The 115,180-nt window shown below is 59.4% G+C and overlaps 8 protein-coding genes across 20 annotated transcripts; 6 read left to right on the top strand and 2 right to left on the bottom strand.

Annotated features, from left to right (window-relative positions):
* Positions 1–15,260: 15,260 nt before the first annotated feature.
* GTSF1 (gametocyte specific factor 1) lies at positions 15,261–16,371 on the top strand. The gene is made up of 5 exons (XM_080368939.1): positions 15,261–15,429; positions 15,546–15,672; positions 15,756–15,845; positions 15,935–16,010; positions 16,121–16,371. The coding sequence occupies exons 1-5, from the start codon at positions 15,337–15,339 to the stop codon at positions 16,194–16,196; spliced, it is 462 nt and encodes a 153-aa protein (XP_080225065.1). The 5' UTR covers positions 15,261–15,336; the 3' UTR covers positions 16,197–16,371.
* A 5,854-nt stretch (positions 16,372–22,225) lies between these two features.
* On the top strand, positions 22,226–37,206 carry ITGA5 (integrin subunit alpha 5). 3 transcript variants are annotated; one of them, XM_080368885.1, is made up of 30 exons: positions 22,226–23,626; positions 24,625–24,752; positions 25,202–25,314; positions 25,425–25,551; positions 25,955–26,016; positions 26,285–26,330; positions 26,554–26,679; positions 27,219–27,263; positions 27,361–27,404; positions 27,593–27,649; positions 27,792–27,844; positions 27,964–28,172; positions 28,554–28,745; positions 29,181–29,226; positions 29,295–29,402; positions 29,851–29,906; positions 30,019–30,170; positions 30,248–30,385; positions 30,927–30,994; positions 31,074–31,224; positions 31,527–31,619; positions 31,698–31,777; positions 32,249–32,329; positions 32,416–32,521; positions 33,530–33,682; positions 34,165–34,272; positions 34,573–34,686; positions 35,264–35,365; positions 35,710–35,832; positions 36,128–37,206. In XM_080368885.1, exons 1-30 carry the CDS (start codon positions 23,427–23,429, stop codon positions 36,194–36,196), a joined length of 3,150 nt encoding a protein of 1,049 aa, XP_080225011.1. In that variant the 5' UTR covers positions 22,226–23,426; the 3' UTR covers positions 36,197–37,206. The 3 variants fall into 3 exon arrangements, with proteins under 3 accessions (XP_080225011.1, XP_080225012.1, XP_080225010.1); XM_080368884.1 differs by having other exon boundaries at positions 22,235–23,626; positions 36,113–37,206; XM_080368886.1 differs by lacking the exons at positions 35,264–35,365; positions 35,710–35,832; positions 36,128–37,206 and adding an exon at positions 34,899–35,187.
* Positions 37,207–37,895: 689 nt separating this feature from the next.
* On the top strand, positions 37,896–44,269 carry ZNF385A (zinc finger protein 385A). Its single transcript, XM_080368916.1, has 8 exons — positions 37,896–38,046; positions 38,293–38,401; positions 39,276–39,374; positions 39,850–39,994; positions 40,069–40,287; positions 40,686–40,852; positions 41,317–41,409; positions 41,842–44,269. Exons 1-8 carry the CDS (start codon positions 37,967–37,969, stop codon positions 42,070–42,072), a joined length of 1,143 nt encoding a protein of 380 aa, XP_080225042.1. The 5' UTR covers positions 37,896–37,966; the 3' UTR covers positions 42,073–44,269.
* Positions 44,270–44,561: 292 nt separating this feature from the next.
* COPZ1 (COPI coat complex subunit zeta 1) lies at positions 44,562–47,677 on the bottom strand. 2 transcript variants are annotated; one of them, XM_080368931.1, is made up of 9 exons: positions 47,517–47,677; positions 46,531–46,599; positions 46,133–46,214; positions 45,928–46,019; positions 45,577–45,632; positions 45,216–45,293; positions 45,066–45,117; positions 44,898–44,936; positions 44,562–44,653 (listed from the first exon to the last, which is right to left on the bottom strand). In XM_080368931.1, the coding sequence occupies exons 1-9, from the start codon at positions 47,532–47,534 to the stop codon at positions 44,606–44,608; spliced, it is 534 nt and encodes a 177-aa protein (XP_080225057.1). In that variant the 5' UTR covers positions 47,535–47,677; the 3' UTR covers positions 44,562–44,605. The 2 variants fall into 2 exon arrangements, with proteins under 2 accessions (XP_080225057.1, XP_080225056.1); XM_080368930.1 differs by lacking the exon at positions 47,517–47,677 and having other exon boundaries at positions 46,531–46,635.
* An 885-nt stretch (positions 47,678–48,562) lies between these two features.
* NFE2 (nuclear factor, erythroid 2) lies at positions 48,563–52,010 on the top strand. The gene is made up of 4 exons (XM_080368928.1): positions 48,563–48,689; positions 50,197–50,240; positions 50,579–50,695; positions 51,101–52,010. The coding sequence occupies exons 2-4, from the start codon at positions 50,226–50,228 to the stop codon at positions 51,740–51,742; spliced, it is 774 nt and encodes a 257-aa protein (XP_080225054.1). The 5' UTR covers positions 48,563–48,689; positions 50,197–50,225; the 3' UTR covers positions 51,743–52,010.
* A 625-nt stretch (positions 52,011–52,635) lies between these two features.
* On the bottom strand, positions 52,636–58,635 carry HNRNPA1 (heterogeneous nuclear ribonucleoprotein A1). 6 transcript variants are annotated; one of them, XR_013924355.1, is made up of 12 exons: positions 58,378–58,635; positions 56,759–56,875; positions 56,380–56,526; positions 56,040–56,250; positions 55,861–55,953; positions 55,660–55,782; positions 55,328–55,399; positions 54,962–55,135; positions 54,236–54,358; positions 54,089–54,151; positions 52,821–52,864; positions 52,636–52,719 (listed from the first exon to the last, which is right to left on the bottom strand). XR_013924355.1 is itself a non-coding variant. In XM_080368909.1 (11 exons), exons 1-10 carry the CDS (start codon positions 58,618–58,620, stop codon positions 54,096–54,098), a joined length of 1,359 nt encoding a protein of 452 aa, XP_080225035.1. In that variant the 5' UTR covers positions 58,621–58,635; the 3' UTR covers positions 52,636–52,864; positions 54,089–54,095. The 6 variants fall into 6 exon arrangements, 5 of the variants coding, with proteins under 5 accessions (XP_080225035.1, XP_080225034.1, XP_080225036.1 ...); XM_080368909.1 differs by having other exon boundaries at positions 52,636–52,864; XM_080368908.1 differs by lacking the exons at positions 52,636–52,719; positions 52,821–52,864 and adding an exon at positions 53,265–53,582.
* A 145-nt stretch (positions 58,636–58,780) lies between these two features.
* CBX5 (chromobox 5) lies at positions 58,781–62,459 on the top strand. Of its 4 annotated transcripts, none has more exons than XM_080368932.1 (5): positions 58,781–58,991; positions 60,746–60,901; positions 60,978–61,164; positions 61,612–61,709; positions 61,813–62,459. In XM_080368932.1, exons 2-5 carry the CDS (start codon positions 60,765–60,767, stop codon positions 61,961–61,963), a joined length of 573 nt encoding a protein of 190 aa, XP_080225058.1. In that variant the 5' UTR covers positions 58,781–58,991; positions 60,746–60,764; the 3' UTR covers positions 61,964–62,459. The 4 variants fall into 4 exon arrangements, with proteins under 4 accessions (XP_080225058.1, XP_080225059.1, XP_080225060.1 ...); XM_080368933.1 differs by having other exon boundaries at positions 58,781–59,000; XM_080368934.1 differs by having other exon boundaries at positions 58,781–59,005.
* A 1,394-nt stretch (positions 62,460–63,853) lies between these two features.
* Positions 63,854–65,916, top strand: SMUG1 (single-strand-selective monofunctional uracil-DNA glycosylase 1). Of its 2 annotated transcripts, none has more exons than XM_080368922.1 (2): positions 63,854–64,335; positions 64,643–65,916. In XM_080368922.1, the coding sequence occupies exons 1-2, from the start codon at positions 64,045–64,047 to the stop codon at positions 65,183–65,185; spliced, it is 834 nt and encodes a 277-aa protein (XP_080225048.1). In that variant the 5' UTR covers positions 63,854–64,044; the 3' UTR covers positions 65,186–65,916. The 2 variants fall into 2 exon arrangements, with proteins under 2 accessions (XP_080225048.1, XP_080225049.1); XM_080368923.1 differs by having other exon boundaries at positions 64,254–64,474.
* Positions 65,917–115,180: the final 49,264 nt, after the last annotated feature.

The following is a 115,180-nucleotide window of genomic DNA, read 5'->3' as shown; positions in this document are numbered from 1 at the left end:
CTATGCCAAGCAGGACCGTATAGCACCAGCCGCCAACTACATGACACCGGCCACACCATGGACACAGCCCTCGAACAGCACCCAGGGCTCTACACCACCGGCCGTGACGGTGTAACAACAGCCAGGCCCACGCACCACCACGCCAGGCTCTACTGCAGCGCGCGGGGCCCATCTGAGACCAGCCAGGCCGGTATAACACCCCTCAGAGCCCATATAGCACGGCCCGGGCTCACATAATGCTGCCCATGGCCCATATAACATTGCCTGGGCCCCTATAGCACTGCTCATGGCCCCTATAGCACTGCTCAGGGCCCCTCTAGCACTGCTCATGGCCCCTATAGCACCGCCAGACCCATATAGCTCTGCCAGGCCCCTATAGCACTGCTGGGCTCCTATAGCACTGCTCAGGGCCCCTATAGCACCGCCAGACGCCTATAGCACTGCTCAGGGTCCCTATAGCACTGCTCAGGGCCCCTATAGCATTGCTCAGGGTCCCTATAGCACTGCTGGGCCCATATAGCACTGCTCAGGGCCCCTATAGCACTGCTCAGGGCCCCTATAGGACCTCTCAGGGCCCCTATAGCACTGCTCAGGGTCCCTATAGCACTGCCGGGCCCCTATAGCACTGCTCAGGGTCCCTATAGCACCGCCGGGCCCCTATAGCACTGCTCAGGGCCCCTATAGCACTGCCGAGCCCCTATAGCATTGCTCAGGGTCCCTATAGCACTGCTGGGCCCCTATAGCACTGCTCAGGGCCCATATAACATTGTTCAGGGCCCCTATAGCATTGCTCAGGGTCCCTATAGCACTGCTGGGCCCATATAGCACTGCTCAGGGCCCCTATAGGACCTCTCAGGGCCCCTATAGCACTGCTCAGGGCTCCTATAGCATTGCTCAGGGCCCCTATAGCATTGCTCAGGGCCCCTATAGCACTGCCAGGCCCATATAGCACTGCTCAGAGCCCCTATAGCATTGCTCAGGGCCCCTATAGGACCTCTCAGGGCCCCTATAGCACTGCTCAGGGCCCCTATAGCACCACCGGACCCCTATAGCACTGCTCAGGGCCCCTATAGCATTGCTCAGGGTCCCTATAGGACCTCTCAGGGCCCCTATAGCACTGCTCAGGGCCCCTATAGCATTATTCAGTGTCCCTATAGCACTGCTCAGTGTCCCTAAAGCAATGCTCAGGGCCCCTATAGCACTGCTCAGGGCCCCTATAACACTGCTCAGGGCCCCTATAGCATTACTCAGGGCCCATATAGCACTGCTTAGTGGTTCCTATAGCACCGCCGGGCCCCTATAGCTCAGGGCTCCTATAGAACCTCTCAGGGCCCCTATAGCATTGCTCAGGGTCCCTATAGGACTGCTGGGCCCATATACCACTGCTCAGGGCCCCTATAGCACTGATCAGGGACCCTATAGCATTGCTCAGGGCCCATATAGCACTGCTCAGGGCCCCTATAGCACTGCCGAGCCCCTATAGCACTGCTCAGGGTCCCTATAGCACTGCCAGGCCCCTATAGCACTGCTCAGGGTCCCTATAGCATTGCTCAGGGCCCCTATAGCACTGCTCAGGGTCCCTATAGCACTGCCGGGCCCCTATAGCACTGCTCAGGGTCCCTATAGCACTGCCGGGCCCCTATAGCACTGCTCAGGGCCCCTATAGCACTGCCGGGCCCCTATAGCATTGCTCAGGGTCCCTATAGCACTGCTGGGCCCATATAGCACTGCTCAGGGCCCCTATAGCACTGCTCAGGGCCCATATAGCATTGTTCAGGGCCCCTATAGCACTGCTCAGGGTCCCTATAGCACTGCCGAGCCCCTATAGCACTGATCAGGGTCCCTATAGCACTGCCAGGCCCCTATAGCACTGCTCAGGGTCCCTATAGCACTGCCGGGCCCCTATAGCACTGCTCAGGGTCCCTATAGCACTGCCGGGCCCCTATAGCATAGCTCAGGGTCCCTATAGCACTGCTGGGCCCATATAGCACTGCTCAGGGCCCCTATAGCACTGCTCAGGGCCCCTATAGGACCTCTCAGGGCCCCTATAGCACTGCTCAGGGCCCCTATAGGACCTCTCAGGGCACCTATAGCACTGCTCAGGGCCCCTATAACACTGCTCAGGGCCCCTATAGCATTACTCAGGGCCCATATAGCACTGCTTAGTGGATCCTACAGCACCGCCGGGCCCCTATAGCACTGCTCAGGGCTCCTATAGAACCTCTCAGGGCCCCTATAGCATTGCTCAGGGTCCCTATAGCACTGCTGGGCCCATATACCACTGCTCAGGGCCCCTATAGCACTGCTCAGGGTCCCTATAGCACTGCCGAGCCCCTATAGCACTGCTCAGGGTCCCTATAGCACTGCCGGGCCCCTATAGCACTGCTCAGGGTCCCTATAGCACTGCCGGGCCCCTATAGCACTGCTCAGGGTCCCTATAGCACTGCCGGGCCCATATAGCACTGCTCAGAGCCCATATAGCATTGCTCAGGGCCCCTATAGGACCTCTCAGGGCCCATATAGCACTGCTCAGGGCCCATATAGCATTGCTCAGGGTCCCTATAGGACCTCTCAGGGCCCCTATAGCACTGCTCAGGGCCCCTATAGCATTATTCAGTGTCCCTATAGCACTGCTCAGTGTCCCTAAAGCAATGCTCAGGGCCCCTATAGCACTGCTCAGGGCCCCTATAACACTGCTCAGGGCCCCTATAGCATTACTCAGGGCCCATATAGCACTGCTTAGTGGTTCCTATAGCACCGCCGGGCCCCTATAGCACTGCTCAGGGCTCCTATAGCATTACTCAGGGCCCCTATAGCATTGCTCAGGGTCCCTATAGGCACTGCTGAGCCCATATACCACTGCTCAGGGCCCCTATAGCACTGATCAGTGTCCCTATAGCACTGCCGAGCCCCTATAGCACTGCTCAGGGTCCCTATAGCACTGCCAGGCCCCTATAGCACTGATCAGGGTCCCTATAGCACTGCTGGGCCCCTATAGCACTGCTCAGGGTCCCTATAGCACTGCCGGGCCCCTATAGCACTGCTCAGGGCCCCTATAGCACTGCCGGGCCCCTATAGCATTGCTCAGGGTCCCTATAGCACTGCTGGGCCCATATAGCACTGCTCAGGGCCCCTATAGCACTGCTCAGGGCCCCTATAGGACCTCTCAGGGCCCCTATAGCACTGCTCAGGGTCCCTATAGCATTGCTCAGGGCCCCTATAGCACTGCTCAGGGTCCCTATAGCATTGCTCAGGGCCCATATAGCACTGCTCAGGGCCCCTATAGCACTGCCAGGCCCATATAGCACTGCTCAGAGCCCCTATAGCATTGCTCAGGGTCCCTATAGGACCTCTCAGGGCCCCTATAGCACTGCTCAGGGCCCCTATAGCATTATTCAGTGTCCCTATAGCACTGCTCAGTGTCCCTAAAGTAATGCTCAGGGCCCCTATAGCACTGCTCAGGGCCCCTATAACACTGCTCAGGGCCCCTATAGCACCACCGGACCCCTATAGCACTGCTCAGGGCCCCTATAGCATTGCTCAGGGTCCCTATAGGACCTCTCAGGGCCCCTATAGCACTGCTCAGGGCCCCTATAGCATTATTCAGTGTCCCTATAGCACTGCTCAGTGTCCCTAAAGCAATGCTCAGGGCCCCTATAGCACTGCTCGGGGCCCCTATAACACTGCTCAGGGCCCCTATAGCATTACTCAGGGCCCATATAGCACTGCTTAGTGGTTCCTATAGCACCGCCGGGCCCCTATAGCACTGCTCAGGGCTCCTATAGAACCTCTCAGGGCCCCTATAGCATTGCTCAGGGTCCCTATAGCACTGCTGGGCCCATATACCACTGCTCAGGGCCCCTATAGCACTGATCAGGGACCCTATAGCATTGCTCAGGGCCCATATAGCACTGATCAGGGCCCCTATAGCACTGCTCAGGGCCCCTATAGCACTGCCGAGCCCCTATAGCACTGCTCAGGGTCCCTATAGCATTGCTCAGGGCCCATATAGCACTGATCAGGGCCCCTATAGCACTGCTCAGGGCCCCTATAGCACTGCCGGGCCCCTATAGCACTGCTCAGGGCCCCTATAGCATTGCTCAGGGCACATATAGCACTGCTCAGGGTCCCTATAGCACTGCCGGGCCCCTATAGCACTGCCGGGCCCCTATAGCATTGCTCAGGGCCCCTATAGCACTGCTCAGGGCCCCTATAGCACTGCCGGGCCCCTATAGCACTGCTCAGGGTCCTTATAGCACTGCCAGGCCCCTATAGCACTGCTCAGGGCCCCTATAGCACTGCCGGGCCCCTATAGCACTGCTCAGGGTCCCTATAGCACTGCTGGGCCCATATAGCACTGCCGGGCCCCTATAGCACTGATCAGGGTCCCTATAGCACTGCCGAGCCCCTATAGCACTGATCAGGGTCCCTATAGCACTGCCAGGCCCCTATAGCACTGCTCAGGGCCCCTATAGCACTGCTCAGGGTCCCTATAGCACTGCCGGGCCCCTATAGCACTGATCAGGGTCCCTATAGCACTGCCAGGCCCCTATAGCACTGCTCAGGGTCCCTATAGCACTGCCGGGCCCCTATAGCACTGCTCAGGGTCCCTATAGCACTGCCGGGCCCCTATAGCACTGCTCAGGGTCCCTATAGCACTGCCGGGCCCCTATAGCACTGCTCAGGGCCCCTATAGCTTTGCCAGGCCCCTATAGCATTGTTCAGGGTCCCTATAGTACTGCTGGGCCCATATAGCACTGCTCAGGGCCCATATAGCACTGCCGGGCCCCTATAGCATTGCTCAGGGTCCCTATAGCACTGCCGGGCCCCTATAGCACTGCTCAGGGCCCCTATAGCACTGCCGGGCCCCTATAGCATTGCTCAGGGTCCCTATAGCACTGCCAGGCCCATATAGCACTGCTCAGAGCCCCTATAGCATTGCTCAGGGCCCCTATAGGACCTCTCAGGGCCCATATACCACTGCTCAGGGCCCCTATAGCATTGCTCAGGGTCCCTACAGGACCTCTCAGGGCCCCTATAGCACTGCCGGGCCCCTATAGCACTGCTCAGGGTCCTTATAGCACTGCCAGGCCCCTATAGCACTGCTCAGGGCCCCTATAGCACTGCCGGGCCCCTATAGCACTGCTCAGGGTACCTATAGCACTGCTGGGCCCATATACCACTGCTCAGGGCCCCTATAGCACTGATCAGGGTCCCTATAGCACTGCCGAGCCCCTATAGCACTGATCAGGGTCCCTATAGCACTGCCAGGCCCCTATAGCACTGCTCAGGGCCCCTATAGCACTGCTCAGGGCCCCTATAGCACTGCTCAGGGTCCCTATAGCACTGCCGGGCCCCTATTGCACTGATCAGGGTCCCTATAGCACTGCCAGGCCCCTATAGCACTGATCAGGGTCCCTATAGCACTGCCAGGCCCCTATAGCACTGCTCAGGGTCCCTATAGCACTGCCGGGCCCCTATAGCACTGCTCAGGGTCCCTATAGCACTGCCGGGCCCCTATAGCACTGCTCAGGGCCCCTATAGCTTTGCCAGGCCCCTATAGCATTGTTCAGGGTCCCTATAGCACTGCTGGGCCCATATAGCACTGCTCAGGGCCCATATAGCACTGCTCAGGGCCCCTATAGCACTGCCGGGCCCCTATAGCATTGCTCAGGGTCCCTATAGCACTGCCAGGCCCATATAGCACTGCTCAGAGCCCCTATAGCATTGCTCAGGGCCCCTATAGGACCTCTCAGGGCCCATATAGCACTGCTCAGGGCCCCTATAGCATTGCTCAGGGTCCCTACAGGACCTCTCAGGGCCCCTATAGCACTGCTCAGGGCCCCTATAGCATTATTCAGTGTCCCTATAGCACTGCTCAGTGTCCCTAAAGCAATGCTCAGGGCCCCTATAGCACTGCTCGGGGCCCCTATAACACTGCTCAGGGCCCCTATAGCATTACTCAGGGCCCATATAGCACTGCTTAGTGGTTCCTATAGCACCGCCGGGCCCCTATCGCACTGCTCAGGGCTCCTATAGAACCTCTCAGGGCCCCTATTACATTGCTCAGGGTCCCTATAGCACTGCTGGGCCCATATACCACTGCTCAGGGCCCCTATAGCACTGCCGAGCCCCTATAGCACTGCTCAGGGTCCCTATAGCACTGCCAGGCCCCTATAGCACTGCTCAGGGTCCCTATAGCACTGCCGAGCCCCTATAGCACTGCTCAGGGTCCCTATAGCACTGCTGGGCCCCTATAGCACTGCCGGGCCCCTATAGCATTGCTCAGGGTCCCTATAGCACTGCTGGGCCCATATAGCACTGCTCAGGGCCCCTATAGCACTGCTCAGGGCCCCTATAGCACTGCCGGGCCCCTATAGCATTGCTCAGGGTCCCTATAGCACTGCCAGGCCCATATAGCACTGCTCAGAGCCCCTATAGCATTGCTCAGGGCCCCTATAGGACCTCTCAGGGCCCCTATAGCACTGCTCAGGGCCCCTATAGCACCACCGGACCCCTATAGCACTGCTCAGGGCCCCTATAGCATTGCTCAGGGTCCCTATAGGACCTCTCAGGGCCCCTATAGCACTGCTCAGGGCCCCTATAGCATTATTCAGTGTCCCTATAGCACTGCTCAGTGTCCCTAAAGCAATGTTCAGGGCCCCTATAGCACTGCTCGGGGCCCCTATAACACTGCTCAGGGCCCCTATAGCATTACTCAGGGCCCATATAGCACTGCTTAGTGGTTCCTATAGCACCGCCGGGCCCCTATAGCACTGCTCAGGGCTCCTATAGAACCTCTCAGGGCCCCTATAGCATTGCTCAGGGTCCCTATAGCACTGCTGGGCCCATATACCACTGCTCAGGGCCCCTATAGCACTGATCAGGGACCCTATAGCATTGCTCAGGGCCCCTATAGCACTGCCGAGCCCCTATAGCACTGGTCAGGGTCCCTATAGCACTGCCAGGCCCCTATAGCACTGATCAGGGTCCCTATAGCATTGCTCAGGGCACATATACCACTGCTCAGGGCCCCTATAGCACTGCCGAGCCCCTATAGCACTGCTCAGGGTCCCTATAGCACTGCCGAGCCCCTATAGCACTGCTCAGGGTCCCTATAGCACTGCCGGGCCCCTATAGCACTGCTCAGGGTCCCTATAGCACTGCCGGGCCCCTATAGCACTGCCGGGCCCCTATAGCATTGCTCAGGGTCCCTATAGCACTGCTGGGCCCATATAGCACTGCTCAGGGCCCCTATAGCACTGCTCAGGGTCCCTATAGCATTGCTCAGGGCCCATATAGCACTGCTCAGGGCCCCTATAGCACTGCCGGGCCCCTATAGCATTGCTCAGGGTCCCTATAGCACTGCCAGGCCCATATAGCACTGCTCAGAGCCCCTATAGCATTGCTCAGGGCCCCTATAGGACCTCTCAGGGCCCCTATAGCACTGCTCAGGGCCCCTATAGCACCACCGGACCCCTATAGCACTGCTCAGGGCCCCTATAGCATTGCTCAGGGTCCCTATAGGACCTCTCAGGGCCCCTATAGCACTGCTCAGGGCCCCTATAGCATTATTCAGTGTCCCTATAGCACTGCTCAGTGTCCCTAAAGCAATGCTCAGGGCCCCTATAGCACTGCTCGGGGCCCCTATAACACTGCTCAGGGCCCCTATAGCATTACTCAGGGTCCATATAGCACTGCTTAGTGGTTCCTATAGCACCGCCGGGCCCCTATAGCACTGCTCAGGGCTCCTATAGAACCTCTCAGGGCCCCTATAGCATTGCTCAGGGTCCCTATAGCACTGCTGGGCCCATATACCACTGCTCAGGGCCCCTATAGCACTGATCAGGGACCCTATAGCATTGCTCAGGGCCCCTATAGCACTGCCGAGCCCCTATAGCACTGCTCAGGGCCCCTATAGCACTGCCAGGCCCCTATAGCACTGCTCAGGGTCCCTATAGCATTGCTCAGGGCACATATAGCACTGCTCAGGGCCCCTATAGCACTGCCGGGCCCCTATAGCACTGCTCAGGGCCCCTATAGCACTGCCGGGCCACTATAGCATTGCTCAGGTCCCTATAGCACTGCTGGGCCCATATAGCACTGCTCAGGGCCCCTATAGCACTGCTCAGGGCCCCTATAGCATTGTTCAGGGCCCCTATAGCACTGCTCAGGGTCCCTATAGCACTGCCGAGCCCTTATAGCACTGCTCAGGGTCCCTATAGTACTGCCAGGCCCCTATAGCACTGCTCAGGGCCCCTATAGCACTGCCAGGCCCCTATAGCACTGCTCAGGGTCCCTATAGCACTGCCGGGCCTCTATAGCACTGCTCAGGGTCCCTATAGCACTGCCGGGCCCCTATAGCATTGCTCAGGGTCCCTATAGCACTGCTGGGCCCATATAGCACTGCTCAGGGCCCCTATAGCATTGCTCAGGGTCCCTATAGCACTGCTGGGCCCATATAGCACTGCTCAGGGCCCATATACCACTGCTCAGGGCCCCTATAGCACTGCCGAGCCCCTATAGCACTGCTCAGGGTCCCTATAGCACTGCCAGGCCCCTATAGCACTGCTCAGGGTCCCTATAGCACTGCCAGGCCCATATACCACTGCTCAGGGCCCCTATAGCACTGCTCAGGGCCCTATAGCACTGCTCAGGGCCCATATAGCACTGCTCAGGGCTCCTATAGGACCTCTCAGGGCCCCTATAGCACTGCCGGGCCCCTATAGCATTGCTCAGGGTCCCTATAGCACTGCTGGGCCCATATACCACTGCTCAGGGCCCCTATAGCACTGCTCAGTGTCCCTATAGCACTGCCGGGCCCCTATAGCACTGCTCAGGGTCCCTATAGCACTGCTGGGCCCATATAGCACTGCTCAGGGTCCCTATAGCACTGCTGGGCCCATATAGCACTGATCAGGGCCCCTATAGCACTGCTCAGTGTCCCTATAGCACTGCCGGGCCCCTGTAGCACTGCTCAGGGTCCCTATAGCACTGCTGGGCCCATATAGCACTGCTCAGGGCCCCTATAGCACTGCTTAGGGTCCCTATAGCACTGCCGGGCCCCTATAGCACTGCCGGGCCCATATACCACTGCTCAGGGCCCCTATAGCACTGCTCAGGGCCCTATAGCACTGCTCAGGGCCCATATAGCACTGCTCAGGGCTCCTATAGGACCTCTCAGGGCCCCTATAGCACTGCCGGGCCCCTATAGCATTGCTCAGGGTCCCTATAGCACTGCTGGGCCCATATACCACTGCTCAGGGCCCCTATAGCACTGCTCAGTGTCCCTATAGCACTGCCGGGCCTCTATAGCACTGCTCAGGGTCCCTATAGCACTGCTGGGCCCATATAGCACTGCTCAGGGTCCCTATAGCACTGCTGGGCCCATATAGCACTGATCAGGGCCCCTATAGCACTGCTCAGTGTCCCTATAGCACTGCCGGGCCCCTGTAGCACTGCTCAGGGTCCCTATAGCACTGCTGGGCCCATATAGCACTGCTCAGGGCCCCTATAGCACTGCTCAGGGTCCCTATAGCACTGCCGGGCCCCTATAGCACTGCCGGGCCCATATACCACTGCTCAGGGCCCCTATAGCACTGCTCAGGGCCCTATAGCACTGCTCAGGGCCCATATAGCACTGCTCAGGGCTCCTATAGGACCTCTCAGGGCCCCTATAGCACTGCCGGGCCCCTATAGCATTGCTCAGGGTCCCTATAGCACTGCTGGGCCCATATACCACTGCTCAGGGCCCCTATAGCACTGCTCAGTGTCCCTATAGCACTGCCGGGCCCCTATAGCACTGCTCAGGGTCCCTATAGCACTGCTGGGCCCCTATAGCACTGCTCAGGGTCCCTATAGCACTGCTGGGCCCATATAGCACTGATCAGGGCCCCTATAGCACTGCTCAGTGTCCCTATAGCACTGCCGGGCCCCTGTAGCACTGCTCAGGGTCCCTATAGCACTGCTGGGCCCATATAGCACTGCTCAGGGCCCCTATAGCACTGCTCAGGGTCCCTATAGCACTGCCGGGCCCCTATAGCACTGCCGGGCCCATATACCACTGCTCAGGGCCCCTATAGCACTGCTCAGGGCCCTATAGCACTGCTCAGGGCCCATATAGCACTGCTCAGGGCTCCTATAGGACCTCTCAGGGCCCCTATAGCACTGCCGGGCCCCTATAGCATTGCTCAGGGTCCCTATAGCACTGCTGGGCCCATATACCACTGCTCAGGGCCCCTATAGCACTGCTCAGTGTCCCTATAGCACTGCCGGGCCCCTATAGCACTGCTCAGGGTCCCTATAGCACTGCTGGGCCCATATAGCACTGATCAGGGCCCCTATAGCACTGCTCAGTGTCCCTATAGCACTGCCGGGCCCCTGTAGCACTGCTCAGGGTCCCTATAGCACTGCTGGGCCCATATAGCACTGCTCAGGGCCCCTATAGCACTGCTCAGGGTCCCTATAGCACTGCCGGGCCCCTATAGCACTGCCGGGCCCATATACCACTGCTCAGGGCCCCTATAGCACTGCTCAGGGCCCTATAGCACTGCTCAGGGCCCATATAGCACTGCTCAGGGCTCCTATAGGACCTCTCAGGGCCCCTATAGCACTGCCGGGCCCCTATAGCATTGCTCAGGGTCCCTATAGCACTGCTGGGCCCATATACCACTGCTCAGGGCCCCTATAGCACTGCTCAGTGTCCCTATAGCACTGCCGGGCCCCTATAGCACTGCTCAGGGTCCCTATAGCACTGCTGGGCCCATATAGCACTGCTCAGGGTCCCTATAGCACTGCTGGGCCCATATAGCACTGATCAGGGCCCCTATAGCACTGCTCAGTGTCCCTATAGCACTGCCGGGCCCCTGTAGCACTGCTCAGGGTCCCTATAGCACTGCTGGGCCCATATAGCACTGCTCAGGGCCCCTATAGCACTGCTCAGGGTCCCTATAGCACTGCCGGGCCCCTATAGCACTGGTCAGGGTCCCTATAGCACTGCCAGGCCCCTATAGCACTGATCAGGGTCCCTATAGCATTGCTCAGGGCACATATACCACTGCTCAGGGCCCCTATAGCACTGCCGAGCCCCTATAGCACTGCTCAGGGTCCCTATAGCACTGCCGAGCCCCTATAGCACTGCTCAGGGTCCCTATAGCACTGCCGGGCCCCTATAGCACTGCTCAGGGTCCCTATAGCACTGCCGGGCCCCTATAGCACTGCCGGGCCCCTATAGCATTGCTCAGGGTCCCTATAGCACTGCTGGGCCCATATAGCACTGCTCAGGGCCCCTATAGCACTGCTCAGGGTCCCTATAGCATTGCTCAGGGCCCATATAGCACTGCTCAGGGCCCCTATAGCACTGCCGGGCCCCTATAGCATTGCTCAGGGTCCCTATAGCACTGCCAGGCCCATATAGCACTGCTCAGAGCCCCTATAGCATTGCTCAGGGCCCCTATAGGACCTCTCAGGGCCCCTATAGCACTGCTCAGGGCCCCTATAGCACCACCGGACCCCTATAGCACTGCTCAGGGCCCCTATAGCATTGCTCAGGGTCCCTATAGGACCTCTCAGGGCCCCTATAGCACTGCTCAGGGCCCCTATAGCATTATTCAGTGTCCCTATAGCACTGCTCAGTGTCCCTAAAGCAATGCTCAGGGCCCCTATAGCACTGCTCGGGGCCCCTATAACACTGCTCAGGGCCCCTATAGCATTACTCAGGGTCCATATAGCACTGCTTAGTGGTTCCTATAGCACCGCCGGGCCCCTATAGCACTGCTCAGGGCTCCTATAGAACCTCTCAGGGCCCCTATAGCATTGCTCAGGGTCCCTATAGCACTGCTGGGCCCATATACCACTGCTCAGGGCCCCTATAGCACTGATCAGGGACCCTATAGCATTGCTCAGGGCCCCTATAGCACTGCCGAGCCCCTATAGCACTGCTCAGGGCCCCTATAGCACTGCCAGGCCCCTATAGCACTGCTCAGGGTCCCTATAGCATTGCTCAGGGCACATATAGCACTGCTCAGGGCCCCTATAGCACTGCCGGGCCCCTATAGCACTGCTCAGGGCCCCTATAGCACTGCCGGGCCACTATAGCATTGCTCAGGTCCCTATAGCACTGCTGGGCCCATATAGCACTGCTCAGGGCCCCTATAGCACTGCTCAGGGCCCCTATAGCATTGTTCAGGGCCCCTATAGCACTGCTCAGGGTCCCTATAGCACTGCCGAGCCCTTATAGCACTGCTCAGGGTCCCTATAGTACTGCCAGGCCCCTATAGCACTGCTCAGGGCCCCTATAGCACTGCCAGGCCCCTATAGCACTGCTCTGGGTCCCTATAGCACTGCCGGGCCTCTATAGCACTGCTCAGGGTCCCTATAGCACTGCCGGGCCCCTATAGCATTGCTCAGGGTCCCTATAGCACTGCTGGGCCCATATAGCACTGCTCAGGGCCCCTATAGCATTGCTCAGGGTCCCTATAGCACTGCTGGGCCCATATAGCACTGCTCAGGGCCCATATACCACTGCTCAGGGCCCCTATAGCACTGCCGAGCCCCTATAGCACTGCTCAGGGTCCCTATAGCACTGCCAGGCCCCTATAGCACTGCTCAGGGTCCCTATAGCACTGCCAGGCCCATATACCACTGCTCAGGGCCCCTATAGCACTGCTCAGGGCCCTATAGCACTGCTCAGGGCCCATATAGCACTGCTCAGGGCTCCTATAGGACCTCTCAGGGCCCCTATAGCACTGCCGGGCCCCTATAGCATTGCTCAGGGTCCCTATAGCACTGCTGGGCCCATATACCACTGCTCAGGGCCCCTATAGCACTGCTCAGTGTCCCTATAGCACTGCCGGGCCCCTATAGCACTGCTCAGGGTCCCTATAGCACTGCTGGGCCCATATAGCACTGCTCAGGGTCCCTATAGCACTGCTGGGCCCATATAGCACTGATCAGGGCCCCTATAGCACTGCTCAGTGTCCCTATAGCACTGCCGGGCCCCTGTAGCACTGCTCAGGGTCCCTATAGCACTGCTGGGCCCATATAGCACTGCTCAGGGCCCCTATAGCACTGCTTAGGGTCCCTATAGCACTGCCGGGCCCCTATAGCACTGCCGGGCCCATATACCACTGCTCAGGGCCCCTATAGCACTGCTCAGGGCCCTATAGCACTGCTCAGGGCCCATATAGCACTGCTCAGGGCTCCTATAGGACCTCTCAGGGCCCCTATAGCACTGCCGGGCCCCTATAGCATTGCTCAGGGTCCCTATAGCACTGCTGGGCCCATATACCACTGCTCAGGGCCCCTATAGCACTGCTCAGTGTCCCTATAGCACTGCCGGGCCCCTATAGCACTGCTCAGGGTCCCTATAGCACTGCTGGGCCCATATAGCACTGCTCAGGGTCCCTATAGCACTGCTGGGCCCATATAGCACTGATCAGGGCCCCTATAGCACTGCTCAGTGTCCCTATAGCACTGCCGGGCCCCTGTAGCACTGCTCAGGGTCCCTATAGCACTGCTGGGCCCATATAGCACTGCTCAGGGCCCCTATAGCACTGCTCAGGGTCCCTATAGCACTGCCGGGCCCCTATAGCACTGCCGGGCCCATATACCACTGCTCAGGGCCCCTATAGCACTGCTCAGGGCCCTATAGCACTGCTCAGGGCCCATATAGCACTGCTCAGGGCTCCTATAGGACCTCTCAGGGCCCCTATAGCACTGCCGGGCCCCTATAGCATTGCTCAGGGTCCCTATAGCACTGCTGGGCCCATATACCACTGCTCAGGGCCCCTATAGCACTGCTCAGTGTCCCTATAGCACTGCCGGGCCCCTATAGCACTGCTCAGGGTCCCTATAGCACTGCTGGGCCCATATAGCACTGCTCAGGGTCCCTATAGCACTGCTGGGCCCATATAGCACTGATCAGGGCCCCTATAGCACTGCTCAGTGTCCCTATAGCACTGCCGGGCCCCTGTAGCACTGCTCAGGGTCCCTATAGCACTGCTGGGCCCATATAGCACTGATCAGGGCCCCTATAGCACTGCTCAGGGTCCCTATAGCACTGCCGGGCCCCTATAGCACTGCCGGGCCCATATACCACTGCTCAGGGCCCCTATAGCACTGCTCAGGGCCCTATAGCACTGCTCAGGGCCCATATAGCACTGCTCAGGGCTCCTATAGGACCTCTCAGGGCCCCTATAGCACTGCCGGGCCCCTATAGCATTGCTCAGGGTCCCTATAGCACTGCTGGGCCCATATACCACTGCTCAGGGCCCCTATAGCACTGCTCAGTGTCCCTATAGCACTGCCGGGCCCCTATAGCACTGCTCAGGGTCCCTATAGCACTGCTGGGCCCATATAGCACTGATCAGGGCCCCTATAGCACTGCTCAGTGTCCCTATAGCACTGCCGGGCCCCTGTAGCACTGCTCAGGGTCCCTATAGCACTGCTGGGCCCATATAGCACTGCTCAGGGCCCCTATAGCACTGCTCAGGGTCCCTATAGCACTGCCGGGCCCCTATAGCACTGCCGGGCCCATATACCACTGCTCAGGGCCCCTATAGCACTGCTCAGGGCCCTATAGCACTGCTCAGGGCCCATATAGCACTGCTCAGGGCTCCTATAGGACCTCTCAGGGCCCCTATAGCACTGCCGGGCCCCTATAGCATTGCTCAGGGTCCCTATAGCACTGCTGGGCCCATATACCACTGCTCAGGGCCCCTATAGCACTGCTCAGTGTCCCTATAGCACTGCCGGGCCCCTATAGCACTGCTCAGGGTCCCTATAGCACTGCTGGGCCCATATAGCACTGCTCAGGGTCCCTATAGCACTGCTGGGCCCATATAGCACTGATCAGGGCCCCTATAGCACTGCTCAGTGTCCCTATAGCACTGCCGGGCCCCTGTAGCACTGCTCAGGGTCCCTATAGCACTGCTGGGCCCATATAGCACTGCTCAGGGCCCCTATAGCACTGCTCAGGGTCCCTATAGCACTGCCGGGCCCCTATAGCACTGCTCAGGGTCCCTATAGCACTGCTGGGCCCATATAGCACTGCTCAGGGTCCCTATAGCACTGCTCAGTGTCCCTATAGCAGCGCCGGGCCCCTATAGCACCGCCGGGCCCCTATAGCACTGCCCCAGGCCCCTGTAGCACCGCCGGGCCCACCCAGTCGCGCTGCGGGCGCCCCGCGGCGGCCGGCCGGGCCTGTTGCCATGGCGATAGCGCCGCGCAGGCCGCGCCGGAAGCCGGGCCCCGTTGCCGTGGCGACGCGGCGGCGCGCGAGGCCCGTTGGGAGCGCGTGGTGCTGAGCGGCCGCGCTGGGCTGGGGCCGGGCCCGCCATGGAGCCCCAGGCACTCGTTCAGTGTCCCTACGACAGGAGCCACCAAGTCCGGGTTTCCCGCCTGCCCTACCACCTCGTCAAGTGCCAGCGGGTGAGCGGGGGCCCCGTTGGGGCCTCCCGGGGCCCTCCCGGGGCCCGGGGCTCAGCCAGCTCTCAGCCAAAAGCCCCCCGCCAACCCGGCGCCTCTCGCCTCTCTTTGCCCCCCAGAACAACCCGCAGGTGGCCCGCAAGCTGGCCACCTGCCCCTTCAACGCCAGCCACAGGGTGCCCCAGGGCAAGCTGCAGAGCCACACCGCCTCCTGCCCCGACCAGCGCCAGCCCGACCCCCCTCACGGTACAGCACGGCTCCCCCCTCAGCACCCCGGTGGCTACGCTCAGCTCTGCCCTCCCCAACAACTGTCTTCTCTGTCCCCTCAGGGATGGAAACACACCTCAGCTACAGGATGAAGCAACCGGAGGTCCTCACAGCCTGGCAGGACCCCCCGTCCCAGGAGGACTGGGAGGCTGGTGAGTGTCCCCGTGGTGCCAAGCAGTGCTCCCCACCCTTGCCATGTCACCTTAAGGCTGGCATTTCCCCATCGCATCACCTTTTGCAGAGCTGGAGGACCTGGAGGACCCCTCACCATTCATCCTCAATGTCAGGACAAATGATCTGTGCCTCCCGTGTGACAGGTAGGAGCCCGCAGGGCTGGGGACATCCCCTTCCTGGGTGCCCGTATTTGGGTGTGCCCCCCCGAGGGTGCTGCCCACCCTGACACCCCTGTTCCTCTCTTGCCCCCCAGCTCAGCCCCGGCAGCACCCACAAGCCAGAACCGAGACAGAGGAGCTGCAGGAGTCCCTGCGGCAGGTGCAAAGTGACAGGCACAGGAGCGACCACCAACAGTGGCAGCAGGACCAGGGTAGTGCCCATCTGTCCCCCAGAACCAGGGGGACCACGGTGCCAGGGGGGCAGTGCCCCCTCAGCTGAGGTTGCGAGGGTGATTCTACCCACAGGTTTTAAATCCATGTTGCAAATAAGCTGCTTGCAAGTGTGCATGGTGTCCCATCACCTGAGGGGGACAGAAGGAACATTGGGGTGGGGACCAGGCCACCCACACAGGCAGATGCTGGGGGTACCCATGGGATGGGGACCCAGGGGACCATGTGACCTGGGCACGGGGGCACCCCGAGGATGGGGACCCAGGGGACCCCCAACGTGAGTTTCTAGCCCACCCCACTTCCCACATGCTCCCTTGGCTGTGCCCCCAGCGTGCTCCATGCTGGCCCTGTCCCTTGTGGCACAGACGAGTGGGGTGCAGAGCATGTTGCCCCTGCTCCAAGGGAGCTCTAGCACCATGGCAGGGGATGAGGGGCAACAGCTCCAGTGCACAGCAGGCTATCAGCCCCCAGGCCTGTCTGTGTCCCCATAACCGCCTCAGTGTGTCCCTCTAACTACCTGGGCCAGCCCATGTCCCTGTTGCCTTCCCCATTGTTTTCCCATAACTCCCACAGTGTGTCCCTGTACCTCACCCAGGCCAGCCCATGTCCCTGTCACCCCCCCAAGTGTGCCCCCATACCTCCCCAAGTCAGTCCCCATCCCCCCTCAGCTCACCTACACCCTTGTAACAACCCCAGTGTGTCCCTTTATCCCTCCACCATGCCCCTGTAACCCCACCTGCCCTGCTTGTGCTCTGTCCTCCCCCACAGTGTGTCCCTGTCACCCCTGTGTCCCACTGTCCCCCTCATCCTGTCCCCAGCCACTCCTAAACTCAGGCTCTGGAGGGGACAGCGCCAAAGATGATGACTGGGACCATCTGGCATGACCAAGCCAGTTGAAGGTGAGCCCAATCCCCCCTGGTCCTGGTGCTTGGGGGGCTGCTGCCCCCAGCTCCTGCAGAGCACCAGGTGTCCCCCCGTCTCTCTCCCACCAAAAGGGGCGTTTCCAGGCGGGTGCTGTCCAGATTTTTGGGCTGGAGGGGAGCTATTTTAGTGCTTCTTGCGTAACGTGGGTACCTCATACGCAGGCTGTGTCCCCAGGGCATCAGGCTGTGGGTTCCCCGCCCAGGAGGGGGGGGGAGCAGCTGGGGAAGCATCATTAACCCCCCCACCCTGGGCATTCCTCCAAAAAAATGTCACTGTTGTCGTCATTGTCCCCCTGCCAGCCTGGTGGTAACGCACACCCGTCACACCCAGGCCATGCTCAACCCCAGCATAGTGCCAGGATCCCCCAGTCCTTCACGCACACCCCAGTTCCTTCTCCCCTTCTCCTTCCAGTGGGATGTCTCTGGGCATGGGTGACCCCACAGAGCCCCTGCTGCGCCAGGAGGTGAGAAGAGCTTGGAGAAGCCAACGGATTTGGAACAGTACATGTGGAAATGGGAACATGTGTGTCATGCCGCCTTCCCCAGTCAGGCTCCCTGCCCACCACTGCTCTCTCCCCAGCCGCCTGCAACACCCCGTCATCCAAGACAGGCCGTGGGGACCCCGCAGGGCTGAGTTTGGGGGGAAAACTTGGGGGTTTTTCCTTCTTTCCAGCAGTTCACGGGGAGGTCAGATACATATCTTTCCCAGTCTGGAGGGGGGGGGGCGGGGGGAGCACGCAGGCGGGGTCGTACCGGTCCCTCCTGGCCGGGCAGAGGAGGAGTGATCTGGTGTTGTAATTAATTCCTCCCTCGCCAATGCCAGAAATGCAGCTGCAGAGCGGTTTTTATGCAACTAATAACTCCCGTTAACGTACATCTGGCAGGAGCCGTACATCCTGGGCTCAGCCCATGTGGGAGACGCTTTTCCTCCCTCCATCTCCGATCCAGAGGTTGAACATGAATCTAGCGGCGGCTACTCCTTCCTCAGGCTTTAACCTGCCAAGCACTAACCTTCATCCGAGGCTGCCTTTCCCCCAGCACCACCCCCAGACATGTTTTAAACCCATTTATTTGGTTATGGGGGGCAGTTATCTCCACACAGCTCGGCGCAGAGGTTTGGGACGTGCGCCTGCCTGGATTTATCTCGGCAAAAGTCTTTCCCCACGCATCCTTCTCAGCCACAAATCCCATCCCCACACAGAACCGGTGCTTCTGTGGCGGTGCCTGCTTCCCCTGGCCAGACAGCGGAAACATTTGCACATGCTGCCCGCAGGTAGAAAGCCATCCCAATCCCTCCCTTCTTCGTAAGGGTTAAGGAGGAATTTCTCCAGTTTTGTTGCCTCGCTTGTTTAAAAGCGTCTGACTGCTTCAGCTTTGCCTGACATCTCTCCCCTGTGGTTTCCAGAGCAGTTTCATGTGTGCTTCGAACCGTGCCAATAACGGCCTTGCAACACTTGCCGGGAGTTTTTGCTCAGAGGGTGGATCCAGCCGGGTAGGTTGGAGGGCTGGCTTATTTTCATCCATGAGCCGGATGGGAAACAACAGGCGTTTTCCTCCTCTTTTCCACCTATTTTGCTGTTATTTTTCTCTTGTTAAGAGCAGTTGCAGATACCAGAGAGCGCAGCCCCCCTCATGCTGCTCCTCAGTGGGAGCTGCCGGGTTTTCCCCTCGATGAGGAGGTGGGAAGGGAGAGTCAGGCTTTTTTTGGTGGCAGCGCAGATACACGTCACCTTCATTGTCCCCTGCGGTGTCCAGCTGCCACCATGGAGCAAGCAAGCCATGCCATGACACAGCCACACTTGTTGATGGCGGCTCCTGCTCCCCCTTTCCAGGAGGGTCCCACCACATCACATGGCCTCTCTGCAGTATGGTTTTGGGGAGATTTTATGCCTTTTTGGCCTTGCCCCATGTACTTTAACCACTTCTCCCTCTTCTGTTCCCATGCAGCGATGAAACATCCCATGTGCACCCACCCTTGCACAGCTGCTGCAGCAGGGGATGCCTGCCGAGACCCCCTGTCCGGGCAGGGGTGACCAGTGCCACGTGGAGATGCAGGGTCATGAGTACCAGCTCTGTCTGAGCCGCCAGGCTTCCCATTGCGATTCCCAGGACAAAATTCCCCTTGTCTTAACCCGTGTCATTCCCCTGCTGTGATTCAGCGCCCAGCATCATGCTCTGGCTGACGGAGGACGACACACACACACAAAAAAAACCCAAAAACACCAAAAAAACTGTTTATCGTCAAACTGCGTCTGAAAGTGGCAGGAAAAGGAACTGGGCAGGAACTGGCAAGCGTCTGGCAGCCACAGGCAAGGCTCACCAGGGGCTTTGAAGTCACCGGTGTGGGAGCTGCAGCCGGGGGGCTTGGAGAAGCCCTGTCCCCTCAGCATCCACCCCCCCGCCACGACCCCCGGTAGCACCCTGGCCCCAGCAGGGAGGGGGGAAGCCCTGGCAGGAAGCCCTCCCCGTGAAGCTCTTTCGGGGTGTTTTTAACACTTTTTTTGCTTTTTTATCTCCACAGCTCCTCAGTACTCCTCCTTCCCATTGAGGTTCAGCTTGTACCCACTTGGTGACAGATTCTGCCTGGGCACGGGCACCGCCAGGGCTTGGCCTCAGCTCCGCCAGCAGCCAGGCTCCGCAGCGCGAGCGGGACTCATTAAGGCAGGAAATTAGGTGGAAAAACAACAAATGCTGAGAAATCGCATGGCCGGGTGAGAAGGGCTGGGCAGCGTCTGGCCCCCGCCTTGCTGCTCAAGCACTGAAACTGGCCTCAGTGCCCCGCGCCCGATTCCAGGCTGTCACAGCCATGTTATGGGGGCGTTTCACCCCAGAAAGGGCAGCGCCAGGGCCAGCAGTGCCACGAGCACACGTGTGTGTCAGCCACCACAGTGCCACCTCTACCCTGCCTGTGTCGTCCATCGCCCCCCCAGCGCCGGGGCCCCCCAGGGCTGGCTGAGTGCCCAGCTCCCCAATGCCTGCAGCCACCAGTGCCTTTTTGGGAAGCAGCCGGCACGCAGGGCCGTGTTCGCGCCCGTCCCCGGGCTCCCCGCCAGCCCCGGGGCGCTGTGCCAGCCCTCGCACCCCCCACCGGGGGAAACTGAGGCAGGACACCCAGCAGATCCCACCTGTGCCCCTTCCCATGGGGCATCATTGTCCTGTGCCCCCCAAACTCATCAGGGTGCCACGGCGCTGCCCTACAGCCCCCCAGCCCCTGGGGGTGCCACCCTATGGCTGCCCCCAGGCTCTCCCCGCCCCCCCCCGCTGCCCCAGCCTGAGGGGGAGGGGGAGGGGGGGGGGAGAGGGGGGGGTGTGACGTGGCCCTGCTGTCGGCCCAGGCTATATAGGGGCTGGTGGCGGCAGTGAGTCAGGCCCAATGCCCCCCCAGCCCCCGCAGTGACTCAGGGACGTTCCCCAGCACTGGCCATACTTAGCCGGGAGCATCCGAGCCCTGACCCCCCACCCGAGGTGGAGCCGTGGGGGTGGCAGCCATGGGGTGTTGGCAGGGGGGTGTGTGGGTTGTCCTGGGGGTGGGACTATGGGGCTGGCACCCGATGGGGTATCCCCAGAGGGGCTGGGGGACCATGGGGACAGCATCCACAGGGTGTCCTGGGGATGGGGACAGTAGGGGTGGTGCCCATGGGGTGTCCTGGGGGTGGAATCTGTGGGGACACACACCACCTAAGGGGCTGAGTGGCCCTGGGTCAGACTCTTCCAGGCCTGGGGGGGGACACAGAACATGGGGGAAACTGAGGCACGAGTGGGGCAGTCTGTGACCACAGGCACCCACAGGGGGACATGGGCAAAGTGTGAACAAGGGGACAGGGACAGGACACGCGTGTGTACATGAGGAGGTGTTGTCAGGACACACGTGTACAAGGGGACGGTGTCAGGATGTGCATGTGTAAGGGGACAGTGTCAAGACACAAGCATATACACAAAGGGCAATGTCAGGACACGTGTGCACAAGGGGACAGTGTCAGGACACATGTGAGGGGACAGTGTCAGGACACATGCATGCACAAGGAGACGGAGCTGGGACACACACGTGTGCACAAGGGTGGTGCCAGTGCAGGGCCAGGCATGTAAGGGCAGGAAGGGCCCCGGCGCCGGCGCATTGTTCGCCGTCCACCCGTCACTTCCCCCCACACGGCCACGGAAATGTCCCCATTGTCCCCACAGGCACTGTGCCCACGGGGGGCACACGCACCCCCTGCACCCCCGCAGTGCATGTGCAACCTCCCATGCATCTACCCACCCACCCGGGGGGGGGGCAGTGGTGGTGGAGCACCCATGGCAGGGTGCTGGGCAGGGGACCCAGGCTTCTAGACATGGGTGGGGTCACAGAGGGAGGACCCTGAGCCCCCCGAGCCCCCAGCCCAGCTGTGGCGGGCGCCATTGCATCAGCGGTGCAGGAATGCAGCCGGCCCCGTGGCAGGCGTGCGAGGCCCCCAGCCCCCTGCGCACGCCCCCCGGCCCCTCACACACTCGGGCACCCGCCTCGCATGGGGGCCACTTGGGGGGGGGGGGGGCGGGTCCCGTCCCCCCCATCCCACCCTTTGCACGAGCCTGTGGAGGGGTGGGCAGCTGTGCGCACGTGTGAAGGGGCCAGGGAGCTCGCAGCATCCGCATGTGTGGGTGGAGGGAGAGGCCGGGGGTGCACCACTTGCACACTCAGAGGTGGTGGGCGCGCACGGCTTGCACACTCGTGGGGAGCGAGAGGCTGGTGTGCACCATTTGCACACTTGTGGGGAACAGGACCCTGTGAGTGCACAGTCGTGTGGAGACAGCAAAGGTGCTGCCGGGGGGACACCACCCCCCGTTGCACGCAGACCCCACTGTGGGGCAGGGGCCCGGGGTGCTGGTGGCCACCCCGTGACCCTCCTCCGTGTCCCCTCGTGGGGGGTCCCGGCCCCTCTGTGCAGCCGCGTGGGAATGGCTCCAGCTCCGGCTGTTTCCGCTGGTTCCTTCCAGGAAGCAGCAGCCGGATCCGGCCCCCCCACCCCCGTCCCCGTCCCCTTCCTCCCCGCTGCGGTCCCCAGCCCCGCGACCGCCCAGCCCTGTCCCTCTCCTGTCTCCAGGTCACATCCCCAGTGTCCTGTTGTGTGTCCCCCCCGTGTCATCCAGTGTCCCACTGGTGTCCTGTGTTCCGCAGTGCCCTGTGTCCCCACGTGTATCCCCGTATCCCCTTGTGCCTGTCCCACCCGGGTGCCCCATGGTGTCCTGTGTCCCTTTGTCCTCTCAGTGTCCCAGTACTCCCAGTGTCCTGTGTCCCAGTGTCCCAGCATGCCCTGCTGTCCTGCCCCTACCCCCATGACCCCCAGGTCCTCTCATCCCCCCCATTGTCCCAGTGTACTGCCCGTCATGTCACCTGGGGTCTCGTCCCCTGTCCCAGTCCCTTCACTGGTGTCCTGTCCTCAGTGTCCTGTGTCCCCTCATCCCTCCCCAGTGTCCCCATCCCCAGTGTCCTGTTGCCACCTGGGCACCCATCTCCCCTGGTCTCTCGCTGTCCCCACAGTGTCCCATTCCCCCTGGTGAGGCCCCAGTATCCCAGTTCCTGGTGTCTCAGTCCTCTCCAGTGTCCCAGTACCCCTAAGTGTGTTGTGGTCCCCAGTGTCCCTATTACCAGTGTCCCCATCCCCTCAGGTGTCCCAATTTCTGGTGTCCTGGTCTCTCCAGTATCCCCCCAGTGTCCATGTTCCTGGTGTTCTGGTCCCCCCTGGGGATCCCGGTCTCTGGTGTCCCTGTTCCCAGTGTCCATCCTGGTGCCCCTCAAGGGCTCTGGTCCCCAGTATCCAGTGTCCCGATGTCCCTGTCCCCGGTGTCCTTGTGCCCTCAGGGTATCCTGTTATTCCCTGTCCCTGATGTCCCGGTGTCCCTTGGGTGTCCTAATGCCCCAGGGTGTCCCCATTCCTGATGTCCCGGTATCCCAGGGTGTCCCGGTGCCCTTCAGGTGCCCCGGTGCCCCCGGGGTGTCCCGGTGCCCCTCGGGTGTCTTCATCCCCGACGTTCCGGCCCCTTCGGAGCGTCCCGGTGCCCCAGGATTATTCCTGTCCCTGATGTCCCGCTCCTCCCCGGCCTCTCCCGGCGCCCCGTGCCCCCGGTGTGGTGTCGGTGCCGGTGCCCGACAGGGCTCTGGCTCCTCCCCGGTGAGTCACGGCGGGGCGGGGCGGGCCGGGCCCCCCCGGGCACTTTCCGAGGGGACTCGGGAGCGGGAGGCAGCGCCGAGCTCGGCCAGCCCCGCTCCGCCATGGCCCCGGCCCCGGCCCCCCCGCGCCGCCCCCGGTCCCGGCCCCGGCCCCGGGCGCTGCTGCCGCTGCTGCTGCCGCTGCTGCTGCCGCCGCCCGCCGCTGCCTTCAACCTGGAGGCGGCGCGGCCCGTCGCCTTCCGCGGGGCCCCCGGGTCCCTCTTCGGCTTCGCCTTGGACTTTTACCTGCCCCGGCCCCGCAGGTATCGGCGGCGGCCCCGGGCCCCGCGACGGGACGGGACTGGGAGCGGCACCGGGACGGGTCCGGGCACCCGAAGCGGCCCCGTCAGCCGGGACGGGGACGGGCACCGGGCACCGGGCGGGGACGGGGAGCGGGAGCGGGAGCGGCCCAGCGGGACGGGGAGCGGCCCCGGGAGCAGGGCGGGGGCGGCAAGTGGGCAGCAGTGAGACCGGGAGCGGGTAATGGGAACCGGGAGCGGGGCGGTGGACCGGTAACGGGACACCGGGGAGCGGGAACCGGCAGTGGGAAACGGGACCGGGGACCAGGACGGGGTAACGGGAACGGGACATCGGGGCGGGACCGGGACGGGGTAGCGGGAACGGGACATCGGGGCGGGTACCGAAAACGGGGTGGGACCGGGGGCTGGGCCGGGGTAACGGGGACCGGGACCGGTCCAGCCCCGGGGGTGTCCGGCGGGGCTCAGGGCGCTGGGCGGGGGCTGAGCCCCGGCTCCGTCCCCGTCCCCCCCCGCCGGCCCCTGCCGGGGGTCCCGGGGCCCCGTTGCCCCGGCCGGAGCGTTTCCTGTAACCGGAGTCAGGAGCTGCCCCCGGGGGCGGTGGGGGCTCGGGGGGACCCGGTCGTCCGAGAATGGCCCTGCCCCCCACGCGTGACCCACACCCGGGGGGGGGGGGGGGGGGAGGGCAAACTGGTGTCCCCCAGCTGCGGGGCCTGGGTGCCCCATGGCGGGTGGGCCCCCTCCCCGCCCCCCCCCTCTGGCCGTGGGTGCTTTCAGCGCTTCCTCTCCCACAGAGCCGGAAGGGGTCACCCAGGCTGAGTCAGGGTCCCGTGGGACCCCGGGGGGGGGCAGGGGTTTCCCTCCCCCCAGGACACGCCCCACCAGGGTTCCTGGGCCCCCTCCCTCCTCTGCGAGCCCCCCCAGTGCCCCATGGGTGACAGCCACCGTGTCCCCATGGGGACAGCCACCCCGCCGAGCATCCCACTCACGCACACCCCCCCCAGCGTCAGCATCCTGGTGGGTGCCCCCAAAGCCAACACGAGCCAGCCCAATGTCACCCAGGGGGGGGCAGTCTACCACTGCCCCTGGCCCCCCGGTGATGACTGCACCCCCATCGACTTTGACCACATCGGTAAGGGGAGGGGGACACCGATGGGGACAGGGACACGGGTGGGGGCATGGGGACAGGGGTGGGCACACGGGTGGGGTCAGGACCCCTCCGGTATGGGGACAGGGTGGGGAAAGGGGCATGGGGACATAGGTGGGGACGGGACCCCCTGGGCATGGGGACAGGACACAGCCAGGCCTGGGGACATGCACTGCATGGCGACAGGGGCACGGCCCCCAGCACCCATAGGACGCAGTAGCCCCCCGTGGGCCCTTCGAACAGCCCCCCCAGCCCCACGTCATCATCCTCAATGCCACCCCTCTTGGCCCCGTGGCCTTGGCACTGCCTCTGGGCTCCTGTCCTGCCTGGTTAATGATAAACCTGGGGGGGAGCAGTGGGTGCTGGGGCAGGGGTCTCATGGGTGCTGGGGCAGTGAGTGCTGGCCTGACCCCCTGCTTCCCCCCTCCTCACAGGAGCCCGCACCCATGACTTCGGGGGCAACAGCACAGAGACCCCCGACCCCGTCGAGTTCAAGTCCTTGCAGTGGTTTGGGGCCACTGTGCGGGCACACAACGCCTCCATCCTGGTATGGGGGGCACAGGGGGTTGGGGGGGAAGCAGGGGGCAGGGTTCTGTCTGTGTGCGGACCCCCTGTGCCCCCCACCACTCACAGACCCCTCTTTCCCCCCTGCCCCAGGCCTGTGCCCCACTGTACAGCTGGAGCCCCCCCAAGGAGGAAGGGGGGGGACGGGAGCCAGTGGGCACCTGCTTCCTCTCCATCGGCAACTTCTCAAAGTTTGTGGAGTATGCACCCTGCCGCTCAGGTGGGACCCCGCCCCCTGCCCCCAGACCCCCAGGCACCCCCTAGCCTGGCATCCATAGGTGGCACCACTGGGCATCTTGCCTGCCCAGGACCCATGGATGACATCTCCAGACCCCCCTGCCTGGTGCCCCTGGGTCCCTGGACATCACCTCCTGTGCCTGATACTGCCAGGATGACCCCCCTGGATCTTACCTGGCACCCAGGGACCCCCCCCCCAGCATCCTCCCTACCTGGTGCCTCTGCGGGGTCATCCCCATGGACCCCAGGCTGGCACCCATGGGACCCTGGGCACCCCCAGCCTGGCACCCCAATGAGTGACATCCCCATAGCCCCCCAGCTAGCGCCCATGGGACCTCAGCCTCCCCCCCCCAGGTCCCCCAACCATTGCCCCCCTCTCCCCACAGACCTGAATTCTGCAGCGGGGCAGGGCTACTGCCAGGGGGGCTTCAGCGCAGAGTTCACCCAGGTGGGGACATGGGGGGCACCGGTGGGGCACAGGGGATATTGGGTGACATAGGGGGGTATCATGGCGGTGGGGGGGTAAGGGATAGAGGGTGTCATGGGGATGGGGGGGTGAGGGATGGGGGGCATGAAGAGGCAGGGGTACATTGGGGCATTATGGGGGTCACATAGGGTATGTGGGGGTGGGGGGTGTATATAGGGGTCTGGAAGCATATAGGGGGTGCTGACGGGTGCCCCAGGCTGAAGGCTCCCACCCCCGGGTCTCCCTGCAGACAGGACGGGTGCTCTTGGGGGGGCCTGGCAGCTACTTCTGGCAAGGTGAGACCCCAGACCCTGCCTCACCCTGCCTTCCCCTGAGAGACCCCTGCCTGTCCCTGCACCCCCCTGCCTGTCATTGCCTGTCCTTGAAGCCTCCGGTTGTCCCTACCCCCCCCACCTGCCTGCCCCTAAGTACCCCCCTGCCTGCCTCTGCCCACCCTGCCTGCCAGCCCGGCACGGTGGGCAGTACCCCTGGGTGCTGAGGGGCCGCCCGTGCCCCCAGGGCAGGTGATGTCGGCGACGCAGGAGCAGATCACAGCCTCCAGCTACCCGGAGTACTTCATCCAGGAGGTGGCTGGGCAGCTCCAGACGCGCCAGGCAGCCCCCACACACGATGACAGCTACATGGGTCTGCCTGGGGACAGGGAGTGTGGGGGACACGGGCGTGGGGACGTGGGAGATGGTGGGGGGGACAGGGACAGGGGCATGGGGACAGGGGAGATTGTGGGGGGCAGGGACAGGGGCATGGGGACATGGGAAATGTGGGGACACGGGCATGGGGACACAGGGGCATGGGGACATGGGAAATGTGGGGACACAGGGGCATGGGGACACAGGGGCATGGGGACAGAAGGGACAGAGGAAACAGGCATGAGGACACAGTGGCACAGGGACACTTGGGGCATGGGGGTGTGGGAGTCATGGTGGGACAGGGACATGAGGCATGAGGACATAGGGGACAGGAACACAGGGTATGGGGACAGGGGAGAGAGGGATGGACGTGGGGATATGGGGACACAGGGGCTTAGGGATGCAGGACAGGGGCACAGGGAGACACAGGGATGCAGGGGACATGGGGACACGGGGGGCACAAGGGGACAGGGACTGGGCACAGGGTGGCATCAGTGGCACAGGTGACAACACAGTTGACACCTCTCCACCCCACAGGCTACTCGGTGGCAGTTGGCGAGTTCAGCGGGGACACAACACAAGGTGGGTGCCACTGGGGTGCCAGTGGGAGAGTGACATGGGAGTGCCACAGCCCCCCCACCCGGACACCCCCCTGACAGGATCACTTTGTCCCTTGCAGATTTTGTGGCTGGTGTCCCTAAGGGCAACCTCACCTATGGCTACGTAAGGCTGCAGGGACGGGGGATGTGGGGGGGACAGGGGATGGGGGTCGTAAGGGACATGGAGGGGACGAGGGACACAGGTACACAGGGGCCGTTGGGGGGACAGGGGACATGGAGGGGCGCAGGGGGCCCCAGCTGATGAGGCTCCCTGGCCACTGCCACAGTGTGTCCTGTCCCCTGTGTCCCCAGGTCACCATCCTCAACGGCACCAACATGAAGTCCCTCTACAACTTCTCAGGGGAGCAGGTGGGGCTGGGGGTGTCCGGGGGGGCCCAGGGGGCGTCCAGGCAGCTTGCTGGATGCCCCTGCGGGGTGCTGGGTGCAGGGGAGAATGGATTGTGCGGGGGGTCCCCCCAGCACCCCCCATTACCCGCTCCCCCCCCATCAGATGGCAGCGTATTTCGGCTACGCAGTGGCAGCCACGGACGTGAACAACGACGGGTGAGTGCATGCCCCCAGCCCCCACCCCATGGGTACTCCCGCCGGGCACCCATGGGTGCCCCCCCCCCCCCCCCCACGCCGCGGTCCGCAGGCTGGGGGCTGACAGCCGCTGCCCGCAGGCTGGCTGACCTGCTGGTGGGGGCCCCCCTCTTCATGGCGCGGACGGGGGAGGGGCGCGTGCAGGAGGTGGGCAGGGTGTACCTGTACCTGCAGCTGCCCGGGGGGGCCCTGCCCACCCCCGCCATGGCCCTCACCGGGCCCCAGGAGTTCGGGCGCTTCGGCAGTGCCATCGCCCCCCTGGGGGACCTTGACCTGGACGGCTTCAACGGTGGGTACCTGGGGGGGGGGGGGTCAGGGGGGGAGGTGGCACAGGGGGTAAAGGGGTGGCTGGGGGTGGGGAAGGGGGTGCCCCGGGGGTGGGGGGCATGGGGGAGTCAGGGTATAGACACGGGGAGTGTACGGGGTGCCCAGGGTGGGGGTGCCTGGGGAGGGGGCACAGGGAGTGCGTGGGGTGCCCAGGGCAGAGGGGGGGCACGCAGGGTGCACGGGGTGCCCAAGCTATAGGGTGGCACAGGGGCCATACGGGGCACGGGGGGTCCCTGCACCGCAGGGTGGCACGGGGGGGGGGGGTTGCCGGGGCTCTAGGGGGCCACAGGGGTGCCCAGGGGGAGCGTGGCCCCCCGTGCCCCCTCTGAGCGGCATGGTGCAGACGTGGCGGTGGGGGCCCCGCTGGGCACCGAGGGCCGGCAGGGGCTGGTGTACATCTACAGCGGGCGGGGGGCTGGGCTGCACCCCCAGCCAGCCCAGGTGCTGCGGGGGCACTGGGCGCCTGGCCGGCACCCCGACTTCTTCGGAGCCGCCCTGCGTGGGGCCACGGACCTCGACGGCAACGGCTACCCAGGTAGGGGCACCCGCCGGCACCCCCGCGTGGGCACCCCCCGGGCCCCACCCCAGGGTGCTCAGCGGCTGGGGACGCCCAGCCTGTCCATGCCACCCCACGGTGGGGGACACCCCGACCCATCTGTCCTGCCCTGTGGGTGTCCAGCAGTTGGGGACACCCAGCTCTGTCTCTGCCACTCCCATCGGTGCCCAGCAGCTGGGGGGACACCCCCCGCCCCCCAGCCTGGTCGTGCCACCACATGGAGGGGACACTCGGCCCCAGATGTCCCCATGGTGGGTGTCCCATGGTTGGGGACCCTCATCCATGGCCATGCCACCCCATGAAGGGGACACCCATCCCCAGATCCTCCCCCCACGGGTGTCCCACCACCACTGCCACCCCTCCTGGCTGTGTCACCCCATCTCTGGTGACACCATTGTCCCCCTCTCCCCGCAGACCTCCTCGTGGGTGCCTTTGGGGTGGATACAGCCGTGGTGTACAGGTGGGTGCCACCAGCCTGGGGGGGTGTCCCCGGGTGTCCCTGGGCTGTCCCTGATGCCCTGTCCCCAGGGGCCGTCCCATCGTCCACGCCAGCGCCATGCTCAGCGTCTTCCCCACCATGTTCAACCCGGAGGAGCGCAGCTGTGTCCTGGAGGGCACCGGCCTTCACGTCCCCTGGTGCGTGACACTGGGGGGACTGGGCACAGGGACAGGCACTGAGGGGTCACGTGGGGGGCTTGGGGACATTGGGAACCTTGGTGAGGAGGGAGTTACTGGGGCAACCCGGTGGCTGAGGGCACTGAGGGGGGTTTCTCCTTGGGGAGGTTGCACCGAGGGGGTTCCTGGGGACATGGGGACAAGTAGGGGTATGGTGGCCTTGGGGACATCCCAGGGATAAGGAGGTAGAGGGTACTTGGGTGGGGTCTCAAGCAGTCTGGGGGCAGCAAGGGGGTACAGGGGACACCATGGGGGGTGCAGAGTGGGGTCCATCCAGAGCTCATGGGGACAGTGAGGGATGGGGGGCACTGAGGGGGGCACAGGGAGATGGGACACACACATGTATGCTCGGGCACCCATGGGGCAGGCAGGGGGGTCCCATGGGTGTCCCCCCTTCCCACCCCTCCAGCATCAATGTCAGCTTCTGCCTCAACGCCTCGGGACGTCACCTGCCCGGCCCCATCGGTAAGTGTGGGGGGGACAGGGGACATGGGGGGGGACACATGTCAGGGACCCTTGGCCACCGGGGGCCCTGGATGCCAGTGGCCCTGACATGGGTGTCCCCCCTCCAACCCAGGGTTCACGGTGGAGCTGAGCATGGATGGGGCGAAGGCTGGTGGGGGGCGGCGGGCGCTGTTCCTCCCGGGGGGGCAGCCCACCCGCACCCTCACCCTGCCTGTCCCCAATGGCGCCGGCACCCGCTGCCACACCATGGCTGTCTTCCTGCGGGTATGCCAGGAGTGGGAGGGGGGCACCTAGTGGGACCCCCCCCACCTTGCTCATCCCTGTGTCACCCCCCCCGGCAGAACGAGTCAGAGTTTCGGGACAAGCTGTCACCCATCGCCGTGGGGTTGAGCTTCGCTCTGGACCCCCACGCGCCCCCTGATACCCACGGGCTGCATCCAGTCCTGGCTGCTCATACCCGCACCCGACTGGAGACCAAGGTACCCCCAGCACCCCCTGGCACCCCCCAGCACCCCCTGGCACCCCCCAGCACCCCCTGGCACCCCCCAGCACCCCCTGGCACCCTGTGCAAACCCCCAGCACCCTGTGCCAACCCCCAGCACCCTGTCCTACCTCGTGGTACCTACTGTCACCCCCTGGCACCCTGTGCCAACCCCCAGCACCCTGTGCCAACCCCCAGCACCCTGTCCTACCTCGTGGTACCTACTGTCACCCCATGGCACCTTCTGCCATCCATGGCACCCAGTTTTACCCTGTGGCACCCAGTGTCACGCCTTTGCCAGCCATTGTCTCCTGAATCAGCTGTTGTCCCACATCACCCGCTGCCCATGTCACCTGCTGTCCCTGTGTCACCCACTGTCCCCTGCATCCCTCCGTCACTGTGTCCCCATCGTCCCTGTGTCCCCCATGTCTCCCATCACCCTCGTGCCCCCCACTGTCTCTGTGTGCCTTTTTGTCCCCATGTCCCCTATGGCCTCCATCACACTCATGTCCCCCTTTGTCCCTGTGTCCCCCACGCAGGCTCACATCCAGCTGGACTGTGGGGAGGACAACGTCTGCGTGCCTGACCTGCAGCTGGAGGCATCTGCGTAAGAGGGGGGCTGGGGGGTCCCAAGGGACCCCATGGGGCCATGGCACAGGGTGGCTGTGACACAGGGTCCCCCACAGGGACCGCCACGCCGTCTACCTGGGAGACCGCAACAGCCTGAACTTGACCTTCAATGCCCGCAACCAGGGCGAGGGGGGGGCTTACGAGGCCGAGCTGCACGTGCGCCCCCCCCCCCATGCCCAGTACACCGGGGTGCTGCGCCCACATGGGGTGCGTGTGCAGGGGTGCTCCAGGGTGTGGGGTGGGTGCGTGGGGGGTCAGGGGGTGCCCCCTGGGTATGGGGTGGCTACCTGGGGGTGTCCCTTGGATAGAGGGCAGGTGCCCGTGAGTGCCCCCACACATGGGGTGGGTGCATGGGGGTGTCCCCAGGTACATGGGGGCGCCCTCAGACATGGAGTGGGTGCATGGGGGTGTCCGCAGGGGTGGGGTGGGTGCGCAGGGGTGGGCATCTGTGGGTGCCCTGTGGGCCCCCCCAGTGCCATTGCTTCTGACACATCCCCCCCCCCCCTCAGAACTTCTCTGCACTGAGCTGTGAGCTTGGGGTGGGCAACAACTCGAGCCCCCTCATCTGCGACCTGGGCAACCCCATGAAGGCGGGTGCCAGCGTGAGTGGGGGGCACGGGGGGTGGGGGCATGTGGGGGTGTTGGGAGGCCCAGCGTGACCCCTTCCCTTCTGCCCACAGATCTGGGGGGGGCTGCGCTTCACTGTCCCCCACCTCAGTGACAGCAGCAAAAGCATCCGCTTTGAGCTGCAGATCCGCAGGTGAGGGGACCCAGCTGGGGCACCCTGGGGTGGGGGGTCCTTTCTGGGGCACCCTGGGGTGGGGGGTCCTTTCTGGGGCACCCTGGGGTGGGGGGTCCTTTCTGGGGTATCCTGGGGTGGGGGGTCCCCCCTGGCGCATCCTGGAGTGAGGGTCCTGGGAGGGGGCAGTCCTAGCTAAGGGATCGCGGTGGGGCATCCTGGTTGGGGGGGGGTCAGGGGAGATCCTACCGGGGGGGGCACTCTGGCGTGGGGGTCCCACCTTGGGCACCCTGGGGTGTTGGAGGTCCAACCTGCCACGTCCCACCCGGGACCTTTGAGGGGAGTCCCACAGGTGTGTGGGGGGGTCCCATTCAGACTTGGGGAGAGGGTCACACCGGGGCTCAGGCTTGCGGGGGTCTCTGGGGAGGGGTGTGCCCCCAGTGCCAGCAGCCGGGGGGGCGCATGCCGTGACCCCTCCCCGTGTGCCGGCAGCAAGAACGCCAACAACTCGCAGAGCGAGGTGGTGACAGTGCCACTGGAGGTGCGGGCAGCCACCCGCCTCTCTGCCTTCGGGTGAGTGCCACCCCCGCTGGGGGGTCCGAGGGGAGCACGGGGTGCTGAGCCCTGTCCAACCCCCCCGTGCCTCTCTGTGTCCCCAGGGTGTCACGGCCTGATGTTGTCATTGTCCCTGAGGGGGGCTGGACAGCTGAGCAGCCACCCCGGCGGCTGCAGGACCTGGGGCCACCCGTGGAGCACATCTATGAGGTGGGGGGTTCCCTGGGTCCCCAACCCTGAAGGTCCCTGTCCCTGACCCCCGGGGGTCCCTGTGTCCCCAACCCCGGGGTCCCTGTGTCCCCAACCCCAGGGGTCCCTGTGTCCCCAACCCTGAGAGTCCCTGTGTCCCCAACCCCAGAGGTCCCTGTGTCCCCAACCCTGAGAGTCCTTGTGTCCCCGACCCCAGGGGTCCCTGTGTCCCCAACCCTGAGAGTCCCTGTGTCCCCGACCCCAGGGGTCCCTGTGTCCCCAACCCCAGGGGTCCCTGTGTCCCCAACCCTGAGAGTCCCTGTGTCCCCAACCCTGAGAGTCCCTGTGTCCCCGACCCCAGGGGTCCCTGTGTCCCCAACCCTGAGAGTCCCTGTGTCCCCGACCCCAGGTGTCCCCGTGACCCCAACCCTGAGAGTCCCTGTGTCCCCAACCCCAGGTGTCCCTGTGTCCCCAACCCTGAGAGTCCCTGTGTCCCCGACCCCAGAGGTCCCTGTGTCCCCAACCCCAGGGGTCCCTGTGTCCCCAACCCTGAGAGTCCCTGTGTCCCTGACCCCAGGGGTCCCTGTGTCCCCAACACTGAGAGTCCCTGTGTCCCCCGACCCCAGAGGTCCCTGTGTCCCTAACCCCAGGGGTCCCTGTGTCCCCAACCCTGAGAGTCCCTGTGTCCCTGACCCCAGGGGTCCCTGTGTCCCCAACATTGAGAGTCCCTGTGTCCCCCGACCCCAGAGGTCCCTGTGTCCCCAACCCCAGGGGTCCCTGTGTCCCCAACCCTGAGAGTCCCTGTGTCCCTGACCCCAGGGGTCCCTGTGTCCCCAACACTGAGAGTCCCTGTGTCCCCCGACCCCAGAGGTCCCTGTGTCCCCGACCCCAGGGGTCCCTGTGTCCCTGACCCCACGTGTGTCCATGTCCCCGTGCCCATGGGTGCCCCTGTGGGCGCCATGTCCCCATGCTGTGGGTGTCACCCCACGCTGCCATGTGTTCCCCCCCCCCCCCCCCCGGTGCCATCAGGTAGTGAACGAGGGTCCCAGCGCCATCAGCCACGGCACCCTGGAGCTGAGCTGTCCCCTGAGCTACCGGGGCCACCCCCTCCTCTATGTCACTGGCCACTCAGGACCCCGCAACTGCTCCACCAGTCACCCTCTGGACAACCTGCGCCTGGCGGTGCGCCCGCAGGGAGGGGGACTAGGGTGCTGGGGACATGGGGTGGCACTGGGAGATGGAGGACTGGAGAGTACTGGGGACACTGGGTGGCACTGGGAGATGGAGGAATGGAGGGCGCTGGGAGGTGGTGGGGATGTTAAGTGACACTGGTGACACTGGGAGATGGAGAACTGGGGGGCACTGGGGGCATTGGGACGTGGGGGGGGCATTGGATGGCACTGGGGACATTGGGTGACACCGGGAGATGGAGAACTGGGGGGCACTAGAGGGTGCTGGAGACACTGGGTGACACTGAGTGGCACTGGGAGATAGAAGACTGGAAGGCACTGGAGGGTGCTGGGGACATGGGGTGACACTGGGGACATGGGGTTGCACTGGGACACCAGTGGCAGGGGGAGGTTGGGGGTGGCAGGGCCTGGCCCTGGGTGCCCGCAGGGGTGGCCGCAGGACAGGGCTGTCCCCAGAGCTGTGCCCTCCCACAGGAGCAGGAGCAGAGCCCTGAGGCACACGGGCTGCAGCGCCGGGACACAGGGGACGTGGTCACCAGGGACACGCGGGGCAGCAGCCCCCCTGCACCCCCCTACACCCTGGTGAGTGCCCACACGTCCCTGTGCCCACGTCCCCTCTGCCTGCATGTCCCCGTCCGTGTGTGTGTGTCCCAGCCCTGTGGCACCCCCAGCCTGGCACGTGCCCCCCGAGGTGTGCTGTCCCCACAGTGTGGCACTGCTGTGCTGGGTGTCCCCAAGGCGGAGGATGTCTGGGGGGCCGGGTGTCCCCAAGGCGGGTGACACCTGGGGGGGCAGCTGTCCCTGCTGTGGATGATGTGGGGGCGTGACCTGGCTGTGGGTGGCATGGGTGTCCGTGCTGTGGGTGACACGTGGGGGTCACAGGGGTGCCCCGAGGCCGAGTGCTTCCGCCTGAGCTGCCCCATGGGGGGGCTGGAGAAGCAGCAGCGGGTGAGCCTGCGCCTGGCCTTCCGTCTGTGGGCCCCCTCCCTGCGGCAGGTGAGACCCCGGGACCCTCCCGAGACCTCCTGGGGCCCTCCCCGAGACCCCCCCGGGGACTCCCTGACATGAGGCCCCCTGGGACCCCCCCAGCCCCCCCCCTGGATCCCCTGACATGAGACCTCCTGGGACACCCCCCCCAGGCCTCCCTGGAACCCCTGGGGACCCCCCTGGGACCCTCCAGGACCCCAACACAGGCATCTCCCTCCCAGCACCCACACCAGCCCCTGGTGCCTCCAGCATCCTGAACCCATCCTGGGACCCACCTTGCGCCGCAGCCCCCCAGGGTGGGTGCCCTTGTCACCAGTGGGGGGGAGGGTTAAGCGGCTGCCCCGGCACCACAGTGCCCATGTGGGTGCTGGATGCAGGAGCCTGTGAGTGCCCTCGGGTGCCCGTGGGTGCCCACGGGTGCCACGTGGGTGCCTTCGGATGTCAGTGGGTGCCCCGTGGGTGCCCGTGGGCGCCATATGGGGGCCCTCGGGTGCCCACGAGTGCCATGTGGGTGCCCGTGGGTGCCCCATGGGTGCCATGTGGGTGCCCGTGAGTGCCCAAGAGTGCTGATCAACGGGTGCTGCAGCGGGAGGCGCGGGTGCAGGCGCTCCATTGTGAGGCTGAGTACCGGGTGCTGCGGCTGCCGTACCGCATCTGGCCCCAGCACTACCCCAGCCAGCGCCTACAGGTGATGGGGGGGGGGGATGGGGGGGGACGGACACACAGGAGGCACCCTGGGGGGTGGGGTGGGGGATGGAGCTACCATGGGTGTGGGGTGATACTGTGGGTGGTGGGTGACCCCATGGGTGGCACTGCGCATGATGCTGGGGGTGGCAGGTGGGGACAGGACTGGTGTGGCCATGGGGTGACACCATGGATGACGCTGTGGGTGGCAGGTAGTGACAGGGCTGCAGCGGGTGGTGGGTGAGTGTGACCCTGTGGGTGATGCTGGGGGTGGCAGGTGGTGATGGGGCTGCAGTGGGAGTGGGGTGACCCCACAGGTGACCTCATGGGTGGCGCTGTTGGTGGCAGGTGTTGACAGGGCTGCAGTGGGCACGCGCCGAGGGCGGCCACGGGGTGCCAGTGTGGGTGGTGGTGCTGGCAGTGCTGCTGGGACTGCTGCTGCTCGCCCTGCTCTGCTACGGCCTCTACAAGGTGGGTCTAGGGGGGGGCATGGGGGGGGCACAGGGGCCATGGGGGACACAAGGGACATGGTCTTCACGAGAGGGCACAAGGGACATTGGGGGGGGGACGGACATGGGGGGGTGGGTGCAGGGACATGGAGGGGTGCAGTAACATGGGGGGGCACAAGGGACATGGTGGGTGCGCAAGGGACTTGGGGGTGGCACAGGGACATGGGGGGGGGGGGGGGCGCCGGTCCATAGAGGTCCCAGGGGACATGGGGGGCAGGGGTCCACCCTGACACCCCCCCCAGCTGGGTTTCTTCAAGCGCTCGGGGCCCTATGGCACGGCCATGGAGAAGGCGCAGCTGAAGCCCCAGGCGGCCTCGGAGGCCTGACGGGGCCCCGCACCACCGGTGTCACCCCACCGCACTGTGGGCCACGCACCGCCGGGCACTGCGCCAGGACAAGCACTGCCGGGCTGGGCACCGACGCACCGGGTACCCCCGTACTGGGCACCACCAACACGCTGGACACCATCGTGCCGGCTGGCAACAGTCCCAGCACTGCTGGATTGGGTCCCACCAGGACAGGCGTCACCACTGGACTGGGTACCACCAGCACAGGCGTCACCAGCCGGCTGGGTGCTGCCACCACCGGCACGTGGGGTCATGCCAAGACGGTCACCGACACGCTGGACACCACTGTGCTGAGCGGCAGCAGCCCGGGCACAGCCACCACGCTGGGCGCAGCTGCCATCAGCTGGCACAACCTGCATGCTGGGCACAGCCACCACACCGGGCACCGGCACACCACCGCCATGGTGTGCACCGCCGCCGTGCCAGTGGCATCGCTGCTGTGACTGGCATTGCCACCCCGGGCACCGGTGCCATGCCAGTGACATCACTGCTGTTACTGGCGTTGCCACCCTGGGCACCAGCACCGCAGCCAGGACACCGGTGGGATGGACAACACACGGCCAGGCACCGTCACCGCGCCGGGCGCTGGTGCCAGCATCATCAGTGCGCCTGGCACAGGAGTGGGGGACACACACCATGTGGCAGTGTCACCCTCCGGCAGTGGTACCTGGCCACGGTGGCACCCAGCACGTGCTGCACTGCCCGTGCCCCCCACCATGGGCACCTCACTTTGCACTGACCCTGCACCCGGAGGCAGGGGGGGGGACGACACGCGCAAAGCCGCCCCCCCATGTCCCCGGGGCGTCCCCGTCCCCTGGCCGGGGGGTGGGGGTGGGGGGTGGGGGGGGGGGAGGGATGGGGGTTGCACTAGCGCTGGGGGGGCCAGGGGGCACAGGCAGGCGCCGGGGGGTGTGTGTGTGGCTTCAGTTTGTATTTAATTTGGAGGGGGGGTAACCTCAGGGCCCCCCAATAAATGTGTCCAACCCAGAGCTGTGGCATGGGGGGGGCACATGCGTGTGGCAGGGTGGGGGAGCACATGCATGTCATGGGGGGGCCGTGTGTGTGTGTCAGATCAGCAATGGGGGGAGCACACGCGTGTGCCAGGTCGGACATGGGGGAGCACACGCGTGTGCCAGGCAGGGCACGGCTGAGCGCCCACGCGTGTGCTGCGTGTCGGGTGACACCATTACCGCCCTCATTAGCAGCCGGGACGCGTCGGCATCAATAATTCATCCCCCCGCGGCACGGCGGGGGGGCCCCGGCGCCACGAGCCCCCCCCAGGCCTGTGCCCTCTCCCTGCACACCCCAGCCCCCCCCCCCCCCAGCACCCCAGCAAGCACCCCCAAAACCCCGCCTGCACCCCCAGCCCCGCCAGACGCCCCCAGCCCCCCTAGACACGCCCCCCCTCCCCCCGGTGACGCAGCAGCTGGCCGGCGCGCGGCGGCGGGGGGGGCGGGGGGGGGGGGTGTTGGTGTCGTCGCAAGGCGCATGTGCGGGGGGGTCCGAGTCGGGGGGGGGGGCACGTGCCCACCGTAGCCCCACGCGTGTCCCGGCCCCGCAGGCTGAGGTCAGGCGGGGGAAGCGGGAATGTGAGCTGGGGGGGCGGGGGGAGGCACGGGGGGCTGCGGGGGGGGCACGGGGCTGTTCCCCTCCGCCGGGGCTCCCCGCGGGGCAGGGGTGGGGCAGGGTAGGGGCCCGTCCCCATGGCAACCGACCGCCCACGCGCGGCCCGCCCACGCGTGTCCCGACATGTGCGCGCGCCCGCGCGCCTGTGCGCGTGCGCGGCGGGCCCGGGGGGACACGCGTGGCGGGAGGACGCGCCGGGACACGTGAGTGACCGCGGGAACGCTGCGGGGGGGGTGGGGGGGGCGGCGAGTGGCGAGGAGGGGGAAGCTGCGGGTGCCATGCGTGACCGGCGACACGCGTGACCGGCGACACGCGTGTACCACGCGCCTCCAGCTGCCCCCCCCGCCGCTGCCCCACTTCTGCGCGGCGCCATTGGCCGGGCCGGGCGGGGGGCGCCAGGAGCCGCGGGGGGCGGGAGCGGCCGCCCCTCACCCTGTGCCCCCCCCCAGGCCGGGCCGGGCGATGCTGCGGGCCCCGGGGCCGCTGGGGGCCCCCCCCGGCCGCCTCCTGCTGCCCGACGCCGCTGCCGCCCTGCGGCTGCTGCCGCCGCTGCCCGCGGTGAGTCCGGCGGGGCCGGGGGTCCTACGGCGGCCGGGAGGGGTCACCGCGCGGGCCCGCCCCCTCCCGGCCGCCGTACCACCCCCCATCCCCCCCCATCCCCCCTCCCCCCCCCCCCCCCCCCCGCCGCACCGGGCCCGCCGCCGCGCCGGGGGTAAGGGGGAGCGGGGGGGGGGGGAGCAGCGGCCGGGACCCCCCCGGGCTGGCGGGGGGGAGCACAGCGGGGGGGGGGGGGCACCGGGGGGAGCACGGCGGGGCCGGGCGGGCGGGCGAGGCCGGTCTCCCGGGGTTGGGCAGGGAGAGATTCCTGAGTCGCTACGGAACAGGGCGGGGGGGGCTGCCCGACCCGGCAGACACAGCCCCCCCCCGACGGCACCCACCATGCCTTACAGCCCTGCCCAGCACCCGCAGCCCCCCACAGCACCCTCTATGCCTCACGCCCCCCCCAGCGCCCCCCATGCCCCACCACCCCGTCCCAGCACCCACAGCCCCCCACAGCCCTGCCTGTGCCGCGCAGCCCCCCCCATGCCTTACAGCCCCCCGGCTGGCACCCGCAGCCCCCCACAGCACCCCCCGTGTCTTACAGCCACCCTCCCGGCCCCACAGCCCCTCCCCCCCCACCCTCTGCCCCACGGTGACCCCAGCACCCCCATCGCCCCCCATCGCCCCGTGTGCCCCAGGGGTGGCTGGGGGCTGCTGGGCGCTTGGGGCGGGGGGGTTTGGGGAATTTGGGAGTGTGGCTGCCGGGGAGGTTTGCGGGTGTGGGAGGGCTCTGGGGAGGCTCTAGGAGCTTTGGGGGGTGCGGGTACTGGGGCTTTGGGGGGTTGGGGGTGCGGGTGTGCCCCCCCGCAGGACGTGACCCCCCCTGCGGCAGATGGAGCCGGTGCCGAAGGCCGTGCTGGGGGCGGCGCTGGGCAAACCCCGGCGCCCCGTCATCGCCTGCAGCGTCTGCCAGATCCGTTTCAACTCTGAGGTGAGACCCCGGGGACCCCCCTCAAACTCCTCAGGGCCCTCCCCAGATACCGGGAACCCCCTCAATCCCCCCGGGACCCCCTTCAGCACCTGGGACGCCCCCCCCAGAACCTGGGAACCCTCCCAGGCACCCAGGACCCCCCATCCCAGGTGCCTGGGACCCCCTTGGGCACCCACAACCAGACCCCTCCCGTGTCCTGTGTCCCCAGGGTGGGGGGTCCACAGGTTGGTGGTCCTGGGGTGCTGTGTCTCCAGGGTGTCCTGTGTCCCCAGAGTGAGGGTCTCTAGAGCTGGGGGACCCTTGGGTGCAATGTCCCCCGATTTGGGAGTCCCTAGGGCGGGGGTTCCCAGAGTTGGGGGACAACGTGGGTGCCATGTGCCCAGACTTGGGGGACCCCAGGGCGGAGGGTGCCCAGGTTGGAGGTCCCCAGAGTGGGGGTCTCTGCAGTGACCCCCGGCGCCCCTGGTGTCCCCAGAGCCAGGCGGCAGCACACTACCAGGGCAACCGGCATGCGCGACGCCTGAAGGGGCTGGAGGCCACCCGTGCCCGCCGTGGGGGGGACACCACAGGGACCCCCGGCCCCGTGCCCACCGCAGCTGGGGAGATGACTGACAGCACAGGTGGGTACCTCCGCCCCTTGCCCTCCCACCTGGGGGTCCCCAGGGTACCCTGTTAATTCTCTCCGTGCCAGCAGGTGACCAGCCCCCAGCACCTGCAGCCCCCGGTGCCCCTGGGCCCCCCTCGCCTCCCGTTCCCCCCCCGGCTGCAGCTGCAGAAGCAACAGGGGGGGCGCGGGGGGGGGCGGGGGGGTCTGAGGAGGAGGAGGAGAAGGCAAAGGCGAAGCGGCTGCTGTACTGCGCCCTGTGCAAGGTGGCCGTCAACTCCCTCTCACAGCTGGAGGCCCACAACAAAGGTGGGGGGACGCGGGGTTGGGGGAGCACAGGGGGTTTGGGGGACACAGGGGGCACGGGGGGGGTCTGTGGGATGTGGGGTGGGGGCACAGGGATGATTGTCAGCTGGCACTGGGGGATGCTGGGGGTGCAGGTGGGTCCTGGGTGTCCAGAGCAAAGTGGGGGGCACAGGGGGCTCTGGGGGACACAGGGTCCTGGAAGGTGCCAGTGGGGGTGTTTGGGTGCAGAGGCTCCTGTGGGGGGGTCCCAGGAGAGTCTCTGGGTGCAGGGGGGTCTGGGGGTGTGTGGTGTGGTTCTGGGGTGCAGGGGTTCCTGGGGAGGTCCCAGCGGGTTCCTGGGGTGCAGGGGGTCCCAAGGGGGGTCCGGGGCACAGGGTGACACCCCCCCCCGCCGTGCACAGGGACAAAGCACAAGACACTGGTGGAGGCACGCAGCGGCCTGGGGCCCATCCGCGCCTTCCCGCGCCTGGGGGGGGCTGCGGGGACCCCCCCAGCTGAGGCCCCCGAGCGCTCCTTCCACTGCCAGATCTGCAACGTCCGCCTCAACTCTGAGCTCCAGCTCAAGCAGGTACCCTGGGCCCCCCAAACCCCTCCCCCTGGGCCGCCCATACCCCCTCCTGGGCCCCCCATACCCCCTTCTCAGGCCCCTGTGAGGACCTTCCCAAACCTCCCCCATCCCGGTGGGACCCCCCCCAAGAACCTCATGGGACATCTAAAACCCTTCTGAGCCCCCTGGGACCTCCCCCCAAGCCCCCTCCAACCCAGCTGAGCCCCCTAGGACCACCCCACCTCCCAAACCCTTCTGAGATCTCTCCAGAACCTTCCAAACCCCCATGAGACCCCTAGAACCCCCACAGACGCTCATGGGACCCCCCAAACCATTGTCGGACCCCAGACACACCCCCCTCCAAATGCTTTTGGCACCCCCTAGCCCCACTTGGCTCCCCTAACTGCCCCCCTTGGAGGACCCCCTGCCCCAGCATGCCCCCCTGCCAGACTCCTGGCCCCCTGCTGAGCCCCCTCTGCACCCAGCACATCTCGAGCCGGCGGCACCGGGATGGCGTGGCTGGAAAACCCAACCCGCTGCTGAGTCGCCACAAGAAGCCCCGGACCCCCACGGAGCTGGTGAGTGGGAGGCTGGGGGGCACAGCGGCCATAGGGTGCCCACAGGGTCTCCTGGGGTTCCCATGGGGGAGTGGGGGCCTCAGGTTATCTATAGCGTGTCCTGGGGGCGTCCTGTGGGGCAGGGGTGGGTGTGGAGGTAGCTGTAGGGTGTCCTGGGGGTGGTAGTGGGGGTGGTGGGTGGGCCGGGGTATCTATAGGGTGTCCTGGGGGTGCTGTGGAGTGGTGGGTGGGCTGGGATATCAGTAGGGTATCCTGGGGGTCACCTAGGGGGCAAGGGTGTGCTTGGGTATAGGGTGCTTAGAGCTATCTCTGGGTGACTGTAGGGGGTGGGGGCACTGGGGGTAGCTGTAGGGAACGTTGTGGGGCAGGGGAGGCACTACAGGGTGCCAGGGGGCGCCCCCCATCTCTGACACCCCCCCCTCACCCCTGCAGGCACCGCTGCCCTTCCATAAGGAGCTGCCGAAGGCACTGGCTGGGGGGGGGCTGCTGCCACCCCCCCTGGCCCTGGCAGCTGCCGCCGCTGCCATGGCTGCCCCACCGCTGGCACTGCGCCCCCCTGGGCCCCCCCTCCTGCCCGGGCCTCCCCTGGCACCCGCCCTGCTGCGCCCCGCCCCCGGGCCCCTGCGCCCCGCCCACGCCCCCCTCCTCTTCTCCCCGTACTGACACCAGCAACCGGTACCCGACCGCCACCCCATGGCAACCACCCAGTAACCGGTACCCAACCATCACCCCCTGGCAACCGGTACCCAGCAACTGGTGCCCAACCATCCCCCGGGGCCCAGTGGCTGTTACCTGGCAACCATCACCCAGCAACTGCAACCAGCATCCACCTGGCAACGGTCACCTGGCAACCCCACAGCACAACGCGGTGACCATTGTCAGACAACTGGGCAGTGGTGGTTACTCGGCAACAGCACACAGCAACCATCCCAGAATGACTACCGGCAACAGTATCCTAGCAACCAGCCACCAATGGTTACCCAGCAACAGAACCTGGAATTCTGCGTGGCAACACCCCCTGGCAACAGGATCTACCCACCCAGCAACCTGCCTGGCAACAGTTACCTGGCAACCTACCCAGCAACCTGCCTGGCAACCGCCCAGCAAACCCCCCAAGCAATGGTTAGTTAGCAACCCGCCTGACAATGGTTACCTGGCAACGGGACTGGCATCCTGCCTGGCAACGGGCACCTAGCAATGGCTCCTAGCAACTCTCTGAGCAGTGGTTGCCTGGCAACCAAGAGATGTTTACCCAGCAACGGGACCCAGCAGCAGTTGCCCGGCAATGGGACTGGGCCCCGTGCCCAGCAACGGTCACTTGGCAATGAGCTGCAACTGCACCCGGCAATGGTTACCTAGCAACCGTGCCCATCAGTGGTACCTGGCAACGGGACCTAGCAATGATGACCTGACAATGGTTACCCGGCAACGGGACCTAGCAACCACACACGGCAACGGTACGTGGCAACAGTTATCTAGCAATGGTACTTGGCAACGGTTGCATAGCAACTATGCCTGGCATCCGCACCTGACAAAGGGACCTGGCAACAGTGCCCGGCAACGGGCCTTGGCAGCTGCACCCGGCAACTGAGCCCAGCAACCACCCCTGACAACCACCCCGGCGATGGTACCCAGCCACCGCCCCAGCAACCACCCCTGGCAACCCTGCCTGGTGATGGTACCCAGCAACCGCCCTGGCAACCCCCCCCAGCAACGCCCCCGGTGATGGTACCTACCAGCTGACCCCAGCAACAGGCTGCGCCCATCAACTGTCCCCTGGCAACAGCCCCCCGATTTGCCCCCCCCACCACCCCAGCTGCTCTTTGGGCTCAGCGATGATTTTTTAACTGGAATTGGGATATTTGGCAGGAAAATTATGAGCCCCCCACCCCCCACCCCCCGGCCCCACTGCACAACTCCCATGGGGACGGGGACCCCCAGCGCCCCGGGGTGGGGTGGGGGGTCCGGGGGGGTCCCCAGTGCCCCCTCCTGGCACCTCAGGGATCTGCTAAGCAATCAGTGATGGCTCGCAGGGCAGGGAGCCCCCCAGCCCCGGGGTGCCCCCCCCCACCCCAAGGGTGCCCCCCCCCCCAACCCTAAGCCATGACCTCTTGCACTGAGGGCAGTGAGCCCCGCACACGCCCCGGGGGGGGGGCACCCATCACCCCCCACCCCGGGGCCCCCCTCCGGGCCCAGCCCATTGCAATAATGCGGGGAGGCTGGGGCACCCCCCACCCTGTAAATAGCACCCACCCCACCCCCAGGTACTGCCCCTCAAGCACTGTGCTCTCTCCCCCCCCCCCCCCAACCCTAGTACTGCCCCAGGCCCCCTGGCACTGCCCCATCACTGTGACCCCCCCCCCCCCCGTCCTTAGTGCTCCCCCCAGCTCAGCACCCCCATCACTGTGACCCTGCCATCCTTAGTGCCCCCCACTATCACTGTGCCCCATCCCCAGCCTTACCGCCCACCACTGTGCGCTGCTATCACTGTGCCCCTCCTCGTAATCACTTCAGCCCCCCCTGCCCCTGACTTGGCACTGCCCCTCCCATCTTTATCGCCACAACCGGCACTGTGCCCACCCCCACCCCCCAAACCTTGCACTGCCCCCCACTCACTGTACACACGCCCACACACCCTTATTGCCCCTCTCACCCACTTGGTACTGGCCCCCCATTTTATTAGTGCCCCCCCCAAGTCAATACTGTGATTTAAGCAAAGCAATAGCAAGCCGGGGGTGGGGGGTGGGGTGGGTATTGAGGGCGGGGCACAGGGCCCTGTTACCCTCCCCCGTATCTCCCTGTCCCCATGTTGCCCCCTGCCCTGGCTTTGCCCCAGTAAATTACAAGGTTTGAGCTCTCAGTCTCGTGTCTGGGGGGTGTCCAGTGGGGTTGAGGGAGTCCCCACACATGTGCCCCCCCCTCCCCCACACATGTGCCTCCCCCCGCCCCAGGTCTCCTCTTTGTGTATCCTCACAGCCCTGCTGTGCCCTCCAAGGACATGCGTGTGCCCGTGCCCCTGCCCCTCAGGCAGGCAAGAGACACCCCCTCACTGAGGGGGGACACCAGACCCCCCCCATTCCACCAGGACCTGGAGTCCCCACCCCCAACACAGACTGGGGTGGCGCAGGGAGAGACGAGGCGGCAGACAGGAGTTACTGGGGGGGAATGGCATGTTGGGGGGCCACGGGGGGCCACGCTAGCGCAGCAGCGACCACTTGATCTGCTCCTTTGCTGACTGCAGCACCTGTGGAGGGGGGTGGCAGCATCAAGTGTGGGGCACCCATGGGTGCTGGCGGGGCCCAGCAGCACCCATAGGTACCATAGGGAGAGGGGATGTGGGGAGCTGTCCTGGGAAGGGGGGAGTCACTGGGATGTTGGGGAGGGGCCAGGGGCATCCAGGTGTCTCTTGAGGACTAGGCAGCTGCCCTGGTTGGGGGGCTTAGAGGTGGGAGGGGGGCACTGCCAGCCCTGGAGGGGTCAGGTCCTACCTGTGACACCGTCTGCTCCGTGAGGGGCACGTCCTCACCCTGCAACACACAGAGGTGGGTGACCAGGGCAGGAGTGGGGCACCTACTGCCCCCTCATCATCTCCCCGTTCCTCACTGTGCACCCTCCGTGTGCCCCCCCTGACCCGCCCCCCCCCCCCCCCCCCGTACCCGCACAGCCACGCGATGTACCACTTGCTGGGGGTCACTCTCCAGGACAACGCTGGTGGGAGAAATGGAGACCTGTTAGCACCCAGCACCCCTTCCCCAGGGTCCCTGGGGGGGACAACAGACCCCAGCAGGGAGTACACAGACACTCACCCACCATCCACGATCTCGTCCACGGCCAGGAAGAGCCCCTCCATGTTCTCCAGCAGTGCTCGCTTCTCCACGTTCTTCCTGGGGGGGCTCTGCCTGCTCAGCACCCAGAGCCACCCCCCACCCCCCCCAGGCACCCAGGACCCCCTGAAGTGCCTGATGGGCCTCCCCAGGATGTCCCTGCTGCGTCCCCCCGACCCATACCGGAGCCCACTAGAGCTCCCTGGGGCCATGGGTGCCTCTCCAGAAATATGGGTCCCCCCCAGGAATATGGGTCCCCCCCAGGACACCATGTACCAGCCCCTAGGACCATGGGTGCCCCTCAGGAACCCCCGGGTGCCCCCCTGCCCCGTACCCATCATACCGCAGCATCTGGCTGAGTGAGTCGAAGAGGCAGTTGAGGACAGCCGTGAGCATCAGCTGGGGGACAGTGGGGTCACATGGTGGCACTGCCTGACGGGCACCTTGAGGTGGCCCCTCACACCTGATGCCACCTTCTGTGTCCCCTCCCTGCCCCAGGACCTTTCTGGGTGTGTCCTCTGTGTCCCCTGCCCTGGTACCTGGTACAGCCCCCACCCTCCCATCACACACACCCTGCCACCCCGGTGTCCCTGACCCACCACCTCTGGGTGTGTGTCCTCTGCCACCCCTGGGTGCGCCCCCCCCAGCATCCCTGGGTGCCCCCCCCCCAGCATCCCTGGGTGCCCCCATCCACCTCGTTCTCATGGGAGCTGCCGATGACGTAGAAGTAGAGGTCGATGCTGCTCTTGTAGACCACGGTGAGCCCCTCGAGCAGCGCGATCTCACCTGTGGGCACAGCCTGGCGTCACCCCTGCAGGCCCCCCTGCACAGCCCTGCTGTCCACATGGGGCTGGCAGCCCCCCGCAGGGGACACACATCCCCATCCCGAAAACACGCACTGTCGGTGCGGTGGGTCTTGTTGAAGATGTTCTTTTCAAAGGCTTTCTGCTCCTTGGCACTGGGGTACGTGTCATCGTAGTACTGCAAGGACAGCAGTGCATGGGGACCTGGGCCACCCACCCCAGCCCCAAGGAGCCCCCACAACCTGCTGTAGGCCACCAACCCTGTCCCCATGCCCCTGTCCCTGCCCTGTGCCACCAAACATCCCCCCGTCCATGCCATGTGACACCCCAACAGCCTCCATGTCCCTGCCGTGTATTGCATCCCAGCCCTCCCAGTGCCACCAAGTGTCCCCACACTGGTGCCCCCCCGTCCCCATGTCTCCCTGGGGTGGCATCCCCACACTGCCCCCATCCCCACAGTCCACATGTCACCATCACCCCCTCGGGCCCCTCACCTTGGCGAAGAGCCGGTCACCATCATTGTCCAGGATGATGACGGCTTTGACGGTGTAGAGGGACGGCTCCTGCGGGGACACAGCCTCCATCATCTCGCTGCCACCCCGTTCCCAGGGACATGGACACCCCCAGCCCAGCAGGGGGAACACCCTGCGGCACCACAACACCCCCTTGTCCAAACACTGCCTCGATGGCACTAAGGACATTGGGAAAAAGTGTGCCCAGCACCCCTGTCCCGGTCAGGGGGTCCTGGGCGGTGGCTGCTGCAAGGCCAGGCTGGGGAGTCCCAGCCCCCACCTCTGTGTCCCCATCCCTGTCCCCGTTCCCCGTCGATCTGGGTGCTCCCAAGCTCCCGGGACCAAGTTCTGTGATGCACTGACTGCCTGTAGCCACAGCCGGAGTGTAGGACAGAACCTCGCCCCGGGCGCTGCTAGGCCACAACCGGCCACCACCGATGGCCACCAAAGCCACCACCAATGGTCGCCACCAGCCACCACCGATGGCCACTGACAGCCACCCCCAGTGGCCACGGCCACCCCCAGCAGGTCCCCGTGGGGTTGGTTACCCCGGTGCCACCCTGCGAGTTGTCACCCCCGAGGCAGGACAAGGCCACCACGGGGGCGGGGGGTGTGTGTGCACTGCCACGCCCACGGGCGGGGAGGAGCCCCCCACTTCGTCCCCAGTTACTGCACGGCGCCCCCCACTGACCCTCACTGCCCCCCCCATTCACCCCCCCCATTTACCCCGTGTCCCCCCCCTTCACCCCCCTCCATTTACCCCTGTGTCCCCCCCACTCACCCCCCCACGCACCGCACCGGCCCCTCCGATTCACCCACTGCCCCCCCCACTGGCATCCACACTTACCCGGTGCTCCCCGGCCCCCGCCTTACCCATCACTGCCCGCCCCGGCCACGGCCCCGCCACGGCCCCGCCCCGCCCCCTGGCCCCGGCTCTGGCCCCCGGCCCCGGCCCCGGCGCCCCGTACCAGGATCAGCGCCTCCATTTTGCGCTCGCCGCTGCCGACGTGGAGCCGGAAGAGGGGCCGCCGTTCATTGGCTGCTTGGCTGCCAATCACGCTACCGGGCACCGCCTCTCCGGCCTGACTGGACGAGCCCGGGCCGGATCAGACCAATCGTTGAGCGTCTGCGGGCGGAGGGCGGACTGGTCTTTCCCGCCCTTCCCGAGGCGGTCGCTGATTAGAGACACATACCGTCCGTCACTGCCACGCCGCACTCCCGGAAGCCGAGGGGGCGGGGCAGTTCCCATGGTGACCAGGGAAGCGCTGACGTCACCCCTTTGCCGGGCTCATCCCATGATTGGTCGGTTCGCCAGACACGTGGCCGGAAGCGGTTCCCTTTCAGTCCATGGCCACACCCCTAATAGGGTCACGAGCCCCTAATGGGCGGGATGACTTGTGACCTTTGGCCTCTCTGGGGTCGGGAAGGGACACGGGGGGACATGAGTGGACGGGGGGGGACGACACGGGGGGGGGACAGAAGGACCGAGGGGGCACATGGGGGATGTGAGTAGGACACTGGGAACATGCGCGAGGGGGCTGGGGGGCCATGGGATCGCAGTGGGGCCAGGCGAGGGGCAGGGGCTGTGGGGGGTTGGGCACGGGGCCACCCGGATGCACTGGATCCCGTCGATAGCGATGCCGGGGGGGGGGGGGGGGGGGGTGCCCTGCCTCCCCACCTCGTCCCCAGTGTGGCCTCCCCTTCATCCCCCACAGCCCCACCCTGTCTCCAGTGTGTCCCCCTGTGTCCCCCCGCCACACACACCCCGTGCCCCACCCCGGGACACCGCAGGCGGGTTCCTGTCACTGCCCCCACTCCCTGCTCCCCTGGACCCAGTTGTGTCCCCATCCCTGTCCCTGTGTCCCCTTGTACTTGTCAAGCCATACATGTCCCTCCTTTTGTGTCCCCAAGTCTCCATCCCCGTGCCTCTCATCCTGCCCCCAAGTCCCCTGTCCTTCTCCCCCCCCCCCTACTTCCCTCCCGGGTTCCTGTCCCCCCCCTCTTTGTCCCCAGTGTCCCTAGGGCGGGCACCCACGTGCGGCTGCGCTGGGGGCTGGCACTGCCACGGCCTGGCCTGTGTCCCTGCGTCCCCACGTCGCATTTCTGTGTCCCACGGCCCTGCCCTGAGCACAGGGCACCAGGTGGGTCCTGCCACGGGGGCACATGCGCGTGCAACGGGGTGGGAGGTATGCATGCAGCAGGGATGAGGCACGTGTTGGCATGTGCCCAGGGACTGGGTTATTGGTGCACACATGTTGTACAGGGAGGGAGTACATGTGTGCCTGTGTGTTGGGGTGTGTGTGTGTTACACATGAGCCCAGGGGTGTTGGTGCATACGTGTGCCCAAGGATCATGGTATCAGTGCACAAGCGTGTTTGGGGGGGGTGCACACACGTGCCAGGGCACCAGAGAAAGCTTGTGCCCACATGTTGGTATGTTTGTGCATGTGCTGATGCATGTGTGTGCCCAGGAATTGGGGTATCGGTGCATGCGTGTTGCATGGGATGGGCCATGTGTCAGTGTGTTCATGCTTGTGTTGGTAGCCGTGCGTGCCCAGGGGTCGGGGTGCTGGTGCCTGTGTGTGCTTGGCTATCAGCACACATATGTTCCCAGGGCCTGGGGTGTTGGTGCACACACGTGCACTGAGCGGTATTAGTGCATGCCAGGAACTGCTGCATACGTGTTTAAGGAGAGAGCAGGCGTGTGCCACTGCATGTAGGTGCTGTGTGTTGGTGCTTGTGCACGTGTGCCCAGGGATTGGGGTATCAGCACACACATGCCCACAGAGGGAGCCAGGGCACCAGAGCACACAGATGCCCGTGTGTTGGTGTGCCAGCACCATGTGCCTGAGGACCACAGGATCGGTGCGTGTGTCCCGGGAGGGAGCTCACCTGCGCTTGGGCAGGAGTGTGCTCAGGGGTCGGGGTGCTGGTGCTCACATGTGCCCAGGTGTGTGTGCAGGTGCAAGCAGGGTGCAGGGCTGGCAGACACAGGCAGGGTGCAGGGCAGGCAGGGCGCAGGCAGATGCAGGCAGGGAGCAGGGCAGGCAGGGCGCAGGCATGGTGCGGGGCAGGCAGGGAGCAGGGCAGGCAGGACACAAGCAGGGAGCAGGGCAGGCAGGAGACAGGCAGATGCAGGCAGGGTGCAGGCAGATGTGGGCAGGGTGCCAAGCTCCTGTGGGGTGCTGGCACCCAGCCCCAGCTCAGCCCCAGCCGGAAACAGCCCCAACGGCTGCGGCAAGAAGGGGGGGGTAGGGGGTGAGGGGGGCACCCTCACCCAACCCCTGCCTCCAGGGCCCTGCAATGTCATTGCGGGGAGCCCTGGGCGCTGTGTTAAGGGTGATGGGGGGTGACATGGGGTGGGTGACAGCCAGCTGCCCACAGGGGGGGGACACACATCCGTTGGTCCTTGTGCAACGTCCCAGCGTTGGGCAACGGGGTGGCGCAAGGTGGGTGGTGCGCGGGGGGGGGCCCATGGGTTGGGGACACCCCCCCCAATGTGGGGGGACTCCCCACGCCCCACCCTATCCCCAGCTGCACCCCGAAAGCAGAACTGGGAGCCGGAAGGGACCCGGGTGCCCTGTGGCAGGGATGAGGGGGCAGTGGGTCCCCCCCCTCCCCGGTGATAACCCGTTATCTGGGGTGGCAGGAGGCAGCGGCGGCTGCTGCGGCTCCGGCATGGGGGACCCCGAGGTGAGCCGGGGGGGGGGGGGGGGGGGGGGCGGGGGGTGGGGAGCTGGGGCAGGGGAAGGGACCTGGCGTTCTGGGCGGGGGGGTGGCGTGTGCCTTGGTGGTCACAGGGAGGGGGTGGTCACAGGGGGCTGAAGGTGTCTGGGGGTCCGTGGGGAGCCTGAGGGCGTCTCGGGGGATGGGGGTGTCTGGGGATGGTCGCGGCGGCTACCGGGACCCGAAGGGGGGGTGATGGGGCTCCAGGATCCCGGGGATGGGGGGGGGGTGGTAGTGGGTGGGACGGGGCGGGGCCAGCGCCCGCCCGCAGCCAATCAGCGCCAGCAACGGCCCGTGTCCCGTAGGCGCTGGCGGCGCTCGGGGAAGCGGGTGGGCGGGGCCTGTCCCTGGCCCCGCCCCCGCCCGGCCCGGCCGAGGTGGAGCTCACGTGGCAGGAGATCCTCTCCCTCAGCGAGCTCCAGGTGCGCGCGCCGCCCCGCCCCCCCCGCGTCCCCTCCCCGGGACCCCTGTCCAGCCCGAGGGCCGCTCCCACCGCGCCCGCGGAGAAACCCCCCATGGTACCCACCTTCCCCTGGGAGCCCCCCCCCCATGGCACCCAGCTCCCCCAGACCCCATCCCACTGCAGCCCCCTTCCTCAGGAGACCCCCATTGTACCCCCACATTGCACCCACCTCCCTGGGAGACACCCCCCCATGGCACCCACCTTCCCCTGGGAGACCCCTGCTGCAAGCCCCCCTACTGCACCCACTTCCCTGCGAGACCCTCCCTCCATGGCACCCACCTTCTCCTGGGAGACCCCCATTGTACACCCCACCCCCATCCCTCCACCCACCGCCCCCCATCACGCCCTCCCTCTCCCCCCACAGGGCCTGGACATGGTGGCAGACACCCCCATCGACCCCTCCCCCTTCTGCTCGGTCCCACCCCCTCCCCCTTACACCCCCCTCCCACCCCCACCTCCCCACGCCCTCCCCCCGCCCCCCTTCGTACCCCCATTCCCCCCGCCTTTCCCCACCCCACCCCTACCGACATCGTTCCCGGCCGAGCCGCCTGCCCACCCAGCCGCTCGCCGGGATGCCCGGCGGGCCTCAGCCCTGGCGCTGCCCATCGGCCCCGAGGCCATTGTCAACCTGCCCGTGGAGGACTTCAACGCGCTGCTGGGGCGGGCCCGGCTGTCGGGGCCGGAGCTGGCGCTGGCGCGGGACATCCGCCGCCGCGGCAAGAACAAGGTGGCGGCGCAGAAGTGCCGCCGGCGGAAGCTGGAGGCCATCGCACAGCTGCAGGCGGAGCTGGGCAGCCTGGGCCAGGAGCGGGAGCGGCTGCTGCGGGTGCGGGGGCAGGCGGAGCGGGCGCTGGGGGCCCTGCGCCGCGACCTGGCCCACGTCTCAGCCCAGGTGCTGGGGGCGCTGAGGGATGGCGCCGGCAACCCGCTGCCCCCCGAGTGCTTTGGGCTGCGCCTGGCGCCCGACGGGGAGCTCAGCCTGGAGAGCCCCGGGCTGGGGGAGTGAGGCGGGGTCCTGTATCCAGCAGGGAGCGAGGGGGGCTTGGGTGCCATCCTGCACATACCCTCCCCCCCGCCTCCACGAGCCCAGGGGGACCCTTGGGTTCTCCCACAGCCCCACCGAGCCCAAGGATGCACCCCGGGTCCTACACCCTGTGGCGTCCCTTCCCCCGTTCCCAGGGGGCATCCCTATTGCCTCCCAGGGCACTCGGCCCTCCCCAGCTGCAGGTGACACCCCTGTAGAGGCAATAAACCGTTTGAGGAGGGGCCAGCCACTGTGTTGCCTGTGTCACTCATTACCTCCTGCCCCAGCGCCCTGGGGTGACACCTCACTGCCACCTCCCCTCCTTGTCCATCCACCCAGGGCAAGGAGGTGTCCCCGCATCACCTCCCTTGACCCAAATGAGGCATCCCCATTACTCCATTCTGCCCTGGGGTGCCATGTTCCCATCAGCCCCATGCCACCTCCTGTCCCTGTCACTGCAGGGTGACATGTGGCTCTCACCTTCCCTGTGGTGCCCCAGTCCTGGTGTCCCCAAGACCATATTCCCCCAGACCCGAGGTCCCCCAGCAGTCACCTCCCCAGTGCCACCCTCTCCCCAAACACTCCATCCCCTCCACCTTTGTCCCCTCAGTCTCCATCACTTCCCCATGCTTGTCCCTATTACTATGCCCTATCCCTATCCTGTTGCCTTCGTCGTCCCTTCCCTATCACTGTCCCCTGACACCATCCTGTCCCCTCCATCTCTTCCCCACTCATCTCCTCCACCTCCATCCCCTTCCCACCTGTCACCTCTGTCTCCATCTCTTCCCCATCGCTGTCCTCTCTATCCCCATCCCTGTCCTGTCCCAGTTCCATCCTGTCCTCCAACCCTATCCCACCCCACAGACAGGACACACTTACAAAAATACCCTTTCTTTATTTACAAGGTCCCTGACCTGTGGCAGTGACACCTCCCAGGTGGCAACAGGCTTCCGCAGGTGCTGCAAGGAAGGGGAAAGCCATGAGGGGGGGGCAGCCCTGGCCCCAGAACTGTCACATGTGTCCCCTCACACCCCCCGTTGTGTGTGTGTATCCTGCTCACCTCTGCCAGTGGCCCGCAGGCTCCTCTCCCTTTGCCGGCAGCTCCTACAAAAGCGAAGGCAGGCATTAGTGACCTGGCAGGGGGCCTGGGAGGGGACAGGGATGTGGGGACACACACACACACAGAAGCTGCTCTTACCTACAGCGTCCCTGCCCTGCGCTCTGCGGTGCTGCGAGGGGGGAGAGCTTGGGGGAGCCAACGCCAAGGGGACACCCCAGGGACAAGGAGGGGGCAGCCGAGCCTGAAATGGGGGGTTACGGGGCCCATGAAGGGCAAAATGGGGCTGGGGGTACGTGTGTGGGGAGGTGGTGGTGGGAGGGAAGAGCCTGAGCTAGACTGTGCTGGGCATGGAGTGGGCAGGGAGAGGCTGTGCCCCACAGCAGCTGACACCAGAGTGGCGTAGAGGTGAGAAATGTAAATATATGTATATAAAAAAAAATAATTAAAAAAAAAAAAAAAAGACACATTTATTTAGCGTCATGTTGTGTTACAGTTAGCGATCGACAGCACGGGCGCGCAAATAAAACCGAGGCTCCCGGGAGGCCTCGTCGGAATGCTTCCACGGCACAGAAAACTAAAATAACCTGTTGTACAATTAGTCACAAACACAGTCCTGTTTCGCAAAGGAGACTTCTGTCTAACACACGTCTTCGTGGAGCAGCCACCCCCCGCCACAGCTGTGAGTGGGCGAGTTCACAACTGGTGTAACCTGCAGCTTCCCTGTCCCTTCTCTGGCTCGCCTCTCCCGCTAAGCTTTGTTTCCTGTTGAATAATATGGAATAAAGTTAATCTAAACAGCCCCGCTCCAGCTGCCACTTCGAGGGTGTTGGGCAGCTTTTTTTTTTTTTTATTTTAATCTTTCTTAAAAATTTCTCTTCTACAAATTTCTCTTGATTCCCTCCTGGACATTTTTTCTTTTTAAATTTCTCCTCTCCCAAAATTTCTCCTCCCAAGATTTGTTCTCTCCCTCTCCCAAAACTTGTTCTGTCAAATTTGCTCCCTCTCTTCAATTCTCTCCCTCTCTCAAAACATCTCTAAATTCTCTCCCTCTCAAAAATTTCTCTAAGATTTCCTCCCTCTCAAGATTTCTCTAAAATTTTATCCCTCCCTCTCATGGTTTCTCTAAAATCTCCTCCCTCTCTCAAAAGGTCCCCCCTCTCTCAAAAGGTCTTGCCCTTTTTTTTTTTTTTTTTTTTTGACATTTCTCTGCTAAAACTTCATCAACTGCTGCCAGAACAGCTTGCCTGCTTCGTGGCGGATGCCCTTACCTGGGTGTTAAAACCTCCTGCCGCCGCCATAGCTGCCGCCGCCGCTCGAGCTGCCATAGCCGCCTGCGAGAGGGGAGGGTTAGAGAACATTCCAGCAGGGCACTAAGCACCTTCGGGGGCTGCACACAACCCCCCTCGGGGACTTACCGCCACCATATGGCCCCGAGCTCCTGCCCCCGAAGTTGCCCCCCTTCATGGGGCCAAAATTGGATGACTGGTTGTTGTAACTGCCAAAATCGTTGTAGTTCCCCCCACCGCCGAAGTTGCTGCCTGGTGGGGGGGAGAGAGAGGCAGGGTCAGTGCAGGCAAGGCGGCAGCAGCAGGGGGGGTGCAGGGGGTGAGTGTCTGAAGGGGTTAATGGGGAGCCCAGAGGCATCCCATGGCTGGGGGGCGCTTTAACGGGGAGCCCAGAAGCAAGAGGGGGTTTAAAAGGCAGCCTGGAAGCATTTAGGAGCTTGGGGGTTTTAGTGGACAGCCTAGAGGTAACCCATGGTTATAGGGGTTTAACAGGGAGCCCAGAAGCACCCAGGAGCCTTGGGGTGATTTCAAGAGGGAGCCTGGGGGTCCCCAAGTTGTGGGGTATTTAATGGGGAGCCAGGGGGCACCCCACAGCCAGAGAGAGGATTTAACAAGGAGCCTGGAGGCCGGGGAGGGGCTAACTGGGAGCCCAGAGGCACCCAAGGGTGCAGGGGGGGTTTAATTGGGAGTCTGTATGCACCCCACTGTCAAGAGTGGGGTTTAGCAGGGAGCCCAAAGGCACTGGGAGCTTTGAGGTTATTCCACTGGGATCCCAGAGGCTGAGGAGCAGGGGTTAACTGGGAGCCCAGAGGCACCCCACGGCCAAGAGGGGATTTCAGGGGCCAGGGATCTCACCTGTGCCTGCTTCAGAAAGGCCATTCCGCACGGCAAGCGCAGGTCCCCGGGCAGGACGCCGTCCTCCGCTGCCGCCGCCAAAGCCCCCCCCGCCGTTATTATAGCCATCATAGGTGCTGCTACCGCCGTAGCCCCGGTTGCCGCCGGAGTAGCCGGGGCCGCTGCCGCCGTAACCTGGGGGAGAGGAAGGAGGGCGCTGAGCTCCAAGGGCCGCCCCGGCGGGCGCGTGGGGGCCAGGCTCCGGGTTCGGCAGGGCGGTGGGCTGCGTCCGCTGTCTGGGCCGGGCCACGGGGCCGGCTGGCGTCCTCGGCGAGCGGCTGGGCGCGTTGGCCGCTGCCCGTCGGAGAAATCCCGCTCTGGCCTTACCGTCATTGCCAAATCCATTATAGCCGTCTCCGCCGCCGCCATAACCGCCACCGCGGCTGCCACCAAACCCACCTGAAAAGAACAAACCGTTGTGGTTCAATCCGTCCACGCGGGGCCGGGCGGTTTAGAGCTGCCGGAGAGAAAAGTTCGGGGTGCCGAAATCCCGGCGTGGAGGGAGGAGGAGCGGTGCTCTGGCTGGGCCGAGGGGGGCCGGGAGCCGGAGCGGTGGCAGCCGGAGCGGCGGCGGCGTTTGGGCTAGGTTTTGAGCTGCGTCTCGAGCCGGCGGCGTCCCTTGGGGCTGGCAGCCGGACGGGTCCCGCTGAACCACTTACCACGGCCGCCGAAGTTGCCACCGCGACTGAAGTTGTCGTTACCGCCGAATCCACCTCCGCGGCCGCCGCCGAAATTCCCAGAACCGCTGCGGCCTAGGAGAGGGGGCGGAGGGGGGGGACAGCCTTTAGGAACAGCACAGGCAGCGAGGTCTAGCGGCAGCTTGGGGCAGGCGGGAGCTGGGGGCTGAGCCGCGTGCTCACCTCTCTGGCTGGCTGAGGCGCTGGCCATCTCCTGCTTCGAGAGGGCTTTCCTCACCTCGCAGTTGTGCCCGTTCACAGTGTGGTATTTCTGAACTGCAGGGAGGGAGTGGGGCGAGATTCAGGGGACGAGGGCACAAAGCCAGATGCCCCCCCTCTTTTCTGCATACACTGGGACTTACTGACTATCTTGTCGACGGAGTCGTGGTCATCAAAGGTGACGAAGGCGAAGCCCCTCTTCTTGCCGCTGCCGCGATCCGTCATGATCTCTATGACTTCAATTTTGCCATATTGGCCAAAATAGTCTCTCAAGTGATGCTCCTCCGTGTCCTCCTTGATGCCGCCCACAAAGATCTTCTTGACTGTGAGGTGGGCCCCGGGCCGCTGGGAATCCTGCAGGAATACGGCAGCATGGGCTTGGGGGTCACAGGAGCCCCCCATCTGCACCCCAAACGGGTCCTGGACTCTGCCAGCCCCATCCGGTGAGGTCTGAGCCCGCTGCCCCTCAGGGCTCCCCCCTACCTCTCTGGATACGGCCCTCTTTGGTTCAACAACTCTGCCGTCCACTTTGTGTGGCCGGGCATTCATGGCAGCGTCCACTTCTTCCACGGAGGAGTATGTGACGAAGCCAAAGCCTCGTGACCGTTTGGTGTTTGGGTCCCTCATCACCTGGGAGGACAGAGACACGTCAGGCTGCAGCACGGAGCCCCCACAGGCGGCGGCAGCTCCCTCTCTGTGGGGGTGCTGCTCTTTCTCCCTCAGCTCCTCCACCTCTTGATCCCTGCAGCCACTCTCCTTGGTACGCAGATAAACCTCAAACCCCACCAGCGCAGGTCACCAACAGCTGGTGCCTGTCACCCCCTCAACAGAAATGCTGGGGGCAGAGAGGTGGGGGCCTTACCACGCAGTCGGTCAGGGTGCCCCATTGCTCAAAGTGGCTGCGGAGGCTCTCGTCTGTGGTTTCAAAGCTGAGGCCGCCGATGAAGAGCTTGCGGAGCTGCTCAGGCTCCTTTGGAGACTGCAGGAAGGGGGTGACAGAGGCAGTGAGAGGGGCTGGACACCCCAAAACGCCCCCCCCAGCTAGAGACACTCTGCCACCCCCAAACCTCCTACACGGGATCCATTTGCATTCTCCCAGCTCCAGGGAGATGCTGACACTCCAAAATTCCCACCCCCCTGGGACTGCCTTGCACCCCTGCAGCTCTAGGGGGACCCCGTCACCCCCAGCCCCACCTCACTGGACCCACTGCACTCCATCACATCTGTCCTGAGCCCAAAATCCCCTCTGTGGGGCCTCCTCGCATTCCTAGAGCCCCAGGGGGCTGTCCCATCCCCTGCCCCCTCCCCTCAACTACCCCTTCCCCCTCCCGCCCTAGAAAGACCCCTACACCCCCAGCCCCCACCTATGGAGCTTACCCAGCCCTCCTGAGACCTCCAGTACTAACCTGTGGGGCTGCACCAGCCCCAGGGAGACCCTAGGGACCCCAGCCTCCATTTATGGGGCTGACCAGGCCCTGTGAGCCCCCAGCCCCAATTTGTGGGGCTGCTATTTCCTTCAAGGGCTTGAGACCCTCAGTGGCATCCTGTGGGGCTGCCCAGACCCCACGCCAGCCCTCATCTATGAGGCTGCCCAGGACTCAAGGAGGCCCTAAATCTCCCAGGCCCCAACTGTGGGGCCATGTAGGACCCCTGAGCCCCCAGCCCCCATCTGTAGTGTCACTGAGGACCTAAGAAGACCCCGAGCCCCCATTTTTCCCCCCACCCCCTGAGCCCCATCTGTGGTGCCACCTCGGCTCCTGAGGTCCCCCAGCCCCTCCAGCCCCCATTTTCGCTCCTCCCAGCCCCCATCTGTGGAGCTGCTTTGTCTCCCAGCTCCACCTGTGGGGCTCTGCAGGATTTAAAAGACCCAGGAGCACCCCGCAGCCCACATTTTTGCCCCCCCTCCACCCCAGCCGCGTCTGTGGAGCCACACGGGCTCCCGAGTCCTCCTCAGCTCCACCTCAGGAGGCTCGGGGGTCCTTTGAGTCCTGGACAGCCCCTTAGCCCCATTTTTGCCCTCCTTCCCCCAGCCCCCATCTGTGGGGCCGACCTGGCCCTGCGAGCCCCCTGAGGCCCACGAGCCCCCATCCACCCATGGGGTCTCGCGGTGGCGGTGTGTGCGCACACCCCCCACCCCCCCCCCGGTCGGGGCGCCCTGCGCATGCGCGAAAGCAACGCGGCCGCCATCGCCCACCCGAGCACAAAGGCGTGCACGTGGCCCGGCGCGCGCGGGGAGCCTTGGCGGGAGGGGAAAGGGGGGGGGGGGGGAAGCGGGCGCGCCGGGCTGCGCATGCGCCGCGGGGGCCACCCCGGTGTCGCTGGAACCCAGCGCGCCTGCGCAGAGGGCAGCGGGCGGGAGGCCCGCGCAGGCGCAGTGCGCTCGGGCCGGGCGGCGGCGAGCGGGGCGGCGGGGGCGGGAAGGCCGCGGCGGGCGGTGGGGGCCGACGGCGGGGCCCGGCGAGGTGGCGGAGCGGCGCTTACCTCGGACTTGGCCATGGCGGCGGCGCGGGGCTGGGCGGGCTGGGCGGCGGGCGGCTCAGCGCGCGATGCTCCCTCTGCGAGGCGCCGACACAGAAAGGGGCCGAGCGACGCGAGCGCCGCTGCCTCACTCCGCCGCCCCCGCCGTCCGCCCGCCCCCCGGCTGCTCCCATTGGGCGGCACCGCCCGCGACGCGCCCCCGCGACGCCTCCCATTGGGCGGCGGGCCCGAGCGGCGCGGCCTCATTGGCAGCGCTTGGACGCTCCGCCCGCGTTGCCGCCGCCGGTTGGCCAAAATGGGGAAGGTCCCGCCCCCGCGCCTCACGGATTGGGTGAGGCCGCCACGGCTCCGCCCCGTGCAGCTTTTCCCGCTCCGTCCCGGAGACTCCTCGGCGCTCCTCCGATTGGCTCCCTCTCTAGGGGTCCCGCCTTGTGCCTGCCTATTATTGGCTAGCACCGCGGCACTGCCGTTCCGATTGGCGGGCGTGGCCGTCCCTCAGCGCTGCCCGGCGGCGGGCCAGGCGGAGGGCGGGCGCGGCGCGGCGGGCGGCAGCAGCAGGCCGCGGCGGCGAGTCCCGGCGGCGGCGAGGAAGGGCCGGTCGCCCGCCGGCGCCCGAGGTGGACCCGGTTCGGTGCATGCGCAACGCGGGGGGAAGGGGAGCGGGGGGAAGGGGGGGCGGCGGGGGGCCGGGAGGGAGGCGGGCGGACGCATGCGCAAAGTGGGGCCAGCGACGCCTGCGCGCTGCGGGCGGTTTTGGCGGGCGGAGCGTGGAGCGGCGGCGGCTCGGAGGGGCGGCTAGACCGCGGCGGACGGGCCCGCGCCAGAGCCGCTCCCCGCCCCAGGTAGCGGCGGCGGTCGGCGGATGAATGGGGGGCACGGTGGGGGCGGGCCCCGCCGGCAGGATGGACAGGCGCACCGGCCAATGGCGGCATCACGCTTGGCCAATGGTGACGGCGGAGGGGCGGGCCAGCGCCGGGAGTGACGGCCGGCCGGGCCAACAGCGGGGGAGGGGGGGCGGGGCGGGGCGATGGGGAGCGGCGGCGCTCTCGGCCAATTGGCGAGCGGACTTGGCGGCGCCGCTGGCCAATGGGGAGAGGTGGCGCGCTGCTCGCCACGCCCCCGCGGCCCGGGCCCTTGCGCAGCGCCGAACACCGGCACCGGGCCGGGTCCGCGCAGTGCTGGGGGGAGGGGGGGCCGTGCCGGCTCTTCCCTCCCTCCAGCCGGCTCTTTTCCGCCTCGAGTCCGAGCTTTTTGCCCTAAACCAGCACTTTTCGCCTCAAAACGGCGCTTTTCTTTTGTTCCTCCTCCCGCACGCGATTTTAGGGATGCGGTGGCCTGGGGCTCCCGCCCCGCCCATTTCACACCCAGAACTGCTCCTCGTACTCCCAAATCCATCCCTTTTATCCCCAAAATTCCCCCCTTTTACACCCAAACCCCCGCCGGTGCATGCGACCGGTCCCGGCAGCAGACGCCGGGGAGAGCAGGGAGGGGTCCGGGGTGGGACACAGTGGGGCTCTGGGTCTGCTGGGGCTTTTTAGGGCTGAATTGAAAAAAAAACCAAAACCAAACCACTAATCCCAGGGTTTCAAAAACCCGTATTTTGGCTGCCTGCCCTAAAAGCGGTTTTGGGGAGCTTCTGGCACTGGGGCTTTGTTGTTCCACAGCAAACTCACCCCAAAACGGCAGGGGGAGTGTAGGGTTGTGTGCCCCCCCCGCACCCCCTCGGAACTGGCTGGGGACCCCTGAAATAGGGCTGAGGTTTACATCGCTGTGTTGTACATTGGTGGGAACGGGGGCTTCTCCAACAACATGTCTCCCTGTGCCCAAATCCCCACCTTTTGTAGGGGGTTTATTCCAAATTTCAGTTCCCTGTGCCTCAATAGCCAATTTTTAAGGGTTTAAACCCAAATTCATCTCCCAGTGCACAAATCCCCACTGGTTTTAGGGTTTTAATCCAAATTATGTTTCCCTGTGCCTAAATCTCTGCTGGTTTTAGGGCTTTTAACCCAAATTTCATTTCCTTGTTCCTAAATGGCCACTGCTTTTAGGGATTTTAACCCAAATTTCATTTTGCCATGCTTAAATACCCACTTTTTAGGGGTTTTAACCCAAATTTCATTTCACTGTGCTTAAATCCCTGCTAGTTCTAGGGGTGTTAACCCAAATTTAATTTCCCCATACCTAAATCACCAGTTTTTTGGGATTTTAACCCAAATCTCATTGCCCTGTGACTACATCCCTGCCGCTTTTAGGGGTTCTAGCCGAAATTGCATTGGGAGGTGCTGGTTCCTTCACCGCCATCTCTTGTGTTTAAGGGTGTTGGGGGGCAGCGGGTGGCGGGGTCCCCTTAACACCCCTGTGTGTCCCCCAGGACCTGTGGGCACTGCGCTATGGGCAAGAGGAGCAAGCGGCCAGCCGACAGCTCATCCTCGGGAGATGAGGAAGAGTATGTGGTGGAGAAGGTGCTGGACCGGCGCGTGGTGAAGGGCCAGGCCGAGTACCTGCTCAAGTGGAAGGGCTTCTCCGAGTGAGTATTACCAGGGACGGGGATGGGGATGATGATGATGATGATGATGATGGTGGTGGTGGTCATCGGGTGACAGGGAACACAACACTTGGGAGCCGGAGAAGAACCTGGATTGCCCAGAGCTGATCTCGGAGTTTATGAGGAAGTATAAGAAGATGAAGGAGGGTGACGGGAACAAGCCACGGGAGAAGGCGGAGGGCGCCAAGAGGAAAGGAGGGCTGCCTGCCAGCGGGGAGGACGTCAAGGCCAAGAAGAAGAGGGAGGTGAGGGAGGGTCCCGCCACAGGGACGGGCACCGAGGGGTGGGGACGGGCACCCAGGGATGGGGACAGGCAACCAGCATCCCTATGATGGGGATGGCCACCCAGGGATGGAGACGGCCACTCAGGGATGTAGATGGGCACCTAACACCCCCATAACGGGAATGGGCACATGGGGATGAGAACAGGACCCCAGCCATGGGGACAGACCCCCAGTGCCACTGCAGTGGGGGTGGGTGCCCAGTGCCACCATGGTTGGGACGGACACCCAGCCATGGGGACAGGCACCCAGTGCCACCAAAAAGGGCCACCACCCCCCACTGGCACCAGCCTGGGTAGGGTGGCCCCAACCCTGTGACGTCCAGCCACTACAGACTGGGGCTGTACCCCCACAAGTGTACCCACACCACCTTATCCCCCCCAAAATCCTTTTTTCCCCCCAAATCTGCAGAGCAATGACATTGCCCGGGGCTTCGAGCGGGGGCTGGAGCCCGAGAAGATCATTGGTGCCACCGACTCCTGCGGGGACCTCATGTTTCTGATGAAGTGGTGAGGCCACCCAGCCTGTCCCCATGGGGGGGGGGGTGTGTCACACCTTCTGTGTCCCCTCCAGGCCCCCCTGACCCCCCTGTTCATGTGCCCTCCCCCCCAGGAAGGACACAGACGAGGCTGACCTGGTGCTGGCGAAGGAGGCGAACCTCAAGTGTCCCCAAATTGTCATCGCTTTCTATGAGGAGCGGCTGACCTGGCACGCCTACCCTGAGGACACGGACAGCAAAGAGCGCGAGACCCCCAGGAGCTAAGGCGCCCCCCCCTACCTGTACATAGCCCCCCCCATCATCTCGTGTGTGTCCCCCCTGTCCCCAGGGATCACCTTACACCCCCCTACAGCCCCCCTGGGGACAGGGTTGGGGGCAGTCATGCCCTAAGGGGTGCGATGCTCACCCCCCACACCCCTCTTCTTTGGGGATGTTGGGGGGGGGGAGGGATATGTCCCCCTGCATGCCCCCCCCCCGCACCCAACAAGGGTGTGGAGTGGCTTTGGGGGGCTCAGCCCCAGTTTTTCGCTGTTTTTTCTAAGGTGGGTGTTTTTAGTTGGGGCGCCCCCAGGTGTCCCCGTCCCGTCCTGTGGTCCCCCTGCGTGTCCCTGGACCGCGCTCCCCCCTCCCGGGTGCTCCTGGACTGCCCTGTGGCCCCCCTGGGGTGTCCCCGACCCATTCTGCGGCCCCCCCCGGGGTGTCCCCAGCTTGTCCCGCAGCTCCCCTGTGTCTGCTTCCAATAAACGGTCACTTTTCAGGAGCTTCCGCTTTGTCTGGGGGTGGGGGGGATAATGGGGGCCACAAGTAGCCCCAGCATGGCCCATTCACAGCCTATTTCCTCCCCAGCGCGCACCCAGTACGGCCCAGTTCACCCCAACCCGAGACACAGACACCCCTCTATTTCACGAGAGACCCTGCTCTGCCCCCCCGCCCGGACGCCTGCGTGCCCGCGGCCGCGTCTCTGGCGCCACCTGGTGGGCGCGTCGCGGCGCTGCAGCCCGGGGAGGGGGGTCACCGGGAGGGAGGGCACACACACCAGGGGGAGAGGTGCACCGGGAGGGAGAGCACACACACCGGGAGGCGGGGGGCACCGGGAGAGGGGGCACTCACGCCGGGGGGGGGGGGCACACCCCATGGGCGGGTGATCGGGGGGAGCCGTGAGGTGGGTGGAGGGACACGGGGGTGCCCCGCGGGAGGAGCTGGGGGGGGAGGTGGGGGGCCGCAGCCCAGCCCCCCGCCCGCGGACTCCCCGCCGCGGTGCCGCCCGCCGCCGCCAGGGTTCGCCCTTGTGCCGCCGGAGCCCGCGCGTCACCGCCCACCGGAAGGGGCGGGGCTCGGTGTGCCCACGGGCCCCGCCTTGGTGCTCGGGGATCACGGCTCACCCGTGTACCGCCCCCTCTCCCCGCGTGCTCGCGCCCCGGGGCCACCCACGGGGAATGGGGGGCGGGGCGGGACGGGGGGGGACACCACCACCCCCCGCGAAGTACCATGGGAAACTCCGCGCGCCGCCCCGTGATGTCGCGCGGCCCCGCGCAGACAAAGGGCCCGGCCCCGGCCCCCGCGCGGGGCACGTCGGGAAGGGGGCGGAAGGGGCGGGGCCCGCTGGGTTCCAGCTCCCGGCAGGCGCGGGGCGGGTCAGGGGTGAAGGGGTGGGGCGGGCGGCCGCGCGGCCGGCGGGGTCGGTGCACAGGTGAGCCGGCGGGGGCGGCGTGGCGTCTTGTGGCGCCGTGTGACGTCGTTAGGGGATGTGGGGGCCCGCGGGAGCTGGGAAGCGACGGCGAGGGGGTGCTGGGCCGGGCCAGAGGGGCCCGCGGGGGAGCAGGGCCGGGGTGGCTGGGGGGCCTGTGGGGCAGCCAGGGGCGCGGGGGGGGTGAGGACGTGGTTGGGGGCAGTTAGGGGGCCCTGGGGGCACAGGGCAGCAGTAGGGGGCAGTTAGGAGGCCCTGGGGGCGATCTGGGGGTGCAGGGCTGCTTTGGGGGCCAGTTGCGGGCCTTGGGGGTGCAAGGCTTGAGTAGGAGGGGCCTAGTGGGGTAGTTGGGGGGCTCTGGGGGCACAGGGCTGTTCTGTGGGGCAGTTGAGGGCCTGGGGGGCACAGGGCTGGGGCAAGAGGGCAGTTGGGGGGCCCTGAGAGGGCAGTTGGGGGGTGCAGGGCTGCACTTCGGGGTAGCAGGAGGCCCTGGGGATGCAGGCAACGGAGCAGAGTGGTGCTGGGGCTCTTCCTTCCCCGTTGCAGAGCCCGGGGGGCACAGGCTGCCCCCTCCACCCCAGCCCTGGGGGGCCACCCTGTTCTCCCTGGGGCTGCCCTGTCACTCGTCTCCCCTCCACAGGCACGAGGTGATGGCAGCATGGAGGAGAGAGAGGCTGAGGCAGCAGGGACGGTGACGGAGCCGGCAGCAGTGGCCGAGGCTGGGGAGGATGAAGGCGGCCTGGCAGGGCGGTTCCTGCGGCTGGAGCGGGAGCAGAGTGTGCTGCTGCAGGCGCTGCCGCCCTTTGGGGAGCCTGTCAGCCACGTCTACCACCCCCTCGACTATGCCTGGGAGCCCCACTGCGACTTTGTGCGCCGCTACTGCTGCACCCCCAAGCGCGTCCTGTTCCTTGGCATGAACCCGGGCCCCTTCGGCATGGCCCAGACTGGGGTGTGGCACTGGAGGGACCCTGGTGGGGAGGGAAACCGAAGCACAGGGGTCCCAGTCCTTTCCCATGGGGCCTCAGGTGGGAGAAACTGAGGCACGGGGGTGCCCAGGGTTCCCAGTCCCCATCCCTGTGGGGCATCTGGTAAGGGAAACTAAGCCATGGAGGCAGCAGAGTCAACTGCAGGGCTGTTCTGGGGCGACCATTCCTCAGGGTGTGCCCCCCAAAACTGTTCTTCATCTCCCAGGGAGGGGAACCCCTGCCCAGGATGGGTGATTGCAAGCCCCCCTGAGCTCCGTTCCCATCTTGCAGGTCCCATTCGGAGAAGCCTGGCACGTGCGGGAGTGGCTGCAGGTCGCCGGCGGGGTGAAGAAGCCGCCCTCAGAGCACCCCAAGCGCCCGGTGCTGGGCCTGGCCTGTCAACGGGCGGAGGTGAGCGGCGCCCGCTTTTGGGGGCTGGTACGGACCCTCTGCCCAGACCCCCATCTTTTTTTCCGTCACTGCTTCGTCCACAACCACTGCCCCCTCCTCTTCCTCGCCTCCAGTGGCCGGAACCTGCCCCCCACTGAGCTGCCCCCAGCCCAGCGTGACCGGTTGATGGTGCTGTGCGACCGGATGCTGGCGCGAGCTGTGGGGCTGCTGGGTGTGGGGCTGGTGGTGGGCATCGGGCGCTACGCTGAGCGGCGGGCACGGCGTGCCCTCGCGGCCTCCGGCCTGGCTGTCCGCGTTGAGGGGTTACCCCATCCCTCGCCCCGAAATCCCCGCGCTAACCGGGGCTGGGAGGAGCTGGCCAAGGCGCGACTGGGAGAACTGGGAGTGCTGGAGCTGTTGGAGGAGGGAGTGAGGAGGAGATGAGGGAAGCTTGGAGGGAAAGGATGGATCCGTGCCTCAGTTTTCGCTGCTGGGAACAAGGGAGGGGGTTAGTGGGTCTGTGCCTCAGTTTCCCCAGCTGGGAGCTGTGTTGGGACACTTCGGGGGGAGGGGGGGTAAGATCTGTGCCTGTTTCCCCCACAAGATCAAGCCCAGGGTCTCATTTTGAGGGAGAGGATGGGTCTGTGCCTCGGTTTCCCACACTGAGAGCAAAGTGGGGTTCCATCGTGCAGAGATGGGGCAGTGAGCCACTCCCCCGTGCCTCAGTTTCCCCTTGCTGCATGGCAGACCCCACCCCAGGGCTATTTCTGCTAGGGGGCCCAGCCAGCAGCCTCCAGTTCTCCCAGTTTAACCAGTTGAACACTAAACGGGCTCTGGGGGCAGGATTAGTTGCCGCATCCCATGGTGGTTGTTGCTGTGATCACTCCCTGTGCCTCAGCTTCCCCGTTGAGGTGCCCGTGAGCCCCGGGCTTGGTCCCCACTGGATTTTGGGGCTCCTTGCCCTTTTATTTCCCTTAAAATCGCCCGTTTTGGGAGTTTTTTTAAGCTATTTAACCCAAGGGGTCAGTGGCCCTGCTTGCTTTTGGCAGGGGAAACTGAGGCACGGGCACATACCCTGGCAGCTGGTGATGGGGCACGGCGGGGTCCCCAGGGCGATCTGTGGCATGTCCCCGTGCCTCAGTTTCCCCTGCTGGCAATAAACACTACATCCTGCAGGGCTGTGGCCTCTGTGTCCTTTGGGCGCCGTCCCCTGGGGCTGGGGGGTCCCCTGGGTGGGCCTTGATGCTGGCCCCAAGGCACCCATGGATTTGGGAGTGCAGGTGGGGGGATTTAACTGGATTTTAAGGGTTGAGGGAGGTGCACCCTGGTTTGGGGGTGCAAGGTTGGGGCAATAACCTCAAAGACTGATTTAACCCACATGGGGCGTTTTGGGGGTAGGGTGGGGTGTCTGGTCTTACCCAAAGCCCCCCGTAGTTCCCATGTCCCCCCCAGGGCCAGCAGCGGAGCCAGGTGCCTGGGGAGAGCTTGGCAGGGAGAGGGCTGCATCCAGAGGTCTGCAGGGAGACACCCCCAGCCCATCCCACACACCCCAGTGCCCCCCCCCCCCCCCCCCCCCCCCAGGCCCCCTCTTCCCTCCAAGGGCCTGGGGAGGCTCTGGCATACCCAAGGGACATCCCTGTCCCCCAGCTTTCAGCGGGGATGGGGGGGCTGAATTTCTGGTCCCCCTCTTCCCACCCCCCCGCCCCAGCAAGAGGCCCGTCCTCAGCTCAGCCTGCCTAATGACAATGCATAATTTATGTGGCTGTTAATGAATCAGCATCTTTACGGTAAGAGGCTGTCCAGGGACCCAGCACCTTGATGGGGACACGATGACACAGGGGCTTGGGGGGGGATAGAGGGGGACTGGGGGACCCCCTCCTATGGTCCCCCATACGGGTTAGGTCTGAACCCCCACAACCAGCACCTGCCGCCCTAATGAGTTGCCCAGACCCCCAACCCCACAGCGTGGCAGCTCCTGCCCCAGCGCAGCCTGTGCCCTCCCCTGCCCCCTGCCCAGGATGGGCCTCATTCCCCCCTATTCCCTTCCACCATTTCCCTCCATTTTACCCCCCCATTTCCCCGCTATTTCCCCCTCATTTCCCTCCATTTCTCCTCCCAGATCACCAGGGACACCCATCCCTGATTTAAGCCCCCAGTGACAGTTTGACATCCCCCTGCCGCCCCAGCAGCTTTTCCCTGTGACCTGAGCCATGCAGCCAGAACCGGCATTCCCGGGGCTGGGAGCAGCTGCTACATTAAATCACGCTGCCACTTAAGAACTAAAAGTTCCTAATAAATAATTTTTTACAGGGAATGCAGTCCCGCCATTCCGGAGGGCTGGGTGCTGCCGTATTTCAAGGCAATTGTCACATTTGGTGGCTGCGCTCCGATGCCAAGTGAGCGCTCGGGTATTGGAGCTGTTTGGAAGTTGGGAATGGGGGGCTTTCCAGGTGGAGGGGAGCAGGGAAGGGCCACTTGACTGGCACCCAGCATCCCGGTCCAGCCCAGGAGCCACTCCATGGGCATGTGGGGAGGTCGGGTGTCAGCCCCGGAGATGGCGGGATGAAGAGAAGGATGGAGGGATAAAGGGATGGGAGAGAGGAGGAGGCAGGAAAAGAGGGATGGGGATGCAGGCAAGGAGGGATGAGGTAGGGATGGAGAGATGGGATGCAGGAATGGGGGGATAAGGGAGGGAAGGAGGGATGGGAAGGAGAGAGGGAGGGATAAAAGTGGGAAGGAGGGATGGGATGGTATGAGGAAGGGATGGAGAAATGAGGGGGAGAGGGATGAGGCAGGCATGGAGGGATGTGATGCAAGAGTGGAGGGTTAAGGGAGAGGAGGGATGGGAATGGAGAGAGGGATGGGATGGAGGAATAAGGGATGGGATGGAGGGATGCAGGGAAGGAGAGATGGGAATGGAGAGAGGGCTGGGATTGCAAAGAGGGTGTTTGCAGCTCCTGCTGGGTTCTCTCCTGGTACAAAGCGCAGGTGTAGCAGAGGGGCACGTTTTGGCACTTACGGGTACCCGGAGCTGCAAAGCAACACCGGCAGGTGGGCACAGGGATGCAGGGACGGGTGGGCAGAGGGACGCACAGGCAGATGGACGGATGTGCAGGTGGATTGTACCACGTGGCGGGGGCAGCTGTGGTGGAGATGGGAATGGGGATGGGGACAGTGGTGGGGCCGGGGACCGGGACAGGGTGTCTCAGTGGCGGCCGCCCCAGAGCAGGGGCCGGGGTCCTGCGTCCATCCATCTGCGTGTGGTAGCAGCAGCCTGTGTTCCCGCAACAGATGAGCTTCACCTTTCTCGGCTTGGGAAGGGGCACATCCTGGTCTTTCCATCTTGGATTTGGGGAGAAAAGGGGCTAAAGGAGTTTTTAATTTTAATTATGGAGGTTGGAGTTCACTGGCGACAAGAGGGGCTGGCTCAGCGCATCTGGGGCCGCTCCAGAGCGGGTTCATCCTCCTTGGCCATCAGCTGGGACCCGTAAGGTGGGATGGAAGGACAGACAGACAGACAAATCCACCTCCCTGAGACAGGCAGGGAGATAAAATGTGCTCCGTGGGGCACAGGGATAATCCCAGAGGTGGAGAGATGGAAAGGCAAACACCGAGCGAGACTGGGAAGCAGTCGGCCAGATGGAGGGATGGACAGATGGACATATGGCTGGAAGGACGGTGCGGGTCCCACCGTGGGCTCTGCCAGCACAGCATGCTTACCTGGGTAAAAAAAAAAACACCTTTTTTTAATACCTACTGGACATTCCCAGTGGGAAACAGCCAGTTAATTCCCTTTTTCCCCCTCATTCCTGGGATCCCTTTGGACAGAGGGGCATGGATTTGGCAGTGCCAGAGGCAGCACATGGCAGGTTGTGGGGTTTATTTAATTACTTTAAATAAAAGACCAAAAAAAAGGAGAAGAGAGGAATTAAGGGAAGTGAAAGGCTTCGGATCCATCAGTGGGAATAAACAAGCATCTCCATCTCAGCCTTCCTCCTCCTCTTCCTCCTTTCCCTCAGCAGTTGCAGCGACCACTGGAAGAGCTCCATCCTTTGGAGGCAGCTCTTTTCTCCATTGATGTTTATAGGGAGGTGGGGGCCCGGAGGCTAGGCGAGGGGGCCTGTCTATGGGGCCTGAGGTGGTGGCTCCCCTCCGCTCGGAGGGGTGGCTCTGTTCCCCCTTGTGCAGTGCAATCTTGGCATCAGGGCGATGCCTTGGCATCCTGAATCCCGGTGGGATGCGGCTGCTCCGGTGCTGGCCCAGGGCTGGCAGCTCAGGTGCGGGCACTGGGGGGGCTGGGGTGCAGCGGAGACACAGCAGTGCTCTGCGCGTCCCACGGCCACCCTGAGGACCACCCCTCCTACCCTGCCAGTGCCTTGCGCCCCCCCAGGGACACCCCGGTGTGTGCGGTGATTCCCGGTGAGCCCCCCCCCAATGACCCTGTGAATGCCCCCAGCTCCTGCCTCAGTTTCCCCCTGCAGAAGAGGGGCTGCACCGGGCTGCACCGGCGTTTGGGGGGGGGGGGGGGAGCAAAGAGGAATGGCAAAGCTAATTGAAAACGAAGGGGAAATTTTTAATCAGGGCGAATGTAATTACTGCAGCTGGAGTTGGGCCAGGGCAGCGGGTTAATGGCCCCACGGCTTCAATTCCATCTTCCCCTTGGCTCGGCCTTGCCCTCCTCCTGTGCTGCCACCCGCTCCTGGATTGGGATCGCTGGTGGATCCCGGGAATGAAGCCTCCTCCCCCCCCTCTTCTCTTTTCCTTTCCTCCATCACCCCCCGTCCCACCAGCCCCTCGCCGGCGCCCCTGCCTGCCCTCCCTCCCTCCTTCCTCCCCATCATCCCTCCCGCCTCCCTCCCTCCCTTATCTCTCCATCCCTCCATCCCTCCTTCATCCCTCCGTCCTTGCTTCCTTCCGTCCTTCCCCTCTTCCTTCCTTCCTTCCGGCGCCAGGGCACTGGGAGGCACTGGGAGGAGCACTGGGCTGCCGGCCGCCGCCGCAGCCGGTTGTGCGGAGCCGCGGGCCCGGGCGAACTCTGCGGGGAGAAGCCGCTAGAGAGAGGCAGAGAGCTGCGGGCGCGGCCCCGGCCCGCACGGCGATCCGCACCGCGATCCGCACCCGCACCAAGGGGGTCCCCGGAGGTGGGGCTTTGCTGCGGCGTCGGGATGTGCGGAGCTGGGATGTGCGGGACTGGGATGTGCGGAGCCGTGCGGAGCCGCGATGTGCGGGATTGGGATGTGCGGAGCCGTGCGGAGCCGCGATGTGCGGGATTGGGATGTGCGGGGCCGGGCTGTCACAGCCTGGGGTCCATGCCCAGCAGAGGGCTGGGGACCCGCAGGATCAGGCCACGATCCCCACCCGCAGGTAGAATCCCCTTCCTGCCCTTCCCTACCACTCGGAAACCCCTCCCCAAATTTTGGCAAGAGGCGTATTTATTCTTCCCTATATTTTATGTCTCTGTTAATTAGATAATTAATCTTTATTGGCTTCTTTTATTTTTTATTGCTCCCCCCCCCTTCCCCCCGCCTTCCCTGTGCTGTATTCACGCCTCTCCCGGTGGCTGCATCCCAGCTGCCAGGCAATATTTTTCTAATAGAGTGTTTAAAAAGGAAATGTGGATATGAAAAAGGGGAGGGGGGGGATAAAAAAAAACAACCCAAAAAAACCTCTTGGAAAAATAATTTCACTTCTGTTACCGGCTAAAATAAAGCTGGAACTGGGTAATAAAAAAAAGAAAATAGCACAATACAAGAGACAATAAAAATGTCATCTTTTCCAATAAAAAACATCTCTTTTTTTTTCCCCTGGCTGACTGCTTTGCATGAGATGGGGTTTGGTACCCTGCTCGTGACACGGGGGAGAAGGAGCAAATGAGCGACTGTTGGGGAGCAGGAGCAAGGCAGAAGGGGGGAAGGAGGAAGGAAAGGGGGGAAAAGCCCTTTTAGGGGGGGAAAAGCCCTTTTGGAGGGGTTAAAGCCCTTTTAGAGAGGAAAAAGCCCTTTCAGAAGGGAAAATAGCTGTTTAAAAGGGGCGAAAGGCATTTTAAAGAGGAAAAAGACCCTATAGAGTGAAAAAAAGAACTCTCGGAGGGGAAAAAAAAGCCATTTTAGAAGAGAGAAAAACCTTTTTAAGAGGAAAATGCCCTTTAGGAGGGGGGAAAAAAGCCATTTTAGAGCAAACTCAGCCCTTTTAGAGGGAAAAAACCCTTTTAGGTGAAAAACCCTCCCAGTTTGGGGCTGGTGAGGTCACAGCTGGTCCCAGGGGAGCGGCTGGTGCCACTTCTCCCACGGGTCTGGATATGGCCGGGGTGTTTGGGGGGTGAATCCCACCCCATCCCATCCCCAGCATGGGGGGAAATGGGCTGGGAGACAGGCAGTGTCACCCCAAAAGGCTGATTCTCCCCTGGAGGGGTGATGCTCTGGTGGGGCTGGGCAAGATGAGGCCCCTTTGGGCGGTGGGTGTCCCTGGGAAGGGGGAGGGTGGACATGGGAGCTTAGAGGGGTCTTCCTTGTGGAGGGGATGTGGCACCTGTTGGTGGGAGTTTGGGACCAGAGGAGGGAATGTGGGGCTGGGGAAAGGAATTTTGGGGTTAGAGAAGGGAATCTGGGGTTTGGGAAGGGATTTTGGCACAGGAGAAGGGAACGTGGGGGCGGAGGTGGATGCTCTGGCTGCCCGTGCAATGGCCACAGTCGCTGTGGGACAGGGATAGGGTTCGGTGGCCCAATGCTGGCGTGCCCCAGCTGTGCACCCCCCATCACTGGGGCCTGACCACAGGGGCCTTTGGGGAAAAACAAAACCCCCAAACCTGAGCTCACCTAGGATCAGGGATTCACACCCACCACCCAAAATAGCCCAGAGAAAAGACATTATTCTGCCTGCCTGCAGCCAAGAACACCCTAAAACCCCACTTTTCTCCCCAAGTCCCCCTTGCAGGGATGCAGAAGTGACATGGGAGCAAATCCTGTATCCATCACCCCTGGATTTACACCCCACCAATGGAGTCACTGTTCCATCGTCCTTTAAGGCCATCGGGAGAGGCATGGATCCCGCCACCAGGGTTTCCACCAGGATTTATATTTTTTTGGGGGGACGGGGGCTGTCAGCACCTGTTTTTCTGTTTAAAGGAGAAATAATCAGGTGCAGGTGTTTGCATTTCTGCCTGGGCCAGAGGAAAAAAGGCGGCGGTGATTTATAGGAGTGATCATGCCCGTAAATCTCCCCGTGGCTGGAAAGGAGACCCAGGGAGGGAGTTTTAGTGTGAAATTCCCCCTTTTTTGCCCCATTTCTGTGTCGTCTTTTATTTTTTCCGAAAAGAAGTCAGGCTGGGACACCCCCACTGCTGGGCTTGGCCACACGCGGCTCTGTAAATGGGGTCGGATTCAGCTCCAATCTGCACCCCCATCATGACCCCCCCAGAGCAGGATCTGACCCTGGGTCACTGGGCACACTGGGAGAACTGGGAGTGATGGGCAGCTGGGTGGTACCCACTGGGTTTCCCCCCCCAGCCCGGCACCCGATGTGGGACCCCTGGGGTGAGATGCTGCTTTGGTGCTCCAAGGTTAGAAAGTGCCAAAAAAAGGGAAAACCAAACCCAAAATCAGCTGGGGGAGATCGGGTCCATTTTTATTTGAGGTTTGTGTGTGTCTAGTGGGGGGAAGGTTGCCCCCATTTGGGGATGGGGAGATGGAGGGGGGCATCACTCTGGTTCCCAGCCCCAGGGCCCAATCCTGACCTCCATACCCTGTCCCACAGGGAGGAGGAGAGGAGGAGGAGGAAGGAAGCAGCTGGCAGGAGACAAAGAGCCAGCGATGGAGAAACAAAGAGGGATAGAGGGAGCGAGGCCCAGACAAAGAGAAACGAAGTGGCGGGAGGAGCCCGGGCACGAAGGCTCCAACCATGCTCATCTTCAGCCTCATCTTCGGCCTCAGCCTCAACTGTCTCCGCACACCGGGCCAAATCCCCCGGGAAGGGGCAGAGCAGGATCAGGAACACCCCTGGCAGCCGCCGACCCCCAGCCCCCTTACCCTGAATGTTAGCTTCCTTTTTCCCCCATCACCATATTTTAAAATATCTGCATAATTTTTACATCTGATTTTTTTTAATATCCGAATATTTATGTATGAATATTTTGATATCAAAATAATTTTTATATCTGATTATTTTATAATTTATTTTTACCTGCATTTTTTATATCTGCATTTTTAAATATCTGAACATTTTCAGATCTGAATTTTTTGTGTCTGGGTATTTTATATCTAAATATTTTTTATATCTGAATATTTTTTTATCTGAAGTTTTTAATATCTGAGGGTTTTATATCTTAATATTTTTGCATCTTAATTTTTTTATATCTTCATGGTTTTCTCTTCACATTTTTACATCTGAAGATTTTTCTGTCTGAATAGATTTCTATCTTACTATTTTCCTTTTAATGTTTTTATATCCAAATATTTTTATATCTGAATATTTTTATATCTGAATTCTTTTGTATTTGAATATTTTTTCTTTGAAATTTTTAATAACTGATTTTTTTTTTCTAGCTGAGCACTTTTCCCCACCTGAACACTTTTCTATATCTGAATATATTTTTTCCCTATATCTGAATAATTAAGTCATCTGGATTCCTATGATTTCCCAGCCCCAATGATAAATCGTCATTCCAGGACTGAGCCAGTTGGCAGATCTTTACCTCCATGCTCTCATTAATCACCCTGCCACCAGATTCATGCTTTATGCTAATGCCGGCAGACTTATTGACTCGGGGTTAGTCAATGACCGGGTCACGCCTGGCCCCGGGCCAGCCGGGGGTGAAAAGGGCAGGGGGTGAAAGGCACAGGATGGATTTTATATAAAATACCTTGAATTTTATAATAATAATTTTAGATTTTTTTTTAATTACCAACCCGCAGGAGGGGATGGGTGGCATCACGTCTGTGTGGGTACCAAACCGCTACTGCATAGTCTGGTACCCACACTGACGCGATGCTGTCCAGACAGCATTGAGCGCCAGCTCCTGGAGTCATAGGATTTTCTGTTTCTCACCTCATTTCCAGCCCTAGGAAGAAAGCCCCAAAATGGCCTCAAAATTTGCACTCAGATGTTTAACTCCTGTAAAGAGTATTATTTATTTTTAGTAATAAATTATTGTTGTTATTATTAATTTATTCTCATTATTATTATTCCTATTCCTATATTTCTAACATTATCATATCCAACCCTAACCCATCTCCTCCTGCATCCCCCAGCATCAAGTGCCAGCTCCTGGGGTCAGGGGGTTACCCATTTTTCTTGCCTCATTTCCAGCCCTATAAAGAAAACTCCTCTTTGGGGTTAAAAATGATGGTTTTTCTCCAAATCCTCAGTGATGTAAGGCTTCTAGCGCCTACATGTACATAGGGGGCACATCTGCAGGGACGACCCTATGTGCATCAGTAGGATTGTGGATGGTAAGACTATATAGATCTGTCTATAAGCACCCAATATACTGATCTCTGTGCCTCACAGAGCAGTGGGATGGTATATAGGTCTATACGCAAGGCCCTCACCCAGCTCTGTGTATCACTAGCTATAGAAGTGTATGAATACATATATATAGGCATATAGAGACATATATGCACCCCATGTATCCAGCTCTACACACATCATTATAGGAATAGGACTGTATGTATGCCTAGATGTGCCTCATAGACTCTGCCCTACATGTATCATTATAACAGCAGGACCGTAGACATCTATGGGGAGAGGGCTGTATGTGCTTCTGTAGGCACTTCATGGATCCTGCTCCATGTGTGTAGGAGCAGTAGGGCCCTATAGGTGTCTATAGAGGACACTGCTGCGTGTCCCTCTATACGTATCTATAGGCACTGACAGGGGTCAGAGGTGCTGCCTGGGCTGGAGGGGGCTCAGTCTGGCCCCGCGGGGGCTCGGCTCGGTCCTTCCCGGGAGACTCAGGCCGGGGAGGCTGGGGCTGCTGCGGTGGGAGTCCCAGGGGTGTCCCGGGAGTGCCCCTGGGAGGCAGGTCCGGGGGGGTCCCACGGAGGGACCTGCTCGTGGGTCCCGGGGGTGGTTCCAGGAGAAGCCTCGGGCCGCGGGGGAGGGGGGGGGCGGGGCGGGGAAAAAAAGGCAGAAAAAAAGCCAAATCTGCCCTCGGGGAAGGGCTGGGGGCGGGGCCGGGGGCGGTGCGGGCCGGGGCCGCCTCGACGGGACGGGACCGGGGCTGCGGGCGGGCGAGGCGGGCGGCGGGGGACGGGGCTGCGGCGCCGCCGGGACGCCCCCCGGGACGGGACGCCGGGACAAGAACCCCAGCATCCCCGGCACGGGACCCTCCGGAGCTCCCCCGGGACCCCCCGAGCCCTCCCTGGCCCCCGGCTCCGTCGGCCCCGTCGGAGAGCTGCGCCTGGAGCGGCAGGTAAGCGGGGTCCAGCTTTCCCGGCCCCTTTCCATTCCCTTTCTTCCTCTTCCTTGTTCTTCCTTTCTCTTCTTTTCTTTCCCTTTTCCCTCCTTTTTTCTTTCTGCATTCTTCCTTTCTTTCTTTCCCTTCTTGTTATTTTTATTTCCCATTTCCCCCCATTCTATTTCCTCTTTTTTTTCTTCACTTTTCTTCTCATTTCTTTTTCTTCACTTCCTTCCCACACAAACACACACACCCACCATTTCTTCCCTTGTCTCTCCTTTTCCTTCCCCTTTTTTTCCTGTTTCTTTCCCTTTTTATTCCTCTTTCTCTCTTCCTTCCTTTTATTTTCTGTCCGTCCTCTCTTTTCTTACCTCCATTCCCCTCCTCTTTCCCTCTTCCTCCCCACCTCCCTGGAAAGGGGCAGCAGCAAACTTTGCCCACTCCCCCATTGTCTCTAGAAAACAGCCTGAGAAAGTCTATATTTTGGGGGTACTTCCTCCATCCCCACCCGAGATGCCAGGGTGGGGTGCAGGGTGGGGGGCTCACAGTTGATGGTATTGGGGGGGGCAGCTTTTCCCATCAACACAATGAGGGTCCTGCAAGGGATGCTTGGGCCAAGCTGGGACACTCCACAAGTGTCCCTAGCAGGACCCCCTTTTGCCACACACCTCTGCTAAGAAAAGAGCCTCTGCCCCCATTTTAGGTTGAAAAAGTGCGAATTCAGCTAAAAAATAACAAGGGCTCCACCACACTCTGGTATTCGAATCACGTAGCCCCAAGCCCTGCATTCCTGCTTCCAAGAAATATTAATCTAAATTACTATTAATAAGGGACAGCTACAAGTTAATTGGCATTAAAATAATTCATTTCAATTTGTTAATATTAAATGAGCAGATAGTGCCTTTGCTCCAGACGTGCTTGTAATGCCAGGGGGTGTGGGGGTCCTGGTCATGGGACCTCCGAAACACTCGTGGGAATTCCCAATGCCAGAGCAACACTGGGTGCAGGATCCTGCTTCTCCCCTTCTATTTCCCCCCTCCTTTTCCCCCTTTTTTCCAGCTTTCCCAGGAAAACACCCCCGCTCCACTGAGCATCAAGGGCTCTGCTCCCACCCCACGCGATTCCCCCCTGGATAGAGCCTCACTGTCTGCTCCAGTCCCTAATAAAATATTTACACCCTTGTATCCCATTATTGATTTTATGGAAAACTGCTCCACTGCAGGAATTCATTAGGTTTGAGTTACCCCGCTCCTCGGCTGGGTAAAAAGCCCTCTCGTCTCCCATCTGTTTGCATCCCGCGGAGCTAAACAGAGCAAAAAAAGAGCGATTTGATTAATATTTACAGGGCTCTGGTGCCTGCATCCGCGTGGCAGCTCGCTCTGGGAGTGGATGGGACTGAGCCAGTGGGGAAAAAGAGAGGGAAAATTGGGAAAAGGGTCCTTTTTTTTCTTTTTCATGGGAATTAATATTTTTAATGGGGTGGGGGGGTGGGGGATAGTGGTTTCACCTGAGCCTCAGCATCCCCTTTCCGATGAAAAAAGGAGGGAAGATGTGGTGCTGATCCCACAATCTTTTGGGGGGCTCAGGGACTGGGGGGAGCAGGATGTCATGTTTCTTTCAGCTCATTTTCATCCAGACCAGCTCCTGTATCAGCTGGGTGGGGAGGGGGCGATGAGTCCACAGGCCAGGCTGTGAAGGGAAAAGGACCCCAAAAAGCCCAAAATAGTCAGTTTCCCCAAGAGGTGACGCTGCCAGTCCACCCAGTTCAGCCCAGTGCACAGCCTCCAGCGGGAACAAGGCACTGGCCTTGGTGAGGGGAGCAAGGTGAGTGCTGCATGCAGGGACAAGTGGGTGCCAGGGGGGCTCTGTGGGTGACAGCAGCTGCTCCCACCTCTGGGGACATCCAAGGGTGCTGGGGTAGAGGGCTGCCAAGCTTCCCACTGCACTCCCAAAATGCAACTGCATCTCCAAAGTGCACTTACGCCCCTCAGACTGCAGCTGCATCCCCCAAATTACAACCCCCCAAAGTGCAGTCACATCCCCCAGATTGCAAATGCATCCTCCAAATTGCATCCCCCACATTCCAAATGCATCCCCAGATTGCAAATGCATCCCCAAACTGCAGTTGCATCCCCTAAATTGCAGTTTTATCCCCGCGCCTGCAGTCTGAGGCAGCTCTAACCCCCAGCAATGCCCTGCAGTGGGCTCTGCTGATGCATTCATTCCCCTTTGCTCCTGCGAGGTCTGGCTGCGAGGGTGGGAAGGGGATGGGGCTTTGCCTCTCTCTAGGTGGTCCCTCTTTGGCAGGAGCTCGGGGGGGGGGGGGGGAGCGAGGAGGGGATGGTGGTGGAGGCTGCAGGGGCTGAGATCAGAGGCAGAAAGGGCTGGGCATGGAGCAAGGGCAGGGGTTTGTCTGCTGGAGGACAGGTCAGAGCATCCCTCTGCCTTGTTGGAGCATCCCAGTACCTTGTTGGATCACCACACTGCCTCATTGGGGCGTCCCTCCACTGTATCCCAGCCGAGGACCTGGGTGGGAGATGCCAGAACTAGGGAGGGGATGGGATGGGGAGCTGCCACACACTCCCTCCACAAAGTAGGGGTTTAGGGAGGACCAGCTCAAATATAACTCAGCAATGGACACCTAAAAACATATTTTCCAATAAAAAAAAACCAAAATACCCCATTCAAGGCTCCAACACCTCTCTGAACTCCCAGCCTCTGCCCCACAGTGGAGGATGCACCCTCACCGGAGCCAGTTCCCCTCCCTACAAATGGCCCATGGGGTTGCAGGAGGGCACACACCCTCTGCAGAGAGGTCTGGGGTGCCCTCTTCCCCCCAAAATCCCTATGGTCGGGCTCCTGGCATGAGTTACGGCATCGCTTCCCCGATTGCTCCCCTCCTGCCTTTGCATAACTCATGGCGCTTGGCACTGGGCTCTTTAGGAGAAGGATGCTTCGGTCAGCTGCAATAATAAATAGATAAATAAACCCCTGGAAAGTCTCCGGCTGGCCGCTTAAATACATTTTATGGGGTGATTAGAACAAGGGCCGTCTGTTTGAGTGGTTTATTTGTAGCTTCGCTTTGCGCCGGTGAAGGTGTTGGAAGTATTTCCCATCCTTGTTCGGCATTGACAGCTCGACAGGCACTGCAGCCCCCAGCAAATATCACCTTCCCTACGCAAACCTCTTGGGCTTTTTGATTTCCAAGCCTGGGACCTGCTGGAGAGGAAAGCAAGAGCATCTGGGGGGCTGAGGGTGTAAAATAAATGAAGATACTCCCCAAATCACAAAAAAAATATCTGTTGCAAATAGACATTTTCACCCTTAATTAATTTTAGGATGCAAAAATTGCACCGACTCACCCCAGTGTATTTCCCCCCCTCCCTGAGAGAATGGTTTAGAGGGTGGTTGGGGAAAATACAGCCCCCCCTCCAGAGCCAGCCACCTCCCCAATGTGGTTCCATTACCCCTAAACCATCCTCGACGAATGGGTCCCCTGACAGGAGCATCTTCCCCTCCCACGCCCCCTGAACAGCTTCCAGCCGCCTGTTCCTCCCTCCCAAAAGCCCTTCCAGAGCCGAAGTCACGCCTAATGTTTCGCTTAATTTTTCCCTGCTGCAGCATCAGTCCCTGCTCCTCTCGCTCTTCCCAGTTGCTAATGAGTGTAACGAGTTGCTGGCCTCATTGTAACAACCTTTGCCATATTAGCGGGCTCTGCTCTGCTGGCTTCCCTCGAATCAGAGCATCCTTGCTTTTCCCAGCGAAATTGGGCTTTAGTGAGGTTCCAGCCATGGTTATATTGTGATCACCCACATTTTGGTTTTTCTCCTCTCTGCAGCTGGAGGAAAGGTGAGGATTGACCAGGGACATCACCACCAGCAAAGCCCACCTGGAAGACCACGGCCCTTTGCACCAGGGGCTTTTTGCTCACTTTGCTTCACTGTCCTTCAGGGCTGAACATTGTATTTGGGCACCAAATAAAAGGCTCTTAAGACCTTGAGGCCTGAGGCGCAGACCCTTGAGAGTGATGAGCAAGTACCTCATGGCAAGGTGGGACACAGTCACTGCCATTGAGTGGCCTTGGGGCACCTCTGGCCTTGACTTTGCTGTTGAGACCCAACTCAATGGTTGGGTTGGGCCACAGGGAGGTGGGACCATGACACTGCCATTGGGTGGCCTTGGAGCTCCTCTCACCTTGACTTTGCTGTTGCGTTGGGCCACCACTCTGCCAGACCCAGCTTGGGTAGCTTTGAAAGGGAAAGTGTCACTAATTTTTCTTCCAACCTTTAATTTTGGTGACAGAAATGATAAAACGGTGCCACTGGAAGGAGAATTTGGGGCTGGAGGCGCTGGGGTGAGCACAGGGCTCTGGGAATAAACCACCCTGGAGCTTAACACTGCACTGCCAAAATTTACCCTTTCTTAAGGATTTTGACCACCTCGCTTAACGCATTTCATTAGCTGCCAACCCTCAGTTAAACCCAGGGTCCTTCCTGACTTCCTACACTTCTTTATTGCGTTTCTTTATTTTTGTTGCTTTACTGGAGGCGTGCGGAAGAGCCACGTGCCGGCAGCGATTCAAACCTGCTCCTGGCAGCGCCCAGGAAAGATGTGGTTAAACCCCTGCCAGAGTTCAGGGGATGCAAAGAGGCAGTTGCAGGGTGATGGCAGGGAGAAGGAGCCATAAATTCCTGGTATTTACCCAGGGCTGCATGGCTGTGACGCATCTTGCACAGAGCGAGATCGCCTTTGTGCTCCCGGGGCCGCACTGCATGGGCTCCGCTCCCTCTGGGGCTCTTAGTCAGCTCTGCCTTTCTCTCCTCACCTTATTTATTTGTTTGGCATCGGAAAGGGCGGCCGGCAGGACTGGGAATTGTCTGAATCCAGTGGCTCCTCACATCCCCTTCTGCCTCCCGACCCCTTCTGTGGGGAGCCGGATCTCACGGCATTGGAGAGGGTTTGGGGTGAGCTTTGGTTGGTTTTGCATCCCTCCCTTCTTACCTCCAAGGTTTAAGAATACACCCAAGTGGAAGAATTCCATGCACATGCTGCCACGGTGCTGGCTAGGGCAGAAGGATTGTGGGTACAGGCTCATGCTGGGCTTAAAAATGAACAAACTCCCCCAAAATAAATAAAAATCAGAAGGGAAAACCAGGTGGCAGTGGCCACTCTGCACCCATGGAGCTGGGTCTTCTGGGAGCTGGTGATGCCTGCAGCCCCTCAGCAAGAAGGGCAAGTCCACGGTGTTCAGACCCACATATGGGCTTTCATGGTCTACTGCAAAAAAACGAGGTGAGGACTTTCCTGTTGGGATGCTCCTCTCCTATCCCATTTATTTCCTGGGAGGAAGTTGAACCCATCAGCATCAGGGTGACGTTTCCCACCTCTGCTTTCCCATATCCCCCCGTTACATCCTCAAACTGAAGCAGGGCTCAGCAGCACAGATGGCAACTCCTGAAAACACCCATCCCGGCCTTGAAATTTATGAATGCGTTTATTGGGGGTGAAATTTCCAGCCAGGGTTGCTTGTGCTAGATGAAAAATCTCCCTGGGGAAAGAGTCTCAGATTTGGGATGAAGGATACAGCCCTTCTGCCCGATCGCTGCAAGCAAGAACTGCCAGGATAAGTGTGTGAAGGGCTTTCTGTGCCCCCTCCTCCCCAGTTTCCACTGTCCCTTTTGTTTAATACTATTTTCCAAAGGGAATGCCCAAGCTGAAATATTTCGCATAGGCTTTCCCACATCCAGCATCGCCCTGGATGGTCCAGCCTGTCCCACACCCCCACTCCTAAAGGGATGCTGAGAAAACGGTACCTGCGATGCAGCAGCATCACCGTGGAGATACATTTGGTACCTGCAGGTTCATAGGGTCACTCTGGGGGACTTTGCCCCCAACCGAGGGATTTGCAGAGCATCCCGCATTAAAGGGGGTTCTGACCAGTAATTATCCTTCCAGCTGGGTAGGAAACCTTAAGGAAACTAGTCGAGCGTAGTCAGAGCACCGGTGCCGGAGGCAGGAGGCCGTGGATCAGTGTATTTATGGCTGCAGGCAGTCCATTCATCTGCAAAAGCCTTATAAAGAATCCCTTGCAATCACCTACAAGCAGCGTTGCTTGTTAATGGGTATTAGCTCTGACCTCTAGATTTATGTCCCGCTCCCCGCAGGATTGCCGAGCCTTTGCCAGCCAGGGCAGGGAGACACAGAGAGCCAGGGCCAGGCGTCGGCGGCAGCTGGAAATCACTGCCCGGGGCAGACCCGGCTGCCCAGGTCTCCTCCGCAACAGCTCCAGCCTGGCCAGGCTGGGGGGCCTCCCGGCTTTGGGGATGGATGAGATTTACACGTCCCTTAGCGTCATGAATTTTGTCTGGGCAGCAGGAGACAGTGATGGAGAGATGGAGGGAGGCAGGGGCGGAGGAGGGAGGGAGGGAGAAGTCACCATTTACATTCCTCCATGGGGTGCTGGAGGAAGAACATCTCATCAACCCACGAGCAGCATCCTCCAGTGAGGAGCCCCAAGGGGTTCCCACAGGCGGAGAGTTTTAGGGTTTCCTGCAGCTCTTGGGCTGCCCCATCCTCAATCCCACTGTCCCAAAGCACCCCATTCCCACCTGTGAGGACTCACGGGCCCCCCTTCATCACAAGGGGCGGTTCACGGCAGGAGCCTGGCCAGGGGCTTGCGCCAGCACCCATGAGGGCACATGCCAAGGACAGGCATTCGGGAACGGTATTTTGCCAAGCAAGGCAGGAGGGGCGGAGGGTGCTGAATGCAAGTTCTGCTGCACGGACCATTGCTCAGGGCTGGTGTCTGCCCGGCGGAGAGAAAGCAAATTGCAAAGCAGCAGCAGAAAAAAAAAATATACCGCAGTCTTCTCATATGTCCATTTACAGAGCAAACCAACTCCCGGCATATTAATATCAGCCAGCCTGGGAAGAGGAGAGGGAACATCTTGATCTTTTCCATTAGATGATACCTTGTCCTCTCTCTCTTTTATGGCTCACGACTGGTTTGCTCCTCTCTGCAATTCCCCGCTTTGTTCAGCTCCATGTGCAGGAAAAGCCACTGAAGCATCTCAAAATATAATTAGAAATCTAAATATGACATCGCTGTTACACTCTGAGACCCAGCACCATAAAACACCCGGGCTGTGATTTGTAAAAGCCATAGCAAGTCGGACGGAGCAGTATATACACCCGAGCATCCCGACAGATGAAGTTCATGATTGCTTAAAGATTACCCATGAGTTTTCAATTACCTCCTATTAATGTATTTACTCTCTGTATCTTTTATCAAACTAAAAGTTGTTTTATTTTTTGCACGGGGATGGCTTCAGTTTCCTAAATGGCACATATTTCAATATTAAAGCCGCTTACTATCATCGTGGGCATGAGCAATGCCTCCAGGGAGCAGAGCTGGAGCCAGCTGCGTCTCCATCCTCTCCGGGAGTTTAATTAAGTGGGTGTTTGGCTTCACCTGGAGTCAGACATTATGGCTGGTCAGTGCAGATGCCAGCGAGGGGTAGACCTATCCAGAGCCAGGTGGCATTCAGCTCCAGGTGAGCCAGACCCTTCGTCCTGCTTGTCCTCACTGGGAAGATGCTGGCAGGCAGGGATGGGTAGCAGAGCAGGGGAGATGCCTCCTTCCCCCCCCAGAAGTCAGCTCCCTGCCTCAGTTTCCCTTGGGAAGCGGAACTGAGCCAATGAGACGCCTTTTTCAGGAGCGAGTCCCGCCTGGGTGAAGTCCACACGTGCCCTGGAGCCTCTCTGCTTTGAGCTGAACTAAGCTGAATTCTTCCCAAAACGGAGGAGCTCGCACCCTGACCCCGACATCCTGTGGGGCAGCAGCCACCCTTCAGGGCTTGCTGGGAGGGTGATGGGAGAGGTGCTGGGTGGGAGGGGAAGGTCCTCACAGGTCTCCAGAGACACTTCCACTGCTCTGACAGCCCAGGACGCTCCCCTGTACAATCCTGGGTCCCTTTTACATCATCCCAATGCATGAATCTTGTGTTTTCTCCTGAAACCCATGAATTTCCATTACCTCCTTGTGCATGGTGCAACTCCTGCATGAGAGCTTTCCCCCTGCCCCAGCTAGAGACTCCTATTTTTGAGTTGAAACCCAGCAATTCCAGTAACATCAGCATGGGCTGGGGACCAGCCCAGGCCCACATCACTTCCCACCCAATCCCCACTCAGAGGGAAGGTCCCAAGGAAGGATTTTCCATCCCCTCCTAACCCAAGGCTTGCTGCTGAGTCACTGGCAGCCACACAGACATTTTTTGGACAATTCTCCAAAGAAAGGGGCTGAGGACCACACGTGGCTGGCAGCAACGTGCAGAGCCATTGGGAAATGATGTGTTGAAAGCCCAAAATGGTTCTGGTGCAGGTTTCTGGAGAAAGAGCAAACATCTGGGATGGGGCCAGGAGTGGTTTCTGCTTCCAGCCATGGGAGGCTGTTGTCTGTGTCCACTTCCCATTGGGTCTCTTCTTTGGGGTTTTGTTCACAAATCAGTGACTTGGGTTTTTTTCTGGGTTTGCTCCACATCTTCATTTTTTGAAGCTGGCTCAAAATGTCAAGGTCAAGAGCTGCTTGACGGCTGCGGGGAATGGTTGCCCTTGGTAGAACCCAACCATTATGCCTAAGCTGACCTTCAGGAGAAGCTTATTCTGGGGCTCAGCGGGGTGGCTGGGCATTGCCTGGGAGCTGCACGATGCTTGTTTTGAGCCAGATGGAAAAAAAAACGCCTTTCTTTGGGTGCAATGAGAGAAAAAAAAAAAAGAAAAAAAAAGAGTTGTTTCCTCCAGGACATAGCATGCCATCCCATCCCTTTCTTGCCTGGCCAAGTGACTGCTGAGTCTTGCCGTGCTTCTGCCACACTTATCTGTTGGCCAAGTCTTCCTGGAGGTCTCCACATTCATGCCTGTATACCTGTATGTAGATGCTTACGTAGGTGCCAGGCTTCTCGTAGAACCTATAGGGACTCAGCCAAGCTGTTGACTTTGCTAGTGGTCAGAAGACCCTGGCACTGTTAGAGATGCCCTGGGGCTTCAAACATCTGCAGAAGGCTGGCAGATGTGAGGTGCTGATGGGGAGCAGCTGGGAGAGCCAGGCGGGAGCCAGAAGCATCTTGGATGGTGCTGGGCACCCTGTGTGACACCAGCACGGACCAAGTGTGTCTGGGGACATTGCTGTCCAAGGCAGGCTGGTGTGGAGCTGAACTGCTGAATTCCCTTCCTGTGATGTCCCCATCTGGTCCATGTGTTTAAGTGAATGAGCCATGGGGTTTTTTTTCTAGGTGCTGTTTGAAGCCATTGCCTTCTCTTTTTCCTTTCCTTTCCCTTTCTTTTTCCCTTTTCTTCCTCTCCCTTCCCTGCCCTTCTCTCCCCCTACCTTCTCTCCCTCCAGGCCCTATGACCCCACCTCCCAGCACCCTCTCCTCCCTGCCCCCCGCTGTTCCTCACCCCAGCCCCACAGCTGGGTCCCTGACCAGGCGCTCCCTCCTACACGGGACGCCAGGACCCTCCTCCCACCAGCGCTGGGGCTGCTCCAGGCCGGCAGCCAACTCTCTGACATGGCAGGACCCAACATGACGATGATGGGCTGGGAATGTCGGGTTGGCCCCTTTCCTTTCTTCCTTTGCCTTGTTTTTCCTTTGCTTGTCTCTCCTGGCTGGGGCTCACAGGCTTGGCTCTCCCCGAGGAGGGGGATGATGTTCTGGAGGGGGATGCCGCAGCCGGACACTGTTCCAGCAGGGTCACCGATGGGGAGCAGCCTCCCTTTCAGTCAGATGGGTCGTTCCATTTTATATCCCAAAATTGCCTGGATGGGGTTGAATCACCCCGAAGAGCCCTGGGGCCTGGCCCAGCTCAGAGACCAAGTCAAGGCGCCAAGCCGTGGACAAGTCCTTGGACCTCCTGGATGCGTTCAGCATCTTGACATCCCCCAAAGTCCAGCCCAGCCACCAGATGCCCAGCTCCATGATTGCACAGGGGCTGATGCTGGGCAGCACCCCTCGTTCAGGGGGTGCCTCCCTGCCCCCCATGCTGCATGGGGTTTCTTCAAGCTCTCAGCCCAGGAAAACTTCCTGAGAGCCGGGGGTTCCTGCTGCTGGTCCCACGCTTGCTCCAGCCCTGGGGAAAAAGTTCACCAACAGAAATAATTAATTAGCTCCTGTCTGAGGGTCTGGTTGAGGGCTCCAGGGGAAGATCAGCAGCTCCAGGGGCTGGGCTGTCCCCCTGGGGAGGCATACATGGGGTGTAGATGAACCATCCCTGCAGGCACCAGCTTTCTTCTCAAGGTGCCCAAATCAGCAGGGGGCACCCCTCCGTGTCCCCAAAGCACTCCTGCAGCATCTCCCCCTCAGACACCCACACCCTGGACCTGATCCAGCCAACACTGCACTCAAATCTGAGTAAAAACCTCAATTTTTAATCCCCAGAGAGTCACAATTCTGACCTGCTACCAAAATAGTGGCTTTAAGGGCTTAGCGTCACCCAAAGGCTGGATTTTAGGTGTTTGAAGTGCCTAAACTGGGGATAGGACTTCTGAAAAACTGGAGGTGACAACTTGTCCTGGTGTCCCTGTGCACACGTGTCCCTGTCTCTGGATCAGAGTGATGCTACAAGGGTTTCTCCACCCACCTGTATGTGGCTGGAGCTGGGAAGTTATGGGAAGAGCATCTTCCACAACCCTGTTCTCTCCCAAAGGCCAGCTCTGCCGCTCTCTGCCAAAGTCTTCCCTCCAGCCAAGGAAAATCCATTAATGCCTCCAGGAAAATGATTCCAGTGTCCGTGAAGGATCCATCAGAGTTTCACGCTCCTCGGCTTTTGGCCAGGTTTCATATTCATCAAAAAGATGGAGCAAGAGGGGACAGGGAAAGCATGTCGGAGGGAGCTCCTTGGAGCCAAATTCAATAAGTGCTGCTCAAACAGCCTTGAAGGGTGTAAAATATTGTTCATTCAGAGAAGTTTGGGAAGTGAGGAAGTGGCATCTGCCTCTGAGAACAAACAGCTTTCAGCTGCCTCCTGGCCCCAGGGAGGCAGTGCCCAGAGGATGTCAAAACATCCAAGATCTGTTCCTATAGGATCTATTCCTACAGGATCCATTTCTCTAGGATGAATTCCTATAGAATTGTTGCAGTTTGAGTCCAATTCAGTTTTTCTCACATGGGGCACCAATTGTCACAGCACAAACAAAACTAGCAAGATGCAACAAGGCTTTACTGGGGGGGGGGGGGGGGGGGGGTGTGTGTGTCAGATTCTACTGTCCAAGCTCTTTTTCTCCAACATCCCGAGGCCAGGCCAGACTGCTCCTTGTCTCTGCTGGGTCCAGGTTCTTCCTTCTCCTGCTCCTCCACCCAGCCACCTCTTCCACCCTCCCCAGGGCTATTTAACCACTTAGCGGGAACCAGCTACACCTGCACATCATCCATGTCAACCATCCCACTGCCTCTGAGGCAAGGCCACAGCTGCACATTATCAATGTCAATCAACCCAATGCCTTCATTCCTCTACATAGAATCTGTTCCTACAGGAACACATTCCCATGGGATCTATTCCTGTGGAATCTATTCCTATAGGACCCATGGCAATAGGATCTGTTCCTATAGGATCCAGGTTGCACTTCCTTGGGAACTATTCTTACGGGACCTCTTTTTATGGGATTTCTTCATATAGGATTCATTTCTATAAGATCCATTCCTATCAGGTGCTTTCCTATAGGATCTATCCTCCCTTCCCATCCTCATCCTCAGGGGTTTTTATTCCTGCCCACCCAGGGGAGGTGACAACAGTTGGGGACAGGTCTGGGAGCTGGTGGGACCCCCAGAAGAGGGGGAAACAGGATTTCACTGTGGTTTTCCCAGGAGACCAGCACAATCCTACCCACAGCTTCCCCCGCCATCCGAGGAGCACGGCCAGGTTCGCCGGCAGAAGGCTCCGTAAAGATCCACACATGACTGTTGCTGTTGTCATTACCTTTATTTAAGGGCCATGGACACCACAAGGGAATAACATCATCCCGGTGCCATAATATGCAAAAAACTGCCTCGGTACTTACAGTGCAATTGTGTTGACTCTTCAGCTGGCAGTAACTACCATGGCCGAACAAGAACCTTTCTTTTTACACTAGCAACAATTATGCTAACAATAACATTATTAAGCTGCAAGAGAATGACCCCTAAATCAACCCAGAAAGTTTCCCCTTCATGAAAATCAGACCATTCAGTTCCCCAGATAAATTGATTGGTTGAAGAAGTCCCCCAAACACTGCAAATTCATCGGATCTCTCTCTTTTTTTTAAGAAGATTATTTATGGTTTATTTTAGACACCAGATCATTTGGCGCTTGTTTCATCAATTTGTCACTGTTTTTATTGTCACCAATTGCCCATAACTAGAGTGCATTTAAAATGTCATTGATCTTGATATTATGGTGTCATAATATGACAGTAATAGTTGTATCTTGTACAGAAAGCCCACTTCCTAAGATTGATGGCTTTCACCGTACCAATTATATTCTGTCCATCTAAGTGATAAAGAGAGCGTTGGAGGCATTCAATAGATAAATTAGATATCTTTTCAATTATTCCCTTTATTTTATAGGGTCACGTGCCTGATTAACAACTTTTTACTTCTGTTATTAGCTGGTGAATTTTCGATGCTCAACTCCCTGCGTTTTAATTTTGTCGATATAATGAAAGATGTTGAGGGCTTTGTACCGGGCTCTGTAATTGTCTCCAATCTTTCTTGCTTTCCCTGGAAGTATGTGAGGGTTACTCTCTGGGGGTTTTTTTGTTTGTTTGTTTGTTTTCTCAGGATTCAAGAGGGAAAAAAATGTTAAACTCCTTTTTCCTGGAATCCATCCTGATCTGCGAGCTCAGCCCAGTTTTCCACTGAGGCTTCGCTTTCCATGTTGTCTTAATTAAAGGGAGCTTTGGTATGCAACATGTCCCGTGTCAGGGAGTGGACAAGCCTCATGGGAGCCCCAAGACGAGCGTGGGGAGCTCCAAACCTCCTCCAGAAGCAAATGCTCGTCCAAGGGGCAGTCACTGGCCCCACGTTGCTGCCTCTGCCCCATTCTGGGGGGACATGAAGTGGGTCGGTTCAAGCCCTTGCTGGGATGGAGCTGCCCCAGTCCATAATTGGCCCTTTCTGGAGGAGAATGGGGTGGTTTTAGGTGGAATTTGGTCAACTCTTTTTGGCTGGGGAGACTTGGACACTCCTGGGAAGATGTTGCTGCTGTCAGGGAGAAAACACCCTGCTTTTGCCCCATGCCCACCCGAGAATGCACCTACCTGCCTAGGGGATGCTCCCATCACTCTCCCATGGCCACCAAGCGGGACCAGTTGAGATCAAGTCCTGGCTCCTACATGGTCACAGCAAGGTGAGACAGATCCTAGCTGAGTTCAGCTCCCAAGGGCATCAGGCTCAGCATCGGGCTCAGACATCATTCTCCAGTAGAAGGAATCAGGTTCTGGATGTGCCAAGCTCCCTCTGCGGACTTTGGGGTCCGTGAGTAGATGGACCTCATCTTCTGGGCAGCCAGGAGGAATCAGGATGATGTTTGGGCTAATGGCAAAGTGAAGGAAACACCTGACCCCACTTCAGCCTAGCTCAAACACTGCCCTGACCACATTTCTGCTCCCAGCCTAGATCCTGGGCCCTCAGGTTGTCATCCCCAGGGTGGGACAACAAAGTCCATGGTTTATAACACATCAAATCACTAAAACACACTTTTTTCTCTTTGAGCTCTGCACTGGAGATGCTGGACCAGCCCAAGGGCAATCCCATCCACTCTACCTAAAACATCAGCCTGTGCACACACTGGGAAATATTTCGCCGGTGGGCAATAGGGGAGTCGACAGCTCCCCCCGAGCCACCGTTCTTCATCCTGATCCAAGAAACACACAAAGAACAATTCAGGTGGAGTTACCGTAAAGAGATTTATTGCATACGGGGAAGCACATGTGATTTGATACCAAAGCATGAATCACAGCGGGACAGCCTAGATGTATTTACATTTCTACCCTATGCACATGAATATTGCAAGGAGAATACAAAGTCACAGAGGTGAAGGCTTTCGGCATGTAGGTTTGGTGGGGCTTTGTGAGTTACAGGGTGGGGAAGCTGTAAATTTGTGGGTGCACAGGGAATAAAAGGGGTGATTGTGAGTGTGAGGCTGGTCTGTATTTATGCTGCAGGAATTCTCCTTTCTTATAGTTAAGAGGAAAATGTTGGGATTTAACAGTTGCTGTGATGGAGAGTCCATCACAGGAGCTGGTTGCACACGTTGATGGAGACCTTTTCTCTGGTCCTACCTCAGTATCCTAAGTCCATGCAAAACCCAGCAGCAGGAGCTGACACTGTTTTGGGCTCTGCCACGCTGACCCCATCGTCTCGCTGCCCAGCTCTTCTTCAAGATGAGTGTGGGTTTTCTCCATGGTCCATGCTGAATTGGACGCCCAACGGTGGTCTTTGCCACCAGCTTGTCCCCATCAGTCATTCTCCATCTCACCATGGGGGGACCACAGGGGCTGAGTGCCTTGTCAGGGGAATGGTTTGGGGGTCTCCAGCTCAAAAAAAGGGGTGTGAGAGAAAGAAAAAGGCTCAGGGTATGCATCATATCACCAGAGCCAAGAGCATCCATCCCAGCCACATTGCATGGGAGGAAGGAGGTTGCACCATTGCCTCTTGGCTGATTTTTGGGTCCGTTCTGCCAAGAAATGGTCCATCACTGCATGGAAACAGTCAAACTATGGCTGTGACCTAGCATGGATGTTTTTGTTCTCCATCTGGATTTCATGGAAAGACTCATCCCCCACTTGTGATGAATGAACTTTTAATGGAGAAAAATAGATCGTCCCATTTAAGTGACATGTTTAAGTGAAGCTGATGACTTAAACAACTTAAAGTCCATTAAACAAAAGGGGAATCTGGATCTTAGTGTCTCATTCATTCTGAGAAGCGCCTGGCCTGGGGTAAACATGACATTAAGTAGCCATCTGAGCATTGCTAAAACATACATTTGCCTTTGTAATAAAATGTTTTTAAGATATAGTAATGGTTACCTGGAGAGCGGTTCATGTTAAAATCCCTCTGCTGAGACACTTCAGTAGCTGCCCATCAGCTAATGGAAACAAGACATTCAGATGTGAAGACACCAGGGAAATTTTGGCCTTATTTAGAGAGCTGTGCCAGCTCCATGCCTCTTCCAAACCCCAGACCTTCCTCTTTCCTGGGTGGGTGAGATGGAGTGGTGGTGGGTGGCTGGAAAGCAAAGCCAATTACCCCATAGGAAAGAGCTGATCAGAGATGTTTAGCAGACCTCTGTGTCCAGCAAGGGCTTTGCTTCTCTGTCACTGGCAAGAGAAAGGAGAGAAGATAGACTGGTGATCGCTGGGTTTCCATCAACCACACCTGAAGATGCTTCTTCAAAGTTAACAGAGATGCTGAGTTAGATCAGGTTAACACAATGTTCATAACTCCTCTCAGGTTCAGGACTTTGGGGCTTCATGACAAGCGGTCAGGAGCCTTGTGATAAAGGCACCAGGTCGTGCCTAGGCACAGGACAGAAGCCTCAGTTTTCCCTGAAAAGATAAAGTTTCTCCTCCTCTCATCTACAGAAAACCTACCTCTAAAATCGAAGAGGCAAAGACTCTCCTGAGACAGCAGGAAATTCATCTCAGGAATTTAAAGCAAACCTCAGGATTTTAATGTCTGGACTCAGCCGAGCACGGAAACATTTGCTTAACTTTAAGCATGTGCTTAACACCCGTGGGAGCTCTGTGCCGCCAGGCAGTTTTCCTCTCCAGTTTGTCCGTTGTGGGAGCAGAGCTGGGACACGACGTGAGCCAAGGGTCGGACAAACAGGGCTGATGCCACTGCAAGATTTATGGGAGGGGAAGGGACCTGCTTTCTTGCTGTGATTAATAAGGAGAAGACAAGAAACCTCCTCAAAGCCTTGGTGGAGGCATTTCCCCTCCCAGTGTCCAGCCTGACAGGGCCATTTTCAGTCAAATTCCAGGGCAATCTCTACTGTAGACATGTCCTCAGAGGATTGGAGGGTCCTATCCTGCTCATGGTCTCCTGTGCCTGGAGTGATCCATATCCCCCTTTGACAGCCACATCTCAGTGGTTGCTGGAGACACCCAGACTGGGAATGTCGTCTCCCTCCAGCCTGATTCAAAGTTTGGTGACCCTAACAAGGTGTCTGGGGGATCAGGCTGTAAATGGGGGTAGAGAAATGTTGTGGCTGGTGAAGAAGCCTGATGAAATCAAGGTCTGACCTCTGGGAGGGGCCTGAGCGATAGTCACTGCCTGCAGACAGAGTGTAGATACCTGGAGACCCATCCTCTGCTCGCCCCTGCCAAGTGATGGTGACCATGGCCAGCTGTCCCATCCAGCCCACATGCAACCCCAACCTCTCCAAACATCTCCCCATTCTCAGGGTTTGAAAATTCTACCCCACGGGATTTGCATCCTGTTATGCCTGACAGACTGAAAGTCCCTCAGGATTCCATTTACCATCACCAGGACCTTCTCCCCTCCATGCACGGGGTGTGTGATGATCTCTATTGCCATCAGAGACATGCAAATGCTCTGAGAGTAATTTTCCGGGTTGCCCCAACCAGGAGCGTAACTGCATCGCTCATGTCCCTGTCCTCACATATTATTTGGTCTCGCATCACGCTGCTGAATGTGTCGTGCAGGACCTCTCAGAGTGGCCACAACTCAGGCAGGTGGCAGGCTGGCAGCCCAGCATATGGCTCTGACAGGGGAAGGACGATTCGCTGAGAGCAAGCACAGCAAAGCTCTAACGAAGACAAGATGCTGTAATTTTTACCTTGATGTTACCTGCCAAGCTGCTTCCCCGGGGGCATATAGATCAACTAAGGGTGTGAATTTAAAGTGGGCCAGCTAAATTATATTAAACCTGTGCATGGACCTTCTCTTTCAAAATGCAGCCAGCCTTAATTCGGTTTAGCTTTGCGAATTAAGCTAAACTGAATTAAACCAACGGTAATTCTGAATAAGTGTCCAGAACGGGGCTTCATGTGCTCTAGCTAATCCACTTTAGTAGTTGATTTGGATTAATGTTGATGGATGTCACCTTACAGATATGTCTCGGTGCGGCTGGGCTCGCCAGCTCTGCCAACACTGCATGGCAAGGATTTGCAGCATACCAGCCCCCTCCCATGCACCTCCCTGATGGCCCTGGTCCAAGATCATCCTTCCCGGGGATGCTGAGACTAGGGTCCAACGACCTTCTTGAAGGACAGGATTAGTCCCACTTTTTCAACTTACCAGCGTTGGGTTTAGCTGGGTCTTCAGTTCCTGTCTGGTCAATGGAAGGAGGCAAGACATTTATTTTGTGCATATTTGAGGAGATTCCTCGTGGGTTTGCAATGAGCACCTGAATTTAGCCCTTGCTTAAGACGTGAGGGTCCTGGTCTCTCTGCTTTGACCATATAGAGGAGTTTGGGCACGAAGCACCTCATTTAGGCACATCTATTCAATGACTAACACTATGCAGATGAAAAGTGTGTCTACACAGCTGATTGATCTCATAAAATCACACACACCTGATCCAAAATGAAAGCAGGACAGCAAGGACCCAACCTTTGCACTGCCACAGCTCTTTGTGCTCTCAAGAGGCAATGAGAGGAACCTGCAAAACCTCCCACACCACACATCCCACCTCCCACCTGAGGCTGTGGAGGCACCAGACCCTAAACATCTTCATCTCTCTCCAGAAACACCTTGGCAAAGTCCCTCTGTCACAGAGGAAGAGCATATCCTCTTGACTTTGTCTTTTCAGACTCTGCTGATGTGTTAACAGCTAATCCCATGGCTGTCAGCTTCATTTCTCTTGCAGAACAGCCAATTGGCAATGGATCAATGCAGGGGAAAGGTAGCAGGACAGGAGCTAAATAAATTATTTCCCTTTGGGAGACAATTTGGAGATGACAGAGAGCAGAGCAGCTTGCCGCCCCACAGATGGGGCTGATCCAGAGCAACTTTTTGGATGGTGGATGCTCCTAGGATGCATTTGCATCCCATGGCCTTGGCACATGGCTACACAGTGAGCAGATCAGGTGAAAAATTTAAATAAAAATTAGCTCAGCAAATCTCTGTGCCGTCAGGGGTTTTCTGGAGCCTCTTCATCACCATGTCCTTGTCTTCTGCACAGCCTCACGCAGGTTGGGCCAGCTCAGCTTTGCTCCTTGAAGTGAAGGAAAGGCCTAGAGAGGGCTGAAGAGTATCTTCCAGCACTAGTTGTGGTTTTGGCTTATTTAAATAGGAAAATGTTGACCTGGATAGGTTATCTCAGCTCCTTCCACAGTCAATGGAGAAAAGTGGACCACTACTTGCAGGTCATCTCTCCCATCCTACTCGCACCTTTGGAGGATGAATGTGTGGGTGCCCATCTCTCTCCAGGGATAGAAGAAGGAGATCAGACCTGACTTTGGTTTTGATCATGGGGCATGAGATGAAGCCAACCTGAAAGCCCTTTTCCCAGCTTCAAAGGGCATTGGATTGGGTCCTGCAGCAGGATTGTGTCTGCAAGGAAACACTCAGGTAGGCAAATCTGAATTAACTAAGGGTTTGAGTTTAAAGTGCATTAATTTAAAGTGCATTTGAAGAGCATGCAAAATGCATGCAAAGTGCACTTTGGTCCAAATGAAAGTGCTTCTCTGTCAATGGAAGGTAATTTACTACCTGGCCCCTGGCGTTTCAGTCAGGATCCATCTCTCTTTACCGTAGTTGTACACAGGTTCATTAGCGAAGATGGGCTTCTCAGCTCACCCCTCCTGAAGAGCATCTCCCTCGGCATGGGCAATTCCCTACCGTGAACCACAGCTTACGGGATGCAGCAAATCACTTCACGCAGTTACCCCTCTTTCCCGGTTGGGCTTCAGAAGAGGGTGAACACCACCTTGCAGGGGATTGATTAGCCAAGAGCCAGGGGAGCATCCCACCCTTAGGCTAATTGTCCATGCTTTCCCATGTGGAAATACACCCTGGGAGAGGTCTCAAGTCACTGGTTGACTTCCAGGGTGAGGAAAGCAGGATCCATCCCTTTGGAAGATGAACTTGAATGAGCAAGCGGTCTCCAGAAGGCCAACCCTGCTCTGGACTGCAACTTGGAGCACATCCAAAGGAGACACATCCCCTGTGGATGAACAGGAGGCACAGGGGCAGAGCATCCATTCACAACCCATTTTACAACGCCACCTCCATCTCTCCCCACGTGGGTGATGAGCTGCTGAGAGACAGGCAGGAGATGGCTGAGCCCCTGCCCTCGACCTGAAGGCTCTGCCAGCACTGCTGCCTTATTTACAGCAACAAAATAAACAACTCACCAGCTCAGAAAAAAAGGCACAGCATCCTCCCCCCCTCCATCCCTTCCTCCCTTCCTCCAGCCTCTCCCCCGCAAACGGCCGGCAACAGCTTTGTTTAGAAAAGAAAACTGATGTTTTTATGGATCCCATGAATCTTACCGGGAAGCCAACAACCCCGGACAGGCAGCTCCGAGAAGCTCAGCTGGAGCCGTGAAACATTGCCTTGCAAAATAAAGGTCAGCCCAAGCCGCTGAACACCATTAAAGCCAAGGGCTGGATGCCAAAGTCCAGGCTTTTAAGCCCAGAGCTGAGCTTGAAGCAAGTTCTCTCCTAAAAGCTTGGAGTGAGATGAAATCCCCCAGCTCAAGGATGTTTTTGTAGCAAATTGGGGTGAAACAGCCTCTTCCTATCTTTTTGCTAGGGTTTTCATGGGAAATTTGGTCTTTTGAAAGGAAAAGCCAGGAATACGGCAGGAGCATCCCAAATATTCAGGCAAACCCCAGGCGTTGATGTGCAAAGCCAGTGGGCTTTAAAAAGATGAGCAAAAGCAGGGCGTGCGGGATAAATCAGCAGGGGCAAAATGCTCCCCGCAGTGATGTAACTGAAACTCCCAGATTTCCAGGGTGAGAAAAAGGGTGGAAAATAGTTGAGCTCTCCTAAACCCTAGAATGTTTTATGTGAAGTTCAGCATGAAACTCCATAATCCTCGAGCAGGGCCAGGTCCTTGAAGGACCTACAGGGATGAGCCGGGGTCTTGCAAATGGAATGAGCAAAACTAATTACCCTAATGAGCAGCAAGGCATTTTTTAGGAAGGATTTTCAGCTTTGAGTTCCAGGTTTGAAATCAATCTCTTCCCAGTAGAGGCCAGGCAGATGCACATGCCACCGTTTGCAAGCGATTGCCCATGGCTGAGCCACGGTACCCAGCTGCCCATTCCGGGTGGCGGGGATGTGGTGAGGGCGCAGCGACAAGCCTGCCCTGGTGGTGAAGCCCCAGCTTTCCTCTTCCATGACTTGCTGAAGGAAGGCCAGCTCTCTGAGCAGGGAGGGTTGGTGGCTTTGGGGTGTTTTCCTGGAATTACCTGCTTTGTGCCGATCCTCTCCACTGACTCCAGGGGGAGCCTGGACTAGCAGTGATGAGGGGTTTATATCCCAGGCATAAAAGCCACGTGAAGGGAATTCAGCTTCTCCACCAGGACCAAATTTCCCTGAGGCACACAGTTTCCTGCATCAGCATCCCAAAGCACCTCCCTCCAGCTGCAGCTTAACTCAACATTTATCAGCAGGTTATACCCCATCCCCAACCACATGTAATTACAAATCCCAACCTCCTTAGCAGGGCACATTCACCTCCTTGGGATGCTGATTATTTCCCCCCAATAACAGCTGGAGTGGATGACGCCCACCCTCCTCTTTCTCCCTGTTTCTTTAGAAGGGCTGTCCCAGATGGGAACCCAGGCACCAAGGCAGAGGGTGGCAGTGGGTGCCCCCAGGTCCACAAGCACCCACATCCCTGCCTGAAGCCCCCTCCAGTCTATTTATTACTTCCAGTGATTAATAAGTGAGAAAAAGGGGGAGATGGGGACATTGCTCCTGCCTGTTGCTAATTAGTGTGCTGCTCTGAGGATGGGAGGCTGCAGGGAGCTCGTTCGCCCACGACACTTAATGAAAGCAGCACAACCCTTTGCGTTATTTAATTTAATAGGAGAATTAATATCAGGATGGAGGGCGATCGCCTCTGCTCTGCAGGCTGGGGAAGGATGCTCCATCCATCTTGCTTTATTCCAAAGAGCGTCTCAAAGGCGATTTGATTACAGGGTAATAGGTGGGGTTTGGGGGTTGTTGTTTCTTTGGGACTTATTTTTATTTTCTTTTGGATTCAATGGGGTGGAAGCCTCTGTCCCTCCGTTGCCAAACAAATGCAACCCGCACGTAACCCTTCACCCAGCTCCATCCACTGATAAAGTCCCCCAATCTTAATTCAATCTGTAAAGATTAAGCCAGCAATAAGGAGCATCGGAGGGCTGACATCCACCAAGTCTCCCTGGGGCGGGTGACAAATGACTTTGTGACAGTAATCGCCAAATTAGAATCTGCATCGCAAGCCCCCACGCTTGCCAGCGCAGCCGCCACGCCAGGCTCCTCCCCGGCACCGGGTGCAAGGAAAGGTCATGCAGCAGCACCGAGCGCCTGCTCCCAGCGTCTTGCATGCTAATGTACTGCCGGGATTTCTGATAAAAAATAATTCAAAATTTTAAAATAGGCTGTTCATTTATTTATCATCCATTGATTGCTCAGTGGCGTAGGAGAGAGCACCGGCGCATTGCAAAAAAATTGGGTAAACGTCCATTGCATGGAGGTAGAGCAGGAATGCGGGGGGTTGCAGCTGAGGGGCTCCCAAACTCACGGCCCCAATGCCAGGAGAAGCCAAGTCCCGTGCCTGTCCCTCCGGCATTTCCAATTAAATTAATAAGGCAGGCAAACATTGTACGCTCCCGGCCAGCTGCCCCCCTTTCTCTGCATGCTGGCCTCCACCACAACAACATATATCCCTGTCTACATGGGTCCACCTACAGCTGGAGATGGATTTGTGCAGTTTTCCTGGGTTTTCGACCATGCCTTGTGGGTCCCGCGTGGGCTGGGGTGTGGGGATGCTCTGGACAGCCTCCAGCAGCTTCAGCCACCCACAGCTCTCCACGGGAGGGTGGGCTTTGCCTGAATGAAGAGGAATTTAGGTGGAATTGGGGTTCATCCTGCCTGACTCATGAGGGATCCCAGCCCTGCTTTGACTCTGCACCCCAACAGATGCTTTTGAGGGCATCCAGTAGAGAATCAGTGTGCAGAGGGAGGCGAGCCAGAGGGATACTTTCGCATCAACGCACCTGCATCGCCCCCAGCCGTGCTAAACACGGGCAAAGCCACATGCCCTTTGCCTTGCACATGGCAACATCTTTCACGTGGCCATTGTCTTGCATGTGCCCTTTGCCTTGCACATGGCTGTGTCTTGCACGTACCCCCCATGCATGTGTGCAAGCACTGGGAGCTCTGCCCCCTCCTCCCTGTGGCCACAGGATTTGCACACCTGAGCATAAGGTGCAAATCTGCCCCAGGAAAGGGCTGGTGGGTGCAAATTCAGGGCCATGGTGGGGCTGGGGGCAATGTGGTGCCCTGCATGTCCCCCTGCCGGGCTTGCTGGGCAGTTACCCACACATCACCATCATGCTGCAGCGAGGACTGAGTGCGAGTCCATTTGACCTTTCCGCCGTATGAGGCACAATCAAGTTAGTGCCGAGCTGTGATTTAATTCCTGGGATGGAGCTGTAATTTGCTTACAGCAGCCATTTCCCACCAGCGCTGGAGTGGCTGGCTCTGCCAGGGTGCCACCAAGCTGGGGTGCTCCCCACTGGGCAGCTCTTAACCCACCAGCTGGGGTTTTTAAAAGCACAAGATGGTGCAAATCCTCCTGCCCTGTGCCAAAATGCATGTTGCACAGCGCCTGGGCACACTCATAAGGGTGAAAATACGTGCACATGGGAAAACACACCTGTGCACAATGCTGGAGCATGTGCACACCCACATCACACTTCATCCATACTGTGACACAGGCAGGAGGTAGATGCTCATCTCCTAAAGGAGAGAAAAATGCCACGGGAGATTTATGCTTTTTCTCCCCCTTGTAGCAGTGGTCTTTCTTTGCAGCAGGTTCTTCTAAGCAAACCTTGCGGTCCAGGCTGGGATGTCTTCGCTCAGGAGAGCCGGATACTCAAAGCAGCAGCTCTCCCTGTGATGAAATATTAATTAGCTCATTGCAATAGCGAGATTTACTCATTTTAGAGGGGGTAATAAAATATATACGGGAGTTGTGTTCTCATCCTGCCACTCAGGGAAGGGTCCCATCCTCCAGCCCCTCTGAGATGCTGGGGAGTGGGATGCAGGCGCGCCAGGGAGGGGATGCCACGGCGACGGCGACGGCGGCATCATTGTGCAAGGCCGGAGCAGGGCAGCGCTGGGCGGCTGCATACAAACCCGGAGATGAAAAGGGTGAGAGGCCTCGGCAAGTGAGGGCTGTCGGGGTGATTAATGGGGGTGAGCGGAGGGTGAGGCCCCTCCTTCCCCAGAGCCACAAGATGGCAAAGTGATTCGAAGAACAAGAGAGCAGTGTTCGCCCAGAAAGCCTCCTGGAAAAAAGAAAATACACTTTATTCCCAGTAGCCTGCAGAGCTGAGGGTTCCTCTCCTCCTTGCCTTGTTGGCTGGTTTTTTTCTTTTTTTTCTGGCTGTGTTTTTGTTTGGGGTTTTTTTTAACTATTTTAATAAAAATAAATAAGTGTGATGAGGACGTGTAAATGGCAGTGAGAATTGCACTGTACTGCCGGGTCAAAGCCTCCTGGGAGCTGTCATATATTTACATCTCTATTTGCTTAGAAAACAATAACCTACGGGGAGGAAGAGGGGAGGCACTGGCAGGCCTAGTGCAAGGTGGGTTTGGGGGGCCAGCACAGTGGGGACTCCCCTGCTAGAGCAAAACCCTGGGACCCGCTGAAGGTTTTTTTGCAAAGCAGCTAAATCCCACAGGTTTGTCTCCCTGCAGATGCCCCGCACTGATGCTCCCCTTCCTGCGATGCTCCATCCCCGGGGCTGGACTGGAAGGAGCTGCTGGGGGGACAGTAACCCCAAACCCACCCCAAAAGGCATGGAGCAAGGTGAGGAGCCACAGAAGATGTACCACATCTGCCCCTAATTTAATACCCAGAGAGCCAGAGGGGTTGGAGTAGAGGGACGATGCTGGTGGTTACACTTAGCTGTGGGGTTTTTAATGACATAATAGTTTGGGAGCAATTTTCCCAGCCAGGTTCCCATGGCCTTCCCAGATGCAGAAGCCAGGCAGATTCTTCCAAACTCCCCCCAGATGCAGGGTATGTGGTTAAATGCCATGGAGTGAGCAGGGCTGGGGGGCTGCTCAGGGAAACCCAAGCCCTGAGCAGTGCTGCTCTGCTCTCCTCCCATCTTTCTTCCCTTCCTTCCTTCCGTCTTTCTTTCCTGCCACATCCCTGCATCCCTCTCACCATCCCACAGTGCCTTCGTGAATGCACAGGGAAGAAAAGTGACAGGAAAATATAATGCCTGCCACGTACCAGACTGAGATGTGGGAGTTACACAGAGTATTTGAGAGCTGGATTGAAGCTCATTTCTACAAAAATCATAATTTTAAGGAAATGAATTGAGGTTAAAAAAGCCATGTAAGGCACTGGAGTGGGACCTGGGTGGATTTCCAGCAATTCCAGGGTGTGGGAAAGGTGAGTGGCAGGGGCTGGTGGGGCTTGCAAAGGATCCAGCATCAGCAGCATCGCAGCACTGCCCGGCTGTGAATGTTTTCCAGTTACTGGCATCCCTGGGACCAGTGGCTTCTACTGCGACCTTGGTGACAAATCCTGAAGGCCCCTGAAATGCTGAACTGTGGAAGTGGTTGGGGTGGAGGTTATCTGGGGGTGTCCATTGGGATGTGCTCCTGCCCATCAGGTTTGGGGATGAAAAGCCCCCCAACTGATCTCTTGGGAGAGGTTGGAAGAGGAAGGGTGACCTTCAGACTGGCCTCTGCCACCCACAGGGTCCTCAGCGTGAGAGGGAGAAGGAGCAGAGGGGCTGGAGGGCAGAGAGGGGTGTCTCTGCAGAGTACCCCCTGCTCTGCCCCAAGGATTTCCCCTCCTGGCCGCTCTTGGGGGGGGGGTGTGGCTTTCCCCTTTGTGGGTGACCTGGAGACCCCTGTGCTTGTCCCCTTGGTGAGATGACATCCCTCTGAGCCCTGACTGGCACAGCCAGGGGACCCTGCTGCGCAGCCGTGCCTCCTTGCCTATTGAAAATACAGCCACATATAGAAACGGGGAGTATAGAATTGCAGACATATGGAAACATGGACATACAGCCCTGCAGACACACTATAGCTCCTCCCTACACGTCACCCTATTAACCCCCCCCATAGCTCTGTCCATGTGATGACCTGACTGATGCGTATCTCTGCAGTCAGCCCGTATAGAATGCTACCTCCACGCATAAGGACGGTATATTGCAGAGAGCCCATCAGCACAAAAAAAGGGTGCACGTGGCCACATCATGTGTTTGGGGGTGTCTTTGAGCACCCACACGGCATACCCAGGTACCTTTCGCTGCCTGCAAGCCCAAGATGTATATCACATCCCCACAGGTACCTATAGAGACACATACACATGGAGGTTGCGATGCCGCACACATAAATCCAGCTGTTGCACTGGGAATGGGGCCACATCCTGCACTGGGTTCGGCTACTTTGCTACCTTGGAGCGTAAATTAGGTGTGCATACACACACATACAGATGCACACACATGCATATACATGTGCACACATACAAGCATACACACATACACATGCACACATGTGTGTGCTGGCCCAGAAAGTGATTAGCTGCCACTCAAATTTGCATCTTATTAACATTCCCACAAGGGTTATTTTACAACCAAAAGCGGGAGGATGCTCTCTGCACAGGGTGAAAAAAAATAAACCCTCAAGCTTTGGGGTGCGGGAGGAGGATGAGGCTGGGCTGGGGAGGAGGAAGGGCTCAGGGGGCAGCAGGGAGGTGCTGGAGGGGCAGGTGGGACCCAGCAATGGGAGACGTGGGGCTGGGCGCATTGGCAAGCGAGTCACGTAGGGTAATTTATGGCTGATGCTTCTGCGGGAGTTTAAGACCTCGATGCCTTCCATAAACTATTTTACTTGTTTAAAACCCACAGTGACTGGAAATGAATTTGGGGGGCAGCGGGGGGGTGTTATTTGTATTTCCCTTGGGAATTAGGGCTGGGGGGGGCCTGTCACACCCCTGTAACCACCACTGACCGTCTCCCCCTGATGCCCACCAGCACCAGCGGGGTCAGCGGTGGGGTTTTGGGGTGCTGAGCCCCTCCAGGTCCCGTTTTCCACCTCCAGCTGCTACCTGAGGCTCGACAGCGAGGCGGGGGGGCAGCCCCTGAGTCTCATTCTCAATTAGAAAACCTTTTACTCTCTGGAAAGGCAGTGGTTGAGAGAGCAAGGGAGCGGGAGAGGCATTTCCAATAGTCACACTTGTCAAGTGAGACCATCTTTTAGCCCTCAGGAACAGCAAATCCCCGTGAACTCTGGGTGAACCAAGATTGAAGTCATAAATCAGCCCTACAAAAGCCTGCTGTTGGATGCGGGTGCCGGGCTCCTACCTTTAACGCTTTCACGGGCGAAGGAGGAAAGCAAGAGAAAAAAATGGCAAAAAAAAATAATATTAAAAAAAACAACAGAATTCACATTATCTGCGTGTTGCCTGAGGGCGGGGACATGAGGATGAGGAGAGAGGTGGATGCTGGTGCCTTTCCAGGGTGGAATGGAGGTTCTTTGCCCCTGCCAGTGGGTTGGGGTTTTTTTGGGGTGCTGGGATAGGAAGGGGGGGGTCACTGAAGGGAGGGAGCATGAAGATGAGGAGGCTGTGGAGGGGGGAGGAAGGAAAGGAGTGGAAGGGGAGATGGAGGAGAAAAAAGCATTGATTAGTGAAAGGAAATAGCTGGCGTAATGGATCTGGAGGAGAGGGCTCTTTGGCAGAGGGGCCATCGATCCGCTAATGGGAGAAAGAAAATGGGAGTGAGAAAAAAAATATATAAAATGCCTATTAAGAAATTGCGGGGAGTGTGTGTTGCATACCCATGGGCAGGGCGCGGGCTTCTGCCCTCACCTGCCCCTCAGCCGGCCGGCGGCATCCCAGGCTCCGCTTCTCACCTCACTCACCAGCATCATGAGTGAGATTTTTTTTTAACCCTCACCTTAAGAAAAACTCATTGACCTGGGGCATCCCTCGGGCTTAAAGGGTGTGGGGGGGGAAATAGATGAAAAATAAAATACTGCTTCGCCCCAGCCTGGGATGCTTGGGGGAAATTTTCACCCACCCGCGTCCCCTCTCTCCTGGCTAATCTAAGATGACAAACAATATGATGGATATAGTTTATGTTAATTCGCAATGCCCTTTCCTCCAGAATTTAACTGTAAGTTAATGTACACCGGAAACTCCAGCTCTCCCTGCTTCACTAATGGGCTGAGGTATTAGCTGGTTCTAACGATGCATACAAATGTACTTGTCTCTGTAGGCTGCCCCAAGATTTATGACTCTTTTGCCTTCTGTAGCTGTAAACAAGGGAGGAAAGAAAAAAAAGAAAAAGGAAAAAAAAAAAAAAACCCAGTCCATGCACCGCTTACTACCTGAAGGAGCTCTAAAAAAAAAAAAAAAAAAAAAAAAAAAAAAAAAAAAAAAAAAAAGAGGAGGGCAGCAGCCGGGCGCAAAACTTGAATTTATTTCCCCCCCCCGCCCCGTTTTTCAGGCTGAAAATTGCATTTCGCAACCCGGGTGTGGAGCGCGCTGCAGCGAATTTCAAGCTTGGCTTTGCGAGATGGGGGCTCAACCCCAGGGGGCTCCCAGGCCCCCCCTCCGCGGCGAAGCGTGCAGCCCGCACCTGGGGGGGTCCTTGGGGAGGTGGAACTTGGGGGTCGGGGGGGGCAATGCGAGGAGTTGGCGGATGTGCGGGTGGGGGGTTAGTGCAGCTCGGTGCAGTGCTGGCATTTTGGGTTTAATAATATTTTTTTTAATGTGTTTTTATAGAGCAACCGGGGAACGACGGCTGGGTCCTCCTCCAGGCAGTCCCGCCACCCCGGAACAGATCACAGCTTAAAAAAAAAAAAAAAAAAAAAAAGAAAAGAAAAAGAAAGAAAGAAACAAAAATCCAAAATTCCGCTAAAAAGAGCGATTTCGGGAAGATCTTCGCTTCTCCCTGGTTTTCCTCCGGACCCGCCGCCGCGTTTGCAGCCGCCGGAGCGGGGCGAAGAGCCCCAGTTTGGTGCAAATTTCGCAGATGTGGGAAGAATTCGCTGAGCTGAAATTGTTTTTCCTGAGCGCTGCGGGCGGGTAGGTGAGACCTGCGGGCGGGGGGCGCGGGGACCCTCTGAGGCCCAAAAAGGCATTTTAGGGGGGGAAAAAAAAAAACAAACCGGAGGAGGGAGGGATGGGAAGAGGATATCAAACCTCGATTAGGTTTCTACTTGCTTTTATTATCCTGTTTTCGGCCTTTTTTTTTTTCGGGCATTTTGGAAAGTAGTTTTCAGTAGCGGGACCCGCAGCCATCGCTGCGGACGCAGTATGTTACATTTATCTAACGTATGCAATATATAACAAATATATTACGTATATTCTATATTATATATATAAAATGTAGAAATTATAGAAAACATATATACACACACAGAGTTTATATATGTATGTATATAAAATCAGAAAGCTGCTCGCACTGCATCGAGAAAAAAAAAACAACATAACAAAACAAAACAAAACTCACCAAAATACTCCAAGGAGACGTGGGAATTCGCAATTTTCCCTGTCTTTAGAACCCGGGGTTTCCAGCAAAGCTCAGGAACCCCCCCGCTCCTTATAACTAATACATATTTTTAAAAAGCCTGAGCCCATCCAGCCTTTCCCTCCTCCCGGCTCGCAGGGTCAGTGCAAAATCCCCTGCAACCCCAGGTGGGTTATTTTGGGGATGAGCAGGACATGCCTCCTCCCCGTTCACATGTTGCCAATTTAATCTGATTGCTCTTCAAACCCACTTTTCTTTTATTATTTAAGGGAGAGAGAGGGGATTTAAAAAATAATAGGAAAAAAAGCAAACTTGGCTGGGGGAAGAAAGGCGAGTCGATGTGATGGGTCGGAGCCACATGGTGCTACTTAAAATGTTCGCTTTGAGATTCATAAAATATTTAAAGCCTCAAGTCAAGCCTTTTCTATTTATTGCAGTGTATAATTCAAAATTATCGTGTATTAATAAGCCAATAATGATAATCTCTATAGGAAAAGCACGCTAGTTGTGCTGGTTTTATGGCTGCCCTTATCCTTCCTAATAACCTTTGGCTCGGCTCTGTAATAACTCACCGCCGAATGAGCAATTGCCTGGAGTGCCTTAAATATCTCCCAGCCTTTTCCACACTCCGGACCCCCCTTCGCACCCCACCGGCCCCGGGACTCACACGTCATCCCTGCCCGGACGCTGGTTCGAGTCCTGGCTCTGCCCGCTCGGCTATAGTGCAGGGAGGGGGAGTAGCCTAAAAGTATTTTTTTCCTCCCCCCCGCTTTAATTTTCATCATCGTTATTATTTTTGTGGTTACTATTATTATTATGTTATTTTTTATCCATATTACTGCTGTTATCATTGCTATTGCTAACACTATTATTCTTACTATTTTACTATTACTGTTACTATTACTATTATTGTTACTATTGTTATTTGTCTATTACTTACTAATGTCTATTACTATTCATTATTGTTATTATTATTTATACCCTTATTCTCATTATTAATTCCTCAAAGCACAGTTTTGAAGCTTCTTTCCTTTCTAGAAGCACAATGCCCCAACTTGGGAGGATCTCTGGAGGAAGGGGACGCATGAGCCCTCCAGGGAAGAGCTCTCAGCCCAGTACTGCTCATTTTCCATTTTCCTGTTCGTTTTTACATTCCTATTAATTAATCTCAGCATCTCCAGGCCTTGGTGGTGACAGCATTGAGCTGTCCCACTCTGGGGTACGTGTCCCCACTTCAGCATGGCACATCGGCATAACACGGGTGCATGCACCAGGCCCACACAGAGCACGTATGCACACATGCATGCACACACATGTGCACACACTCCCTTATCAGCCTCCAGCAACCGACTGTGATGGATTTTCTCCACCAAAGTTACTTTTCATCAAGACCGACAGAGCTCCTTTGCTGTGGCCCCCAAGGGGAGGATGGTGGCTGCTGGCGCTCATGGGTTTGGCTACAGACCTTTTTTAAGGGTTGCGGGGGAACACCGGGCACGGCTTCAGCAGCAGAGAGGGGACACAAACCAGCAGCCATGTCCTCTGTGATCATGCAGGGGGAAACTGAGTCACGGCTACTCCTCAGAGGGAACAAGTTGGTAACAGGGTTTTCCAGAAAGCAGTGTGAAATGGGGATTTTGGTCAGAAAAGGTGGATTTACAGTAGAGCTGTCTCTCGGTTGCCTGCGAGCTGGCACACAGCTTCAGGATGCAGCACACACACACATGTGCGCACACACATGCTGCCAGTGAGCCCAGACCTGGGTGCACACATGTGGCACAACCTCCCCGGGCTTGTGGTGGATAGAACACACACCACTGTACCCCCAGGTAGAAAAAGAGTGCTGGCGCATCCTCCAAACCAGCCATGGAGCACTGTGCATGCACTGGCACAAAGATGGGGGCTTCATATAGACCCCCACCCCCCAAAAAGCACTGCAGTACATGCCAAGGGGGCCCTGACCCCTCGCACAAAAGCCATGTAAGACACACACACATGCACAAAGCATGTGGCCCAAACACAGAGGGTCCCTCCCAAAAAAAAACACCCCTCCAAGGTGCACACCCTGTGTAGAGCCTTGTACACCCCCTGCAGGGTGAACACCCCATGTGGACCCCCCCTCAAATGGCATACCCAACACAGACCCCTCCCAAGGTCCATGCACAGTGCAACACCCCCCCCAAACACGCCCCCCACAGGCTGCACACCCAATGCAGATCTCCCTACAGTGCAAATGAAATTCAGATCCCCCGCAAAGCACACACCCAGGGCAGATCCCCCCTAGTAAGGTGCAAGCACAATCCAGACCCCCCACACACACCCCCGCAAGGCGCACACGCAGTACAGGACCCCCCAAAGCTCCTTGCATCATGCAACCCCCCCCAACCACACCCTACAAGTTGCACACACGCAGTGCAGAACCCCCTCACCCCAAGGTGTGCAACCATGCAGACCCCTCCTCAAGGTGCACAACGATGTAGACAGCTCCCCAGGATGCTCCTGTGCTGCAGAACACCCCCAAAATGCCCCCTCCAGCCTCTGCTATATGGGGACACCTCCTAGGGGCAACATCCCCCTCAGAGGCCACTTCTCCTGCACAACCCCCTCCACTTTATCACCCAGGTACCCCTCAACCCCACACACAAGGGGGGGCCTTGCCAAATCCCCAGAGCCCACAGCACCCTCAAACCATCCTCAGCCCAAGCAGAAAACCCATCTGGAGGTTTGGGGACAGTACCTCCAGTTTACCTGGGATTCCCCCTATCCCCAAGACTTTTCCCCCCCAGTATTGGCAGCCGAGTGGTGTGGGTGCTCTTGGGCTGTTCCCCACCCCAGCCTGACCTCCAGGTGCCCTTCGTTAAAATATGCAGGGAGACAAAGCCCTGGGTGGGAGCAGCTCCTCTGCAGGCATGGCTGGGGGGGCACCAGCCCCAGCCAGCCCCCGCAGCCCCCCTGAGGGGTTGGAGAGGATGGGGCTTGCCTGGTGAAGTTTGTGCCATCCACTGCACCCGCCCCAGGGGGGCCTGATCCTGACCACTGCAATCTGCCAGGATGGATGTGACCCCCCCCCAGCAAACAACAGCCCCCCCAGCACCAGGACCTCACTCAGGGGGTTGCACCAGGTGGCGGGAGCAGCTCAGCATCATCCGCTCTGCTCCACACGTGTGCACATATGTGACAAGCACATGTGCTCGCCCGCCAGCCACACACAGGTATACGGGACACATGTATGCACGTGACGGTGTCAAGTAGGCACTTATGCAGGCAAGATGCAGTCATGCGTTCACACCAGACGTGTGCAGAGGTGTCCTATACACTCCTGTGTGCAAACACACACATATGCACATGTGTGCGAAGCTATCACAACCCTGTGTATAAACACGCACATGTGAGTCCAGGTATCACACTCCTGTGTGCAAATACACACATGCACATGCGTGCACAGGTATCACACATGTCCCTGCCAATTCCCCAGGTTTAAGATGCTTTTAGCAAATCAGCACTCCACAGCACCCCGACCCCCACGCAACTGGGGGTGTCTTGGCCACCCTCACCCCTCTTTCTGGACCTCTGACCCCATTGGACCCCTTCACTGCACAAACACCCCCACAATGCACAGAAAGCCAATCATGGAAAATAATTAAAGCAAACGGCATCTTTCATTCCTCCCCACCCCAACATCCCCTCCACGCTGGAGAGGATGATGGAGAAGTGACACAGCCCAAAAAAATAGCTTTAAATTAAAAGAGGCCCTAAATGTGCCATCCAGGGTGGGGAAGGGCAAGCAGGGATGGCACGTTATCATGATATTGCATATGGGAGTGAATCCTTCCAGACAAGAAATTGCCTTTTATGCTTTATTCTTCCCCAAAACAAGGGTGTTTTAGTAAAACGAGGTGTCTCTGATGCATGTTGCCAGATTTTACCAGGGTTGGCCCAAGGAAGGTCTCATATCACCTTTCTTTTGGGAGATAAAAAAAAAAATATAACCCAGAATTAAGAGCATCCACTCATTAACATCCCTTCCCTGGCTGGGAGATTTGGGCTCACCGTGGCAGTGGAGCGATGCTCCAAGGATGCGGGCAGGGGATGGGAAGGAATTTTTTCCCCCTTGAGTTTCATCCAGGGTTAGGGGTAAAAAAATCCAACCTGCTCCTCTCCTTCAGCAGCAGCACAATATGGTAGGTGAACGTGTTTGGCTAATCAAGATAAATACTGTATGCATGGCAGGAGCGTGGCAGGCCCTGCTAACGAGGAGAGGGAAGGAGCTGGGTGTTTGGATACTCCATATCTGTATTGCCATGGTTACCTGGGCTGGGAGCTGCATCCTTCCCTCCAAACCTCCCCTCCGAGGGGTGCGGGGGCTGTGCCAAGGCCTGGCCAGAACTTCCCCAGGGCTCCCACAACATCCCATAGAAACCAGGGCAAAGCAGACACGGTGGGGAAAAAAGGCAACATGCAGGCTTTAGCAATATTTTTTTTCCTTGGGGTATTTCCAAGGATTTTCCAAATGAGAGCAAAAATATCTGTTTTCTTCTTTTTTCTTTTTTTGCGGGGGAGCTATTGCAGGGAACAATGGATTCTGCCCTGGCTAATTGCCTCCAGACTTTCACTGCAAGAATATGCCCACACTGATGCATTACAAAGAAAAGAGGTTATCGAGGTGTCTGCCCCCCACCCCTCCCGAGCACGAAGTGATTTTCCTGCCCCTTGTGGGCACCTTCCCCCGTGGGCTTCCCCCATCCAGCCCCTCCGAGACGCAGTGATGGGGGAGTTTGCTGCCCTGGGAGCTGCTCAGCACCGATCCAAAGGGATTTAGTAAGGACTGAGGGGAAAACTGGGGTTGGAGTGGGGAGAAGGGGAATAAAGCACAAGCCTGGAGGGTGGGTGATGAACAGCAGCACGAGGGGAGGGAAACGGGCTTTAAAACATCTGCTGCCAGGGCTGTAAAGCAGTTGGATTTACAGCTTGGCGCTGCCAGCCACCCGTGTGAAGCCCTTTCAAGGAATCCCCCGCTTTACAATGGGGAAAGACAGGCAGCACACGCGCGTGCTGGAGAGAAGGCCATACACGGCCCCGGAGCCAGCAACGTGGCTGGGGGGGTCCCACACGGGCACCCCCAGCGTGCACGAAGGCAGCGGGACACGCATGTGCACACCATCACAGGTCACGCACGTGCACGTCACCATCACACCAGTGGCAGGTACCTGTTTGGAGGTGATGGGGGAAGAACTGGAGTGGCACCCACAGCTGGGCACCTGCATCGTGGTGACCCCATATCCAAGATGCAGCCATGGTGGCACCCATGGCTGGACAGCATCCTAGGGTGACACCCCACAGCTGGACAGCCAAGCAAGTCAGCACCCCACATCTGAGCACCCTCAAACAGCTGCATCCCAAAGCTGAGCACCTTCAAACAGCAGCACACCACACCTGGACCTCCCCCATATTAGCACCCACACAGCAACAACCCCCCAGATCAACACCCACACTGGGACTCACTCCCACACCAGCACCCCACGTCTGGGCATCACCCCACATCTGACCACACCAGCACGCCATCACTGCAGCCCTGAACCTCCTCCCACTGCAGCCTAGCCTAGCCTCCCCCCCCGGGGGGCTCTTTCTGCCCCTGACCTTTGCAGAGACCTACCCCCTCTTATCTGCCCAGATTAGGAGAAAGAAAGGAAAACCTTTCCTGCCGGGAAGATGCTCTCCAGCCAGTGGAGGTGTTTAGATTACTTCTCCGGGAAAGCCCAAAACCACTAAAAAAAAAAGGAGTGTGTGTGTCTTTTAGGGCTCTGCCCGGACTTATCTACCCCACCCCACCCCAAATCAATCTGATCCCTAAATTTGCAGAGGCGATGTGAAAAACCCCCTCCCTTCCTACAGCTCTGCAATTCTCCCTCTACTTATTCCCCTCCTGTACTCCTTTCCCCAGTTAAAACCTCCTCGGATCGTTTTTTAAGCCAGGGAGGAGCTTTTACTGGGGTGGGGGGGTAAAAAAAAAAAAAAAAGGGCAGAAAAAAATGGGTAATAAACTCACAAATTTTCCTAAGGAGGGAAATGTGTTGGGCATTAACTGAATATTTGCCTTTTCCTCCCCTGCAGCTGGGTGCAGGGTCCGAGGGTGGAAGAAGTTTTTTTCCGTGTATACCGGTGGGTATCGCGACATAGATCGTATTTGTAGCTGTACATATTACAGAAATGCATGTCTATTTAGGTCTCTGCGCAATTACATCTCCGCAAATGCTGGTACCCGTTAGCAGTAAATGCCCTGCGTATTATTGCTAATAAATATTTCTAATAATTAAAGATGCCTCTGAAGTGCTGAAGCATTATTTTTTTTTACCCCAATCAGGAAAATATCGGACATCTCCCCCCAACACGGACATTAAACCAAATAGGTAAATATTATTATAATTATCAGGAGCCAACTCGCCCGGCACAGCCAGGGCAGGGGCCCGTCCCGGCATTGTCTGGGTATTTATTTATTTTTCGCTAGTCCAGATGGGGTTAAATAAAGCTTTTTCAGCCTCAATTTCGCATCTCCCCCAAGACAAGTTTGCAAACAGCAAGGTGGAAAGTAAAGTTAAAAGAGGTGGAGGAGGGAGGAAAGGGCAGAAAGGGCAAAGCCCTGCTCTGGGAGAGGTAATAAACCCATTCCCCAGCTGCAATTAAAATTGTCCCTGAGCTCGGGGAAGGGGAGTGATCCCCTTTCCTCCGAAATTAGCTTTTTTTGGGGGGGAAATCGAGGTAAGGGGGTTTTCAAACTTCCCAGGAGCCGGCTGCAGCTGTATTTGATTTACTCCCAGCCGCTGGCCCTTCCCCACCCTGCCCCTCCCCAGCTATAACACAGGCTGGATATAATTTAAAAACATAATTTAAATATTTTAAAATAATTAAAATATAATAAAAATAAAAAGTGATGGATTAAATCACACACATCCAGCTCTCCCGCGCTCCCTGCTCCTGCCCTCGGATTTTTGGAGGTCACACCATCAGCCGAACCTGCGGGTCCCCGGGGGTTGCGCCCCTCCCAACCCCAGACACACCCCATACCCCCACACCCCAAAAAAAAGCCCCTTTTGTCCCTCTGTCCAAAGCCGGGGTCATGACCCAGCTAATGCAGAGCCAACCTGGACGCAAACACTTTATGGGCTCTTCTTTAAATATTTAGAGGCACTTCAAGGAACCTGGGATGGGGCTGGGAGGATTTCAGAGTATTTGGGGGGTTTAGTGTTGGGGGTGTGTGTGTGTTTATCTCGCATCCTCCTTTGCAAAAGGACCCTTCTTCAAAAACAAACCTTTTAGGAATAGGAATAAAAAAAGAATAAAATAGGGATAAACAGGAAAAAAATAAGGATAAATAAGAAAAAATAGGAATAAAATATATATAAACCAGGGATAAATTAGGGATAAACTAGGAATAAACTAGGAATTAAATAAGGAAAGTGCAGTGGGGTATTTAAACGCGGTGGGTGTAGTGGGGTTTTAAGAGACGATGAAGCAGCTTGGAGGTATTTAAAATTAATATTGATAAATAAAAAGTTGCGGTGGTTAATCCTATGCAGATACACGCGTGTTGGTGTGTACCTGGATGCTGCGCAGGGACACGCGTGGATGTCCCTGCTTTCATCCTTCCCCAAGCACCTCCCTTTGCGGCTCTCTGCCTTGTGTGCTCTAATTGTCCCTATAAAAACGGGGGATAATCATAAATTATAATTATAAATGCATCTCACCGAATCTCTCTGCCTGCCCGTACTGGCTCAGCAGTCCCTATAAATAAATCCATATGCGCTGGGTATGTGCATGGCTGGGCATGGTTAAAAGCGCACCCGCGGAAACACACTTTTTTAGTTAAAAGTATTCACTCGGAGAAGGAATAAATGTGTATTTGGAGAATTTGCCTGAACACCTCCGCCTCTCCCTGTAGTTTTATTTCCAGGGATGGGGGGGGTGGGGGTGGCAGCAGGCGGGTTTAATCTGCTAGTTTATTCATTTAAAAAAAAAATAATAACAATAATAATAAAACCTCCTCGAATTCCCGAATCACAAACCATTTTCAGCTCGTTTAAGTTTCTGATTGCATAATCAGGGAATTAATTGGGAATAAATGGAGAGCGGCTTCTAAGGAGAGGGCAGGAGGGATGGAGCTGGCCGGGGAGGGGAGTGAAGGTGGAGTCGCAGCAGCATCTTGGCGAGCGGAGAAGGATTTGGGGGGGATGTCCTGGCCGTAAATTATCTCTCGTTTCCCACCTTTCAGTATGCGCCTTTTCGGTGGTAAAAATCGGTATTTTATGGTCGCAGGGGGGATTTGCGACGGACCGCGTTTTATTGGAGGCATCGCTCCTTCCCTTTCGGGATATTTTGCTGTTTCTCACCCAAATTGAAGGGCTCTGCCAAGCCAAGGGTGATTTCGCTCCTTTCTGCCCATAATTCACCCAGAATAAGGCGGGAAGGGGTCAGCAGGAGCCCCCTCGCCCCGAGATGGGGCTGGCTTGGAGTAGCAGCTGTCGGAAGAGACAGCCAGACCCGAAGCTGGACGGAAGGAATAAATGCCAAAAAAAAAAAAAAAAAAAAAAACACCACACACAACCAAAAAAACAGATGAAGTTTAGATAAATCCTTTGCCCAAAACCTCCTGACATCCCCGGCGGGAGAAATAACAGTTTATTCCCCAGCAGAATTATTTTTTTCTAGCTGCTCCTGAGCGGGGGGGGGAGCCCCATCCTCTTCCTCGGAGGAAGGGCAAGGGATCAAAAAGTGTCATCGGGGCAGTAAACTCCTCGGAAAGAAGGCAAAACCAAGAGAAAAATATAAGAAAACCCCAACTTCTCTTTGGGGGATACAGCTGAATACTCCTTCGGAGGCAGAGAACGGTCCCACCTCTCCCCTCTGCTCCATCCCAGCTTACCCATTACATGGCTCGAGAAATTTTGCGATACATATGTTGCATTAGAGAGCGACAAAAAATGTTAATTAAGACATGGAAAGAAAAGTTAATAATTTACAAAGCAGTGTTTAATTCCCTACGCAGAAAAGGATGATTTATTTATTTATTTACCTATTATTTTCCTTACTCCAGAAGCCTGGAGCTTGTCCCAGGCACTATTTTCCAGGCGGGGTGGTGGGGGGAGATGTCCCCAAAACACCACCATGACGCCTTTTTTTTCCCTGGGGCGGAGGAGGGAGGGGGGAAAGACCCCGGTTGCACTGAAGCAAGCACCTAAATAAGCAGGAAAAGGTGATATTTGAAAATTGCTAACAGCATGCCCACGGCGGCTGCTGGCTGTTTGGAAAGGAAATCCGAGTCTTTCACTGAAAAATAAATAAATAAATTCCAAAATGTTTAGCTTGGTACCTTGCCCATCAAAATTAATCACAGCGACAGATTAGGAAGTACATAAAAGTATATCTCTGGATAATGATATAGGAGAGCACAATAAATAAAAGTTGCACGTTGGAGGTGCTGTCAGGTCTGGGGAGAACTAGTAACTCACTCGTTTAACCCTGGGTGCGTGTTTTGGCTTTTAATTCCAATTAACGCCCGAGAGGAACATTTTCAACCTACGACGGGCTGAAGGAAATTGCTGGAAGGACCCGTAATACCGTGTTAACTGCGAGCTAAAACCCGGCTCAACAGGAGAGCCTTGGGGCAACGGCGGGGGGGGGGGGGGGGGGGGGGGGCATGTGTTTCCACTGCCTACAAAATAAAATTTTGAAGTTCTTATGGAAGTGAGGCTGCTGAGGACCCTCGTCGTCTGCAGTTATCTCCCTAAAGCATCTCCGGAGCTGTTAGTTTCCTTTTTTTCCTCTTTCTAACAGGCAATACAGGAAGCTAATTTTCTCAACCAGCTGATGTAAATTTAGGAGGGGTTACCATTCCTTGCAAGCTCTGGATACAAAGACTTCCTCACGCTTTTTTTTTTTTTTTTTTATTGCCAGTTAAGCCCTTCGTAAAACGACTTTGCAGCCCTCTTAAAACCCGAGTCCTTAGCGAAGCTAGTTAAAAAGCGGGGTGGGGGTGGGGGGGGGTGGGGGTGGATAACGTAAAATAAAGACCGAGCTGAGAAAGGAACCGGTAAAAACTTATCAGGGAACTTCAAAACAAATTGGACTCGAAGAACATAAAAGGGGAAGAAGGGGAAAAAAAAAACCGCCCTGGCCTCAGATGTTAATTTGAGCCTCCAGAAACACGTTGTTGGTGGGAGTTTTATAGCCCAATAATCAAAGTAAAGCGAATTATCCGAGCACTGAACAATGCAGCAGCCGGGGGGGCGGCACCTCCTGCAGTCACATCTATAGGTGCTAGGGCCAGGTCTGGGACATATAGCCCAGGGATGAGCAAGACCTGATGCCTCGTGGGGAGCGTGTCTCCCTTAAAGCATTCCATCCATCCCTGTATCACCCATCCGTCTGTCCCGCAGCTCCTGTCGCTGGAGAAACCCGGGCTTATCTTGCATCGCTGCCCACAACCACATCTCTGCCCCCACCACCCCCTGCGCATCACAGCTCCTCCGCTCCCATTTGCATCCTGACTTTCATCCCCACGCCTCCCAAACTTTCAGGGGCTCCTTTTTGCTCTGCTTTGGATTATTTTTATTATTTAAAAAAAAAAATATTTTTTCCCCTGAAATAAAGGTTACTTACGTGGCTGGGAGCGCTCCTGGACCAGCCGGAAGGGAGAGCATCTCTGGGGGAAAAGAAGGGAGAGAAGTTTGGCCGCCACTTCACCCTTCTCTCCCCTTTTCTCCCGGGTTATTTTGGCGAAGAGACAATGCCATAACACGCATCGCATCTGCCCCAGCCCCCCCCTTACACCCCTTTACTATGGTAAAACCTACAAAGCCTCTAAACAGCGATGGTGCCTCTAAATCTATGTCCGCAGACACAGAAGGTACAACGCTGCAGAGGCAGCGGGTCAGGAGGGCTCCGGGGTCAGCTTGCTCGCCTCCAATGGAGCTGCTGGGATAGAAAAGTTGGCCTTTCCATGAACCCGGTTTTGCCGTTTACCCGAACTTCAATAAAGTTTTCTTTCAGCCTCTCTACACGGAGGCGTCAAGAAGGTAAAAAGGGACCGTGGTTCGGGCTGTTTGCAGCAGGAACAACCATTTTGCCATCCCCCCCCCCTTTTCTCTCCCCTTTCCCCGTACTTTTCCCCTTTATTTTCTCCCCCTTTATTTCCGTTTCCCCACACTTTCTTTTCCTCCTTCTTCTCCTCCCCTCCCTCTACCCCCTTTCTTCCCCGGGCTACACCATGCATTTATATTCTCCCTCATTAGCCCCAGGTGTGTCACAGCCAAAGCTGACGGAGA

This window comes from Falco punctatus (genome assembly GCF_963210335.1).
Source record: "Falco punctatus genome assembly, chromosome: 18".
Taxonomy (NCBI): domain Eukaryota; kingdom Metazoa; phylum Chordata; class Aves; order Falconiformes; family Falconidae; genus Falco; species Falco punctatus.
This window is presented reverse-complemented; position numbering and strand designations above follow the sequence as displayed.

Excerpts from the sequence above, each read along its gene's own strand:
- SMUG1 (XM_080368922.1), top strand. The coding sequence starts at position 64,045 with ATGGAGGAGAGAGAGGCTGAGGCAGCAGGGACGGTGACGGAGCCGGCA. Across the intron at positions 64,336-64,642 it reads TCGGCATGGCCCAGACTGGG|GTCCCATTCGGAGAAGCCTG; the intron begins GTGTGGCACTGG and ends CCCATCTTGCAG.
- HNRNPA1 (XM_080368909.1), bottom strand. The coding sequence starts at position 58,620 with ATGAGGCCGCGCCGCTCGGGCCCGCCGCCCAATGGGAGGCGTCGCGGG. Across the intron at positions 56,527-56,758 it reads GCACCCTGACCGACTGCGTG|GTGATGAGGGACCCAAACAC; the intron begins GTAAGGCCCCCA and ends CTGTCCTCCCAG. Across the intron at positions 55,783-55,860 it reads CGCCTCAGCCAGCCAGAGAG|GCTGTCCCCCCCCTCCGCCC; the intron begins GTGAGCACGCGG and ends CTGTTCCTAAAG.
- GTSF1 (XM_080368939.1), top strand. The coding sequence starts at position 15,337 with ATGGAGCCCCAGGCACTCGTTCAGTGTCCCTACGACAGGAGCCACCAA. Across the intron at positions 15,430-15,545 it reads ACCTCGTCAAGTGCCAGCGG|AACAACCCGCAGGTGGCCCG; the intron begins GTGAGCGGGGGC and ends TTTGCCCCCCAG. Across the intron at positions 15,673-15,755 it reads CCAGCCCGACCCCCCTCACG|GGATGGAAACACACCTCAGC; the intron begins GTACAGCACGGC and ends CTGTCCCCTCAG.
- ZNF385A (XM_080368916.1), top strand. The coding sequence starts at position 37,967 with ATGTGCGCGCGCCCGCGCGCCTGTGCGCGTGCGCGGCGGGCCCGGGGG. Across the intron at positions 38,047-38,292 it reads GGGAGGACGCGCCGGGACAC|GCCGGGCCGGGCGATGCTGC; the intron begins GTGAGTGACCGC and ends GCCCCCCCCCAG. Across the intron at positions 41,410-41,841 it reads CCCGGACCCCCACGGAGCTG|GCACCGCTGCCCTTCCATAA; the intron begins GTGAGTGGGAGG and ends TCACCCCTGCAG.
- NFE2 (XM_080368928.1), top strand. Across the intron at positions 50,696-51,100 it reads TCTCCCTCAGCGAGCTCCAG|GGCCTGGACATGGTGGCAGA; the intron begins GTGCGCGCGCCG and ends CTCCCCCCACAG.
- ITGA5 (XM_080368884.1), top strand. The coding sequence starts at position 23,427 with ATGGCCCCGGCCCCGGCCCCCCCGCGCCGCCCCCGGTCCCGGCCCCGG. Across the intron at positions 25,315-25,424 it reads CACACAACGCCTCCATCCTG|GCCTGTGCCCCACTGTACAG; the intron begins GTATGGGGGGCA and ends CCCCTGCCCCAG. Across the intron at positions 28,746-29,180 it reads CGACGGCAACGGCTACCCAG|ACCTCCTCGTGGGTGCCTTT; the intron begins GTAGGGGCACCC and ends CTCTCCCCGCAG.
- COPZ1 (XM_080368930.1), bottom strand. The coding sequence starts at position 46,623 with ATGATGGAGGCTGTGTCCCCGCAGGAGCCGTCCCTCTACACCGTCAAA. Across the intron at positions 45,633-45,927 it reads GCAGCTCCCATGAGAACGAG|CTGATGCTCACGGCTGTCCT; the intron begins GTGGATGGGGGC and ends ACTGTCCCCCAG. Across the intron at positions 45,118-45,215 it reads GACGAGATCGTGGATGGTGG|CGTTGTCCTGGAGAGTGACC; the intron begins GTGAGTGTCTGT and ends TTCTCCCACCAG.
- CBX5 (XM_080368932.1), top strand. The coding sequence starts at position 60,765 with ATGGGCAAGAGGAGCAAGCGGCCAGCCGACAGCTCATCCTCGGGAGAT. Across the intron at positions 60,902-60,977 it reads AAGTGGAAGGGCTTCTCCGA|GGAACACAACACTTGGGAGC; the intron begins GTGAGTATTACC and ends ATCGGGTGACAG. Across the intron at positions 61,710-61,812 it reads CTCATGTTTCTGATGAAGTG|GAAGGACACAGACGAGGCTG; the intron begins GTGAGGCCACCC and ends CCTCCCCCCCAG.